The sequence below is a fragment of the Phascolarctos cinereus genome, unplaced genomic scaffold (genome assembly GCF_003287225.1).
Source record: "Phascolarctos cinereus isolate Bilbo 61053 unplaced genomic scaffold, phaCin_HiC Scaffold_2;HRSCAF=192, whole genome shotgun sequence".
NCBI lineage: Eukaryota > Metazoa > Chordata > Mammalia > Diprotodontia > Phascolarctidae > Phascolarctos > Phascolarctos cinereus.
The window spans coordinates 351,580,416-351,724,594 of record NW_027555625.1 but is presented as its reverse complement, the minus strand read 5'-3'; the positions used below and the strand labels follow the sequence as shown (position 1 = coordinate 351,724,594).

The following is a 144,179-nucleotide window of genomic DNA, read 5'->3' as shown; positions in this document are numbered from 1 at the left end:
CATACCCAATTGAATGTGTATGTTATTCCCTCCTTAAGCCAAATCCTATGAGAATAAGATTCACTCATTCCCTCTCACCTTCCCCTGTTTCCCCTTCCACTGTAAGAGACTTTTCTGGTTTTTTTTGTGAGATAATTTACCCCATTCTACCTCTCCCTTTCTTCTTCTCCGAGTATAATCCTCTCTCATCCCTTAATTTTATTCTCCAGATATGACCCCTTAATCTTCAGCTCACCCTGTGCCCTCTATCTATCTACATATACATACATATAATTTTTTTCCTCCAACTACCCTGATACTGACAAAGGTCTCATGAGTTATAAATATCATCTTTCCATGCAGGAATGTAAACAGTTCAATCTTAATAAGTCTCTTATGATTTCTCTTTCCTGTTTACCTCTTCATGTTCCACTTGAGTCCTGTATTTGAAAGTCAAATTTTCTATTCAGCTCTGGTCTTTTCATCAAGAATGCTTGAAAGTCCTCTATTTCACTGAATGACCATTTTTTCCCCTGAAGGATTATACTCAGTTTTGCTGGGTAGGTGATTCTTGGTTGTAATCCTATCTCCTTTGCCCTCCGGAATATTATATTCCATGCCCTGCGGTCCTTTAATGTAGAAGCTGCTAAATCTTGTGTTATCCTGATTGTGTTCCACAGTACTTGAACTGTTTCCTTCTGGCAGCTTGTAATATTTTCTCCTTGACCTGGGAACTCTGGAATTTGGCTACAATATTCCTAGGAGTTTTCCTTTGGGGATCTCTTTCAGAAGGAGATCTGTGGATTCTTTCAATTTCTATTTTGCCCTCTGGTTCTATATATCAGGGCAGTTTTCCTTGATAATTTCTTGAAAGATGATGTCTAGGCTCTTTTTTGATCATGGCTTTCAGATAGTCCAATAATTTTTAAATTCTCTCTCCTGGATCTATTTTCCAGGTCAGTTGTTTTTCCAATGAGATATTTCACATTGTTTTCTAATTTTTCATTCTTTTGGATTTGTTCTACTGTGTCATGATTTCTCATAAAGTCACTATCTTCCAATTGCTCTATTCTAATTTTTAAGGAAGTATTTTCTTCAGTAAGCTTTTGGACTTCCTTTTCCATCTGGCCAATTTTGCTTTTTAGGGCATTTTTCTCCTCATTGGCTTTTTGGACCTCTTTTGCCATTTGGGTTAGGCTATTTTTTAAGGTGTTATTTTCTTCAGTATTTTTTTGGGTCTCCTTTAGCATCACTCTCAGTTTTTCCTCTACTTCTCTAACTTGCTTCTCAAAATCGTTTTTGAGCTCTTCCATGGCCTGGGACCAATTCATATTTTTCTTGGAGGCTTTGGATGTAGGGGCTTTGACTTTGTTGTCTTCTTCTGGTTGTATATTTTGGTCTTCTTTTTCACCAAAGTAAGATAATATAGTCTGACTCTTTTTGCGCTGCTTGCTCATGATCCCGGCCAATTACTTGAGTTTTAAACTCTTTGTTAAGGTACGAATCTGCTTCCAATGTGGAGAATGTCCTGTCCCAAGCTTCGGGGTTTGTACAGCTGTTTTCAGAGATACTTGTAGGGACCTGTGAATTTTCAGTTCTTCCAAGGTGGTATGATAAGGGGCAAGGTGTTTACTCCTTTCCTGGCCTGTGACCACAAGTACTCCTTTCTGTCCTGTAACTGTGATGGGGGGCTCCTCTCCACAACCACTACAAGCTCCACCAAGCCAGCGCTCCTCCTCCCCCCAGCACCGCTGCCCAGAACTGTGGCCCAGATCCAAACACGGGCAAAGCAAGAGATTCCTGCCTCAGCTCTGGCAAAGAGATCTCTGCAATCCCTCTCTGATCAGCCACTGGATTCCCCCTCAGTCTGTGGGCTGGACGCTAGGGAAGCACCTCCCCCCCCCAGGCCACGCTCTTGGGGAATGGAGCTGAAACCCCACCTTCCTTTCTCAGGCACCGACAGAAACAGACTTTTCCCACTGACCTTCTAATTTGTCTTTGGCATTGGTGGATTGAGGAGTCTGGAAACCTCCACAGCTGCCCGAGATTCAGTCCTCTGAGGCCCGATCCAGGTTTGCTGCAGCCTGCGTGCCTACGCTGCGGCCTGTGCACCCACACCGTGCTGCGCTGCGCTTCCAACCCAGCCAGGTTGTCTTGGCCTGGAAATTTGTTTCACTCTGTCTTTTTGTGGGTTCTGCTGCTTCAGAATTTGTTTAGAGCCATTTTTTATGAGTATTTGGAAGGGTTTGGAGGAGAGCTCAAGCAAGTCACTGCTTTCACTCAGCCATCTTGGCTCCGCCCCTCCTGAAATTTCTGAAAGTAAAAGTCATTCTCTGGTATATAAATGGTCAGAGAATATTGAGCAGGAAGTTTTTTTTTCTTTTTTTTTTCACATTAGTCATGTTGTAAAGAAAAATTCAAACCAATGGGAGGAACCATGGGAAAAAAAGAAACAAAACAAAACAACAATGACAACAAAATAGAGAGCAAATAGTATGCTTCAATCTGCATTCAGACTACATAGTTCTTTCTCTGGACGTGGACAACCAACAGTTTGTATCATGTCTTTTGGAGTTGTTTTAGATCCTTGCATTGCTGGGAAGAGCCAAGTGTATGAAAGTTAGTCATTGCACAATGTGGCTGTTACTGTGTACAATGTTCTCCTGGTTCTGCTCACTTCACTCAGTATCAGTCCAGGTTTTTTTGAAGTCTGCCTGCTCATCATTTCTTATAGCAAAATAGTATTCCATTATATTCATATACCACAACTTGTTCAGCCATTCCCCAATTGATGGGCATCCTCTCAATTTCCAATTCTTGGCCACCACAAAAAGAGCTGCTATAAATATTTTTGTACATGTGGGTCCTTTTCCTATTTTTGTGATCTCTTTGGGATACAGACCTAGGAATGGTATTGCTAGGTGAAAGGGTATGCACAGTTTTATAGCCCTTGGGGCATAGTTCCAAATTACTCTCCAGAATGGTTGGATCATTTCACAACTCCACCAACAATGCATTAGTATTCCAATCTTCCCACATCTTCTCCAACATTTATCATTTTTCTGTTTTGTCATGTTAGCCAAACTGATAAATGTGATGTGGTACCTCAGAGTTGTTTTGATTTGCATTTCTCTAATCAATAGTGATTTAGAGCATTTTTTCATATGACTATAGGTAGCTTTAATTTCTTCATCTGAAAACTTCTTGTTCATAACCTTTGACCATTTATCAATTGGGGAATGACTTGTATTCTTATAAATTTGACTCAGTTCTTTATATATTTTAGAAATTAGATCTTTATCAGAGATGCTGGCTGCAAAAATTGTTTCCCAGCTTTCAAGCAGGCAGTTTAAAAAAAAATTTTTTTAATTAATTTATTTTGAATTATCAACAATCACTTCCATAAGCTTTTGAGTTTTAAATTTTTCTCCTCCTCCCTCCCCAAGATGGTGTGAAATCTGATATAGGCTATTCATGTACATTCCTATTAAACATTTTCACATTAGTGATGTTGTAAGTAAGAATTAGAACTAGTAGGAGGAACCACCAGAAAGAGGAAACAAAACACAGCAGAAGAAAAAATATAGCAAATAGTATGTTTTGATCTGCATTCAAACTCCACAGTTCTTTCTTTGGATGTGGATAGCATTTTCCATCATGAAGCCTTTGGAGATGTCTTAGATCCTTGTATTGCTGAGAAGGGTTAAGACTATCAATATTAGTCATCGCACAATGTGGCTGTTACCGTGTATAATGTTCTCCTGGTTCTGCTCACTTCACTCAGCATCAAACCATACACGTCTTTCCAGGTTTTTCTAAAGTCAGCCTGTTCATCATTTCTTATAGCACAATAATATTCCATTATATTCACGTACCACAACTTGTTCAGCCATCCCCCAGTTGATGGGCATCTTCTCAATTTCCAATTTTTTTGCCACCACAAAAAGAGCTGCTATAAATATTTTTGTACATGTGGATCCTTTTCCCATTTGTATGATCTCTCTGGGATATGGCCCTAGAAGCGCTATTACCAGGTCAAAGGGGAGCAGGCAGTTTCCAAAGGAGAAATCCAAGATATCAACAACAACAACAACAAGCATTTATTATTTGAAAAAAACAAATAGTAAACTATTAAAATTTTTAAAAGATATGTAGACTCTCATGGCAATAGGACATCTGTTAAGTCCAAGAGGAACCAATTCTTCATGGGCTGAATACTGTAAATGCCTGGGCAGCAACCTCAGTGACTTGGACCTTTGTCACTCAGGCCAACCAAACTTTGAAAGGTCTTCCCTGCCTGTCAGGGGAAAGTTAGACTTCATGGCTAAAAAATTAGACTACTAGCCCCTGCTAGATTTTGGTTGTACCAAAAACTAAGACTAAAACAAACCCAAAAAAAAACTCTCCTAAAACTAAAGAAGATGTTTCATTACTGCCGGAATATTTGGAAACAATATAACATAATAAAAATTCCTTCTACCTCTTAAAATGTTTTGGAAGAAAAAGCTTTTCAGGAAGAAATGGAAATGCTGCTTACACAAAACAGACAACTGATGTTTTTATATATAAAGGAGAACTGGGCAGGCTCTTATAAGCACATGCAGTACTTATAAGCCTGCTTCTGGGAGGGCTTGATGATAAGTTATAGAAGGGCCCTGCTCCTTGATGTAGAGAGTGTACAGGTATTGTTTCTGGTCTGCTTGTCACACAAAGAAGATGAGACTTTCAACTAACTACTGGAATTAGAAATGAGAATGCTTACAACAGGCACTAACCAAGTGAGGCATTTTCTCTTTCCTGCCTGACTATTAGATGAGGGAATATTGGAGGCAGCTAGGAACATGTGAGTTTTGATAGATTAGGAGAGTAAACCACAGAAAGTCTAAAGATAGAAGTCCAGGCCAGAGTTTGCTATGAGCCAAAACACCAATACAGCCCCAAAGAATGGGAGCCAAGCCTAGCAATAGCTGAGATGGAGATTTATTTAGTGGTTCGGAAGTAAATTTTCTAGAACTCTGTAGAAATTAATTTAAATTCTCTTAAAGGAACCAGGGTTGTATAGGGGACAGTCTTGCCCCATATGTTAAGGAAACTGTTCTTGCTCTATTTTCCCAAGAAATATTCCTTTTAAAAAACAAATTGATATGAGTTGGTCAAATGAAACTGGGGCACTGATCACCGGTGATTGATATTGGGAAGAACACTGGTATAGGGGCATGTGCTAATAGCATTGGAGAAAGAAATCCCCAATACTCAGGGCTACTTCTATAGAGGTGGAGATGTAGCCTTGCTCTTGGGGATCTAACCAATCTATGAGAATGAGAGTTGGAATAAGGATACTCAGAGTTCATATAAGGGGTGTGTATAATACTGCATAATTTTTTTTGTATCTGTATGTGTATGTCTGCTCTACTGATGTGATTAAAGGCAAAATTTTGGTTTCTATTCAACAGTAAAACTATAAATCATGTTTGAAATAGCTTGAGTTTTCTCTGGGTTTTCTTTCCCATTGCATTCTTCTGAAAGCACTAAAATAACAGGAAGAATGTGGCTCTTGTAGGCTCAGAGAATTAATGTGAAAGGAGTTGCCAAAAAGATCATGTAATGTTGTGTCATAGCAGACCATTTTAAAAAAGATTTGTTTGCTTTATGGAAAACATGCCAAAAGAGACCCAGGGGAGAACACATGGAAACAAACCAGACATACCACTGATAGCATGGCCAGCCAGTAAGCTCATAGGATGAATTTGTGGGTTCTTGGGCCTCACAAAGGGTGATGTCAGAGACATCAGAAAGATCCTCTCGCGGCTATCAAACTCCAAGTTCAATAGGAAGTTGATCAGGAACAGAATGTTATCTATACAGGAATAGAGGGGACATTGCTATATGGTGAGGTGGTTCCTTTTCCTGCTTCATGACTATGATGGAAGTATTTGAAAGTATACTCGGAAATATTTGGAAGTATTTTTCTACCAAGATCTGAAGGCAAGATGCCTCTCTTTCCCCAGTAAGAGCCCCAAGGCAAGTCAAAGAAGAAGTCAGGGAGAATTATAGAAAGTGTAGTTTTAGGCTGTTCTTGGAATGACTAGCTCAGCTGCTGGGAACTTTTAAATTTAATTTCTATTTAGTACATATACTCTAATCTATAATGTGAGCATGTATAAAGTTTTAAGGCTTATAAAACACTCTACATACATGACCTGATTTGATCCACTCAACAACATTTTGAGGTGGATACTATAAATATTCTCTTTATTTTGTAGAAAACTAGAGGCCTTGATAGTACACGAGTCTTGATCAAACATTATATAATTTTTTGGGTCATACAAAGTGGGGAAGGAGATTTGAATTTTATTTTATTTTATTTTATTTTTGGCTAGGCAATGAGGTTAAGTGATTTGCCCAGGGTCACACAGCTATTAAGTGTTATGTATCTGAGGCCACATTTGAACTCAAGTCCTTCTGAATCCAGGGCCAGTGCTCTACACCCTGGAGATTTGAGTTTTAAAGGGAATAAGGGCATAAGCCATGTAATTTATGATAATCTTATTTTCTCCCCTAGATTACAGGAGATGAGAAATTAATAATAATAATAATAATAACTATTATTATTATAGCATTTATATTTGTTATAAACCTTAATAAATCCTTACTACAAAGCTTAATTTATTTATTGTATTTATATTTTTTATAAATTTTAAAGTTTATAAAACACTTTATATATATTATCTTACTTGATCCCCACAAAAACCCTCTGAGGTAGGTATTATTATTATTAACCCCACTTTACAGGTGAGAAAACTAAGATAGACAGAGTTTAAGTGACTTGCCCAGGGTTACCCAGCCATTAAATGTCTTATGCAAGATTTCAACTCAGATCTTCCATTTATTATCCACTAGCTGCCGTTGAAAAAATGGGGGAAGGCAACAAATGGTTGGGAAATGGGAAACAGAGTCACTGGACTTGGAGTCAAAAAGACCTGGCTTCAAATCCCACTTCTGAAAACTGCTAGCTGAGAAGCCTTCCCAGTGAGATCAGAGGTGAAACAAAGAGGCCCATTATCACCACTATTATTCAATATTGCACTAGAAATGTTAGCTTTAGCAAAGAGAGAAGAAAAAGAAATTGAAGGAATTAGAATAGGCAATGAGGAAACAAAACTATCACTCTTTGCAGATGACATGATGATATACTTACAGAATCCTAGAGAATCAAGTAAAAAACTACTTGAAATAATTAATGACTTTAGCAGAGTTGCAGGATATAAAATAAACCCTCATAAATCATCAGCATTACTATATATTAGCAACAAAGCTCAGCAACAAGAGATAGAAAGAGAAAATCCACTGAAAAATAACTGTAGACAAGATAAAATATTTGGGAGTCTACTTGTCAAGACAAACCCAGGAACTATATGAACACAATTACAAAACACTTTTTACACAAATAAAGTCAGATCTAAACAATTATAAAAATATCAATTGCTCATGGGTAGACTGAGATAATATAATAAAAATGACAATTCTACCTAAATTAATTTACTTATTCAGTGCCATACCAATCAAACTACCAAAAGATAATTTTATACAGCTAGAAAAAATAATAGCAAAATTCATCTGCAAGAATAAAAGGTCAAGAATATCCAGGGAATTAATTTAAAAAATTCAAAGAAAGGTGGCCTGGTCATACCAGATCTCAAGCTATTATAAAGCCGCAATCATCAAAACTATTTTGTTAATGGCTAAGAAATAGCAGGGTAGATAAGTGGACTAGATTAGATACAGAAGACATAGTAGTAAATGACTATAGTAATCTACTGTTTGATAAACCCAAAGACTCCAGCTTCTGGGATAAGAACTCACTATTTGACAAAAACTGCTGGGAAAACTGGAAAATAGTATGGCAGAAACTAGACATAGACTAACAACTCACAACATATACCAAGATAAGGTCAAAATGGGTACATGATTTAGACATAAAGGGTCATATCATAAGCAAATTAGGAGAGCAAGGAATAGTTTCCCTGTCAGATGTATGGAGAAGGGAGAATTCGTGACCAAAACAAGAGATAGAGAACATTATGAAATGCCAAATGGATAATTTTGATTACATTAAATTAAAAAGTTTTTACACAAACAAAGCAAATGCAACCAAGATTAAAAGGAAAGTAGAAAGATGAGGAACAATTTTTACAGCCAGTGTTTCTGATACAGGCCTCATGTCCCCAAATATATAGAGAACTGAATCAAATTTATAAGAATACAAGTGATTCCCCAATTGATAAGTGGTCAAAGGAGATGAACAGGCAGTTTTTAGATGAAGAAATTCTATCTATAGTCATGTGAAAATGCTCTAAATCATTATTGATTAGAGAAAGGCCAATTAAAACAACTCTGAGGTACCACCTCACACCTATCAGATTGGTTAATATGACAAAACAGGAAAATAATAAATGTTGGAGAAGATGTGGGAAAATTGGGACATTAATGCATTGTTAGTGGAGTTGTGAACTGACCCAACCATTCTGGAGAACAATTTGGAACTATGCCCAAAGGGCAATCAAACTGCACATATACCCTTTGATCCAGCAATATCACTGCTAGTTCTGTATCCCAAAGAGATCATACAAAAGGGAAAAGGACCTACATGTACAAAAATATCTTTTTATGGTGGCAAAGAATTGGAAATTAAGGGAATGCCCATGAATTGGAGAATGGCTGAACAAGCTGTGGCATATGAATGTAATGGAATGCTATTGTATTATAAAAAATGATGAGCAGGCAGATTTCAGAAAAATCTGGAAAAGCTTACATGAACTGATGCTGAAGGAAGTGAGCAGAACCAGGAGAACACTGTACACAGTAATGGCAGCATTATGTGATGATCAACTATGATTGACTTAGCTCTTCTCAGCAACACAGTGATCCAAGACAATCCCAAAAGACTCAATGATGGAAATTGCTATCCACATCCAGAGAAAGAATTGTAGAGATTAAATGCAGATCAAAGCAAACTATTTATATTTCTTTTGTTGTTGTTTTTTTTGGGGGGAGGGGTTGTGGCTTTCCCCTTATGTTCTGTTTCTTCTTTCACAAAATGACTAATGTGGAAATATGTTTACATGATTGCACATGTATAACCTATATCAGAATGCTTGTTGTCTTGGGGAGAGAAGGAGAAAAAAATTTGGAACTCAAAATCTTGTTTAAAAAAATGAATGTTGAAAACTATCTTTACATGTAATTGGAAAAAATCAAACACTATTTTAAAAAATAAAAAAGTTCTTCAAGCTTTCCTTCAAAGTAAAAAAAGAAACAGAAAAGAAAATTACTAGCTGTTATGACTCTGGTCAAATTACTTAACTTCTGGGCTCAGTTTCTTCATCTGTGAAATGAGAGTGCTGAACTTGATAACTTCTAAGGTCTCTTCCTATTCGAAATCTATGATTATATGGTCATCTTTACATGTGCATGAGGGCCTGGATAGGGACCCAAATGAGTTCCTACCATCATATTCAAGCTTGTGCAAAAAGCTAGCAAGCTTGGCTTTCACTTGGTAGCTTATACAGAACTCAGACCCTGAGTCCTACTCCTTATAGACAAAAGATCATTGCCTGCCCATTCACCTACCTTTAAGACTCCACTGCTCTTGTAAGATAGGTACTCCTGTAGAGTGGAGAAACTCCTGCACCTTACAGAACTAACCTAAGTCTGCTCAAATGTCCATGTTCGTATATTAGATCAGAGAGATGATTTTTGTCTTTTTTTATTATTATTATTTTTAGGCAATTGGAGTTAAGTGACTTGCCTGGGGTCACACAGCTAGTAAGTGTCAACTGTTTGGTCTGAGGCCACATTTGAACTCAGGTCCTCCTGACTTCAGGGCCCATGCTCTATCCACTGCACCACCTAGCTGCCCCAAGAGGTGATTTTTAAACCCAAGAATTCTTTATTTAAATTTTAAAAATTGTTCTGGGGTTTGATAGTACTTACAAAACTTTGTAGTGTTAGGAAGAAATACATTAATTGTGGGCTTCTTAGCTTAGCTCAAATTAAGCCCAATTCCCATGAAGTAATATTTCAGAGATCCAAGAAGGACTTGTTCAGTTGTTTTTCAGTCATATCTGACTCTTCATGACCCCATTTGGGGTTTTCTTGGCAAAAATACTGGAATGATTTGCCCATTTCCTTCTCCAGCTCACTTTACAGATGAGGAAACTGAGGCAGAGTTAAGTGACTTGCCCAGGGTCACACAGATAGTAAGGTGTCTGAGGCTGGATTTGAACTCAGGAAAATGAGTCTTCCTTATTCCAAGTCCAGTGCTCTATCTTCTATACCACCCAGCTGCCCAAGAAGGACTTGGACCTACTCAAATTATGTCCTGTAAATGCCTACTACAAGTCTGACATTAGAAATTCTTTAAAAAAAATTATTAAATATCTTTTTCCTTGGATGCTCTTAAAATGCAGGCATCTCTGACCAAAGGAAACATTTTGAGCCTCCAATACCTCCGTGTGCTTATCTTCTTTACGGGTATGTAAGCCTGGGGGAGCAGAAGAAAGAGAATAGGCAGAGAGGAGGAAAAACTAATACAACTTCTCCCACTAGGACCCTGGTCATCGTATCCTGCTTGACATTTAGCAAATAATCAGTCTTTAGGAAATGACCTCTACAACAAAAATGAAGGCATATAATTAGAAGTTCTTTGAAGAACTGAGGAATAATACTCTCGGAGAGGGAATCTCATGGGGAACACAATCATTCTTTCAAAATCCTCTAGATGCAGCAGAGGATATAATGGACTATCCTTAGGAATTTCCTCTGGTATCATTAAGGGAAAACAGCCATTCTTCTCTATAGGCTAACCTGTAAGGGATAAAGTAGCATAGCAGTTCTTAATTGTTTTTTGGTCTCAGGATCCCTTTCTACTCTTAGAAATTATTGTGGACACCTCCCATGATGAGTTTTTGTTTATGTGGGTTTTATCTACCAAAATTTACCATATTAGAAATTAGAGTGTCTTAATGTTATTAGAAAAATAGCTTTGACCTCATGGATCCCCTGAAAGGATCTTGGGGACCTTGAAGGTCCTAGGACCACACTTTGAGAATCATAAATGTATAGTGATAAAAGAAAGAAAACAAGCATTTATTTAAATAATACTGTATTTTCCCCCAATTACATGTTAAAACAATTTTAACAATTGTTGGGGTTTTTTTTTAAAGTTTTGAGTTCCAAATTCTATCCCTCCCCTATTCCACTCTCCCCTCCCTGAAATGGTAAGCGATCTGATATAGGTTATACAGGTTCAATCATGTAAAACAATTCAACATTAAGTCATTTTGTCCAAGAAGGCAGAAAGAAAGGAAGGCAGGAAGAAAGAAAGGAAGAACGAAAGAAAGAAAGAAAGAAAGAAAGAAAGAAAGAAAGAAAGAAAGAAAGAAAGAAAGAAAGAAAGAAAGGAAGGAAGGAAGGAAGGAAGGAAGGAAGGAAGGAAGGAAGGAAGGAAGGAAGGAAGGAAGAAAGAAAGAGAGAAAAGAAGGAAGGAAAAGAAGGAAGAATGAGAAAGAAAAAGAAAGGAAGGAAGGAAGAATGAAAGAGAAAAATAGTATATATCAGTTTGTATTTAAACAACATCAGTTCTTTCTCTGGAGGTGGATGGCATTTTCTTTTTTTTTTTTTATTAATTTATTTTGATTTATCAACAATCACTTCCATATGCTTTTGAGTTGAAAATTTTTCTCCCCCTTCCTCTCCAAGAGGGCACACAATCTGATATAGGCTTTACATTTACATACCCATTAAACGTATTTTCACATTAGTGAAGTTGTAAGTAAAAATTAAAACCAATAGGAGGAATCATCAGAAAGATGAAACAAAACTCAACAGAAGGTAAAAATAAGTGATAGCAATTCGACTTCCATAGTTCTTTCTTTGGATGTGGACAGCATTTTCCATCCCGAGGCCTCTGGAGATGTCTTAGATCCTCGTAATGCTGAGAAGGGTTCAGTTTAACAATCTTAGTCATTGCATAACGTGGCTGTTATTGTGTACAAAGTCCTCTTGGTTCTGCTCACTTCACTCAGCATCAGACCATATAAGTCTTTCCAGGTTTTTCTGAAGTCAGCCTGTTCATCATTTCTTATAGCACAATAGTATTCCATTACATTCATATACCACAACTTGCTCAGCCATTCCCCAATTGATGGGCATCCTCTCAATTTCCAATTCTTTGCCAAGTGGATGGCATTTTCCATCATGAGTCTTTTGAAATTGTCTTGTATTGCTGAGAAGAGCTAAGTCAATCATAGCTGATCATTGCACAATATTACTGTTACTGTGTACAATGTTCTTCTGGTTCTGTTCACTTTACTTTGAATCAGATCATGTAAGTCTTTCCAGGTTTTTCTGAAATCATCCTGCTTGCCACTTCTTGTAGCACAATAATATTCCATTACAATCATATACCACAACTTCTTTAGCTATTCCTTAATTGTTGAGCATCTCCTCAATTTCCAGTTCTTAGCCACCACAAAAATGGCTGCTATAAACATTTTTGTACAGATAGGTTCTTTCCCCCTTAAAAAATCTCTTTGGGATATAGACCTACTAGTGGTATTGATGGATCAAAGGGTATGCATAATTTTATAGCCCTTTGGGCATAGTTCCATATTGCTCTCCAGAATGGTAGGGTCAGTTCACAATTCCAGCAACAGTGCATTAGTGTCCCAGGGAAACAAGCATTTTTTCAAGGACCTACTATATGCTAAGCACTTTACAAATTTCTTATTTAATCCTCATAACAACTCTGGCAAGGTAAGTACTATTTTGATTCACATTTTACAATTGATGAAACTGAGGCAGACAAAGGTTAAGTGACTTACTTAGAGTCACCAGCTAGCAAGTATCTGAAGTAATATTTGAACTCAGGCCCAGTGCTCTGTCCACTGTTCCACCTAGTTGCCTCTAAATGGAGGCATCATGATGTAATAATAAAAAGAACCCTGACTCTTGCCAGCGATGTAATGTTGGTCAAATTTTCTCCTCTGTAAACTGGGCATAATACATAATACTATCTACTTTAAAAGATTGTTGAATCTTTACATGTACTTGAGGAAAAAACAAAATAATATTTTTTTTAAAGTTTGAGTAGATTAAATGAAATAATTGATGAATGTAAATTACTTTATAAACCTTAAATTCACATATAAATTTAAGCTAATACCATTAGTTCTTTTTTCCTGTTTCACTGGTTGGTTATTTTCCTGTGTCTTGGTCCAGGAATTCTAGTGAGTTAAGTTTTTAGTCTAGTAAGCTATCCTAAGGAAATTAAAGAAAGGATTAACCCAGTACACCTGAGGGAAGACTGTTTCGATCTTTGTTGTTGGTCAGTTGTTTCCAACTCTCTGTGATTCCATTTGGGGTTTTCTTGACAAAGATACTGGAGTGGTTTGCCATTTCCTTCTCTAGATCATTTTACAGATGAAGAAACCGAGGCAAACAGGATTAAGTGACTTGCCAGGGTCACATAGCTAGTACTTGTCTCAGCCTGGGTCCAAACTCAAGAAGCTGAGTCTTCCTTGTTCCCAGCCCAGTGCTCTATGCATTGTGGCACCTAGCTGCCCTATTTTATTTATATATTTAAAAATTATTTTATTTTTAATTTATGGAATAAAACAAGTATTTCCATAACCTAGTATAATAAAAAGATGTATTAAACTGCAAATCTATTATGTACAACTTGCTATTCCTTTTAAATATATAATAAAATTATCATATACATTTCTCTTTTTTTTCCCTTTTTCTCCTTTCTTGATCCCCACCCCTCCACCAACATGGCTGCCATTAGACACAAATATGTATATATATGTACAATCATTCTATACAGATTTCTATCTATCAGTTCTTTCTCTGGAGGCAGATAGCATCTTCTTTTATATGTCCTTTGTAGTTAATATGGGAAAAAGGAAAAGAACCTATACATTCTAAAATAGTTATAGCTGTCCTATTTAGATCCTTAGGAAGTGGCATACAAATCAAGTGAAGGAGCCATATCATTTCAATCTCAATGTGAGGGAGGGAGGGAGAGAGAGAGAGAGAGAGAGGGAGGGAGGAAGAGAGAAAGAGAGAGAGGGAGGGAGAGAGAGAGAGAGAGACAGACAGACAGAGAGAAGGAGGAAGAGGAGGGGGTGGAGGAGGAGGAGGAGGGGGAAGAGGGGAAAAGGAGGGGAAAGGAGAGGAGAGGAGAGAGGGAGAGGAGAAGAATGGAAAGAAGGGAAAAAGAGAAAGAGGGAAAGAGAAAAAAATGGGGTGGGGGGCTAGGACAATTGAAAGTAGAGACCCAGAGAAAAGTAGAAAAAAATAGACTGGGGAATGATTGAACACATTGTGAAATATGAATGATAGAATATCACTAAGCTGTAGGAACTGATGAATGGGAAGAATTCAGAGGATGGCTGTATGAAGCTATACAGCGTGAAAGAAATGAACCAGGGGAACAATTCACAGAATGATTACAATAATGTAAAGAAAAACAAGTCTGAAAGACTTTAAGGCTCTTGGTTCAACGAAGTGATCTGTTATAACTTAAGACGACTGACAATGAGTGACCCCTATGCCTCAGACATGGTCAATAAGTTCATTTGTTTAACTTAATTGTACTTTTTCACAAGGGAAGGGAAAAAAGCATGCATTGAAGGGACACAGCCTCTTGACCCAAAATTATGATAAAACTTATCTAACAGGCAAGAAAGGTGTGCTAGTCAATGTTTAACAACTGGCTTTCTAGGGGAAAGGAGCAGAACATATACAGGACACACCCTTAAATTTAATTGGCATTGTTAACATGTACGCCATCACTTTCTTAAATCTAGACAATCAACAAAACAGTAAAATCCAGCCACAATTTGTAATGTTTGCAGCTTTTAAGATGTAAACGCTCACAACGAAAATTAAATGTTCAGTTCTCCTGAGCTGGTATGAGCTGGCTCCATCACACTCCCGTTAGGGTTGAGGGTACGCTAATGGCAGTGTATGGGGTAAAAGATGTTGGCTTGAAGAGAACTATTTACTCCTTGGATGATCTCCAGCCTTTTGTGAGTAATTACCCTCTGACCCCTTCCCCTTTGGATGTGCCTTAAACTTGTCTGAGAAATAGAAGTACGGGAAAATCGAATCAATGCCTGAAGACAAACCAGACAAAACCTCTACTGAGCTGCTTTACTCACTCTATACCCAGGTGTAAAGTCATTTGATCTCTTCTCTACTTTGGGAGAATTTAATAATGTGTCTTCAACAAAATCTCTTTGGTTTCTGGGTTCCTGAGTCTCCATTTCACTTTTTGGCCATTCTGGAATGCTTCCTCATGCTCTCCTGGTAGCTAGTCATATAACCTCGTAAGCAGCTGGCCTAGAGCAAATGAAATACATATGTGCCAATAACGCTTTGGTTTTATCTTAACAACAACATGAGGAGGATAAATGAACGTCAATTTAAAATGTAAACTTTAAAGAAACAGGTAAACTGAGAGGGGGAAAGACTCGAAGGGGTCTGCTGGGGCCAGCTCATACCAGCTTAGGAGACCTGATTGTTAAATTTTCAGTGAGAGCATTTACACCTTGGAAATCAGGGCTTGATATATTGTTTTGTTGATTGTTTAGACTTTTAAACAATGATAGGGGAAATTCAGTAATGCAGATGAAACTTAAAAGTGCATTGTGCATTTTCAGAGAGCCATTTGTTACCAGCATGTCCCTGGGAGAGGGGACAAGAAGGAGAGATGGGAGACCCAATTTCTCTGTCATCGAATGAGGCAGGATAGGGAAGGTGATCCCAGTTCAATTAATAATTAATTTATGAAAATATGATATAGGGGCAGGCACACTCAGTTCTTTGGGTACTTGCCATAAAAGACCATGACTGGCAACAGGAAACAGGCAGTAAAGTAATTACACTTTAATAACCGCAATGGGCGTAGGAGCAAACAGCACAGGAAATACAGAGACAAGCAATGAAAAGTGGGGAGACAGAGGCAGATGACAGGGGCAGGGAGAGGAGGGAGGAGAGGAGATGTTGAAGACAGGCAGGCAGAGTGAAGAAGAGGGACAGAGAGGGGATGAGTCACTTATGTGATCCCAAAGGATTTGGGAGTGCTCAAACAGCATGGACCCTCAGGAGACAGAGGAGTGCCAGCACAGGAGTTTGAGGGGTCATTGTTTTTTGTTGCTTTTTTTTTTTTTGGTGAGGCAATTGGAGTTAAGCAACTTGCCCAGGGTCACACAGCTAGTGAGTGTTATGTGTCTCAGGTCGAATTTGAACTCAGGTCCTCCTAAATCCAAGGCTGGTGCTGTATCCACTGCACCACCTAGCTGCCCTGAGGGGTCATTGTTATAGGGGGTTTTTTTAGGGAAATAGACCGTGCCTGAGTTGTCATCTCAAAATTATTGGTAAAGCTTCAAAGTTATATCTCAAAGTTATCAGCACCTTTTAAACGATCTGATGGTTGGAACTGTGGAGGACTGGAAACCTTGACAAGAATCATCTAGATGCTGTCCTCTAATTCAGCACATATTACCAGGACACGAATTTTGGTTATATATTACATAATTTGTAAATTGTGCTCCTTTGATCTCTGGGATGGTTTGTACATGACTTTCCAGGTTCCCCTTTGCAATCTTATGTCCTGGGTTGCCTCTTTATACTGACTACTCGTAAACTTACTCTACTGATTAGAGGGGGTAGGGAGTGATTGTCAAGAGGACCAGAACAAGGTGCAGTTTTAACGCACCAGCATTGTGGTATCTGCAGCAGCAGTGATAACATTGGATTTTAGGAATCCTCCCTGTCTTTCACTCTCCAAGGCATTGCAACTCTAGAACTATCTTTTTTCCAAGTAAACTGTTCCAATCTCATGTCCTAATGCAGACACTGTGAGACATATAAGCTCATGTTAACAGAAAAACTTAAGTAGCATTAGTAATATAATGTAGGGAGATTATGGGCAAAGTACCAAAAAGGAACATATGTGCTCAATGAATCATGAGTCAGATAGATTATTACTCATAGGCATGTAAGCAAATGGGTTCCCAGTCCAATGGGCACACAGACAGGCACATAGTAGGATACATATCCTGTTGGAGAGTCCAGATGTCTGGTTCTCTGCCCTTATATCTAAATGTTGTTGCTGGGTAGATTCACAGGGATTGAATGGGAAGGGGAATTTAGGGCCAGTCAATCAGCAGATCATCTGGACTGTCCCTCCCCTTCCCCCACAATCCCTATGGACAACAAGGGGCATTGTGATTAGGAAAGTTTGTTAACCTTACACATATAAAGTTTGCTTAACTGATAGTTTGCTAACCTTGCAGTTCCTTGCCTAAATGTAACTGACAAAGCCGGTTGTTGGGTCCATAGGAACTTCCTGGTACATAAGCAGGTCAACCAGTGGTCAAATGTAGTCATTTGTCTCAGGTGAAGCCTAGCAATAGGCTAACCTTATGTACAACTACTGTTACACTCTTAAAGGAGGTTGATACTTTAAATATCAAGAAATGTTACAGTATAGAGTATAACACTGCTGAGTAGGCATTTTACATTTCACATTAGCTCTGCGCCATCCAAAAAATTCCGTGTCCATGTGTTCTGGCAAGCCAAGATAGAGATTGCCTTTTCTTCAAAGAGGTGCTCTAGTGAATGCTGGCAGGGCACCTCTCACAGTGAAGCTGGTATGGACGGAAGACCCAGGATTTCCCGACCTGTCAAAGGATGGAAAGAAAAAGAAAGTCTCTCTCTTTTTTTTTTCTCTTCCATTTTTGGGTTATCCTCCTTTTCAGTCTTGAACTCTATACTTAAAGACTTTGGACACACCTTAAAAAAGTGACCATATAATTTAATAGCTGCTTGAAGTCACACAGAAAAACAAGCATTTAAAAGAGCAGGCTTCCAATTACAAAGCCCAAAGTACTCCAGCAAAGGGTATTGGGTCGCTTTTACTTTCATCTCCTGCCTGGAAGAAAGTGGTTGAACAGGTAAATGGTGACTACTCGGTAGCAGTTTCTCTAGCTGTGCTCCTGGAAGGAGAGGGAAAAGCAAAGAGGGAATTGAACTGGCTTTTAGCTATCTCATTGCCCATACTTCCTCCTGTATGATTTAATCTTGGAAGTCTTTTGCCCTTGGCTGACATTCACTGTTTCAACTGTACCCTGGTTTTCTCTGCCTGTGGCTTTCAGGTGAGTAATGGCAGGCAGGCCATACTTCCACTCCCAGTCTATTAGGCCCAGTGGTAATCCAGAGCAATGATTTGGCTTCTCTACTGAAGTCTCTCTCAAAGCCACCAGGACTCTAAAATAGCTACAGCTTCCTGAGGACCTATGCCTTTTCTTTTTTTTTTTTAATTAATTTACTTTAATTTATCAACAATCACTTCTGTATGCTTTTGAGGTTAAAAATTTTCTCTCTCTCCCTCCCCACCACCATCCCACAGCACACAATCTGATACAGGCTATACATAATACATTCCTATTAAACATATTTTCACATTAGTGATGTTGTAAGTAAGAATTAGTACCAATTGGAGGAACCATCAGAAAGAGGAAACAAAACTCAACAGAAGAAAAAAAATAGCAAATAGTATGCTTCCATCTGCATTCAAACTCCATAGTTCTTTCTTTGGATATAGATTGCATTTTCCTTCTGGAGGCCTTTGGAGATGTCTTACATTCTTGTATTGCTGGGAAGGGTTAAGTTTATCAATGTTATTCATCACACAATGTGGCTGTTGTTATGTACAGATGGAGCCCAATGCTCCATCCATTACCCCACATAGCTAGCTATCTCCAGACCTTCTACTAGCAGTACAATAATAGGTTTTTAAATGTTTATACCAGGGGCAGCTAGGTGGCACAGTGGATACAGCACCAACCCTGAAGTCAGGAAGACCTGAATTCAAATGTTGGCTCAGACCAAATACTTGACACTTACTAGCTGTGTGACCTTGGGCAAGTCAGCCCCAATTGCCTTAAAAGTAAATAAATAAACAAATAAAATGTTTATACCAACTCAGAGGCAAGGATCTAAGAGATGTGGAAGAGGACCAGATGCAGAATAAAGCGGTCTTAGCTATTAACTGCTTAAATGGAACTTATACCATATGATCAGAACCATTAAAGGAGTATTTGAAAATTGGCACATTTTTGTTTTTTGATTAAGCAGTTGTCACCTTTGACATTGCCGTCATTACTAATGAACTGTTCTCTTTGTCAGATGCCAAAGGGAATAATGAAACATTAAATAAGCAAAGATACTAAGTATAGTTAAGAAATATCAGGATACATTGAAGATGAAACTCAATAGTTGAGAACTGTTCATGGAAAATCCAAGGAAAACAAGACACCAAGGAGAAACAGAATTATTTCATGTGAGGACAGAATCTCAGAGACAGAGGAAATACAAATAAAAACAAGTCAATTATGGGGGAGAGACATCAGCAGTTTGGTATATTGGGAAAGGCCTCATTTTGGAGGCTCTGCTTGAGCTGAGCTTTTAAGTAGCACAGTGGCTGGCATTTAGTAGACACTTAGTAAACATTTATTGAATTGAATGCGCTGAGCTTGAGATGCCTATAATACATCCAATTGAAAATTTCTAATAGACAGTTGCCAGTGTGGAATTGGAATTGAGGAGTGTAAAAAGATTTGTAGAGAGTCATCTGCATGACATGATAATTGAACCGAAATGAGTTAGTGAGATCACCAAGGAAGACTATGGAAAAAGAAGGCCTAGCATACCTCAGGTAGAGAGGGTAGATAGTTTCACTGGTTATGCCTCATTCTCACCATATGACCAGACCATTTCCCCTCCCCACACACACTTATATACCTGAGACCCTGGGAAATTAACTATAGGACAGAAGACATTATAAAAGAAGGATGGCTGTAATTTACTGGCCTTTTTGGAAATTCATGCAGGAATGCATAGAGCTTGCTGAGGACTTCAAGCTACAATAAATCTTTCTTCTGGATCAGAATGGATGACCCAGTGTTTTTCCTTCACATCTGTCTTCCTTTGTCACTGAGGAACCTTGCAAGGGTCCTTCCCTCCCCCGCCCCCCCACAGTCTTTGAACCACAGGAATGCTTGAGGAATTTCTTGCACAAAAGAGCCGGTGGAGCATAAGGAAGGAAAGAGACAGGGTTTGCCTCCCTGTGGAATTGCAGAGGATGCTTATCACCTTCACTTTAATTTCACATGTTAAAACTGAAGTGATCTATATTCTGCCCATCTGAATTCTTTAAGGGAGAGAGAAGTGGAGACAATGCATGGAAACAAAGCCAAGCTAATCGTAGTAATTAGTATTTTAAATATTTTCATCCCCTAGATGTGAACGTGGGAAGCAGGAGGATGCAGAGTGGGGAAAGTCTCTTTCATAAAAGGCACGAAAGTGATTGAAGTGAATATGATAGTTTGCAAAAAAGTTGAGAGTCCAGGGAGGAGACAGCTTACATTAAGCAACCCCCTGGTGGCTGAATCAGATAATTCACTATAGATTATTTCAATCCCCTGCACTGGATTTTAACCTGTGACAGAAGTCTCCCTGGGTTTGTTTAAAGGAGGCAGTATAAAACAATGAAACAAAAATGCCATATTTTTCTTTGCTGGCATCCTTTAAATCAGTCATCCATAGCTTCTCTTTTATGTTCTGCTGCAGCTTGGTCATACCCACTGTGAATGTCTCCATTGCCCTCTGAGTAATCCTCAATATCAATTCTTCAGAGATTGGAGTGTGCCAAACACCAGCTCCAACAATATTAATATTAAATAGATGAATTTTTTTTGTTTCAGAAAGAAGCTTGCTGTTATTAAAAGATCTTTGAAATTCCCAAAGGCAATCCATCCCATTCATTGCAGTGTAATGTATTATGTATTCGTGTGTGTGCATATACACCTACATACACTCTTGTTTGTCCACCACTCTCTAGTTATATATATATATATGTGTATATATATATATGTACATACATACATACATATATACATACATACATACATACGTATATACATACACATATAAACAGAGGCAGCTAGGTGAATCAGTGAATAGAATGCTAGGCCTGGAGTTAGAAAGACCTGAGTTCAAATATGGCCTCAGACATTTACTAGTTGAGTGACTCTGTGCAAGTCATTTAACCTCTGTTTTCTTTAATCCACCAGAGAAGAAAATTACAAAGCACTCCAGTATTTTTGCCAAGAAAACCACATGGACAGTGTGGTCCACAGGGTTGTGGAGAGTAAGGCTGAACAATAACAACATGTGTGTGCAGACACACACACACACATATTTGTCTGCACACACACATTCACATACATATGAATGAATCTATACATGTTTCCATTTAACTGCATATCATGGTCTGTGTAACAGACATTCTTCATTCACTTGGCTTTTATTGTGTAGGTGGTTAATCCAATTTCTTTTGAGTGATTCTGGATCTCATGTAGTAAGCTCTGTAATGTTCCAGGACATGATGCAATCAATCCAATGGCATCTGAAAAAAGGAGCATCTGTTAAAATGTACTCCTTCACTTGGATTTCATGCTGGATCTCCTTCATGACAGTGGTGAACACCTTTAAAAACACTGAGTATTTGATTCTCAAGGCCTCTAAAAGGAAGGAATGATACTAAAGACATGGGGGAAAAAATCTCAGATTTTAGGTAACAAAGAAAACACCCCCACATGCTTACATTCCCATTTATACAAATAGAAATAATATGCATTTACTTCAAGGGCATCACAGATGAGAGTATTAATAATTCTTAGCTATTCAATAAATGAAAGAAATTTTAAGAAACAAAATAAATAGACTTTATTATATGGAGATAAAAGTTTTATATGACAAAAAGCAAGATATGCAGAATAAAAAGTAAACCAACAGAGACCGGGAAATAAAAAACTTCATAAGACATATCTCCGATATGTCTGATTCCCAGTAAGAAACTGACACAGAACTTTAACAGTAAGAGCCATTCTCCAATATGAGAATAGTGAAAGGATATAATCAAGAAGTATTCAAAGGGAGAAAGAAAAATTATATATCTGCCTAAAATCGTTCAAACTTTCTAATAACCAGAGAGATACAAAATTAAAACAATTTTGAGATATCCCTTATCTCTCTTAAATTGGTCAAGATAATTTAAAACTCTAAAATTCAATGTAGAAAGGGAAGGGAACAAATATTAAGTACCTACTATGTGCTAGGCATTGTGCTAAGCACTTGACTAATATTATCTCACCAGGCACAATACTTTGCCATCTGTGGAGTTGGGAATTGGTGCAATCCTTTTGGAGAACACTACAGTAAGGCATTATGCTGTAAGAGCTGTGAAATCATTCATAACCTCTTATCTTTTCTGGGCTGGGTCTGACTCATTCCAGTCCCCTTGTAGTTTAGACTTGCTACTAGAACAAAATGAGACTCTGATAACTCATTCAACAGTTAACAAAATGACTTACTTAGCCTTAGCAAGAGAAGAATATTCAACAAGGATAGGCATTGACACTTTGAGTTTATTCATCCTTCCCTGAGTTACCCTTTTCGATCCACCAGCCAAGCATAAGATTGACCCTGTCACTCCTTGTGGCCACTTTGTTGGTTGGTCGTCTTTCATTCTTGAAGAGGACTAAAATGATATTACTATGTTGGAATCAGGGTACAACGTGTCCAACTGTGGCTGATCGCACCAATATGAGCTCGGAAGGCTCTACCACAGGTTGGGCACAAATAGCCCGTATGCACATCAGGAGTGGAGGTGTCTTTAAATTTGTGCATCTCGTTTGTTTTAAGCTACTGCAATTCTGTTTTGCTCATAGAGCACAGCACCTTCTTTGCTGTGGGCATGTCATGCTGGGCAGTCTTGTGCTTGTATTTCCCATGTCTCATAATCGATTCCAAAGATCTTCAGAGAGATCTATAGGGAGTCCTTGTATCTCTTCTTCTGACCACCATGTGAGCACCTACCTTGTGTGAGTTCTCTGTAAAAACATAAGTCTGACATTTAAATAATGTGGCTAGCCCATAGGAATCGTACTCTCTGCAGCAAAGTTTGAATGCTTAGAAGTTCAGCTCAAGAAAGGACCTTAGTGTTCAGTACTTTATCTTGCCAGATGATCTTCAGAATCTTCCTAAGACAATTTAAATGGAAGCGATTCAGTTTCCTAGCATGGTATTGATAGACTGCCCAGGTTTCACAGGCTTACAACAAGGTCAGCATAATGGCTTCGTAGACCTTCAGTTTGGCAGGCAGTCTAATATCTCTTCTCTCCACACTTGCCTTCAGAGCCTCCCAAACACTGAGCTAGCTCTGGTAATGCATGTGTCATCTATGTGTACAACCCTGAAAATATACTGCCAGGGTAAGCAAACTTATCCACAGCATTCAAAATTTCTCCACTGGCTGTAACTGATGGTTCCATGTATGGATGGTATGGTGCAGGGTGGTGGAGAACCTGTTTTCTTGGTGTTGTCAGGCCAAAATTAGCACAAGCAGCAGAGATTCAATGTATACTTTATTGCAATTCAAGCGTAGAGGCTGCACTGAGTACATAATCATCTGTGAACAAAAAGTTGTGCACCAATTCTCTCTCCACTTTAGTCATGGCTCGTAGCTTTTTCAAGTTTAATAGTTTATCATCATTGTGGTAGCTGACCTTTGTGCCATTTTCATCTTCATTAAAGGTGTACAGCATCACAGAAAACATCACGCTAAAAAGCTTAGGAGCAAGCACACAAGCCCTGCTTCACTGGTGGCTGGGAAAATGTGAGAGCATCGTTCATTATCCAGAATCCAAGCGTGCCATCTTGAAACTGGTGTACAATGCTGATAAACTTTTCTGGGCAACCAAATTTCTCCATGGTCTTTTATAAACCCTCATGACTGCCTGTATCAAAAGCCTTAGATCAATGCACATTGTGTACAGACCTCTGCTCTGCTCCTGATATTTCTCCTGGAGTTGTCAAGCAGCAAACATCATGTCAACCATTCCTTGGTCCTTTCTGAAGCCACTCTGGCTCTCAAGTAGATGACCATCTTCCAGGTGAAGGATCAGCCAATTAAGGAGGAGTCTGGCAAGAATCTTGCCAGTAATGACTAAGAGAGAGAGACTCCTCCCTGTGATTGTCTCAGAACAAGCTATTTCCTTTTTCTTTGTAGAGATAAGCAATGTAGGCATCCTTGAACTCCTGTAAGATAACCTCTTGCCATATAACCAGGAAAATTTCAGGCAGCTATTGTATGAATAGTGAACCCCCTGCCTTCACTTTGCATTGGCCCATGCAATTCTTTCCAAGTTTTTCTGAAAGCATACTGCTTGCCATTTCTTATAGCACAATAATATTCTATCACAATAATATATCACAACTTATTCAGCCATTCCCCCCACTTGATGAGCATCCCCTCATTTTCCAATCCTCTGCCACCACAAAAAGAGCTGCTATAAATATTTTTGTACATATAGGTCCTTCTCCTTCCTTTTCTTTTGATCTCTTTGGGATACAGACCTAGTAGTGGTGTTGCTGGGTTAAAGGGTATGCACATAAACTTAAAATTTTCTAAAAAGAAATAGCAAGTGGCAATGTTAGAAAAGCAAATGGGGAAATAAATTACCTCTTTATTTTCACCAGCCTCTAGCTGAAATGTGGCATTTCTTCCAATTGTGAATTTTAAAAAATTATTCTGAGAAGGGGTCCATAAGCTTCACCATGCTGCCAAAGGAGTCCAGGACAAAAAGCGAAACAAAACAAAAAATAACCAAACAAAGGTTAAGAGGCTCTGTTCTAGAAGAATCTATAGATCCTTTTGAAGTCTTTGCTTGTTTTAAAAGAATTAAACAGTTTTGTAGCAAGTTTGTCAGTTATTGAGGTTGCTTTTCATTTTCAACTGTATTTTCCTTTTTTGTCATTGTAAGCTCTGATGATCTTTGAAACATTTGATTCCCCAATAGCTGCTGCAATGTTTCCAATAGTCATGGAAGTGTACTTTCTAAGAGCTATATGTGTAAATTTCCTTGGAGGAATGTCAATTCTTTAAAAACCATAGAATTAAAAACACAACAAAAAAGAACAACAAAACACTAGTGTATCCAACAGTCAACAGATAAAGAAAAAACTAAAGGCTTTGGAAACCAGATCAATCAAGTTTCATCTGGTCAAGGTCATGTGTTTTGAGTCAGTCTTGTCAGAGCAAGAACACATGCGTTACTAGTGCTGTAAAAAATGAAACCATCTCAAAATTATTGCTTGTTCCAAGAAATTCACTGACCACTGTATATGTTTTGTATATACTTGTAGATGTGCTTTGTACATGCCTGTACGTGTATAGTTGTCTCCTCTCAGAATGTAAGTTCCTTGAGTTCTAGGACATTTTGCTTTTGTCTCTGAATACACCCAACCTTGTGCTTGATACAAAGTTTAATAAGTGCTTTCTGATGTAGAGGAAATGTACAAGACCTATGTGCTGTATGGGAGAACCATCTTCCCAGAAATACCCACAAAGGTCAAAGAAGTATATTCTGAGGAGTTGTATAAAGACAGACTCAGTCTGATTCCATCTCAAAGGGATGATTTCACTATCCTTAGATCTTCAGTCCCATCTAGATTTTCTGATGATCTGATGAGATTAACTACAGGCAAACACCCCAACCCAAAACAAATCTGACCTTGGGCTATATACCAGGTCACTGCAAAGTTAAGACGTTCATCCTTTACCTAGAAAAAAAATACCTAACTTCCTGTCCCTGATACTCAACTTCAGAAATAAGGAAAGTGGCTGAGCAGCCTCACCTAATACACTCCTTTTGCTGCCTGCCCTAAAGTTGTGTAAAATCTTACATATGTGTATATCTTCCTCTGTTCTGAGTTGCTAGGCACGTAGCAACTGCCCATCAGCTGATGCTAATTAAACTTTATTGTCTAGCCTTGCCTCCAGATGTATTGACCTTCATTCAGTCAAATGGATTTAGGTGGGAGAAATTACTCTCCAGAATGATTTTAGGATCCCTGGGCCAACCCGTCTGATTGAATGGTTGGATTAGAAGCCACGAAGGTGCGTGTGAGAAAGTTCAAAACATCCTGTGATGCATTCCTCTTTCTTTTTACTCTAGACCCTGGGAAGAACTATAATTTTTGGTTATAATTTTTGGGAGGGGAATAGGGGAAGAGAAGTGTGAGGACATGCCCATTCTGTCTGGAGTGTGATAACATGTTAATAATAGGATAAGTCGAGTATTAGGAGTATGGAGGGTGGAGAGGGCGAACACACCCCAATAAGGAGGAGTAGGGGTTACAAGATACACCCCATGTGAGGGAGGATAGAAACTGCCCCACCAGAAGATGGTCAGGACTTCGCCCCAGGAGTAGGAGGGCAAAGAAGAGAGATATCAAAGGAGAAGGGAAGGGCATGTAGGATTCAGTTCCTCCCATTTCCCACCAACTACAACGTTTTTGGACTTGCGTGGAATTCTTCATCACTCCCTGAACCCCGGGACCAGAGTGAACACAAGACCCGCCCGCGGAGGGGAGGAGGGAAGACTGGAACTCTGGGGTGGAGGAGGGACAGTAAATAGACCAGGGGGCGGGGCACGTAGGACACGCCCCCAGGGGCTGGACAGAACACAAGACCCGCCCCCGGAGGGGAGGGAGGGAAGATGGGATACGCCCCTTGCCCCAGGTGGCCCGCCGCCTTCCCCCTCCCTTCAGGGACAAGTCTGAGAGGCTTGGGTTTCCACTTCCCGAGCCCATTAAGTGACTTCCCAGTCTTCATTCCCCCCAAAGCGCGGCAACACTGCCCGTGATCCTGGGTCTGGAAGCCAACGTTGGCCGTCCGTCTGCCCCAGGAGGGCTCTGGCGGAAAATATCCGCGGCGCTTACTTCAAGTCCTCCCAGGGCCCGAGAGGAAGATGGCGTCCACCATTGCGAGAAGCCCTGCCTGCCCCTCTAGCCGCAGTTAGTCCCGTCTCTATGGCCTCCAATGAGTTCTAGTTCCACTTAAGGGGAACTTCCCAGGATGCATCGCAGCGGTCCCTGGTTCTCGCTAAGATGGCGACTCCCATGCATCGGCTCATAGCCCGGAGGCAGGCGTAAGTGAGGATCCCCGGCGGCGTAGGCATTTCTCCATTCTATTTCCTATAGCCTTCTTAACTTTCTCTGAGGACCCCTCAGCGGCCCTGGGAGGTGGGGTTCCCCGGGTTGGGAGGGCATTGAATGGGGTGAGCGGAGGGGGTGGAAAGGGAGACAATCCTGATGTTGTGGGCCCCGGGGAGGGCCCCCGGCCGGCGGCGCGGGGAGACGGAGGGAGCGCGGGAGGCCTCCCTTTAGCGATGGCAGGAACGTCCAGGTGTTTGCAGAAGAGGGTGACGCGAGCAAGTCTGCGGTGGGTGCTGAAACAGGTATCTTTGTACGCCCCTGCGACCTACTGTGGCTCCAGTACGCAGATTTAAAATTTCTCATTGTTTTCTTTTCGTCTTCTCTCACTTTCTAGTAGGTGATGGAAAACCCCCCCAATTTAGAGCTTTTTTTAAAGTCTTGGGTTGGGTTTTTTTTGTTTATTTGTGTTTTTTTTTTTCATTTTGAGTAGAAGCTTTTATCATGAAGGGAACAGTGAAAATTACACGAGGAATGTGCTTGTTAGCTTCAGTTACCCTATTTATGTATTCACAAAGCAAATGTGCTAGTGAGGAGTCTGTTTAACAGTAGGGAAAGGATAAGGGGTCAAGAAGAGTCGGACACGACTGAAAATCGACAGCAGCAAAAGGATGTGATCGTGGGAAATAACAAATATCAGTTCGGTAAACCCAGAAAAAATGTTTTGTAGATCTTGGGAGTCTCATTCTAAAATAGAACTTGAAGAAGCTGTAAGATTCTTTAAAAAGTTAGTATTGATTTTTAAAAGCAAATTTGAGTATTCTGATCATTATGTAAATTGTAGACTCTTAGAAAATATTATCATTAAAACCAAGACACAAAAATCCTGTGTAAAAGAAGCAAACATAACTATTTTCCTTTATCAGATTTCTACAAATGTAAATATAGTCTCATTAAATTTATTTTGGGGGGCTTTGTTTTTGCTTTTCATTGTGTAAGTACAAAGAAATATACACAAGCACAAAGTTGTACCTATTGAATAGGTGGGCACAAATTTTACAAATAATACTTATTTGGAATTGAAATAAGTTAAAATGTATTCATGCTTTATTTACTCTCACTATACTTCCAAAACTATTGGAACCTTAACTTGAAAATATGCCCCTTTTTTGTATTTAAAGGACATATTATAAGTTTTAAAGGTCAAGTCAACAAGCATTTATTAAGGGAAGGGTTAAGAAATCCTGAATGGTAACACTATTTTCTTGGTTGGGTTGTTTTCAGTTCTGTCTGACTCTTCCTGACCCCACTTGGGGTTTTCTTGGCAGAGATACTGGAATGGTTTGCCGTTTTCTTCTCCAGTTTATTTTACAGATGAGGACTAAGGCAAACAAGATTAAGTGGCATGCCCAGGATCACATAGCTAGTGAGGCTGGATTTGAACTCAGGAAGATGAGTCTTCCTGATTCTAAGCCCAGTGCTCTATCCACTGCACCACCTAGCTGCCATGGACCAATACCCTCCATATTTTCAAAACCATCTTACTTAAAACTAGAATATTATCCAGTATTCTTTCAGCTCATGTTCTTCTAGCTCACATAGGCTCACACTATAATATCATAATTACTTGAAAAGAAGCCTAAAATTTCTAGCAACATCATATAGGGAAGGCAACAGTAGGGACCAGCTTGGGCCCTATTCTTGGCTACCACCAAACCTATTCCAACTTGGACTTATGCATAGAAAAATTTTTCTGGCTTCTATAGGGTTAGCTTCTAGACCCAAAACAAATCACTTGGGCAGTGTAATTAAACTCCTGCTATATGCTAAGCTCAATTTTAGGTACTATAATATGAAGGACAAAAAATAAATACAGGGTATAGTCTTTGTCCTTTAGGTGTTTACTGTATCAAAAAAATTATTAAGCAAATAGTGTGTATTAATAATTAGTAACATATTATCAAATGTTTGTGTAGTTCAGATAAGCACTATAGGAATTTAGGAAATAAAAAGATTTTTTGGCTCATAATATGGAAACATTGGGCCCTTAACTGAGCTTGGGGGGGGGGGAATAAAATTTAGGCTGGTAGAGAGAGATGGGAAGGCAAGCCATACAATAAATGACAGTTTGAGTAAATAAAACCAGATGGGAACTTGGCTTGTATGGGAACCAGTAATTGGATTAGCCTGATGAGAATGATGGGGGGATGAAATTTTGCTAGTTAAATGGGTTCCATTGATAAAGGCTGTTTCAGAGGAAGAAGGGATAAAATTTTAGAAAACTTTGTGAAAACTCCGAAACTTTAAAAATTTACTCATTTTGATAGTTGGATAGATCGATAGATCTCATTCATGTTGGTACTCCCTCCACCAATGCAGATTACGTACCTTCTTTTCCTGCGTAATTCTTTCCCATACTTTTATACTTCAGTGAATTTCTGATCTATTTGATGTTTGTTACCCTCCAGTAATGCACATCACAACCCGTTAATGCCCTGTCATTATGTGTAACTTTTATCCCTGTCCTCCTGTAAATCTATAGGAGATCCACCAAAAGTTTTGGGGCTTTCTCTTAAATCTGTTGTTCATTCATGGAACACTGTGCCAGTGATAACACTCCTTGTACCAGTGGAGTACATCAGTCATCCATCCCTTCCTCTCTTGACCTGACTTGCCCATCTTCTTTTCTTTCTAATGACTTCTTTTAAAGATTTTTGTCCATGTCTTCCACAGGTGTTCTGTTGAGGGTCTACCTAATGTAATGGAAGCTTTCTTCTAGATCTTTTAATATATCACGAATATCATTATAGTGTTTGAAGTGTCTATCTGTTATTTCTCACTCTTCCAACATTAGTAGCCTTATTCCTTTTAAATCATACATTTACTTAATAATCTTTCATGACATTTTTGTGTGCAAGTCATCATTAGCAATATCCTATTATTTCAGAAAATCTTTTTCAATTAAATATTTATTAATAACTACAACACGCAAGAGATTATTCTAAATATCAGATTTTTAAAAAAAGACAGTCCTTGCCCTCATGGAGCTTACCTTCTACTGGAGGGAGGTACAAGATAATTTAATGAGGGAAAAGGCATAAACAGCTAGGGGAATCAGGGAATAGGTTACTGTTGAGGTGCCGTCTGAGATGAATCTTGAAGGAAGACATCCTGAGAAGTGGAGATGAGGGAATGACTTCCAGAAATGGGGGGTATGTTTTTACAAATGTACTTGGTCAGAAAATGGCACATCAAGTTCAGGGAAGTCTGATGTGGTTAAAACATAGATTGTGAAGGGGAATAATGTTGAAAGTATGAAAAAGTAATTTGGAGAAAGGCTTAAATGCCAGGCTGAGTTTTATCTTGAAGGCATTGAGGAGTTTGGGAGGCTTTTGAGCAGGACAATGACGTGGTCAGAATTATGCCTTAGATTATTTTGACAGTTGTGTGAAGAGTGGATAGGAGAGAGGAAAGATTGGAAGAAGGGACCCCAATTAGGATGCTATAATGGTCCTTATTGGAGGGCTTGAACTAGTGTGGTGGCTATATGAGTGAAGAGGAAGAAGTAGATACTAGAGGTACTGTTGAGGTATCAGCTGATTGGATGGAGGAATGATCACGAGGAAATGATGAGGCCATGGTCACGAAACTGGGTGTCTGGGAAGACAGTGCCCTAAATAGAAACAGGAAATTGGTAAGAGGGAAGAGACTGCCTGTTAGAGCATGTCATGTTTTGTATATATGGAGTTTGAGATGTCAATATGACATGCAAAAGATTTTCACCAGAGAGATTAGGTCTGGTTATATAGATTTGGGAATCAGTTGTACAGAGATGATTGAACTCTTGGGAAGTAATGAATTTACCAAAAAGAGAATATAGAGAGCAGAGAAGACAGAGCCCTGGGGGCAGGAGATAGATAATTAACCAGCAAAGGAAACTAAGAAGGAGAGGTCAAGAGGAGAGAGAAATGCTGGGGAGCAGATGGTGTGCTGGAGGAGAAGCTGGTATAGAGAGAGATGGTAGACAGACTATGAGTGTAGAATGAAACATACTGTTTCAAACTTGGCCAATGTATAGATAGATTTATTTTGCTTAACTGTGCTTTGTTACAAGGGAGAGTTCTGTTGTGCACAGTGGGGATTATTGAAAAGTGAAAAAACATCAGTAAAACTTTTTTAAAAAAATTCTTTGGTTCATTGGTTACCTTGAAGAGAGCAAATTTTGATGATTTTATGGGTGGAGGCTAGATTGTAAGTAGTTGAGAAACTAGGTGGGGAGGAAGTGAAAGTATTGAGTATATATGACTTTCTAGGCAGATGGCAGTGAAAGGGAGAAAGAGATCTAGAAGGTAGCTTAGGAACATGACAGGATCAAGTGAAAGTTTTAAAGATGGCAGAGATCTGAACAGGTTTGAGCATCTCTGTACTTGGGTCCATCTCACATCTATTTTTCTTTGGGTCACCTACATTTTTGATTCTCCAGACTAGTAGAATTCCATGGCTTACAACTATGTAATATCATCTAGAAGATATTGAAGTTAAAAGGATGAGGTTTTTTTTTCTTTTTGTGGGGGATAGGAGGATGGTCAGGAAATAGATTGAGACCTCTGAAAGCTCTGCACAATTTAGGTATTAAAAAAAGTGTTCCCCATTGAAAGAAGTTCACTGCCACCTCTTTTTTTTTAAAGCTGGATCCATTCAGTCAATATTGTGATTGTTCAAAAGTGGACAAAACAAAAGTACATTGTACGTGGTTGTTTAGTTCAATATAAAGAACAGAGAGAAGGAGCTTACCTCCTTCCCCCTTTTAAAAAAATGATTTTGATAACTTCTGTTTCTGAATTATCTTTGTTTTCCAGATATATTCATGTTTTCTCCCCCTTGCCATTCTCAGAGAGATTTCTTTGTAACAAAGAATTTAAAAGGAGAGAAAAAAAGGGGGAAAAAAGCTCCAAGTTCAGCATAACTAACCAGTATGTCAGTAGAGTCTAATAGTATATGCAATGTTCTACCCTGTTACTCCCTTCTGAAAAGAAGGGAAGGTGATGAATTTTCTTCAAGGCCAAGCTTTATTATAATTTCTGAGCATTCAGTTTCAGGATTGTGTTTTTTGTTGGTTTATTTGGTTCTTTTCATTTATGCTGCTCTTGTCAGTCTATATATTGTTTTCTTGGTTTTGCTTATCAATTAGTATGCCTTTCTATGATTTTCATACTCGCTTCTTATGGCAAAGTATGCACTATTACATTCATGTACTAAAATTTGTTTAGCCATTCCCCAATTGATGAGGATCTATCTTATATTCTAGTTCTTTGCTATTTTTAAAGGCACTGCTATAAATATTTAGGTGTATATAGAATGGAACCTACCTTTCTTTTGCCTCCTTGGTGTAGATTACTACAAAACAAATTCCTGTTTCTATTCAGGGCACTACTGGGACAGTGGGTATGGACATTTTAGTCTCGTTTATAGTATAATTCCAAATTGTTTTCCAGAATGATTAGACTAGTTCACAATTTTACCAACAGCATATTAATTTTTGGTTTCGGCCTAGAGAAGTTTTTTAAATAATTTTTTTTGTCTATTTAATTTTCTGGCTGCTTTTTAATACTTTGCAGTCCCATTCTATTGTTAAGAATCATTGGAAATCTGTTTTAAACCCTGTAAGCATAAGAAAAAAGAAATTGGTTTGCAGATTTCTTTTGAACCATGCCATTAAATAATGAATTTATATTAGTTGGGAAGAGAAATTTTCTATTGACTTAAAGCATCTTAGGAATGAGAGATGGAGAAATTGTCAGTTTGCATTCTTTTTGAGAAGGTTGCCAAGTCGAATAAAAAGATTTTCATAGACATCAGTGCAACATGCAGGCTGTCCCATCTGCCTTCCATGTATTCCTGGCCCCCCTCTTTTTGCAGTCATTGCTACTTGTTCTTGATGATGTCTTTTATGCCACTTCTTGCCTACAAGTCATCTAGAATGCTGATTGATTAGATAAGGACAGTGTTATTTGTAAACAAGGAGAACATAAGGAAAAGCTGTCCCATCACTTGGGACTTCAATATAGATTCTGCCAAGGATTTCCTCCATGATCGTGGACAAATTTGGCATATATACGCCTATTTTATGCCTCAGTTGATATTAATTATTAGGAGCATTGATACTTCTCTCTGTGGTGGCATCTATTAAGGAGTCTTAGGTTATCTTCACAGATGTACAAGAGTTGCCTTTTTAGAGGAGAGCCTTTAAGGCTCATCTAAGTTTATATGTATGTATTGTGTATATTTATCTCTGTCTTTATACACACATATACAATCAATGAAAAATAAGCGTGTGCTGTTATATTCTTAACACTTGTCCCACCTCAACTATACATCTCTCTGAATCTTTATCTCTCTTTCAACCTCATCTCAGGTTCTGCTTCCTCCCTGGAAGCATGTGTGTGAGTATAGGTACATTTCCTTTGTATGTAGTTGTATGCATGCTGTCTCTTCCATTAGACTGTGAGCTTCTTGAGAGTCAGGACTGGTTTTATTTTTGTTTTTTATCTTTCATCATATACCCAGTGCTTAGCATAGTGCCTGGCACATAGTAGGCACTTAATGAATGCTTGTTGACTGACTTGACTGAAGCCTTCCCTAATCTTCTCCCTTCTGGACTTTAGTGCATTTTCCCTCCCCAGATAACTTATACTTATTTGTATGCACGTCGCATATCTCTAATAGACTCTTTGAAGATAGAGTTCTTTTATGTTATTTTTGGTCTTTGTATCCCTGTCTCCTGACACAGTGCCTGTAATGTAGATGTTTAATAAATGATGGTGGTTATTAGATGTGTGCCTGTGAAAATGTGATCTGCTATAAAGAATCATCTGGAAAATCACTCATGCTGTTTTGTTTTCATCAAGTACAACGTAGATATGTACATTAGCCATACTCATCCATATCTTATAGAAATAAGAAGACACAAGAGGCAGTAGTTAATGGATAGCAGAAAGAGTGCTGGCTTTGTAAACAAGAACACTTGTGTTCAAATCCTGGCTATGCCACTTGGTATTTGTATGACCTTGGACAAGTCGTGTATCCTCTCTAATCCTTAGTTTCCTCATCTATAAAATGAAGGACTGGATGATCTCTGAATTCCCTTGTATCTGTAGAGCTATTATCTTATGAGGTCTCTTCAGTCAACTTTTTTTCCTTTGGTAATACCGTCTATGATCTTTTCCATTCATAGGGGATATTCCTCTTTGAAATATCTTAAAAGTCAGTCTCTGAGTGCCTTTAAAATTGTGTTGCTTTGGAACAGATTTTCCTGTATGCATTTGGTCAAATGTAGCCATTCTTCCCAGCATCTTTACTGTAATTTCCACTATATCAAGTAGTGAGGTATTAACCATCCAAATGTGATTATGTTCTCATTGGTAAGTATAGAGATATAATGTAAGCAGGTCTGTTTCTTTTCATGTCTGTTTGTTGTCCACTTAGTGTTACCTATAAATGCTTAGTTGGAAGCCAAATTTTGGCAAGCTTATTTTGCTTTCCACTATTGTCTTACAAAACAATGTTAGAAGCTTTTCATCTTCTGTCATCTTCCTTTATAATATTTTGCAAATAAGCTTGTATTTTAAATTAGTGTTGTCATATAATATAGCTCTTCTAAAATAAAAAGTAAGAATTTGCCAGTTCAGGTGTTTCTTACATTCTTTTACATTGGCTGAACTTCCATAAAAATTTTGAAAATCACAAGGCCATCATCTTTTGTTCATTTTTATTCTGTTTTTGGAATCAACAGCTTATGTATGTCAGGCTAGAGCCATTATAATTGGATTTTCTTCTCATCTTGATCCTTTCTTCTAATTTGGTGGTATTTTTTAACCTATTTTCTAACCAATCTGACTGCCTACAGACTGCTCATTCTGAAATGATTCCCTTGTGACAAGCTTTGTAATGATAGCCTTTCTAAAATATGATAGTGTCCATTGTTTCCTATTTCCCATATCTTTTAGTTCTTTTCTTGAAGAAATGTTATATTGGCACAAGGCTTCTAAGTATTCTACAAACCTTTGACCACTTTGATTTTTTTAATCCTGAACCATGTTTTCTGACATTTCTCCATTCCTCCCTGCCCATGTTAATATCAAAGTCACTGAGTATCAAATTATATATGGATTTGGTTTAGAGAATCACATCAAGTTCCTCGGAGAATTTAACTACCTCATCCTCTGCAACAGATGTTGGTACATAAACTACAATTATCTTCATGTTGGTCTTTTTGCTTATATTTAACCATAAGCACTATACGGTGAGTTGACCAGAATTGAAGTTTCTTGTTGCCTTTGGGCACATGATGAAACCAACTCCACAAACTCCTTTATTTGTCTCCAAGGAAAACCTGTGAGCCACCCTTCCATTTAGCTGCAACTTATTTTTTGTCTTCTGGTTTCATTTATAGTGAGAATGTCAATATGAATATGAACCAGATAAAAGGTAGGTTTTCCTTTAGTATTTATGAATAATGTGTCACATTTACCTGTTTTGCTCATTGCTCATCCCCTGAGACAGTCTTTAACTCGGGATTCACACATAAGCTTTTGGAAGTCTGACCAGCCTGGGAGAAATTAATAAACTAAAGTCCCACCATATACCATCTATGCTTTATTAATCTAGTGCCATAGGTAATTTAATGGTCTTTTTCTCCTAGAATATTTCAGTAGAAATGAAGATCAGGTATCTCATATTGGAATGTTTCCCCTGTCTCCAAAAAAATTATATTTGAAAGTTATTCGTGGTCTTGTTGAGATAGCACAAATGATTGAATCCAAGATGAAATTTAGAATTAGTTAGAATCCTAGAAATGTGTCCCTTAAAATTTCTTATTGCTTATGTTTAAAGGCAGGTCATGTCACATTTGTGAGTCTCACCTTATTGTTGTCTAATATGTATTGCTTTTGTAGGGAAGCAAATAAGCAACATGTGAGATGTCAGAAATGTTTAGAATTTGGACATTGGACATATGAATGCACAGGAAAAAGAAAATACTTGCATAGACCTTCAAGAACAGCAGAACTTAAGAAAGCTTTAAAAGAAAAAGAAAACAGATTCTTATTACAACAAAGGTAAGTTTACCAGATCAGTTATATGATGTTAAAAAGAAGACATATATTTTCTTTTATATTTATTAAAAAGCTAAATGTTTAATATGCTTTCTCTAGATTGAACATTCCTATGAAATAAGGAATGTATAGAGAAGCTAAGATACAAAGTAGAGTCCTTCTTTGTACTTAGGTACTTGTGAACTCTTTCCAATAGCAAAATGTCATTGATCTCTAGGCTCAGATTTTAAAGAATACAGTAGTAGGTAATTAATCAGGCTCACTAGAGGTTTTAGTTTGTTGGCATTTTTTCCATAGCACAAAATGAAAATGCCATAAAAGAAATACCATCTCAAGAACGTAAGGGATACCTTTTTATGTTTGGGCCCAATAGATAATGGCTATAGCTACTGATCAAATGATGATTAAGTGGTGAATGTGTGTCTATCTTGGATCTAGTAAATGCATGTGGATTGATCTAGGGCATATAGTTCTGAGTCTCATTTCACCCTGAATATGGCACTTCAACAAATAATATTTTCCATTTGGTTACCACGATTGATCTTTACTTTCTTAAAGATCTTTAACTCACTGAATAGAATAATAAGAGTTAGAGGAAGTTAGCAAGAAAGCATTATGTAATAGTTGTAGATAAGCCAGAATAAAAATTTTAAAATGTAGCACAACACTACTATAGTGCTAGAAGTACTTGTGTAACTTGCAAACATTATCTCTGTGCATATGGTAGGAAAGATATAGGTCATTTGTTGTTTCTTTTAAATTTTACCTTATTATATATACAATGTAATTTGGCAAAAAGACATAGCAGAAGAACCTGGCATATCAAGTTTCTGGCTTTAAAACTAAGTGATTATGTAGGCCCAGGGGATATCTTTTTCATTTACATGTATTTATAGATAGTTGCAGCCCGTAGAAAATGTATGGATGGTTTTAACCCAAAGTTGGCATCCTTTCTTTTTAAGATTTGTAGTATTTTAACAACAGGCCAGTGCATACTCAAAAATTGCTGTCTTGTTTTGGTATGCCTTCATGCTGCTATTATAGTAAACAGTTCAGTTAGGCTGTAACTGTTTAAAAGGGTCAATCAAGACTGTTTGCCTAATTTAGTTACTGTCTTGCACAACATGTATCAACATAAAGAATTTGGCTATTCATATGACAAAGCCTAATCTGTTGGAATAGTTGAATAGATGATATTATTTGTAGCCTTAATTTAAGACTTCAGTGGATCTGTGATTTCAGTGATATAGGTATTCCTTCCATCATTGCAAATTATAATCTGTGCATACTTTCTCATCCTGGGCAGTTCTTATCCATGTTATCCCATAAATCCTCGACAGGCTATCCACCCAGTGTATTGGAGGCTTTTTTGTAGGTTTTGTTTTTATATTTGTGCTATCCATTGGTTATCCCTCACTCTCATTCTGTGACTGACCTGTCTCTTTTTTTTCTGTTCACAAATTTTTTTCTCATATTACTTCTTTCCACAACCTACAGTAGAAACTTTCTGTTCAGTTATAACAAAATGACTTTTCTGGCTGTACAACTGTTTTTCCCTAACATAAATCTCAGGGAAGGTAGGGGGATGTTTATATATGTTATTGTAAACATTTATTCATGGGAATTTTTCTCTCTCCCCTCCACTCCCTCAATGTTTATCTTTAGCATTGGAGAAACTAATACAGAAAAAAAGACCAAGAAAAAAAGGTATGTGTGGATTTAGGAACATTGTACAGAATATATTATGATGACTGGAGGAAGAGAGAGCAAATAACTAGAAATAGTAACATTTAAATGTTGGGAGACCTGTGATTAAGCACTTGAATATCTTTAGACCTGCTCTTTTCCTTATCACCTTTTTTCCTGTCTACTTCTTCCTTTTCTTTCTTTCTCTCTTTCTCTTTTTTCTGTTCCTGTATACCAGAAAAGAATAGAACTTTTTAGCTTGAAATAAAAAGCTTTATCAGTCCTCAGAAAAAAACATAAAATCGCTCATGACTAGCACCCTTGTGTTCTGCAGTAGTTAAACTTAACAATGTTAAATATTAACTTTGTTTTATAAAGTTTAGACACAAAATAATCCTATTTGGTACATTGGAACATTACTATAACTCTTAACTATAGGATAGAATTCATTATGAGATAAGCCTATCTTGGATCCATGAAAGCTTAACTATTTAAGTACCAAGAGGAGACTTAGGTATATAAGGGATAAGATAATCCTGTATAAAGTAGTCCCAAAATGTGGAATCCCAGGGATAACATCTCAGTAAGGCTCTAACATGCTTAAGAAGACTTATTTTTCTTGAACATAGAAGAAACTACTCTTTTACATGTTGAAATAACAGCAGCTTCTTCGAATTCTGACCTTTCCTTATCTTTTAGGTCTAAGAGTGTTACCAGTTCCAGCAGCAGTGGCAGTGGGAGTTCAGGCAGTGATTCTTCATCAGAGAGTGAGGACTCCTCTACCTCTTCTTCCTCTGATGATAGTGATACTGAGGAAAGCTCTTCTACTTCATCATCATCACCCTCCTCAACTAGTTCTTCCTCTTCCTCTGATTCTGAGTCAGATTCCAGCTCTTCCTCTAGTACCAGCTCTAGCACAGATAGCAGCTCTGATGATGAGCCACCAAAGAAAAAGAAAAAGAAATAGAATTGCTTTAAGTATCTCTGATCGTTTAGGACTGATGAATTGACAAATGCTAACGTGTTTCTCAAAAGAGGAGTTGGAATATGTTGTGGCCAAATGGATTAACTGGTCAAAATTTCTATAATTCAGAAGCTTTCTAAATGTTTTACATTTTAAGGGCATAAAGGTTATTAACAAAGTATGTATGTAAAAAGTATTTTTTTTATTTTAAGAATTTTGTTTCATTTTTTTATCTTAAAAACACATCTTTAAAGTTTAATCAAAGCTGAAATCCAGTAAATCTGGTATCTATGTAATGAAACATGTAAACTTTTTCTCTTTGTGATACAAATGCCATACCTTGTTTGTATGTTGATATTGTATATGCTAACACTGGTTTCACTTGTTTTCAGGATAATCCTATAAAATAACTGGGAACAATGAATTTCTAATGGTTTTGGCTAAATATTACTATATTAATCAGATTGAATACAGTGTTACTACTATGAAGGTGTCATCCCATTGTTAATAATGTTATATTTCTAAGTTTATCCTTAGAGGATTTGTTGTTTCTGTGATATGGGTTTTTTTTTTAAACTTAATGTCAGAAATGAAATGTAATGAGATCTGTACTAATCTAGTAGATGTTTTTATTTGTGGGAAACAATTTTCAACTTGCTGGGGTTTCTATTTTATTTTCTTCTGGTTCCCTAAATGCTCAGAGCCATACTATTTTGGAGATAGAATATCTGATAGGAAAACAATCATCTTGAGTAAGCTAAAGGGAGAAGAAAAAGAAAATTGAAATTACTTAGTTTAATCTTGGTGCCTTTTGATAAAAATATATGATAATAGAAGCGAGAGGTTGCATGAAAGGCTGAATTAAATGTTGTTGGGTTTTTTTGGCACTTAAATGAATATATATATACACACGTTATATAATCTGAATATATTCATTGGGTGAGTGTGTGTGTGTGTGTGTGTGTGTGTGTGTGTGTGTGTGTATGAAATCTGAAATAAGATGCTAACAAAGTTACCATTCCAGAAGAATGGCAGATAAGGGGAAGATGGGGAATGAAATAGAGGTTTGTTGTTTTTTTTTTACAAAGTTGAGACAAAATAAGTTGCCTTTTAATTTCAAAGTACCCAAAAGAAAATTCTTTCCCTTTACTATTTTTGCAGTTATTGTGTTGCACAATTCCCATGGTACTGGCATTGTGATGAAGAACATATGTTGGATACGTTGAATATGTTTACATAGACAGAATGTACATAGTTGAAATCCAGCATGAAAGATGCAGGTTAAAAATGAAGTATTATAGAGTTACACTTCTTAGTAGATAACAATTTGTCGTGATGAGTTTACTCAGTTGGCAGTCACTCTTATCCTGTGATGTAGTCTTTTAAGTTGATTATTGACGATGTTCCCTTTTGGGGGGGAGGGTGCAACAATTGTGGGGAAAGTTTCAAATATCCTGATTTTTGTCTCACTGTAGTGAAAATTATGGATATTCAACTATTTTTATATTTTTATGAGAAAGGAGTGTGGAGTTACTTTTAAATAAAATGTGCTATTTAAATGTTGAAAATTAAGTATCTTGTCAGTCTTAAGGAGTCAGTAGTTATTTGTATGTTTTACAGAATCACTTGGAAAGATTGTAAATAAATTATTAGAACATTATGTGAAAGACTTGTGTTAAAGAACGTGCCAGTTAACAGGGAAACAATAAATTATCCAACAAGCACAATTTACCAAGTTGATGTTCTTTGTAGATGTATTTATTAATGTTAGGAGCTGTAAGTCTAAAAGAGCTGATAGGTTGTAACATTTGAAACAAAGTTCACAGCTTTCAAATATAAATAAAGAATCAGCTTTTTTTTTTGAGTAGAAGGCTTGAGATTTGATATGAGAAAATATCTTGACTATAAGGGCTAGAACTTTTAAAATTAGGTCCAGGAAGGACAATTTGGATGATCTTGGTTTATTAGGAGGTGGTTTTTAGTTCTAGTCTGGAGAGTCAAAGGCATGAATTAACAAGCAATTCTAAAAAAATCAAGAAGTTGATTTATGTGATTTTTTAAAAAAATTTGGTTAGGCAGTGGGGTTAAGCGACTTGTCCAGGGTCACACAGCTTGTAAGTGTTATGTGTCGGAGGCCAGATTTGAGCTCAGGTCCTCCTGAATCCAGGGTCAATGCTCTATCCATTGCGCCCCCTAGCTGCCCTGATTACATGATTTCTTTTTTTGTTTTTTAATGAATTTTTTTTTTTGTGAGGGCAGTTGGGGTTAAGTGACTTGCCCAGAGTCACACAGCTAGTGTTATGTGTCTGAGGGCCAGATTAGAATTCAGGTCCTCCTGACTTCAGGGCCGGTGCTCTGTCCACTGCGCCACCTAGCTGCCCTGATTACATGATTTCTTAAGCTACTTCTAACTCAAAATCTTTAAAAAAAATTTTTTTAGTAATTTATTTTGATTTGTCAACAATCACTTCCATAAGCTTTTGAGTTTTAAATTTTTCTCTCCCTCCTTCAAGACAGTGCACAATCTGATATAGGCTTTACATATACATTCCTATTAAACATTTTCACATTAGTCATGTAAGGAAGAATTAGAACCAATAGGAGGAACCCACAAGAAAGAGGAAACAGCAGAAGAAAAAAAAATGGTAAATAGTATGCTTCAATCTGCATTCAAACTCCATAATTCTTTTTTGGATGTGGATAGCATTTTCCGTCATAAGACTTTTGGAGGTGTCTTAGATCCTTGTATTGCTGAGAACGGCTAACTAAGTCTATCAAAGTTAGTCATTGTACAGTGTGGCTGGTACTGTGTACAGTGTTCTCCTGGTTCTCACTTCACTCAGCATCAGTCCATACAGGTCTTTCCAGGTTTTTCTGAAGTCTGCCTGCTCATCATTTCTTATAGCACAATAGTATTCCATTACATTCATATACCACAACTTGTTCAGCCATTCCCCAATTGATAGGCATCCTCTCAACCAACTCAAAATCTTAAGGAGTCGGTAAGACTATGAATAGTAATTTTGGGATAAAAAATGTACTTTTTAAACATATTACTGAATACTGAAACTAAAGAGTGGCACCTGAAAGATATAAATTTAAGATAAATTAACAGCAAATAGTGCTTCACACAGCAGGTAGTCAAATTATGGAACTCATTACTTGTCCCCTCCTGGCCAAGCATGGTTCAAACTGAACAGGTTCCAAAAGAGTTTTAGATGAGCTCCTAGATAACAGATCAATAATGAGTTACTAAGAGAAATTAGTGTTTATTTAGAAGGACAATCTGAACAGGAAGAAGATCCGTCAAGAATATACTTCTAGGCTAGATGAATTTTAGGTCTTGTTTATCAACCAACAATTCTTAACCATAGTATTTATTGAAAGGGTAGTATGGTGTCGTGCATCAGAAGCCTGCTTTGGAGTTAGTTAATCCTCAGTTCAAGTCCTGCTTCTGGCACAGGCTGGCTGGGTGACCCTAGGTAAATCCCTTAACCTCGCAATATTCCAGGCATCTCTGAAGACTACATTGCTGAGAGGATGCGGATATGCATTGGTTAAAGGAAATTCCTTCCTGAGGATCTTCTTACTGAGTATTTACCCTGTATTAATCACTTTGCTATGTGTTGAACAGGTTTTAATTTGTTCTTTTTCTAGTTTTTTTGGTTGTATGCCCAATTCATTGATCTCTTTCTCTGTTTTACTCATGTAAACTTTTAGAGATATAAAACTTCCCCTAAGAACTGCTTTCACTGCATGCCATAAGTTTTGATATGTTGTCTCATTATTGTCATTCTCTTGAATGAAGTTATTGATTGTTTCTATGATTTGTTGTTTGACCCATTCATTTTTTAAGATTAGATTATGTAGTTTCCAATTATTTTTTAGTCTATCTTTCCGTGGCCCTTTATTACATATAATTTTTATTGCATCATGATCTGAAAAGGATGCATTTAACATTCTGCACTGGATTGTGAGGTTTTTATGCCTTAGTACGTGGTCAATTTTTGTGTATATGCCCTTTAGCACTGAGAAAAAAAAGCATATTCCATTCTATACCCATTCAGTTTTCTCCAGAGGTCTACCATGCCTAACTTTTCTAAAATTCTATTCACCTCCTTAACTTCTTTCATACTTATTTTGTGGTTAGATTTATCTAGTTCAGAGAAGGGGAGGTTGAGGTCCCCCACTAGTATAGTTTTGCTGTCTATTTCTTCCTGTAACTCCCTTAATTTCTCTAAGAATCTGGGAGCTATACCATTTGGTACATATGTTTAGTAATGATATTACTTCATTGTCTGTATTGCCTTTTAGCAGGATGTAGTTTCCTTCCTTATCTCTTTTGATAAGATCTATTTTTGCTTTTGCTTTGTCTGAGATCAGGATTGGTACCCCTGCTTTTTTTTTTTTACTACAGCTGAAGCATAATATATTCTACTCCAGCCTTTTACTTTTACCATGTGTATGTCCCTCTGTTTCAAATGTGTTTCCTGTAAACAACATTTTGTAGGATTATGGTTTTTAATCCATTCTGCTTCCGTTTTATGGGAGAGTTCATCCCATTCACATTCATAGTTATGGTTACTATCTATATCTTTCCCTCCAGCCTATTTCTCTCCCGTTTATGCTTTTCTTTCTCCTTTCTCCTTTTCACTTCTCACTAGTGTTTTGCTTTTGACCACCGCCTCCCTCAAACCTGCCTCCCTTCTATTAGCCCCCTCCCTACTTCTTCCCTCCCTTCTATTCTCCCTCCCTTTTCTTTCCCCTTTTCCCTCCTACTGCCTATAGGGCAAGTTGGATTTCTATACCTAACTGATTATGTTATTTCCTCCTTGAGCCAAATCTGATGAGAGTAAGGTTCAAAACAATATTCATCTCTCTGCCTTCTTTTCCTCTATTGTAATGGGGTTTTGTGCCTTTTCCTGTAATTTGCCCTTGTCTGCCTCCTCCTTTCCTTTTCTCCCAGTAGTTAGATCAGATTTTCTGTTGAGTTCTGGTCTTTTAATCAGGAAGGTTTGGAAGTTCCTTATTTTGTTGAATGTCCATCTCCTCCCCTGAAAGATTATGCTCAGTTTTGCTGGGTAGTTGATCCTTGGTTGTAATCCAAGCTCCTTTGCCTTACAGAATATTGTGTTCCATGCCCTATGATCTTTTAGTGTAGAAGCTGCAAGGTCCTGTGTAATCCTGACTGGTTCCATGATACTTAAATTGTTTGTTTCTGGCTGCTTGCAGTGTTTTCTCTTTGACCTGGTAATTTTGGAATTTGGCTATTATGTTCCTTGGAGTTTTCAATTTGGGATCTCTTTCAGGAGGTGATAGGTGGATTCTTTCTATGGCTATTTTACCCTCTAGTTCTAGGACCTCAGGGCAGTTTTCCTTGATTTCCTGAAAGATACTGTCCAGGCTCTTTTTTTCATTGTAATTTTCAGGTAGACCAATGATTTTTAAATTGTCTCTCCTGGATCTGTTTTCTAAGTCAGTTATTTTACCAATGAGGTACTTTATGTTTTCATCTATTTTTTCATTCTTTTGTTTCTGTTTGACTGATTCTTGCTCTCTCACAGAGTCATTAGCTTCCACTTGCCCAATTCTAATTTTTAACAAATTGTTTTCTTCTGTTAGATTTTTACCTCCTCCATTTGGCCAATCATGCTTTTTAAGGAGTTGTTTTCTTCAGTGTACTTTTTTTCCAGTTGGCCAATTGTATTTTTAAAGGAGTTGTTTTCTATAGTTAATTTTTGTCCTTCCTTTTCTAAGCTATTGACTCTCTTGCATACCTCTCATTTCTTTTCCCAATTTTTCTTCTACTTCTCTTATTTGACTTTTAAAATCCTTCTTGAACTCTTCCAAGAAGGCTTTTTGGGCTTCAGACCAATTCATATTCCCTTTTGAGGTTCCAGATATGGGTTTGTTGACAATGTTGTCCTCTTCAGAATTTCTGCCTTGATCTTTGCTATTCCCATGATAAGAATCTATAGTACATTTCTTTTTGCTCATGGTGTTTGCTTATTTCCTGGCCTTTAAAAAGATTGAGCTCTCCTGCTGGGGAGCAGGGGGCACTGACCCAAGCTTCTTTTGTTGGGAGCCCAGGGCCTGGTCACTGGCTTTGTGTGCTGGGGCTTCTGATGCTGGCAGTTGGAGGCTGTAGGGTTCCAGTAGCTTACCTGGTGCTGGGCTGGAATCAGCAACATTGCAGCTCTTGGGGTAGGATTGTGTAGTCTGACCCCTGGAGGTTGCCTGCTCACACAGCCTTTCCTTCCTTTCACTTTCTTTGGCTCCTTTGGATGGATGTTTCTCTGCCTGGGGGGAACCCTTGGAGCACTTCCCAGAGTTTTGCTGAGGTTCTGGGAGACTTGGTTGCCCTAGAATGCCCAGGCATGTGGTGGTTTTTTGAGCCAGTTTCCACTGGTTCCCCTGCCCTTACTGAGGCACTCAGGGGTCCTGGTTGTTGGGGTTTGCCTGCTCTAGTACTTGGAGTTCAGAATCTCCCCCTGGTATGCTGAGGTGGGGCTTTCTGCTAGCTTGCTGGGATGCCTTCTGTTTAGTACTGCTCTCCTTCCCACAGGGTAAAAAGGGCCTTTCCCGTTAATCTCACAAGTTACCTGGGCTACTGGACTGCTGCATCCCATCTTTCTTCTGGTTCAGCTGTTCCAGGGCTTTTCCTGGGGTGATATTTTCTGGGTTTTCAGAGTTTAAAAAGGGATGGCAAGAGTGACTTACTTCTTACTCCATCATCTTGGCTTCTAGAAGCAGAACCTTAAACAGGGTTTAGAGAAAGCATAAGGTGGTCTGGGCTAAAGGGGATAACAATTTAGTTGAAGATATAAAAAGCACATATGAAACAATTAGTGAAAAATACTTGGATATGTATTTAGGATGTCAGAAATGGAAGGAAATGTAGAGATTGTCTCAATCTCTTTTTATAGGTGAAGAAAGCCTGGAAAAAGTTAAGTTTTCCTAGTGTCACTACTAGTGACAGAACTGGAACTTAAAGTGAGGTCTGACTCCCTTACCCAGTATTCCTTCAAAATAGAAGGGTACAAAGGAAAGACAGATCCATGTAGGAAACACAATGGCCTGTATGCCATTGGTGTTCAGTCATGAACTATCCTGGCCATGGGGTTTTCTTGGCAAAGATACTGGAGTATCTTCTCCAGTGAATTAAGGCAGGCAGAGGTTAAGTGATTTGCCAAGGGTCACACAGGTATTGAGTGTCTTAGGTTGCATTTCAACTCGGGTCTTCCTGATTCCAGGCCCAGCACTCTATCCACTGTGCCATCTAGCTGCCTCAGTGTATGCCATTACTACTAGCTAAACTGCAAGCACTGTCCGGTGTTCTTGAAGCTGTAATTCTTGAATTTCTACATGGCAACACCCATGTTTTCAAAGTGCATACAACTATGAGTCAGGTCTACCTTGAAAAAGCAGGCTGAAAATTTTTCTATCACAAGGCTAAAGGACAAATATATCAAAGACTAAGCTTGAGAGCTGTGACTGCTTTTTGCATTTCTTTGTATCCTCAGCATAGTACCTGGCACACAGTAGATGATTAATAAATGCTTATTGATTGAGAAAATCACTTTTTAAAAATTCTATTTAAGTGGTGCTGTCTAGCATTAAAGGAGGAAACATAAGTAGGAAGTACAGGAACACAGGGCCACCATTTGGACACAAGATGTGTTTCTTTTTTCTCTGTCCTCTGATATGATTATTCCATCCAATGATGCGGATCATGACCTATCGGTGCTCTCAGCCTGTATAGCTCTTTTATCTATTCCCCTCTATCTGAGAGTTCACTCAATGTGCTTGGGGCCTTTTCTTAGACTGTGATATTACACGTATAGCCATAGTGTCCACAGATTATCCATCAATGATTCCTTTTTACACATGGCTGGCATTCCTTTTCTAGCCACATATTTCTAGGATGGCAACCCTTACTCAACTTCTCTTGAGCAACTCTTCATTGGTAAAGTGTTACAGGCTACTCATACATAGAAGCACTTCTCCATTGATTCTGGGGTGCCCTCAGACTTTAATTCTTTGGAAAACTTACTCCATGACTTGCAGCTATGTAGCATCACTGGAAGAATAATGTTCAAAAAATGGGCCTCTGTTTCAGGGAAAAGGTTGAGGTGATTTAAAAGTACAGTAGAGAGCAATATCCCGAAGGCAATCTAACCCTGTTTCAGTTTAATTCTTGTCTCATTACCTATTATTCAAGAGCTATGAATTGAAGGAATGACTATGTATCGTAGTCTGAACAATTCATCCCTGTGATTTTCTTTTCCTGTATGGATACTGAGGCCTGAACCCTCTTGAGTGATGATGAATCATCTCTTTTATTAGCAGGTTCCAGGTCTTGACAATCAGTATGATGGCATGTGGAATCAGGAGCCTCTGGAGAACTTCATTAAGGAATCTTTTTTTTTTGTTTGTAGTCCTTTCATTTTTATGCTAGAATGCCCCTGGGATGACTGCTTAGTTAAATATCTTGTCATATGTTCTTTAAACTGGTTGTTGGAAGGAACTCCAGAATTGATTAGCAGAAATACACGAAGTACACATGGGAGATATGTACTAGAGCCAAGGCAATTTAAGGGCCATCGAGAGAGTGATTCTCCAGGTATTTTAAAGAGGGGATGATACCAAAGGCTTTAGAAAAAATATTACATGTATCTTATAAAAATCTAAGTTGGTCGATGAGCTCCCTTTGTATACACATTGGTCTCTTTGGGCAATTCCCCTTTTTCTTCCCCACTGGAACTGGTTCCTTTTGCGTCGTCAAAAATTTCGTTCTTGAGGGTTTCCCATTCCTCCTTGACTGATGTCCCCTATAGAAATTTAGTCCAGGATCCTACCTATCCTTGGCATGTCAAACCATGTCCAATATTTTCTTTCCTCTTTCCCAGACTAGGAAAGAGTGGTTCCTTCTGTAGGAAACCCAGGGTTCCCATAACTTTTAGTCCTGTAACCATTTCCTTCCTATTAGTGATCCATTAATAAAATTTTCCCTTACTGGTTCCCCCATCTTTTGAAGACGAAATTAGCATGGAGGTGATAAAGACATTATTGGCTGTTCTTGGCAGAGAGAGAAAGCCTCCCATCGATACTTCAAGTCTGTGTGCCAGGTTTATGATATTTCCAGAGCTCCTTGTCTGTTTCCTCTTTTTGTTTAGGTGTTAAGTAATATATTCCAGTGGCAAAATTGCTTCTGTTTTTGGTCTTTACTTAAATGTTCTTCATGTTTCTACTCTGGGTTCCTGAATTTCCTCACTCAGTTATACCTCCTCAATTCGAAATGCTATCCACCACCCCCTTTTAGCTCTCCCATGGCTTTAGAATAAAGTGTTATCATTGAAGGCCATCTTCCAGTTGTGAGTTTCCACCAAGACTGTGATAACTGAGGTCAAATTGGCCTCCTAACATTAGGAACTCCTGTTTCTTCTTGTTTATGGCCTGATTTTTTGGTAGGGTGGGAGTGGGGCACACTTTGTATAGGTAGTTGAGGTTATGGTTTTTACTACTAGCTTCTTTCTTGGATTGTGGTATCTAATTTGGGGACTATACACAGGCAATTTTCTTTCTTCCTTATCTTTATTATTTTTAAGCTCTTTTGAGTAAATTTGCCAGACAACATTTTTACTAGTATTTATTAAAGTACATTCCATTCCTGGCCAGTTTGTCATTCCTGTGTTTTAAGTTGTGGTCAAAAAATTCAAATCCCATTCTCTAGCAACACCTTCTTATCCAGATAATCACTTCCCAAATCAAATTTTCTCTTCTGTATCCCTACCTTTAGAGTAGCAGAGAGGAAAATACAACTTGTACCCTTACAGATTTCAGGTGTTTTGTGCAAAATTACATAATCTTTGGCAGTACTTTCTAGGTTCTTTCCTGTAATAGCATTTGTGCTTATGTGCAGCACCAGAAGTAGTTAATAGTCATTGGAATCTTCCAACAAGTCTTGGGAGATTCTCTGTTATATTTTGAATGCATGCCCTGAGAAGGAAACAGATCTCACTATCCTTGCTCTGTAACTGACCAGTGAGGCACCAACCAGCACTATTCCACTCACCCTTGATGAATGATCTCTCACCTGATAGCTTTTGTGGTTCTACTATATCATTTATTCAACCACATGTATTTGTTTATTTGACTCTGATAATATCTTATTCCTCCCCCAATTACATGTTAAGTTTTTAACATTTTTTTAAAAAGTTTTGAGTTCCAAATTCTATCCCTTCCTCGGTATGCATAGTTTTATAGCCCTTTGGGTATATGAATTCAGGTCTTTCTTGACTCCAAGTCTAACACTGCATTATACCACCTTGCTGCCTTAAAAATGATCTGCAGTGGGGTGGAGCCAAGATGGTGGAGTAAAAGCAGTGACTTCCTTGAGCTCTCCCCCAAACCCCTCCAAATACCTATTAAAAAATGGCTGTAAACAAATTCTAAAGCAGCAGAACCCACAAAAAGCCAGAGTGAAACAAATTTCCGGCCCAAGCAACCTGGATGGTTGATCAGAAAGGTATATTGTGTCAGGCTGGAAGAGGAGCTCAGGCATAGGCGCGCAGGCCACAGCAAACCTGGAGCAGGCCTCAGAGGACTGAATTGTGGGCAGCTGGGGTGGTTTCCAGACTTTTCAACCCATGAATGTCAAAGACAACTTAGAACATCAGTAGGAAAAGTCTGTTTCTGCGGTAGTGAGAGAGAAACAGGGAGGGATTCCAGTCCCATGTCTGGAGCGCAGCCCCAGGGTGGTGGCTGCTTCCAGAGCTTCTGGCCCATGGACTGAGGGGGAATTGAGTGGCTGATCAGAGGGGGATTTCAAGGATCTATTTGCGGGTGCAGGATTCTCTTGATTTGCCCATGCTTGGATCTGGGTCACAGTTCTGGGTGGCAGTCCTGGGGCAAGAAGGAGCGCTGGTATGGTGGAACTTATAATGGCTGTGGAGAGGAAATCCAAGACAGAAAACAGTGCTTGTGGCATAGACCAGAGCAGAGTTCCAGGAAAGAAGTAAACACCTTGCCCTTGATCATAGCACCTTGGAAGAACTGAAAATTTTCAGGTCCCTAGAAGTATCTCTGAAAACAGCTGCAGAAAACCTCTAAAGCTTGGGACAGTACATTCTCCACACTGGAAGCAGACTCCTACCTTAACAAAGAGTTTATAACTCAAGTAATTGGCTGGGATCATGAGCAAGCAGAGCAAAAAGAATCACACCATAGAATCTTTCTTTGGTGACAAAGAAGATCAAAACAAAAAACCAGAATAAGACAAGGAAGCCAAAGCTCCTACATTCAAAGCCTCCAAGAAAAATATGAATTGTTCCCAGGCCATGGAAGAGCTCAAAAAAGGAGTTTGAGAAGCAAGTAAGAGAAGTAGAGGAAAAACTGAGAATGATGCAAGAAAATCATGAAAAGTCAACAGCTTGCTAAAGGAGACCCCCCCCTCCAAAATGAAATTAACAACTTAAAAAATAGCCTAACCCAAATGACAAAAGAGGTCCAAAAAGTCAATGAGAAGAATGCCTTAAAAAGCAAAATTGGCCAAATGGAAAAGGAAGTCCAAAAGCTTACTGAAGAAAATACTTCCTTACAAATTAGAATGGAGCAATTGGAAGCTAGTGACTTTATGAGAAATCAAGACACTATAAAACAAATTCAAAAGAATGAAAAATTAGAAAACAATGTGAAATATATCATTGGAAAAACAACTGACCTGGAAAATAGATCCAGGAGAGATAATTTAAAAATTATTGGACTGTCTGAAAGCCATAATCAAAAAAAGAGCCTAGACATCATCTTTCAAGAAATTATCAAGGAAAACTGCCCTGATATTCTAGAACCAGAGGGCAAAATAGAAATGGGAAAGAATCCACCAATCACCTCCTGAAAGAGATCCCCAGAGGAAAACTCCTAGGAATATTATAGTCAAATTCCAAACCTCCCAGGTCAAGGAGAAAATGCTACAAGCATCCAGAAAGAAACAGTTCAAGGACTGTGGAAACACAATCAGGATAACACAAGATTTAGCAGCTTCTACATTAAGAAACCACAGAGCTTGGAATATAATATTCTGGAGGTCAAAGGAGCTAGGATTACAACTAAGAATCACTTACCCAGCAAAACTGAGCATAATCCTTCAGGGGAAAAAATGGGTATTCAGTGAAATAGAGTACTTTCAAGCATTCTTAATGAAAAGACCAGAGCTGAATAGAAAATTTGACTTTCAGATGCAAAGACTCAAGAGAAACATGAAGAGATACTCTGGGCCTACATCAAGAGAGTTCTTACTGAGGAAAAATGGAATGTTGTAGAAATACTTATCTAGGATTTTCAAATTGACATAAAGGACTTATGGTGAGCATGAGTGGTGACATTTTGTTCTTTTGAATGGGTGTCCTTACAAACACTGTCACAGTTATATTTTGCATATACTTTTTACTGCCTTATTTTTTATTTCTTCAACTGGTTGGTTGGCTGTTGTCCTTTGTTCTTGAAAAGGATCAAAGGGACATCACTATGTTAAAGTCAAGTTACAGTGTGGGTTGATCAGACCAATAGGAGCTCAGAATGTTAACTCAATGGCCAAAGAAAAGGGATGGCTGTACTGATGGATTTCTATTTATCCTTCATCTCTGTTAATTCTCAGTTTAGCCATTCCAGAAATAAAGTTCACAGGCAAGTGAATGACTGTAGTTTTTCACCTATTGCTCTTAGGGGTTTATTTCCCTGAACTCATTGGAATATTAACCTAAGGTGATAGCAGCAGCCTCAACTCTGAGAAGCAATAATGATGTAACAGAAAAAAAAATGTGGAAGTTAGATGTCCTGAATTCAAGTCCTGGCTCAGTCTTTTAAACTCTCTGAACCTCAGTTTATCCATTTGTAAAACTGGGAAAAAGATTGTACTATCTCAAAGAGTTGATACAAGGAAAGCATGTTAAAAAAAACTATGTGTGTGCATGTATGATGTTTAATTATTGATTATTAGCACCTACTGGATGCATGAACTAAGTGCTATGGGAAGTGTATTTTTTTATGTAATAATCTATGAACACATTGTTCCTCTGCTCCTCCCCCCACCCAAAAAAAAAAAGATTGTAAACTTCTTTTGGTCTTTGTATTCCCAGTGCCTGGCAAGGTACCTGTACAGAGTAAGCATTCAATAAAATGTATGTTAAAAGAAAAAAAAATTTTAAAAAAAAGGAGCAAGGGGGAGGAAAGTGATCTGCACGGGGCAACTAGGTGGCCTAGTGGATAGAGCACTGGCCCAGGAGTCAGGAGGACCTGAGTTCAAATTCAGTCTCAGACACATAACACTCACTAGCTGTATGTGACTTGGGGCAAGTCACTTAACCCCAATTTCCTCACCAAAAAACAACAACAAAAAAAAGTGATCCGCACAGACAATAACTGAACCCATGAAAGCTAATGAGAACACCAAAGGAGAAAGCATAAAAAGTGATAAGGGCCTCACATGGGAAATGAATATGAGCTACCACAGAAGATCAGACAGGCAGGAGAAGAATGAAGAGAGCACAGCATCATAGAAACCAAAGGATGAAAGAGTATCAAGAAGGCACCAGTTAACATTGTTGAAATCTGCAGAAAGAGATGTGATACCAGAAGCAACAGCTGGCTGCCAGCTCTACCAGCAGCCAGAATGTAGTCCCAAAGGAGCTGGAGGCAATATGGAGCTGCCTGACTCTCAAAGCCAGGGCCCAAAATGGCAGATGTGAAATGGGGTTACCCAACCTGATTCCTGCTCCAGAGAGTTTGTACCACAGAACAATCCCAGGTAATCTAACCTGAAGCCTGCAAGCACTGAAAAAAGACCTGTTCCTGGGAAAATATGAGTAAATAGAAGAAAATGCCAAACACAATGCATATGATAGATTAAGAGAAATTTAAGAGGTAATCCCAGGTGAAAAGATGCTGAGGAAAAAAATGGGTTGGCCATCAGTACTATAAGGAAGAATGGAAAAAATAAAGCAAGAGATAAAAACAAAATTAGAATGGAAACATTTTCCAAAGGGAAAAAACTGGAAAGAGAATAAGAGAAGGTAGAAAACCTTACATAAGCATTCCTTGAAAAATAGAATGAAACTAATGACTCCACGAGACAATAAGAAATATTAGAATTAGTAGTGATAAGTGATAACAAAAAATGAAGAAAAGGCTTTTAATGAAACAAAAAAATACACAAAAGAAAGAAGGAAGTTCAAAAGGAGGCACAAAGCATTGTGGAAACTGCTGTTTGTCCTTTGTTTTGGAAGAGGACAATGTCTTGATTTGTGTGTGAATTGGACTTAAGTGAGGCAGAGTTGCACAAAGTCATCAGCGTCACTCTTCCAGAATCATACAAGTCCAGTGACAGAACAAAAGTCAGGGTGATTGGTGATGGCCTAGGATGCAGTGGATGACCTTGGCATCTGCACTGTCTGACCAAACTCTGAAGTACTCCACAGTGCCTGCTTCAGCCACCTTCATGACCATTGGAACAAATTGTTCTCATCCACCCATTCTGCTGCCGGAAGCCTTCACATGCTTGAGGTAGACATCCTAACTCACCAGTGGGTTTGAAGCTTGTGGGCTACCCTCAACCTGGTTTAGCCCATCTGCTGAGAGAGTTTTACCAGGGTGTGGCTGCTGTGCATACTATAGCTTCTTGGAGCCACAGGTAGAGCTATGTGAAGGTGGACACCAAAGGTGGATAAGCAGCCCTGAAAAGGGCTTGGCAAGCCCTCACGTGAAGTGCTAGTCCTACTTTAACCCCATATGCCCCAAAACTTAATATATACTAAAAATCAAGGTGTATCAAATAAAGTTTAATTATAGACAAACTCCTTTTTTCCTGTTCTTTGTACATGGAAATGTTCATGTTTATTAAAGTCATCATAATTAATTTTATAAATTAAAAAATAAAGCTAGAAAAAAAAGCAGCAAAGTCAAAGAGGATGAAGACACAGAAAATGTAATTGAATTTAGCACTTCAGAAATCATTAGTAACCTAAAACAGAACAGTTTCAACAGAATTGTAGGGTCAAAAGCCAAAACTGAGTTGAGAAATTAATGGAAGTAAGGAGCTGGATATAACTCCCTCTAGGAGCTTAGGAGTTTAAAGGAGAAGAAATGTAGAACGGTAGCTTGAAGGTTTGGAAGAGTAGAGTAAAAGTTAAGACCTGGGAAAAAAAAGAATGTGGGCATGTTCATAAGTAGGGAAGGAGCCTCTAGATAAGGAAAGATTTAACAGGTAGGGGGTGGAGGAAATGATTCATGGAGCCAGCACTCAGAAGAAATGGAGAGAATTAAAAGTACAGTTAAAGGAATTGGTTTTGACCAGGATTACTTTTTCCTGAGAAACTGAATCAAAGGCAAGAATAGGTGGAAATGTATCTGGCTTTTGTGCTCCAGTGTAGGAGAGATGAGGGAATTCACAATGAATAGTCTTTTTAAGAAAAGTCTTTTTTTTGAGAAAAATTAAATCCTATCCTTTAGGGTACTGGTGCTTACTATTATCAAAAGAATAATTATGATGATACTGGTGAATTTATGAACATTTTAGAGACTGGTAAAATATTTGGTAATTAAATGTATAATGTAACATTATTTAGGTCATTAAAAGCTGCTAGACACATGGAACATGTGTGGATTTTAAACGAGAATGTTTTAAATGTCTGCCATTAAATTAGCAAATGGAAGATCAGAGAGAGGTCAGGATTGAAAAACTCTTAGAAAAAGGGCTTGTGTGCCTTGTCTATCTTTATATCTCTAGCATCTAGAACCATAACTTGAATAATAGGTGCAAATGAAATGAGTAAATATTTCATTAAAGTGGCACTGACTGGAGAAATTATATAGCAAGAAAAAAAAAGATATGACTGAAGATAGAGGAGGAAAGAATCCTTTATTAGTTAATATGAACAGCTAGTGGATATTGAGTTTTGGGAGTTAGGAAAGCCTAGATTCAAATGGTTACTCTGTGATCCTAAGTGTCATTTAATCTCTCCTTCTCCTAGGCAACTCTAAGACTAAAAGACAGAGTAGGTGCAGATATGAATTTCTTATAGAGGGAGTTTCCTCCTTTTAAGAGTTCCTGTTACCAATGAAATCGCAGGTCTGTTAAAACAACTTTTAGAGTTATATTTGTTCCTTTCAGTGGGTCTGATCTCAACCTCTCTATGACTGCCTTTCCTGTCCTCCCTTATGTTCCTTATAGTGAATTCATCCAACCTACTAGAGTGGGAGAGGAGACTTCCTCAATTTCTTCTTAAACCAATGGGGCTCTTCGGCTATCTACCTGTCAATCCCGCTTCTTATTTAATAAGACATTTAAAAGATTCTGGTTCATGATCCATAGATTTCACATGTCTAGGAGTATTAAAATAAAAAAGAAATTTAGGTTTCCTGGTGTAGGTGTTTCGAGGCAATGGGGTTAAGTGACTTGCCAAGGGTCACACAGCTAGTGAGTGTCATGTGTCTGAAGCTGCATTTGAACTCAGGTGCTGTATCTATTGAGACACCTAGCTGACCCTCCAGGTGTAGTTTTAAAACTTTATTTTTAGAATTCATTTTTAAAAATTTCGAGTTCCAAATTCACTTTCTCCTTCCACCCATTGAGAAGGCAACAAGAATGATACCCAATATATATGTGCAGTCATGAAAACATATTTCCATATTAGCTATGTTGCAAAAGATGCAAGAAAAATAAAGTGAAAAAGTATGCTTCAATCTATCAGTTCTCTCTCTAGAGGAGGGGATAGCATTTTTCATTATGGGTTCTTTGGAATTGTCATAGATCACTATTAATCATAGTAGCTTAGTCTTTCACAGTTGATCATCATTACAATATTGCTGTTGTTGTGAACAATGTTCTAGTTCTGCTTACTTAAATTTGCATCAATTCATATGTTCCCAGATTTTTCTGAAACCATCCCTCTCATCATTTCTTATAGCACAACAGTAGTAGGAGCATCTTTTAATCACCAAAATGGCCCTTTTCTCACCACCTAATTACTACTTCCTTACCTCAGTCAAGGCTTTTGCTGCTGAGGGACAGATGTAAGAGGAGTTGAATTTGGCTGTGGAGGAAAAATTTCCTAAATGATATAAAAAAAATTATGTGAGGAAGTTCAAAATCCTCCATCCACCATATTCTCCTCCCTCTGTACATCGTGTGGTAATAGACAGAATGATGCAAGACCATTTCTGTATTTGATTATTTTTGTATATATGACTATAGGATTGAAGGGGGACAGCTAAATAATAGCTAAAAAAAGATAGCTATCATTTATATAGCTTTACATTTTGCTAAGCCCTTTATAAATATGACTTGATCCTCATAACAAACCTGGGAAGTAGGTGCTCTTATTATCCCCATTTTACACATGAAAAAACAGAGGCTATGTGATTTGCCCAGGGTCAAAGGGCCAGTTAAGTGTCTGAGACCCAATTTGAACTCAGGTCTTCCTCAAGACCACTTTAAGGACGTGGGTTCAAACATGGTGCCTCCAGGGCAGCGGTGAACACAGCACTCATTTCGTTTTGAGGTTGTTTTGGAGCGTTGCGCAGCCCCTTGGCCACAGTTCAGTGCTGGGGCCTCGTGTGCCCTGGGGTCCCGAGCTCAGGTGGAGGCCAGGCCAGGTCTCTCAAGGGCGCCGGTCGCTCGTGCCAAGCCTGTGACGAAGGAAGGCCTCCCTGCCAGGCATGCCATCCCTCCAGGCAAAGAACAAACAGGTCCATCAGGCCGAGCCCCGTCAGCACCCCACAACCCGCCCCACGGAAAGGAGGGCGGAGAGAAGGAAGAAGGCCCGACGAAGGGACTGAAACTCGGAGGCATCCCTGGCCATCCGCTAAAGCTGTGACCATTCAGGGTCCGACGACGGTTCAAGTTACAATTTACACATGCGCAAAGAGCCCCGCCCTCGGCCTCAGGCCCCCCCCCCCGCGCCCGGGCGCCTCAGGCAAGAGGGCCGTGCGCAGAGCAGAGGCCGCACGTCCCGCGGGCTCCGAGTTAGATCCCGGGTCTCGGCGATCCGGCCGCACGCAGTTCGCAGCTCTCCCCCTCCACCCTTCCCTCTCCCGGAGGGGCGGGGCGGAGTCACGTGACGCAGCCCTCCGGGCCGGAGCTTGGGCGGCTCTTCCCCCTCCCCGCACCGGTGGGAGGGTCACGTGGGCGGTGCTGCTGCTAGGGTAAGTCACTGTTCCCGACTGCGGGGAAGGAGAGTCTTCGCCGCCGCAGCCGCCGCAGCCGCCGCCACCACCGGACGGGGCGGGGGTGGGGATTCCGGTGCTGCGGCCTCCGCCATCACCTTCCTGCCTGCGTCTCCAGGGCTCTCGCTCTGACCGCCATGGAGCAGGGCTGGGCCCCCAAGGCAACAGCCGCTGCCTCCACCTTGTGAGGCGTAGCCGCTGCCCACCGTCGCTTTCTCCGAGGGCCCCTGGGGCTTCGTGGGCCTCGCTTCTCGCCGCCGCCGCCGCCTCCGTCGGTTCCTCGCCTCCTGGGCCGCTCCTCCGTCCTCCAACTTGGCCCCTCGGGGCCAGGCCTAGATGTGTACTCGGTGAGAGGCCCAGGCCGAGTCGAAGGCCCGCGGCCCGGGACGCCGCTACCGCCAACGCCACCGTCACCGGGACATGGTTTGGGCCTAGCGGAGCCGGGACAGGAGGTGAGAGGCTCTCGGGACCGCGGGGCTGCCCGGGCCTAGCCCGGCCGAGCGTCGCGAGCGAAGGAGGAGGAGCCGGGGCGGTGGGCTTGGTGCTGCCCCTCCCCGCGGGGTCCCCTCCCCCCACCCCCCACCCCCCAGACCCCTTTTTTGCGTTTCTCCATCTCCGCACTTGCCCGTTGTCTCTTGCTTGATGGGTCTCATACTTTTTTTTTTAAACATCCAGCTCGTCTCTAGTTTGACCAAGTTCTCTTTAGCTAAAGAGAAAATGGGCCCCGATTTCGAACATTTTTTGCCCCGATAGTTTTTGTTTTCTTTCTAGGGTTCCTAGACAACCTCCGCCATTCTTTTTTTTTTTTAACCTGTAATGAATTAATCTTGTAAAAATAGCACTCTTGGGGGGGGAAGGTGTGTAATTGCAATATGTAATTGAAGACCCCCCCCAGCTATCCACATATAATCGTGAAAGCATCCCCCTACACCTCCGAATAGCTGTTTCCACACTACACTTCAGTTGTCTATAGTTGGATATTAATGTTTAGGCTTTTTACTTGCTGCTAGTCGCGGGGGTTAATCCCCTCCAGTAATTGACGTCAGTGCTTTGTTCCTTCCACTTTGCTGTGTTTCAGGCTCTAAGGATGGATTATGGGCTAGATGATATTGAGAAGAGCCTCCTTTGCTCTTTCTTTCACAAAAGACTTTTATAGGGGAATAGAGGTGGCAATGTGAACTTCGAATTTCTGGGTGGGAGCAGTGTGAAGGGCAAGAGTTAATACTGTTTCTGTTAAGGGTGTGTATGACTTTTCACTCTATTTGGGGAAATTTAGGCCTATTTGAAATGCTCAAAGGAAAATTGAATTATACTTTACAGATTCCAAGTCTATGGGTAGAATCCCCCCCTCCAAAAAAGTTTGTTTTTAGTGTTAAATTGTCTAAAATAATTGTTCTTATATTTTGCTAATGGAATTGTTTATTCAACTGTCATTCAGTATACTTATGGTTAGTTTTTCTAACTTTATAAATTCAGAGATTGAGGGAAAAGCTTTTGTGTTTGAGTGACTGCTTAGAATCATCTCTGGTTATTTATAGGCTTAAAAGAACTCTTCACAAGTGGGTGCTTGGCTCCTTGAAGAGTTGATCCCTTTAAATTTCTCACTTCCACCTCACTGTATAAAAATGTCTAGCAATATCAACAAATTATTCCTACCAACTTTTTCATTGTCAAGTTTTATCCAGTATTCAAAACAAGTTAAAACATTCTTTCACATGGAAAGTTTCATATAATTTCTGGGGTTTGCGGCCCAAAGGCTTTGATATTGTTAGTTCTATGGGGAACAGTAGGTTACTCTTCATAAAAGCAAGAATTTGCTGAGTTGCTTGGAACTTTTCTTCTCCTAGCCACTCTTTTGGGTGCTGAAAACACTGAGCTGGGTTAATTACCAAGTGGGATGTAAATATGATTTTATTTCTTTTGTCAAGCACTGTAATTAATGGAAAATACTGAGATACTGAAAGCTTTTTAGCAAACATCAAATTTGACTTCAGGAAGAATAATTTTTGCCTCCTATTTAGTAGGGTTTTAAATATTGACTAGAATACTAACTTTCTTCAGGATAACTTGACAACAAATGTAGTATTGTGAAACTGAGAAAGATAGAAATTTCATAGGATAGGAATTTGGGGGGAGTGAGAATGGGGAATAAATATGGTTAGACATCATCCTTTGTAATTTATTCTCTCAGGGAATAGAATGTCAAAATATTGACAAGTATAAGAAATGCAATTTTTAGAAGCATTCTATTCCCTGAGAGAATAAATTATATATAGGAGTTATCTCCCTGATACAGCAGGCATAATCTTATGGTGAAAAATGTTTCCTACAGCTTGTAAAAGTTTCCTAATTTTTTAATCCCTTCTCAGTATTAAATTTCTCCCACTCTCTTTTTCATTTCCTCTGGTAAATTAGAAGAATCACTTGGTCACTTGAATTTGTTGGCCAGGTTTGGAGTTATTGTGAAATTGGGTGTAGTCAGTGACTAAAGGGTGTACCAGGAGCTAGCCTGACCAGTTACCCTGCTACCTTTTTCCTGTAGTAGGGTATTCTTCCCCACTTTTAGTAAGTGAAACTCCACAGACCCACCTTTCTTGCATGTTCAAAATGTACCTAAAGGGTGGTAAGTATATATGGAAGACTAGCCAAAGGTTCTATATAGTTATAAGATTATAGGCCTAGAGCTAGAAGGGACCTCAGGGTCCATTTAGTGCTGTCCCTTATTTTACAGATGAGGAAACTGATGTCTGTGGAGGTGAAGTGACTTGCCCAAGGTCACGCTGGCAGTAAGCATTAAAAGCAGGATTTGAAACCCAGGTCTTTTTTTTGGGAAATTATCTGTATTCCTCAATGTGCCTTGGTTTTCAACTCAGTAACTCCCTAAAAATAATTTTTTAAATAAAAATAATATTTATAGAGAACTATTGGCACAGGCACATAAATTCTGCAGCTCTCCTGTTAGCCATTTGAAATTTTATAAAAATGCTTTTGTATTGAAACTCAGTCACAAAATGAGATTTGTGAGAAAAAAAACAAATTTGTATGTTATTCATATCTGTTTAATTCATTAGCTACACTTTCACACTGTTTTTATACTATAGAAATAATACAGCCTACAAAAACTTCAAAAAGTACCGAAGGAAGGAATTTGTTAGTTCACAGGTAAGGGCTGTGTAGGTTGTTTGTCTGCCTCCTGAGTTGTTTCATGAGCCATCAGTGTTTGAAAAGAGATAAACTCAACCAACATCTAATGTTTGCTAAATCTAATGTATGCTAAACTTTGATGGCCTATAAACTTATTTTCATGGAATCATTTCCTAAAATAGAATAAAAGAACAACCTTGTGCACATTTTTAGAGCCTGGTAGAAAAGAACGAGGGATTGATAGTTTGCGTAGGAGATAAATTACACTGGGTTCTTCATCCTTGGAAACTAGTCTGGTTTTGACTGATTTCTCTAAGACTTGTTTAAGGTCCCTAGGCCTAAGTGGACCACTTACTTGTAGGAATCTGTATCCCTGAACTGAACTGAATTGTTGACCTTGATTATTCTGAGTCAAACTGGTGCTAGCACTTTTTGGGGTACAGTGAAAGGGATCCTTGAAAAATCAGAATAAAAGAAATACTAGCTGTGGTGTGTGATTGGTGAGACAGGCAGTAAAAACTGTGGAATTCTACAAAAGTTCACCATGGCAATGAATAAATAAGCACTAACAGTATCATTAATATTTCATAATGTATGAGATTGCTTGAGAAGGGAGTATGGCATAGAAATTAAAGAGTTTGTCTCAGAGTCCAGTCCTGCCTCTTAACAATAAACCTGGGCAAGTTACTTAATCTCTCTAGGCAACTCTTAAGATTATGTGTTGCAGAAAAGTGCTGACCGACCTATATGGATAGATGGAGTTTCTTCGTTTATGAGTTCCCTATATCAATGAAATCAAAGGTTTAGTCCCTATCTTTATCCCGTTAGATTCTTCAGCAGAAATGATCCATCACAAAGTCTATAGCCTTGAGTCTAGATTTTCATGGAATGGAAGTCACAGAAAAATGCTTCTTATTTTCTTAATCTTGGTTGTAGTGATCCATCTTTGGACAGTCTTAGCTTTGTGCTTTGTGTGTCACAGATTTGAAAGCATAGTGTGGTAACTAATCGTCTCTAATCCTTAGTAATCTTGGGGGAGGAAGGCAGACGCCAGGCTGAATTAGTGGCAAATCTAAATTATAAAATCCCTTGAAAGAAATGAAAATTTTATTACTTAATGTTTCAAAAACTAACATCTTCAAGCAGTTGCCCTATTTAGTGTACTTTAATAAATGTTTTTGATTTGTAAGAGAAATGCAAATTTTAGCTTAGCCTGGTTCTTCCCCTACCCCTTTAATATTTCATTTATCTTTTGGGGACAGGTTGTTGCATGAGAATATTTATAAATTGGATCATAGAATTTCAGAGTTGAAAGGGACCTTGACAGCCATTTGGTCTAGTCCATATTTAAAAAAAAAAGAGTGCCCACTACAGTACCAAACAGATAGTCATGTAGTTTTTATTTGAAGAACTTTTGAAGGCTTTAATTGCTTGGGAATTATTTTCTATTGTTGGACCTAAATTTTCATCTTTGCAGTTTCTACCCATTGCTCGTAATTCTGTCCATTGAAGCAAGCAAAATAAGTCTAATCCCTCTTTCTTCTGACAGCCCTTCCACTACTTGAAAGTGGTTGTTGTATATCCCCTGAGTCTTTTCTACTCCAGGATAAACACCCCATTTCCTTCAGCTAGTCCTCTCATTTGCCCTGGACCAGGTATTTCACCATTCTTGTTGCCATCACCTGGACAATCTCTAGTTTATCAGCTTTCTTCCTAAAATGAGGTGCCAGTATGAACATAATATAGACAGATGGGGTCTGACCAGGATATAGTAGAATTACTATCATGTCTTTATTCCTGGAAGGTATTCCTCTTTTAATGCAACTTAAATTTATATTAATTTATATTTAGCTGCCATATTACATTGTTGACTTATTGAGCTTGCAGAACACTAAAATTCCTAGATCTTTTCCCTCACAAACTGTCTCCTTCAGATTCAACACAAGAGGGAATGGGTCCCGGAAAGACCAAGTAAATTGTCCATGGTTACATAACAAGTTAGTGGTGGAGCCACGAGTAAAAACCAGTTCACTTGACTCATAACTCAGGTCTCTTTCTACTATACTGTGATGTTGGTTGTAGTATCTTTGGATCACAGCTGTGTTTAGTGACAGCAATGAAACCTGCTGAATTTTATATCAATAGTTATGTAGACAAAGAGAATAGATGTTTTTAATTTCTATTGTATCGGTTCTACATTTTGTTTCTGAAGCAACTTCATAGTGTTTCTTCGTTTGCTTGGTGCTCTGAAGAAATGTTAAGCTAAACTTTTTACATTCACATATTATCACTGGGTCAACAGATATTTATTAGGAAATTTCACTCTGCTAAAATGCTGGAAATACAAAGGTAAGCAAAAGCAGTTCTTGCCCTTAGGAGCTCATGATAGGAGACACCATATCATGTAAAAAGCTAGGTGCATGCAAGATACACACGCATATGGACTGGTATATATTAATTTGAATACATGATTGTGTGCACATGTATAGTAAGACATGTTTGTACATTCAAATTAAACCTCTCAATTTGCATTAGGAAGTCTTAGATTTTCTAGAAAAAGCACAGTGTAGTGGAAAGAGCACTGTTAAGAGTCAAAGGATCTGAGTTTGAACCTTGGACAAGTCTTCTCTCTGGTACTAAATTTCTTCATATGTAAAGTGAAAACTGCACTATTTAATGTACTTTAATAAATGTTTATAATTTGTAGAAAAAAATATTTTAGCTTAGCCTAGTTCTCTTTCCCTCTCCCCCTTATTTCATTTGTCTTTTGGGGACAAGTTGTTGCATGAGAGTAATTAAATTAAATCACAGAATTTCAGAGTTGAAGGGAACCTTGAGAGCCATTTGTTCTAGCCCGTATTAAAAAAGAGTGACCGGTATAGTACCCAACAGTGCTTGTGCAATCTTTGTTTGAAGACCTTATGAGCAGCCCACTTCACATGACTTAGATATAAAATCACATCATAAACAAATTAGAAAACCATGAAGAAATTATCTATGGATAGTAGAAAAGTTTGTGATAAAACAAGCAATAGAGAGGTTCACAGAAGACAAAATGGACAATTTGGATTACATGAAATTTAAAAGTTTCTGCACAGACAAATCTAGTGCATCTAAGATTAAAAGGGAAACATTTAACTGGGGAAAAAATAGCAGGTTTCTTGAATAAAGGTTTCATCTCTAAGACATATAAGGAACTGAATTAAATTTATAAGAATAGGAGCCATTCTCCAATTGATAAATGGTTAAAGGATATGATCAGTTAATTCTCAAGGAAGATATCCAAGCTATTTTAACCTTATGGAAAATGCTGCAAGTCACAAGAAATAAAAATTAAAGCAACTTTGAAGTTCCATCTAACACACTGATTGGTTTGGCAGTTTGAAGTTCCATCTAACACACGATTGGTTTTGCAAGGTTATTGTTTTAAGGGAAATTGACAGATGTTGGAAAGGCTGTAGGCACATTGATAGGTTATTGGTAGAGCTGTGAATTTGTCTAGCCATTTTGGAAAGCACTTTGGAACTCTGCCCCAAAAATTATTACCATGCCCATGCTTTGACCCAGCAATACTGTTAGGAGGTCTGTACCCCAAGGGGATCAAAAAACGGGGAACAGGTCCAGTATGTACAAAAAAATTTTATAGCAGCTCTTTTTGTGTTAATGAACAACTGGAAGCTAAGGGGCTCACCATTGATTGGGGAATAGCTGAACAAATTGTAGTACAGAGTACTATGGAGAAAGATTGTTTCAGAACAACCTGGGAAGACTTGTATGGATAAATGCAGAATGAAGTAAGAAGAATCAGGAGAACATTAACATTGTGAAAATATATAATTTTTAAAGACTTAAGAACTCCGATGAATTTTATCTACCCGTTTCCTGATAAGAGGAGTGGATTATTATGTGGAATGAGACCGTTTTTGGACATAGCCAATGTAGAAATGTATTTTACATGACTATGCACATTTGCTATGAGGGTTTTGTTAATTTTTTTCTCTGAATGGGGATGGACAAGAAAAAAAACCCTTGATAATTAAAAAATTTTTTAAAGGAAAAAACCCCATAACAATAAGGTATAAATAAAATATTAGTCAAATACCAAGAAGGGAGAAGTTTTGGGCCAGGGAATTCATAAGTTCATAGGGCTTAGGCCTGGAAGGGTCCTCAGTAAGAATAATAATACTTCTAAATAGAAAAATTTTTTTTGAAAGTTTGGAAAGATAGTAGGGGGCCAGGTTGTGAAGAGATTTAAATACCAGAAGATTTTTTTTATTATTTGACTCTGGAAGTGATAGTCAGCCACTGGAGTCGATTGAACAGGGGAGTGACATGATTGAACCTACCATTTAGGAAAATCACTTTACCAGTTGAGTGGAGGATAGATTGGAGTGGAGGAGACCTGAGGCTGGGAGACCAATAGTCAGTTAATGAACATTTATTAATCCTGACTATATGCCAGCCACTCTGCTAAGCACTGAGGATACAGAAAGAAGCAAAAGACAGTCCATGCCCTCACAGTTTAATGGGAAAGAAAACATGAGAGCAGATATGTCCAAACATACTCTATACAGGATAACTAGGAATTTAGAAAGGGAAGGTGCTAGAATTAAGAGGGTCTAGGAAAGGCTTATAGATGACTTTTAGTTAGGATTTTAGTTAGAATTTAAATGTAGCCAAGAGGCAGAGATGAGGAGAGAACATTCTAGACATGGGCAGCCAGAGAAAATATCTGGACCTGAAAAATGAAGTGTCTTGTTCATGAAATAACATAGAGGGTCAGTGTCACTGTACCAAAGAATAAGTGGTGAAGTGTAAGGAGAAAGAAGACTTGAAATATAGGAGGGAGCAAGGGCTTTGAATGCTATATAGAACATTATGTATTTGATCCTGGAAATGATAGGGAGCTTCTGGAATTTATTCAATGGTGGGTGCCATGGCATTTTAGGAAAATCACTTTGGTGACTGAATTGAAGATGGGTTGAAGGAGGGAGAGACTTGAGTCAGGCAGACCCATTTGCAGTCTATTTAAATATTCCAGGTATGAGATGATGAGGGCTTGTACTACAGGGGAGGCAGTGTCAGTGGACGGATGGGGCCTTATATAAGAAATGTGAAGATTAAACAATAAAATTCAGCAACAGATTGTATATGTAGGGTGATAGAGTGGAATCACAGATGACATTAAGGTTGGGAACTTGGCTGACTAGGAGAATGACAGTGATAGTAAAGTTAGGAAGAAGAGAGGGTTTGAGTGGAAAATGAGTTCTGTTTTGGACCTGTTGAGTTTGAGAAGTCTATTGGATAGTCACTTCAAAGTGTCCAGCTGAAGTTTGTTGATAACTTAGGACTGGAGCTCAAGAGCCTTGAGCTAGAAGAGCTTGGAATCATCTGCATAGAGATGATTAATTGAATTAGTGTGAGCTGATTAGATCACTCAGTTAGAGAGGATGAAGAGAAAAGAAGAGAGGACCTAGGTTAAAGTCCAGAGTTAGTGGATATGACAAGAAGATCCAGCAAAGGAGACTAAAAAGGGAGAGGTCTGACAGGTAAGAGAAGAATTAAGAGAAAGCAGAGTCACAAAAGCCAAATAGAGGACAGTATCCAGGAAGAGAAAGTGTTCAGCCCGTATCATATGGAATAGAGAGGTCAAGAAAACTTTGGAGAGAGCAGTTTCAGTAGAAAGATGGATAAATGAATAAAAAAATACTTAATAAATGCTTATTATGTGCAAAGCATCGTGGCACATTCTGGGTATACAAATAGAAAAGCAATGAGGCAGCTAGGTGGTGCAGTGGATAGAACACTGACTCTGGAGTCAGGAGGACCTGAGTTCAAATTTGGTCTCAGACCCTTGACACTTAACTAGCTGTGTGATCCTGTGCAACTCTAGTTCCCCTCCCCCCCCCCAAAAAATAGAAAAACAAGACAGTTCATGCTCTCAAGGAGCTCACATTCTGAAGGGAGAAAGAACGCAAAGAGATTACAGCTCTAAATTAGATATGGTCCTTGGGGGTAGAGCAACAAAGCAGAAGGTAATGCATGTTTTTAAATGTCATTTCTACTGAATTTAAAAAAAAATCCATTTCTGATGTTGAACCATTTGGCAGTGGTGTTGAGAACTTTGTTTTCTGTGTCTTTAGTAGGTTTTGCCTGCTGAGAAGTTGAGATATCAGCACCTGCAAAAGTAGTTACCAAGTTATCCCTGAGATGATGGCTGAGAGTGAGGCTAGACTGGAAGCAGGACCAGTGATCGGGGGAGTTTGGGCTCTTTGGCATATCTACCAGTTGGTAGCAGTTTAAGGTGGACCCCTTATCCACAGTGATTGATGGTTAAAGGGCTTGGAATGGAAGTGGGGCAGGTAGTCTTCTAGGATACTGCCTTATTCAAGGCTCTTCAGAGTCCTGGGCTGTCTCCATCAGGGATTTTAGTGTTTGACTTGCCTGGTTCATCATGGTACTTGTCTCTCCTTCAGAGTGCCTTTCTGCTTCAAATAGACTGACTTGCTTGTCCTGTAATCCATATTTAAATAAACTTTTTTTCCCCTAAATTTGAGCCTCATTCCAGTCTAAGTGGTAGAAATGTGATTATTTCTTAGATTTTTTTCCCCCTAGACTGATATTTTTACTAAAGTTTCTTGGAATAAAAATGGAAAATTATAAAGAGCTAATTAAAATAGTTCCTCCCCCCACATTAGTCATGTTGTAAGGAAGAATTAGAACCAATAAGAGGAACCACAAGAAAGAGGAAACAAAACAAAACAGAAGGAAAAATGTCAAGTAGTATACAAGTATACTTGTATACTTTGAATGCACCACAACTTGTATACTACTTGAATGCACCACAACTTGTTCAGCCATTCCCCAGTTGATGGGTGTCCCCTCAATTTCCAATTCTTGACCACCCAAAAGGAGCTGCTATAGATATTTTTGTACATGTGGATCCTTTTCCCATTTTTATAATCTCTTTATATATATGGGTAGAGCCCTAGAAGTGCTATTGCTGGGTCAAAGAGTATGCACATTTTTATAGCCCTTTGGGCATGGTTCCAAATTGCTCTCCAGAATGGTTGGATCATTTCACAACTCCACCAACAATGCATTAATGTTCCAATTTTCCCACATCTTCTCCAACATTTATCATTTACTTGTTTTGTCATGTTGGCCAATCTGATAGGTGTGATGTGGTAGCTCGAAGTCATTTTGATTTGCATTTCTCTAATCAGTAGTGATGTAGAGCATTTTTTCATATGACCATAGATGGCTTTAATTTCTTCATCTGAGAACTGCCTGTTCATATCCTTTGACCATTTATCAATTGGGGAATGTCTTGTATTCTTATAAATTTGACTTCATTCTCTATATATTTTAGAAATGAGGCCCTTGTCAGAGACACTGGTTGTAAAAATTTTAAATAGTTTTTAAAAAATATTTTGTTGATGTTGTTTGTTTATACGTAAGTCATTTTCTTATATGCTCGCTCCACCAGAATTTTCTTTCTTATCAAAGAAAAACTGTTCAGTAAAACTGGTGAAAGCGATTGTGCCAGAGGATGTTTACAATAGTTTGAATCCATAGTCCCCTACCTCTCTGAGAAGAAGGGAGTTTATCATGTTTTATGACATTAAAATTAATAATTGAAATTAATTTGCATTTAGCTTCCTTTTAGTTTTCTTTTATGTTATTGTCAAAAAATAGTTTGATGACGTAAGATACAAGTAAAAATATCTGTCATCTTTTAAAGTTACTGAAATGAATTTAAGGTACAAATAAGTAAAATTGGAGGGTAAAACTGTTGAACTACGCTTTAAATGAAAAATGGCTTATTTGTATCTGGACAAGTACTTGTTGAGTGGATATAATGTAATAAGTCATTATTTTATTTTGAAAGTTGAATTTCTGTTTCAAAATAAGTTTAAAATTTTGGCACAAAGTCAAAGTTTGTTTGAAAAAGTCTTTTTTTTTTCCCTTGATCATAGTCACCAAATGAGTCAGAGCAAACCATATTGGGTAGTAAGGAAAGGTAAAAGGGTAAAAAGTATTCTGTTATGATATGTTGTGTATAATTTTTTTTCTTTTTTCTTAAACGTTCATTTAAAATTTTTTGAATTCCAAATTCTTTCTCTCTCTCTAGTCCCTGCCCCATCTATTGAGAAAGCTTTAGAGCTATGATTTCATTGGTGTAGGGAACACCTTCCACCTGTTCTGATCTTTAGTAATTTATATTCTTAGTTATTGGAGCACTGAGGGTTTAAGTGATTTGCCTGAGTTCTCAAAGCTAATAAGTGTCATAGACTGGCCTCAAACCCAGGACCTCCTGACTGCAAGGCCAGTGCAGCATTCTGTCCGCTGCAAGGAACTGCCTGTCAATCAGCAAGCCTTATTAACCTTCTACTATGTGCCAGTCACTGAGGATATACAGACAAAAAATGAAACAGTCCCTGCCTTCAAAGGACAATTTACATTGTATCAAAGGAGACAGAGAGAGAGAGAGAGAGAGAGAGAGAGAGAGAGAGAGAGAGAGAGAGAGAGAGAGAGAGAGAGAATGAGTGTGTGTGTGTGTGTGTGTGTGTGTGTGGTATGTATGTATATGTATACAGATACAAAATATGTAAGGTAATTTTTGTGACCAGAACTGGTAGCTGGGGGAATCAGCAAAGGTCTCATAGAGAAAGTGGCATTTGGACTGGGTTTTGCTGCAGCTTTTGCTGCACCATTTGGTGCAGTGGATAGAGCAATGAACCTGGAGTAGGAAAGACCTGATTTCAAATGTGGCATCAGATACTCAGTAGTTGTATGACCCTAGGCAAGTCACTTAACCCCTGTTTGATTCAGTTTCCTCAACTGTAAAATGGAGATAATAACAGCACCTAGCTGGCAGGGTTGTTGTGAGGCTTAAATGAGATATTTGTAAAGCATAGTGCTTGGCACATAGTAGGTGCTGTGTATAAGTACTTACTGTCTCCCTTTCTTTTCTCTTCCTCTTTTGAAGGAAATGAGAAGTAATGTGTGGTGAGGAGAAAATGTCTTCCAGGCTTGGGAGACAACCCCTGCTCAGCCCCAGAGAAGAAAGATGTGTGTAACAGCAAGGTTATTTTGACTTGACCAACTTCAGAATGAGTGAAGGAAAGTGATGTATAATGAGATAGGAGCCACATAGTGTAAGGGGTTTTAAATTCCATACAAAGGAGTTTATATGTTATCCTTGAGGTAATAAGGAGGCTGGTATTGGAATTTTATTGATCAGGGGAGTGAGTGACAAGGTCAGACCTTGGCTTTTTGAGAAAATAACTTTAGCAACCACGTGAAGGATGAATTGGGAGCAGTAGGAGACTGATTTCTAGAAAATCAGTTAGGAAATTATTATATGCCCTTGAGGGATACTGTTTGATTATTTTGAAGTTTGTTCAGTGGTATCCAATTTTCTTTCAAAAATTGTACTTTATGCAAGAACTCTGAAGAGCAAAAGTTGACATTTTTTTAAAAAAACTGGTATGTTTCATTTACTTTATCATTATAGACCTATGTGCAAATATTGAAATCCTTGAAGATGTGTAATGAAGTATTTGGTTTGTGGATTTAATATTGTATGAAATTGAGTCATATAAGAGCATAACACTGGAAATAATGAAATTCATTGTACTAATGTATCATTTACTCTGTGGGTAAACATAAATATAAACAAAACTGTCCTAATAGGCTAGGCAAGTTCTGGAAAATCAGCATGTATTGGTGCTGATTGATCATCATTGCTACTTCATTCAACAAACATTGAGTACTTGACTATATGCAGGAGGATACAAAAACAAATGGTTCCTGTCCTCGTGGAGCTTAAGGTGCTTTTTTGAGGGGAAGAGGATGGAAGAGCGAACTAGCAGAGAAGTGGGGAATAACAGGAACACAGATAAGTAAATATAAAATTCGTACAAGGTAATAGCCCAAGGACTGCTATTACATTCTGTGATTTTTCCCACCTGTGAAGAATACAAGTAAGCTGAGACCCTTAGGAAAGTTATTTGCTTTTAAATGCAGTCTGTATGGTGTTTTACCTCCTTGTTGAAATATAGTGCATTTCCTCTTCTTTTTGAGTGAAGTAAGATTAACAGTGATAAACCAGTACAGTTACATTTGTGTTTAGAGCTGTTATCGGCTAGAGTACATTTTTGTGCATTGTTAACAAGTTGAAAAGATTTTGTTTTCTTTTGACTGAGACATAAGAGACATATATATATTAGTAGGAAAAAAAGAATGATTTGCAAAAAGCTTGTCATCTAGCATATGGCAGCCTAGTTGTACACCAGAATGTTGAAATAATACTGTGTAGCAAATCTGTGTTGGACCCCATCTGAGGAGGTAACTGAGATGGTAAAAAAATTCATAGAGCATGTATGGATTCTTGTTACAATGAGGCTTTATTGTTGTAGTATCACTAAATGTAATGAATAAAAAAGGTAAAAATAAAATCAAAGGTTACTTAGTGAGGGTAATTGTTAATATGTGTTATCGTACTAAGGCTTCATACATAAAATCAGTGACTTTATGGCTGTTGGTACTGTCTCCAACAATAACAAACATTTAAATACCTGTTATGTGCAAAACTTTCTACTAGATGTTGGAGGAATTACTGTCTACTAGGGGAGTTAGATAATATTGCATCGGGAGTGTGTTAGTTTCCAGGGTACTTTGTGAGGATCCAGGGTGAAGGTTATTATTAATGGGGTAGATGAACAGTGAGGTACAGAAGTGGCATTAGAGGTGAATTTTAAAGGATGTATTGGAACTGAAAGGCAAGAAGAAGAGGGAGGATGTCCTAGGAAAGAGGAACAGCAAAGCGCAGAGTAGTAGGTTGGTGTTTGAGAGAGGAGGCTAAAGATTAGTCCAATTTTTGGACATTGAGTATTGAGAGAATCAAATTGATTCCCATTTTGTAACATTGCTGACATTTTGTATATTTGCTGAAGTTAAGTTCTGTGTCCTTGAGCTAAATTTAGTTGCTTTTTTTTTTGGTAAATCATGTCATTTCAAGGAAATCAGCTATTATCGTGTCTCTCATTGACTTGTGGGATGCAAGTAGATACAACCAACCAACATCCAGCATCCCCAAGCACTAGAAAGTCCCTAAATCTAAAAATAGTAACTGTAGTTTACAATATAAACTCTTGTAGCCCTCTCTTCAGATCCTTGTGCCTACTTAGGAGGCACTGGACCCAATTTGTTTTGCAACTGCATGCCTTGCCAATGAATTGCATAGCTTAGACTTTGTTTTCTCGGTTATACCTTAATTCAGTTGCTACCATTGGCGATGACAAAGGGGTCTAGAGGTCAGGCTCTTTGAGAAACTCCTTAGAGTGCTCTGATTGACCCCGACACAGAGGGCTGTCCCTGAGGTCTGACTCCCCCTTGATTGAGCCCCCATGTTGTTGGGGAAAGATATCAAGGCAGTAATAGGAATCCAGTGCATACCAAAGGACCCAGCCAAGGTAATCCTCCACCTTGTTGGCAAGATTCCCTCCCCTTAAGGAAATAATGGAATCCAGTATTAGCATACTGATGGGTACCCCTCTGGGGAATTTTTTGTAATGTAGGACAAGGGGAAGCTCCTGTTGGAGCTGGGAATGACCAAAAAGCACACTATTAGATTGGGTAAAGGCCTGTTCTAGTAAGTTGATGGACACTCCTTAGAGAAGTTCTTATTGGCCTAAGATCAGAGGAAGCTTACCTTCCAAAATGGGTTGACGAAGAATAAGAACTCTCAAATTATGCAAAGATTGGCTAAGACACATGAGTTTCAATGGGTCTTAAATTTGGCTTGAAAGAAGGGATTTTCAATTATTGCAAATTAAAGGCTTTGAAAGTACTTTTAGAAAATTGTGCACACTCATTTTTTAATTATTTAATTTTCAGTGGAAGGGAAGAAGGAAAAACTTTTCCTAGCTAGCAATTCTGTATGTCGGTCTTGTATTATCTGTGTTCTAGTTTCTTCTGGGGCCTGGTCAGCAACAGAAAAGAATGAAAACTTTTTTTTCTCCAAAATTTAAAAAACCTACAGAAAATCTCTCTCTGTTTCTTTAATGCTGGCCAAGCTGGGAAGACAGATAAGAGACACACAGATAAGAAGGAAGGGAATCTTTCTTCCTAGTCTGCAGGAATTTATGGCATTGTAAACTAATTAGAGACTAAATCTATGACTGAAATGTAAGTTCTCTACTGTAAAATTTCCAAATTTGGTTTGAATATTTGAACATTTTAGTGAGTTTTGGGGTAACACCGCAGAATTTATTTTAAGAAAAAACAAAAATAAAACTGAAAGTTACATAGAAACCACAGTTAGATCTTCCATCACTTTTTCCCTGGAGAATGTAATACCAGGGAAGAAGGTGATTTAACTCTTTCCCTGATCATGAAAGAGAGAAAAACTTTTTTTAATTAAGGGAACACATAAAGAGTAAATAAAATTTGAAAGAGTGTTTTGGTATTATCTCTGTATTTTCTTCTGTAAATGATACAACAGAATTTAATTGTTTAGGTAAACCAGACGTAAAGTTTTTCTAAAACCCCAAAGGTAACAATATTATAATTAATTGGTATTCTGTAATAAAAACTTGTGCTAAATTGTAAAGGGAATATTCAGTGGAGTGAAGATAAGTTCTATAGTCTCAGATATGATTGGGAAATATAAAGACTAGAGGATTAAAAAAGTAAGAGAAGCATTGGATCAGAATATAAAAAAAACAAGAAAGGTCCAATTTTGAAGAGCTTTAATCAAAGTCTGCTGGAGGGCTATCTAGAGAAAGGAAGAGAGAAAGTTTAAGGAAGTAAGATTTGAAAGTAAAATGGTTTTGGAAAGAGATTTGAGGGAGGTTTTGATTTCTTGAACTAAGAAGCATATGAGAAATGGAAACTATAGTAATAAATTTACAGCATGGTCTTACTTGAAGATAGTGTATTAAATTCTGCCCTTGAAGGACCATTAGAAGAGTGTATTTTATTTTATTTCATTTTATTTTTTTAAGGCAATTGGGATTAAGTGACTTGCCTGGGTTCACATAGCTAGTAAATGTCAAATGTTTGGTCTGAGGCTTGATTTGAACTCAAGTTCTCCTGACTTCAGGGCCAGTGCTCTATCCACTGTGCCACCTAGCTGCCTGGAAGGGTATATTTTAGTCCTTATGTAGGGAATATACATTTATAATATCATTACTACATTACAGAGGTTATACGTTTGCTGTTTCCATGAAATTCCAAGAAAACTTTTGTGGGTCTTAAGAGGAGGGTAATAATACAAGACTCTCATTTAAAATCTTTGGCAGTAGACTAACTGAATGTAGTGGGCCCTGTAATGTGAAGCTCTAGCAGTAAATGGCCCTTGGGAAAATTGAGGTTCTGTAGGTTATCATTTGTAAAAATAGATGTGATTGAATTTATTCTAGTCTTATTTTAAGTAAGATGTGTCCTTCTGTTGGGATAATTGTGATATTTGACTCTCTATAATTAAATCAGAACTTAATGACTTCACCTCTGTTTACCTCAGTTTCTTAATCTGTAAAGGAGATAAATTATAGCACCCACCTTCCAGAGTTGTTGTGAAGAGCAAATGATATAATATGCAGGGCTTAGCACGTGGTAGACAATATATAAATGTTAACTATTGTTATTATTATTATTTCTTTACTTAAAATGTAACAACAACAATTACTCCGTACTGGATAACTATACAGGGTTTTAGATGCGATTAGTATAAAATGCCAAAAGTGATAAAATAAATGATATTTCTATATAGGATAATTTAGAAATGCATTACACTGAATTGATGCCATTTGACTGGTAATAAGTTTTATTTCACTACAAGATATTGTATATGCTGTTATTGTGCTTCTCAAATTTTTTCTCATATTGTGAAATTTGGCAAACTTTTTTTTTAATCAGAAATGCTGTTAGAAAGGTAACTTCCCTTTTAATCCAGAGTTTGTTAGATAATGAATTGAGCTGGTAAAAGAATGTGGTCAAGGGGAGTTAGGTGGCACAATGGATAGAGCACCTGCCATGAAGTCAGGAGGACCTGAGTTCAAATTCAGCCTCAGACACATACTAGCTGTGTGACCCTGGGCAAGTCATTTAACTCTGATTGCCTCCAAAATATGAAAAATAAAAGAATGTGGTCAAAATGTTTAAGAACTGTTAAATATTTAATTGGATATATTTTGCTTTAAAATGGATAAGAATAACTTACTGTTGGGAGAAAAAGTAACAAAGTCCTCTAAGTTATCCTTATCTGTGGGATTCTTTAGGGATTTCTACTTGAGCAAGGTCATAAAATCTTACCAGCCCTGTGAAGGAACCTGCTAAATGTTGTGAAATTTTAAATAACTAATTGGTTTACTGAGACAGTGGAATCCCCTCTTCCATTGTACACACTTTGCCAAAAGGAGGAATTTACAGATTTGCTTATGATGTAGAAGTGATTTATGTGATGATTTATAATTATAAAAATTTTGAAATTATGCCTGGAAGTAGCCATATATTCAGTATCTATGTGGAATTCCAGAATGTGATTATTTTCTTAATTTCCAATGTATGATTTTTTTTATAACAGGATGAATTTAAACTTAAAAAAAAAGAAAGCAAAGGACATTGAGTGAAATTTTTTTTCAGAATTCTGGGTAAACTTTTTATTGTTAGTTATTATTACAGTATAATGATCCTAGCCTTAAGTTATGATTAGTGAAATTTTGCTATTTGAGGTAAAATCTCTTGGTCCTGTCATTTGATATTGTTCTTAGTTTTTGTTTCAGGTATGATTTTATAAAGGTAATAGTCAATTCAAGGGAAATGCCATGTGCTTCCTGAGAACTACTACAGGTAGATGGGAAGAGTTGAGGGGATGACCTGGGGGTAGGATCCTTTTGACTCAGTTTTCCCTGTGATGCTATTTTCTTTAAGAACAGGAACTTTTCCCGCTTGGTTAATTCTGAGCCTGGCCATGATAACCTGTGAATAATGTGGGACTTTGCTGTGTGAGCCTGGAATCAAAGGGAGTTTTCCCCCTGTTATGACTTAGTGTCAGTCACCTCTTAAGGGGATAGTCAATATTGTCATAACCATGGCCTTCCTTTTTCCTTTCATAGCAAATTTCTGTTATTAAGGCAGGTAGACAGTGGAAGTTGTTGCAATACTAAATATATTAAATAATTATTGCCCAAAAAATCTGAATTACTATAATAGGATACAAGTATGAAAGATCTTACTGTTTTTTAAAGCTGAATTTGTAGTCAGTTCCATATCCTAAGCAACTCAATAAATGAGTTTTGGGGCTTACTAATAGTTATATATTTGTGTATAAGATTAGGTCCTAGGAACCTGTGTGTGTGTGTGTGTGTGTGTGTGTGTGTGTGTGATTGACTTCCAAATGTTTCAAATAGGATATACTGGCGTTGAGTATTTTAGGTATAAGATCTCAAAATTTGGGCTCATTTTCCCAAGTCAGGCCCTCATGGATTCTTCCTAAGATATTCATTCTCTCTCTCTCTCTCTCTCTCTCTCTCTCTCTCTCTCTCTCAGGCATTTGGGGTTAAGTGACTTGCTCAGAGTCACACAACTAGTAAGTGTCAAGTGTTTGGTCTGAGGCTGGATTTGAAGTCAGGTCCTCCTGACTTTAGGGCACATGCTCTATCCACTGCACCACCTTGCTGCCCTAAGATGCTTTCTTCAGCCTGTTGATGGCATTGTTCATATCAGGTACTGGCTTTAGGTAAAAATAAAATTAGCAAGTGATATATTAAAACTGAAATTCTCTCAAGTTTCAGGTGAATTCCAGGTTCCTAATTTGATGTTCTTATAGCTCTATACGAATAGGATTAGAGTCTGGAGCCAGTTTTTACCACATGAACCAGTTTGGAAAAACAAATTTAGGAGGTTGTACTAAATTGTATTGAGTCTTGTTACTGGCAGATTTTAACAGAATTACCTAGGAATCTCTACAAGTTACTTGGAACCAGAGAAGCAGAGCCCCCTTCAGAGCTGCCTTGAGAACAAGAGAATGTTCAAGAAAAGATATTTCCAGGGACCAGATGACTACATGGGACATCTGGGACTCAAGATGAAATACGCTGATTAAATGGACATTAGGAGTGGGTTACTAGTTTACAGGGAGACTTGATGTTATTTATTATTGCTGGTCATTACTATATTGTCTTGGCTTTGATGGTATTTATATTTACTAAATTTTCTTGGTTACTTTGTTGACATGTAAATCTCCCTTCTCAAATTAGTCCATGATGAGCCTTCTAAGTAATATAATCTATAGCCTGTCTTAGTTTACATATAGAGATAGGCCTACATAAGATTCTACAAGTTATAGCAGAAACACAACTGCCTTCTCAACCCCTGGTGGAATCCGTCTTGATTCACCTGGCTTCAGGAAAGTGGCCTGTTAGCTACCCTTGGTAGTTGGGCCCTTATTGCCCTCTGCCTTATAATTCTGTTTAGACTCTGCATTAGTTTCTGTGTTAAAGCTTGTTTCAGGCTAACCCCAGAGAGGTTCACGTTGGTGCACTCTGCTGATTATAACCATGTTAAAAACCTTATAGAACTAGGTTATAGACAGTCTTCTGCTTCTTTGAAGCCCTTTCCATTGTGGCTTCTGACCTTATTCAACTGAAACAACCTTTTTTCTCCCAGTTGTCAGTGGTTTCTTGATCGTCAAATCTGATGTCCTATTTTTCATCCTCATCCTTGACCTTTCTGCTTCATTTGATACAGTTGGTCACTTTTTTCTCTTGGACACTACCCTTTCTAGGTTTTTGAGATGCTGCTCTCTCCTGAATCTCTTCCTATCTGTCTGATTGCTCTTAGTCTCCTTTGCTGGATCTTCATCCATATCATATCCACTAATTGTGGGTATCCCCAAAGGGTCTGACCTAGGCTCTTATCCCTTTTCTCTCTATACTCTGTCATTTGGATCTTATCTACTGTCATGGATTCAATGGTCAGTTCTGTGAAGATGATTTCCATATATATATATCTCCATCACTAGCCTCATTCCTGAGATATAGTCACAAATCATCAATTGCCTTTTATATATCTTGAACTGGGTGCCCTGTAATCATCTCAAACTCAACATGCACACAATAGAACTTATCCCACTTCCCTCCCCCCTCCCCAAAGCACTAAAATACCATAACTTCTCTTCTCAACTTCCTAGGGCACCATCATCTACCCAGTCTCCTAGAAAAGCTCACAACCTTGGTGTCATCCTTGACTCATCGCTCTCCATATAGCCAGAACTTTGCCAAACCACATCCATCCTATCTTTATGGCATCTCTCATATACTTTTGAACAGGCCCTAGTCACCTCTAGCCTGAACTATTGCAGTAGCCTTTTAATTATTTGTCCTGTTCTAGTTTCTCCCTTTTCTACTTCATCCTTCACTCAGATCCCAAGATAATTTTTCTGAAGTGTGGGTTCAACTGTGATACCTCCCCAGCCTCCTACTTAATAAATTCCTTGACTACCTGTTGCCTCCAAGGTCAAATATAAATTCGAGTTGTTAAGTATTTAAAACTTTTTACAATCTGGCCCCATCCTTACCTTTCTAGTCTCTTACTCTTTAATCCTCTCCACAAACTTATGATCCTACTGTACTGATCTATTTGCTGTTCTTTGCATACAACAGCACATCTCCCATTTCCATGCCTTTGTACAAACTGTTTCCTAGACATGGAATTCTCTTCCATCCTCATCTCTGCTGCTTAGTTTCTTTGGCTTCTTTTAAGACTTAGCTCAAATCTCACTTTCTGTAGGAGATCCTGGGTCCTTCTAGCTGGCTTTGCTAGTGTCTTAGCCTCTGAGATGGAATTTCATTTACTCTGTATATATGTTGTATGTACATAGTTACATACATGTTGTCTTTACCATTAGAATGTAAGCTCCTTGAGGGTGGTGTGTGTGTGCACACGCATGTGTGCCCACACCTTTCTTTGTGCCCCAATCCATAGCATCCAATCTGGCATATAGTAAATACTTAAATACTTGTTGACTGACTGAGAGAGAAAGCAATATCAGGTGGATAGTAACTGGAGTCTAGTTGGGTTGATGCTAGTGGGAGCAGAGAGGAGGAGGCAGATACAAGAGATATTGAAGAGGTGAAATCTCTAGGACTTAATTACTAGCTCTAGAAGTGCGTCAGAGATAACCCCAAAGTTTCAATATGGCCACCTTGATGAATAGTAGTGCCACATAAAGAAATTGAAGTCAGAAGGGAAGAGCAAGTTTGGGATTAAAATATCAGTTTTGAACATGTTGAGTTTGAAGTGCCAGTCATATATCCAAGCCAGGCAGCTGGAGGTGTATTTCCTGACCTAAGAATAGAGGTTAGGATTGGAGACAAAGAGTTAGGAATCATCTTCATGGAGGCGCCAGCTAAAGCTATGGGAGTGAATAAGATTGCCGAGGAAGAGAATAAAGAGAGGAATAAAGAAGACAAAGGAGAGGCTCTTGGGAGCACAAATTAGGAAGAGGGTGAGTGATTAGACAGGAGAACAAAGAAAGTGGCAGTGATGCCAAAGTAGAAATTTTCCATTGGGGGTTGGAATTGGTCAGCAGTGTTGAAAGCTTAAAGAAGGAGTTTGTGGAGAATGAGGACTCAAAAAAAGCCATTGGAAGTCAAGGAGAATGAAGACTGGGGGGGAAAAAAAGGCCTCTGGCTTTGGCTGTTTTAGTATGTCATTCACCCTGAAGAATAGTTTCACTGGAGCGGTAGGAGGCGTAGGTAGGTGGTGCAGTGGATAGAATGCTAGGCCTGGAGTTCAAATCTAGCCTCAGATACTTCCTAGCAGTGTGACCCTGGGCAAGTCACTTAACCCTGTTTGCCTGAGTTTCCTCACCTATAAAATAAACTGGAGAAGGAAATGGCAAACCATTCCAGTATCTTTGCCAAGAAAACCCTGAATGTGATCATGAAGAGTCAGATGTGACTGAACAACAATGGAATGGGAACCAGATGTGCAAGGGTTTGAAGTCAGTTGTGAGGAAATGAAAGGTTTGGGTATAGACAACTTCTAGAAAGTTAGCAGGGAAAGGGAGAAGAGAAGAGATGGAACAGTGGATGGAAAAGGGTAAAAGGAACTAAGGAAGGCTTTTTAAAAATTAAAGAAGTTTAACTGTAAACAAATGGAAGAAACCAGTGACAAGATGATAGATTGAAGAGTAATGGGAAGGAGGGCATGACTACAACAAGGTCTTAAGGGAGACAGGAGGGAAAGGAATCTAGGATACAAGTGAGACAGGTAACTCTGAGGAAAGAATAGTATTAGCTTTATTTTTTATGACCACTGGGAAAGAGGAAAGACTCTGTGCCTTTTTGCTGAATAAATTATAAATGCCTGATTCAAGGCTATCTACAAACTACCATTCCAACCTTATCTTATAGCCATTTTCTTTTGATATTTTTTCCTCCATCTAAACTGAACTATTTTTAGCCAGTTCCTATTTTGCCTTCTCTTGCCATGTTACAAATCTAGCATTACCTCTTACCTTGACAACCCTCTCCCTACTCCCCTTACTGTAAAATAATATACTGAATTTTGCTTGAAATCAATTACTGGATATGATTTTTCAGAAAAAAAAAGTTTTATTGGTGCCTTTTAAAAATATCTCAGTCATTTCCAGATGGGTTTCTGCATCAAAACCTTCCATTGTAACCCCCCCCAAAAATCAAGCAAAACTGATTAACAAAATTACCTGTCAACTAGTGTATACTGCATATTATCTGTTCTCTGCAGTTCATCTGAGTTTAAGTGTATTCTAATGTTTTCATTTACATTATTGTAGCGTAACCATGATATTTTTGATATACTTTAATTCCACCTAACAAAAACCTAAACAAACCACCTTGCAAAGTTCATTCCCTGAAAAAGTTTGTTAATGACTAACAAAAAGGAGGTATGTGTCCTTTAACTTGAATAGTATGAAACTAATGCTGGCCATTGCATTTGACCAGAGTTTTGTAGCCTTTCCATATTATTTTTGTTTATGTTGTTTTAGAACTTGTATATATTTGGTTTTGGGCCTTGCTTTTTAAAGCTCCCATCCCTTCATAACAGTCTTCTCATGTTTTCATGAATTTTTAGGATAATAGGATCAGAGAAGTAGAACCAGAAGAGACCTTAGAGTCCATCTAGTTCAGTCTCCTCATTTAACATTTAAGGAAATTGAGGCATAAGGAGGTTAAGTTATTTGATGAGGATAATCATCAGATTTGAACCCGTCCTGTGACTCCAGAGCCAGTACACCATACTATGCTGCCTCTTAACAGTCATCATTCTTTAAGGTTCAGTAGTACTCCATTACATTCATATACCATGATTTGTTCAAGCATTTTCTTTTTACCTTTTCGTTATTAAAAATTATGAGCATTTTTGTATATAGAGATTTTGCTTTTAATAACCTCCTTTGAACACAGTAGAATCTATAAAGTCAAAAGGTATGAATAGTAAGTAACTTTTCTATCATAGGTCTAAATTCTTTTCCAGAAAGGTTGGACCAATTCACATCTCCACCAACAGTGAATTAGCATATGTACTATTATAAAATCTTGTGCCAACTAAAGCTGAAAGGCGATGGTAAAGAATTATTTTTTCTCTAAAAATGTGCAATAAAAAGTATTAGAGATAGTGGCTAATAGTTTGAGATCCCATAATGTATGTAGGAATCTGAAATCTAAAATCAGGGTCAAATCAGTGTTTGTCTTATATAATAGCTCTTTTGTTACAGCGTTAGTAAAGTAACATTTAGGTCATGTTCCAGTCACAGTATTTTCTGCTATCAGTGACCTGATTAAAAGTGTAATAACCAGTATGGACTCTTAAATATTACAATACTTGCCACAGTGATAGGGAACAGGTGTATGTTAACTTCAATCACAAACTAAGCAAGGGTCATGTGAGAAGTTTTCAAATAATGGCTAGAGAAAGAAGAGTAAAACAGCACTGTGAGCTTCATGAGAGCAGGAACTGGCTGTTTTTTTTTCTCTTTGATTCCACTTAGAGTACCTGGCACATAGGCTTTTAATAAATGTTTCTGGGTTAATGATGATATTGGCAATGACAATGACGGTGACTCTTTGCTACTTACAGACTTGATTTCAACAACAAAAAGAGACCTGCTGGCTTTCTGGAGGATGTGTATGGGATGTTGCAGAGAGAGCCTTCATGAAGAATTTTCAAAACTTTCAATCATTACCCACTTCCAGTGGTTGATGTAGAGACAAATAGCATTGCTGATAATTACAGCAGCATTGTAGGGGGTAGGGAGCATCTAATCCAATCCCTTCGTTTTGCAGATGAAGAGCTTGAAGTACTGGAAAGTTGAATGATTTGCTCAAGGTCACACAGGAAGTCAAAAGGTAAAATTTGAACCCAGGACCTCTGACTTCAGAGTCATTGCTCTTTCTACTGCATCTTAATTAAAAAGGTAGTGTGGTTCAGTGGAAAGCGTGGTGATTTTGGAATCAGAGGACCCAAGTTCAAGTTTGTGCTCTGTGATGTTAGGTAAATCCATTAACTTCTCTGGGCAGTAGTTCCCTTACCTGTAAAGGGAAGATGTTAGACTAATTGACATTAAGGTTTCCTAAAGCTCTAGATAGGTGATAATTATGAAGTCTTAGGTAAGAAGTTAATTATCTTGAGACCACAGATGATATTTGCATCATTGCAGTCAGTTGAATGTAGCAGATACAGAAGAGAGGCAGATTTGAGCAGTGAACAGCTGGCCAAGAAAATGGTGTCTGGGAATGGGACTTGGATTTCTAGACCTCATCTTAGCAATTAGGGGATCTTGGCAAGTGATGTGGATTATCTTTAATAACAAGGACCAGTGAAAACATATATACTTGGAAACTTGTGAATCTAATGAAGAGGACTTTAAATCAAAAGGGAGGAATCCGAAAACTGTCCACATAGATTGGACAAGCTCAATACTACAGAAAAAAGTCGAGTACAGTATAGGAAGACCAGTAGCAGAAGAGGACTGGTAATTCACAGGAGGCAGCCAAAACTGGAGTAATTTATAAAATCCATGGTTTCATACCTATATGTTCAAAGCATGGGTAATAAACAGAGTAAACCAGTGATTATATTGCAAGGAAGCAACAGGAATATCACTGAGACTTGGTGGGATTTGGAATTCAAATCTCAGTCTGTTACTGCCTGTAACCTTAAGCAGAGCTCTTTTCTGTGCCTTATGTTCCTTGTGTAAAATGAGTTGGACTAGCTAGTGACCTACAAGTTCCCTTCCAACTCTAAATCTATGTTCTGTACCTCCCTCTCATATTTATGAAGTTGATTTATTCCAATTAAATTCCATCTTAATCAGTTTTGCCCAATGTTCTACCCTGTCAAGATCCTTTGAGTCTTTCATTTGTCATCAAATATGTCAACCCTTTTCTCCTACCTTGTGTAATTTGAAGATTTTAAAATTATGCCATTTATTCTTTTATTCATGTTATTGATGAAAAATGTTAAACATCCCAAGGCCCAGCACAGATTCTTGACACATTCCACTGGGTACCTTTCAAGATGCTATCAAACTCTTTTGAGTTCAAAGCTCTTTTTAGGCTGGCTGTTCAACCACTTCCATATTTATCTAATTAATCTATTGTCTGGTCAACATCTTTCTATCTTTTCCATGTGAATATCATGAGAGACTTTATCAGATTATTATGAAGTTATAGAATAGATCACTTAAATGGAATGAAAGAATTAGCTGAGAAGTTTAGGAACTACTCAGAACTACTCAGAAGCAGATGAAAAATCTTGTACCGAAGCATGATATTGTTATGATGGTGGACTTCAGTTATTTTGATGTTAACTGTAGCTCTTTGTCAAAAGCAGAACATGTGATAAACTTGTGACTTCTTTAAGTGATAGTTTTCATACTTCTGAGGTTAGGGCAAATGACAAAGGGATTGTAATTCTGTACCCACTTCTTAACATGAAGAGGAAAACTGGTCAGTGAATGAAAAATAGGGAGATAGGACTTTGGAGCAAGTGGTTACTCAATTATAAAGTGTATAGAGAAAGTTCAGAGCTGTTTCTGATTTGATGGAACTGATGTGGAAGCTAGGAGGCACGATTAAATAGTGCCAGAATTGAAGTTAGACCTAAATTTGAATGTGACTTCAGATACTTACTGGTTGTGTGACTACAGGTAAGTCACCTAACCTTTCTCAATTTTAGTTTCTCTGCCTTTAAAGTAGGGATAATAATGGCAGCTACTTCAGAAATACATACACACCTACCTGAATTGTGGTGAGGATCAAGTGATACAATATGTGTAAAGTACTTTGCAAACCCTAAAGTGCTAGGTAAACATTAATTAGTATTGTTATCCTAGATTTTGGTGACATAGACTTCAAAAGATTCAGATAAACTAGGCAGGATCCACTTTTTGTAGGGGAAGTCAATCCAACAAATAAAAAAATACAAAATAAATAAAATAAAATAAAAATTTGACAGAACAGGCAGAAATGAGGAGGGAAAAAAATCTATCTGAAGATCAGTGTAGGTACCCAGGGAACTTACCCACAAATTCAGGTTTTAAAAATCTGGAAGCAAGGATAAGTAATTAAAATGAATATAAAAGAATTGTGCAGTCCTATAAAAATTCTTAGGAGTGCTAAAGCCCAAAGTGAGCTTCAGGCTGGCAGTTAATGTTAAGAACAATAAAAAAGGTGTTTATGTCAGTAGGTAGAAGAGAATCAAATATGACCCTTTCTGGCACTGAAAGCCTTCTAAGGTTACTGTGTATCTTCTTTGTATGCATCATTATATATGTGTAGATATCTTCTTTATTATTAAAATGTAAGCTTCTTGAGGGCAGGGACATTTTTTGCCTTTTTTTTGTCTCTCCAGCACTTGGCATAGTTCATGGTCCATAGTAAGCGCTTAATAAATTTGCTTGATTGAAAAAAGGGGTAGGACCACTGCTCAAGGTACAAATGATAACTTAAGATGGTGAGAAATCTAAACTAAACTCTTTATTTTTTTCTTCTCTTTTTTCTTCCAAAGAGAATGGTCTTTGGAACTTCAGTAAACATTTTTTAAGTGCCTGCCATCTGCCAGGTACTCTGCATGGCATTGGAGGTACAAAGACAAAACCTAAGCTCTCCCTAACCTAACATTCTGCTTGGGCTTGAGAGGATATGCATATGTTTGTATGCATGTATAAGTCAATATAAGAACAAAATATATGCAACATGCTTTGGAGGGGAGGGCAACTAAATTCGTGACTCATCCTGAGCTAAGCTTTGAAGGAATCAGGCTTCTAAGAGATGGGGAAGATAGGAGGGGATGCATGCCAAGCATAGGTTACAGCTTGTACAAGGGCTCAGGGATGGGAGATAAGACATTTATAGGGAATAGCAGGCAGGCCATTTTGGTTGATAGAAACAAAATGGTTAGCAAGGAATAAAAATTTGAGGTAAGCAGGAATGTTTGGATATCATTTTGCTGACTTCAGTGAGTTCTTCAACAGGCCTGAATGAAGTATGTCCTAGAACATTCATTGCTGAGACACTTTTCTGTGGTATTGGAGAGGGGACTGCAGTAAGCCCCATTTTCCTAAAAGGGAAGGAGGTGTACTCTGTAAACTATAGACAAGTGAGTTTGAGTAATATTCCTAGAAAAATCTGAATCATTTTATGGCTTGTGAGTACTTAAAAAAGGAAGCTATTTTTTAATAACATAATGATAATCAGGCGTGATAGCGCGTGCCTGTATTCCATAGAGAGTAAGGCTGACAGATTTTCTTGAGCTTCAGCATTCTGAGCTGCATTGGCCAAACCCATTGGATATTACCAACATAGGTATGGTGAGCCTCTGGAAGGATAAATCTGAAGAGGGGAGAACTGATCCAAGTCTCACAGCGAGCATGTCAAAGCTCCTGTGCCATTAGTAGTGGGATTGGGATTGTAAGTAGCCCCTATGCTCCTAGACTGGGTGGAATAGGGAGGCCTAATCTTAAAAATAAACATTTAAAAATTACTTTTATAAACCTAAAAACCATCAACAAACATTAACATTTTCATATGTAAAAAAAGAATAAGGATTTTATGTGACACTGTAAACTTCTATACATTTTATCTTTTATTTCACTATGTGAATCTTGTTTTTCTTTTATTTTATTCAAATTTAACGTGGTAGTTGCATCACTGTCTTGCTTGTCTGTGAACTTCCTTTTGCTCTCTTATTTTTTTAAATTTTTAAAATATTTTTAGGCAATTGGGGTTGTGACTTTCCCAAGGTCATACAGCTAGTAAGTGTCAAGTGTTTGGTCTGAGGTGGCATTTGAACTCAGGTCCTCCTAACTTCAGGGCTGGTGACTGCGCCACCTAGCTGCCCCCTATTTTTTTTAAATGATTGACATTCATTCTTTTTTAAAAAATTAGTATTATTATCAATTCACTACCTCTCTTCCTTCCAAGAAAAGAGAAACATAGCATCCAAAATGAAGGAGATAATGAGAGTTTTACAGTGACCTGCAAGATATGTATTATTTTTTTTAAATGTGCATTTTACTGAGAATGAAATAAACTGTATAAAATTTGTTTTTCCTTCCCCCAGATAGCAATAATACCTTCCATATTACTCCTAGATGAATCACAAAGTGCTTATTTGCAAGTGCACCAGTTAGATTTACAAATCAAGGTAGGGCATGTTCAAAGATTTAATATATACAAAGAGATCTATTCTCACTCTTTGTGGAATTGGCTTCTAGACCTTAAAGGAATATATGATGTAAGCCTGTGAAAAGTTCCTGATACAGTTATTGTGTAGCCCAGTAAACCACAACAACTGCTTTGTGATGCAGAACCAGGTCTTTGCTATCATTTAAAATTTAAGTGTACTCACGCATATTGCATTCATTTGATACAAAGTCCAGCCTGTGTAGTTTTTGGTATTTCTGCCACAGCCACATGTCTTTATTTATATTGAAAATATAGACTATATTCAGTGTTTCCCTTCTCAAAGAGAAGGTATAGTGACTCAAGGAACATCTCTTTACTCCTTAGGGTTATGTGGGCAAATGGAACCCAAAAAGTGGAAGAAAGACTTTAGTGTGAAAATAAAGAAGAAAAAGCATTTGAAGAGGCAGAAGGAAAACCTGAACTGTGTAAGGAAATTGGATGATGGAATAATGTGATATGTAGGAGAAATAGGAAGAAAAAGCCTGAACACTAGGGCTAAGCAACAGTTTTGAGGCTTTTTCTGAGGAAGAAACAGTAGTTTGCAAAAGAATCCCGGTGCTACACTGGTAGAGGGAGTTTCGTTAGTGGTAGTTCTATTATCAAAGAGATCACAGTTCTGTTTCTTCCCAGAATCTTCAGTTGATAAGCCTAGAGAAAGAGATGTAACACATTAGATAAAGCTAGTGGGTTCTCACTCACTGGAATGCATCATGCAAAGTCTGTCTCATGGGGGGGGGTGGCGCGGGGCGGTGTATGTTGTAGAGGTGATTTTTGTCAAGGAAGAGGTTGTACCAAATGGCCCCTTGAGGTCCCTTCTGTTACATAGATGGGCATGTGTAAATTGGTGCAAAATTTTTCCTTTTTTTCTTTACTTTACGGTTACTTTTTGATCTTACACCATAGTTATTTTCAATTAATGCCACCTCTCCCATTCCCATTGAACCCTTCCTTGTATTAGAGAAAAATATTGAAGCAAAAACAACCAAAACAGACTGTCCATCTAATAGTGTGTAATTGCTTTCCGTGTTTGTAGTCCCTGCTTCCTTATGGAGAGGAGGAAAGTGTGATAAGTAGTTTTCACTTTTCTTACATAGTTCCAAAATGATTTTCAGAGTGGTTGAACCAATTCATAGGTTACCCAACATTGTAGTAATGGCAATAAGCTTTTTAGAGAATAATTTGGCTACGTTTATCCAGGAATTTCATGTGTGTGACACGAGTGCTAGGACTAGCTGAAGGATATTATTAACAAGACAATAAAGACTTATACCATAATAGCCATAGATTTTGCTGGTAATTATTGGTAATGTATTGGTAAGAGCATCAATCTGGAAAGAACGTGTCCAATTGTTAGGTGATAGCTGAATAAATTGTGATATGGCAATGTAATATAACATTTTAAATTCCACAAACAGGTATTAAGCACCTTCCATGTAAAAGGTGCTCTCCTTGAGCCCTGAAGAGCTTATGTTTTACTGGGGAAGAGGGGCTATACAAAATGAGTAAAGATAGTACAAGAATAATTTGGGAAGGGAGAAAGCACTTAACTGAATCAGAAAGACTTTACAGGAAACTGCCTATTATGTATAGCTTTCCTTTTTAAGTATATAATAAAGTTCAACATGTACCCTTCAGATTCCAACTCTTTGCCACCTCAAACAATTGTATAAATATTTTTGTACATTCCTAGAGTTTATTTTGATTAGGACTAATCCCTCCCTTTATCTACCTTCCCTCTAATTTCTCCTTCTCCCTCCACCCTTTTCTGTCATTTTTCTATTGAATGAAATTTATTTCTGCACCCAGCTCAGTTCAGATGAGAGTGAAGTTCAAGGGTTTCCTTCCTTGTTTGTAGAGATGTTTATCATACCCCAATTATGTAATTTTTTGTAAATTTTCTTTCTTTTTCCTCCTCCAGTGAATTTCTTTTTCCATTCTTAAAATCATCAAAACGTAACAGAACCACTTGTTAATTGCACTCTTGTGACACCTAATGGTGATAGGGTTCAAAAGAGACACATGTATCATTTCCACATATTTATTTTTTATATAATATTTTGTTTTTTCCCCAATTGCATGTCAAAAATAATTTTTTAACTTTTCTTTAAGTTTTGAGTTCTAAATTCTGTTCTTTCTTCTCTCTTTTCCTTGCCTCTTCCCTGAGACAGTAAGCAGTCCGATAGAGTATATACGTGTGCAGTCATGTAAAACATTTCCATATTAGTCATTTTGTCCAAGAAGACTCAAAAAAAGAAGGAAAGTGAAAAATAGCATGCTTCAATCTGTATTCAGACATTATCAGTTCTTTCTCTGGAGGCGTATAGTATACTTCATCATTAGTCCTTTGGAATTGTTTTGGATCATTGTATTGCTGAGAATAGCTAAGTCATTCACAGTTCTTCATCATACAAACTGTTAACTATGTACAGCGTTCTCTTGCTTTTGCGCACTTCACTTTGCATCGGTTTGTGTAAGTTTTTCTGAAGTCATCCTGTTTGTCATTTGTTATAATAATATTCCATCATAGTCATACACCACATTCCCCAATGATGGGCATCCCCTCAGTTTCCAATTCTTAGCCACAAAAATAGCGGCTATAAATATTTTTGTATAAATAGGCCCTCTCCCCCCCTTTTTAAAAAATATCTTTGGGATATAGACCTAGTACTGGTATTGCTGGATCAAAGGGTATGCACAGTTTTATAGATAGCCCTTTGGGCATAGTTGCAGAATGGTTAGATTGGTTCATAACTCCACTAACAATACATAGTGTCCCAGTTTTCCCACATCCCCTCCAACATTCATCATTTTTCTTTTTTGTCATGTTAGCCAATCTGATAGGTATGAGGTAGTACCTCAGAGTTGTTTTAATTTGCATTTCTTTAATCAATAGAGATTTTGAGCACTTTTCATATGACTATAGATAGCTTTGATTTCTTTGTTTGAAAACTGCCTGTTCATGCCCTTTGACCATTTATCAGTTGGGAAATGACTTGTATTTTTATAAATCTGATGTGGTTCTCTATATATTTGAGAAATGAGGCTTTTATTACAGATAGTTGTTGCAAAGATTTTTTTCCCCAGTTTTCTGCTTTCCTTTTAATTTTGATTGCATTGGTTTTGTTTGTGCAACAGCTTTTTAGTTTTACATAATCAAAATTATCTACTTTTCATTTTGTAATGCTCTCTATATTTTCTTTGGTCATAAATTCTTTCCTCATCCATAGATCTGACAAATAAACTATCCCATGCTGTCGTAATTTGCTTGTGGTATTTACCTTTTATGTGTAAATCATGTACCCATTTTGACCTCATTTTGGTATGTAGTGTGATACATTGGTTTATGTCTAGTTTCTGCCATACTGTTTTCCAATTTTCCCAGCAATTTTCATCTCCCTGTATTTAAGCAGTTTATCCTTGTTTGGTTTGTCATTTTTAATTCACTTTTACTTTTTTCTGTTTCTCTTTACTCTTGTGTTTGATCTTCATAGTTTCTTCATGGCTTTGGTCTTTTTATGAGGAATATTTGCAAGTCCTTTATTTCATCATTTTGTTAAAGGTTCATATTTTTTCTGCTCTATAACATTATATTTAGTTTTCCTGAGTAAGTTATTCTAGGCTGTAAGGCTTTGCTTTCTGGAATACATGGATTCCTTTATAATGGGAGCTGCTAAATCATGTATGACCCTGACTAGCTCCTTGGTACTTGAAATATTTCTGGATGCTTGTAGTATTTTTTCTTTTACTTGAAAACTGTGAATTTTGGCTATAATGTTCCTGGGAGTTTTCATTTTGGAGTTTCTTTAGGGAGTAACTGGTGGATTCTTTCGATCTTCACTTTGTCCTCTGGTTCTAAGAAATAAGGGCAATTTTCTTTTTAAGATTTCTTGAAAAAGGAGATCTAGGCTCTTTTTTTTGGTCATGGTATTTAAATAGTTGAGTGACTTTAAAATTTTTTTCTCCTCTATCTGTTTTTCAGTTCACTTATTTTTGCTTTGAGAAACCTTACATTTTCTTCCATATTTTGACTTGTATATTAGGATGAATTAATAATTAATGTAATGAGATGTTACTAGGAAATGTCATCTCTGACCAGTTGTAGAATACTGACTTTCATTTTTACTGTCTATTTCCAGGCCCAGTGTTGTCAACTAGCTGCCTAAAAATCCTTTTCTATTGTCTTACCTTATATATAGTGACCAAATTGGGCATTTTGCACCCTGCCTCCCTGTTACAAATACCAGGGTAAACTCTAAGAGTCTTGTATTAAGTACAGTTAAGTAAGAATTGCTCAGTGTCTGGTTTGCTGTTTTCATGCAATATTTTTGTCACTGGCAATAATCAAAGGAGCACCCTCATCTTTACCTGTTAAAATCTTCCATGAGGCTTAGGTCAGGTGCTAGTTGCTCCATGAAGCTTTCCCTGATTTCTCCTAAGTGTTGTCTTAAATTTTCTTACAGCGCTTTGTTTAGATCACTCCTTTGCCCGAACTGCATCCTAATTTTGTACATGCCTTATCTCTCTTTGTTAGTAGATTGTAAACCTCTTGAGATGAGGGATGTGGTTTTCAGCTTCCTTTTGTATCTCAGGGTGTAGCACAGTGCTTTTCATTTAGTAGGCACTTTAACCTTTTATTCAGTTGAACTGAACCTAAATTTTTAGCATAAGATTACAAGGGTACCCTTAGCCCATCCTAGTTACTGAGAAGCATAACTGGGGTAGGGGAGGGGAGACTGTTAAAGAAGCAAAAAAAGTAAACCTCATATTTCCTTTTATTATTTTCAAAGTTGTCTTTTAAAAACCTCACCATAAATTTAAAGGAAAGAGTTGAGCTTAGAGGTTCCCATAGATTCTTAGGTGGCCTGAAAGCCAGGGGAGCTACATGTTGAAATGTATGCTATATGTATATGACTAATTTTAAATTTAAATTTAAATTTTTGTGTAGAAATGATTGTTTAGGTGAAATGAGGAATAATAGCAGCCTTTTTGTGTGAAAGTGCCGGCAATAGGGGAAATAGAGGAGGCAGGTCAGTGTAGTAGAGCATTGGCCTTGAAGCACCAGCCATGGTACTTTGCCCTTTTGAATCTCAGGTTTCTCATATGTATAAACTGAGGCTTATTTGTGCCTCTTCTGTAAAAGTTATATCTGTGTCTCAGTGGTGAAAGAAGTTATAATCCTAACACACACACACACACAACACACACACACACACACACACAACACACACACACGCATGTGCGCGCGCACACCTGGTTAGACTAGGGAAAATGAGTGGTAAACATTATGTGAGCTCTTTATAATTATTTTTGTTCTTCTGTCAAGTAGTAACTGTACTTCTGCTTCTTCCCACTTCAGACATCATAAAGACCTCAGAACAAACTCACTTCAACCTCTAAATCACTCATGAAAATATCACAAGAAAATTCAGAAGCCAGGATAAAGAGAGGATATAGGTGGGGGCATGAGACACAAGGAATATGTATATACATCTCCTTCCATCCCCTGTGAAATTTTGACTACTTCTTTTTACTTGTTCATTCCAAAGAGAAGCTATTTTATAAAATCTAGACTCAATGGATTCAGATTGTAATTTCATCAGATATGGTTATTTTTAGATAAATTGTTACTACGCAACACAGTTTCCATGGAATTTGTTATCAAAGAATTTTTTTCTGCAGTGCTTAAATAAACTTTAGTCCAGTTCCTGCCAAAATTATTCTAGATTTTGAATAGGAGTTCAGATTAATTAGGTAAACATATTGGTGTTTTAAGAGAAGAGGGGAAAAGTTCAGTTGTTTTATTGAAATAACTATTTTCATGTTTAAAGAAGCAGCTGGATTTCAAAGATAGCAAGTTAACCTCTCCTTACTAATTTTTTAAAAAAATACCAGTGATTCTCTCATTCCCTCCTTCAGAAGAAGATAATGAAAATTTTCCCAAATAACTTTGATGAAACTTTTAAAACTAAATTTAATGTAAATAAAATGTTAAATTTCACAGTTGCATACATTTCAACAAAACAGTGTTTCTCATACTTAGAAATTTTACTTTTGTCATGATTAAAGAAAAGATAAACCATAGTCTTAACTTTTTCCTACTCATCTGCTATTTTAAGAAAGTTATAGAAGGTAGCTATATATATATATATATATATATATATATATATATATATATATATATTAAAGTTTGACAAGAAAACTTTTGGTAAAGCTTCAGAGCCTAAAGGAATCAAATCATCAGTAAGCACTTATTAATGCTATAGTGTGCTTGGCATTTGTGCTAGGGACTGGGGAGACCAAAGAAGTAGAAGACATTGCTTCTCCCTTCAAGGAGTTTATAAACTTATTTTTATAAAACATCCCAAGACTGTGATAAGATTTTTAGCATAAGTTTTCATTCAGAAGTTTTTTAAAGAGCATTCTTAGTAAAAGATTACATCAAGTGGCTTTTAGACAGGATCAAATATTGTGAAATTAATATTTTTGTTCTAAGATACTGACCTTCTAATACTAAGAGTTCAAGTGAATGCTCTTAAATCCCTTATTATTAGTTTCTTACTTAAGTCTTAATATATTTCTTTTAATAAAACAAAAGTCATAATTTTTTTATTAAATACATAGCACAAAACTAGAAGAATTGCGTGGTCTATATCTTTGTCATTAGCAGGGCTGTTCCTAATAAAACCAGGACAAATGGTTCAGGATTTTCAGGGAAGTACGTTGTGCACAGCCTCCCTTGGAAACCTATTCCAGTTACTCTTTTAAAAGTTATATTTTACCTAAATCCTTTCTGCTGGTTCCCATTGTTCTGCTCTTAGTAGAAGCAGAACATTTCAAATGGTTAAAGAAATGAAAATACCTTTTCCCCCTTCAAAGTAAAATTTTCTGTTTTTTAATACAATCTAGTGATATTAATCCAAGACAATTTTGGATAAATTTGCTATTATGGTCTCCCAATCCCACAAAACAACCCCCCCCCCAACAAACTGGGATTAGATACTCCAGTTTTGCCATTTATTGAAATATTAATGTATTTAGAGCAGAAATGTCGTTTTTTAGGGAATCTAGAACAACAGCAAAGCTGAGGTCAAACTGCCATACAGGATGGACACCAAGGAAGCTGTGTTGGGAACAAAAAGAAATCAAGATAAGGTAGATGAAAAGTAGAGAACAAGCATTGGCCTGTGGGGACATGGGAAGAAGGGAAAGGGGAGGAGGGAGGAGTGTGGTTAGTAGAAATTCAGTTAGTAAGAAATAAAAGTTAGGAGATTTCTTAAGAAGAAAACCTAGAAGCATAAGGCCAAGTGGTGGTAAGTTGGGTTTCAGTGGTGCCTTCCTTCAGAATTTAGAGAAATCACATCTACAACTTCCCTTTGACTGATTTGTAGCAAACTCCCTTTAATAGATTTACTTATATTAAGTAAAAAGTGTGTTGGTGGAGGGGTTGGACATTTCTGGGTTATGGTTTCACGTGTAAATTGTATAAAATTCACTAGTGAAACATATTTCAGTAGTGACTAGACAGAAACAACACTCACCAATTCATAATCATACTCAAGTACTACCCTTTCTTGTTTGGGAGAGAGGCTGTGATAAGGAACTCTCAAATTTTAAGTACTGAATGGACATACTCAATACAACAGATGTTATTTTATTTTCCCTTCCACTTCTTTTTCTATCCATGATAGAATATTATGTTTTTGTTCATAGCAACATGAACCGTGAAGACCGGAATGTGCTTCGTATGAAAGAAAGGGAAAGGCGAAATCAGGAAATTCATCAGGGTGAAGAAGCCTTCCCACCTAACTCTCCTCTCTTTGCTGAACCATACAAAGTTGTGAGTTTACCTAATTTTAAACTTGCATCAAAATGAAATGTTATGGTTCTGTATTATTATGGTTATTATTTTTTAACTTGAAAATTTGTTTCATGTTCCTTTCTAGTCTGTTACTAACTGGCTGTGTGATTTTGAACAAATTCCTTAACTCCTCTGGAACTTACGTGTAAAATGTTTTAGTTGGGCTAGGACAGTGATCCTTAGTGGCCTTTATCACTCTGAAACTTCCAACTTCTGTGTTTCTAGTAACCTTAAGATGCAGTTTTATTTTAATTTGCAACTGCCTTTTATTGCTATATTTTTTAATTGCTCACAATAAATGTGGTTTTGTACCAGGCTAATTTTGGTCAAAACAGATAAAACAGTTGCATGGAAGCCAGTGTTTCCATTGATGTCTATTGTGTATTGCTTATTGAAACTTAAGTTTCAGTCATTACACCTGAAGGTTTTCTGGTTTCTAAACTAGTTTTCTAAATCTTAAGGTGAAATGACTAATGAAACTTACTAATGAAAGAGAAGATTTAAGCAATATACTACAGATATCAGTGAGAACATGTGACAGATGTTGATCTTGTTCTGGGTAGCTGCACCCCTTAATTTTCCTACCGAATTTTTTGTAACAGGATTAAGAATATTTTCTGGTATTTGATTTATAGTTACATATAACACTGATCAATGCTATCCTTCTATCCTTGCTAAAATTTTGACTTTTAAAAATTTTGAAAAACCTGAAATGTTCTTTATCATTGGTTACTTATTGTAATTCCTTTAATTGCTTCTGGTCTGTTGTGTGACTGCTTTCAAATCTATGGAATTGTGTACATTTAGTGTATCATGACAGTAGTAATACTGACAATATATAATAATGACAGTCATCTCTTCTCTTGATCTTTATAGCAAACAAACCAGAAAATTTGGCACTTTAAAATCTAAAAACATACTTGACTGAGAAGGTTTTTTTGTAGATTTTTCTAAATTTCATCTAGGCCTATTGGCATAGTTATTTTTGTTGTATAATTTTTTTTTTAAATGTATGTGGGCAAGGGCCAGGGAAAGGAAAAGGTTGAAGGAGGATAATTTTGACTAAAATTTTTTAAAGTACTCAGCTAAAATGAAGAAGCCTGAAATAGCAATTTATAGTAGGTTCTGAACTCTATGATACAATGTAAAGAGCTGTTGTTTCTCTCACATATTACTAGCAATTATTGTTTAAGAACTCTGAAGTCATTACTGATGAGTGTCAGCCTAAACATAAGTAATTTTATGTTGCTTTTGGTGGTGAAATAATGTTAATTCTGTTTAGACCAAGTAACTAAGACAATTTCCCCAAATTTTGTGAAGTATATCAGAGATATAAATGTATTAGACTGGCTAATTCCCCTTTGTTACCCAAGCACATTTTTACGTTGGTACATTATTGATATGAAAACTTCAGTGCATTTAAAAAATAAATTTAAAATGACCAGAATTTAATATTTCAAATTGTCTTTATACTTTCTCAGATTTTGTAGTTTTTCAATATTACTGTGACTGTTGTTATGAGTGGAGAGGAAAAATGTTTTAGTGTTTGAATATGAAGCACAGACTGATTCCATTGAATTTTTAATCATAATTTTAACCATAATTGGGGTGCCAAGGAACATTACATTCCTAGGGATGTTTTCGTTAGTAGTCAGAAACGAACACTGACTAACCTGAAGCTTTGTTGAATTAGGGAAATATTCCAGTTTTAAATTGAACTATAGTATTGAATATTAAGGAACATTATATCATGTTCCTTGGGAATGTTTTCCTAAACTGTCAGAATAGGAGCATAGCCATTTGATTGGCTTAGAGCTTTGATAAGTTAGGGAATATTGAAGTTTGATATTTCTGGCTCCCTGGTATACATTTTCTCCCCAACTGCTTTGCCAGCAAATTGATTAGAGGAAGAGATCAAGCTAGATTGCATTTGGAAAATTGTATGGTGTTTTCATTGATTTTCCAAACGGCTTGCTGCCACCAAAAGTACCTCTTTAACCTCCAGGGTTTTCAGCCCCAGCATAAAGAAATTTTATAGCAATGAAATTGTTTTTGTTCTCTTCTGATCTTCCTCTCTCTTAAATTTTCACATACTAAATTTTAGAGCTTTTAGAGTCTTAGTGACATAAAGTATTTGAATGTAAAAATGTATTCTTCAAAGAGAGTAAATTTTTTGTTAAGCAATAGAGTTGGGGTTTCCTTATTGTCTCTGGCTATTGTCAAACTTGGATTAGTCAGCTGTAAAATTTTTCAAAATTTTCCTCCTTAATTAAAAAAATAATTTTGTGCTTTATTGTAATTTCATGTCATTTTATTCTTTGTATAGACTAGCAAAGAAGACAAATTATCTAGTCGTATTCAGAGCATGCTTGGAAACTATGATGACTCCTACGAAATGAAGGATTTTATAGGAGATAGATCTCTACAAAAGCTTGTTGCAATTCCCAAACCTACCATACCATCAACAACAGATGAAAAACCAAATCCAAGTTTTTTTAGTGAACACAGACATGGTAGCTCTCATCAGAGCAGCAAATGGACTCCTGTAGGACCAGCACCTAGCACTTCTTCCCAGTCACAGAAACGGTCTTCAGGTTTACAGAGTGGACACACTAGCCAACGGACCAGTGGAAGTGGCAGTAACAGCACTAGTAGTGTTGGTCAGAGGCATGACCGTGAATCATACAGTAGTAGTGGTGGTGGTGGTAGCCGTAAAAAAAGCCAGCACGGATCAGAACACTCTAAATCTCGTTCTTCCAGTCCTGGAAAACCACCTGCTGTTTCTTCATTAAGCTCTAGTCATTCCAGAGCTCATGGGAATGATCACCACAGCAAGGAGCAGCGTTCTAAGTCACCACGGGACCCTGATGCAAATTGGGACTCACCTTCTCGTGTTCCTTCATTTTCAAGTGGACAGCACTCTAGCCAGTCTTTTCCACCTTCATTGATGTCAAAGTCAAACTCAATGTTACAGAAACCTACTGCCTATGTAAGGCCCATGGATGGACAGGAGTCCATGGAACCAAAGCTAACCTCTGAGCACTACAGCAGCCAATCCCATAGCAACAACATGAGTGAGCTGAAGCCTAGTAGCAAAGCACATCTAACCAAATTGAAAATACCTTCTCAGCCATTAGATGTAAGTTGATTATTTACTTATAAGCATCTGGATTTAAGGTAGATCAAAGAAGTATATATTTAGAACTGGAAGGGACTTGAGAGGTCATCCTCATCTATACCCTTCATTTTAGAGTTGAGGAAAATGAAACCTTAAAAGTTTAACTACTTGTTTTGTAAATATTACTGACCCTAAACTAGCTGTTTGGTGTTTTTGGCCGCAAGCAGTCTTCATACTAATGTATAAAACAGTATTTTTTGATTGATTTTTTTTTTACCCATATGAAGACATCAGTGCCTCTGTTGTTGAATTGTGTATATAGGAAATAGCCCTCTCTAGCTAGAAAACTGTGATGAAATGGCAACCATGATTCATTAATAACAGATATTTTTCCCCCTTTGGGTTATGTAGATTATATATTTGTACCTGTTCTGATTTATATACCAGATTTATATATTCTAGAGATAAATGTCAGAGCTCTCACTATGTACCTTGAAGATATTGAAGCAACATTTTTAATTCAAAGTTGTTTGAAATATATTGTTTGTGTAGTAATGACAATACCAAGATGTCCTTCAAAGTAGTCAAAGGGATGAACCATAATATTAGTAAAATGACCAATTTTTAGGTTTTTAGGAAAGTTTCAGTATCCAGAAATCGAAAGTATCAAAATTAATTAAATTTGTGTTGGGTCAGTTGTTTACTCAGTAATTTTAATGACTAAGATCAAAAGAAAGGATGAGAGAATGCCCCTCCCTCTCTTTATAAGAGAGATGGGTTACTATGAGCATGTTGTATAGTGTATGAGAATATGTTTGTATAGAAAGAGGATTCTCCCCAAAAAGGCTTTTGAAACACCCAGTATTGTCAGACTCAGTTGATTTGTTGGTTAGTTTTTCTAAACATTTCCTCTTCTTTTGTTGCAAGAGATGATTCTCTGGGTAAAGGGAAAACAGTATTCAGAACTGAAGGTGATATTGAAACAAAAGATAGCAGTTTTTTGAAACAGCCAACTTAGCTTGTTCATTGAACAGTACTTTAAAAGCAAACTCCATTTACAATCTTAGCAATCTCTTTCCTGGTTGGTACCATTTCTTTTTTAGCTTCCATTTTTACTATTCTCCTGTAGAACAATGTTTATTAGTTTATGTGCAAGGATTTAAAAAAATTACATAGGGTTGAAACTGTTTTGCTTTTGTAATCTATATCTTTTTTAGTTATGAAATTGCCCCCATGTCATAGATCCAGAAGATACTTCTTCTATTCTGTAGGGGTTTTTTTTTATAGACGTGCCTTTTTATATTTCCTTTTGAAGCTTATTTTGCTTATGCTTTGTATGATGATGGTCTAAGCCTTATGTTACAAAAAAAAGTATTTTCCCCAAGATGATAATGTCAAATGGTGTTTTGCTTGAATGTGCTTTTGCCCTGTTACTTACCTTACTTGTTTAGGATGATTTAATATGTTGATTTGAAAAATCATCAGCAGTCTTACTTTTTTTTAGGCGTCTGCATCTGGTGATGTGAGCTGTGTGGATGAAATTCTTAAAGTAAGATATCTGGTTATTTTGACTTATGAAAATTGTTTATGTGTTTGGCTAAAATCCATTAGAGTAATAAATTTTTGCCAGAGTTGACATTTTTGTTCTCTATCAAATGGTTTAACTGCTCTCTGTTAGGAGTACTTCCAAGAGAGTGTTAAAAAAAAAAAACCTAACAGAAACCTCCAAATTGACAGCTTTGAGAGCAAACAATGTTTTTGAGGTGTGCATGGCCCTAATGAAGTCTGCTAATGACTTAGGTTGAGAATAGCATTGGAATCTAATTAAGATAACTTCTTGACCAGGAATTACATTCTTGGGCTGTGAGTACTGGAAAGAGAATAGAGCCGTTACCTGATTTCTCTCATGAGTTGACAAGTAAAGTCTTTCTTAACTAGCCTGCAGTGATTTTGTAGGAGGACTTTTTGCCTGTACCACTCATTTGACTTTAGTCTTATTCAAAATCTTCATTTGCTTCACCTCTTCAACTAGGCTGTAGATATGAGGTCATGGACTTTATTATTCATCTTTGTAATAATATGCTTTGCACATAGTGAAGAATTAGATATTTGTTGGCTAATTAGATGCATTTTCTAGCTTGAGCATGTGCAAGTACACAAATCAATTATGAAAAAAGTTATGGCAAATAAAAATATGACTTTAGGCATGGTTTGCTTTTTTATATTTGGGTTGTAAACTGATTTTTTTTGTTGTTGTAACTAATTGTGGTAATTTATTTCAGGAGATGACCCACTCCTGGCCACCACCCTTAACGGCAATTCACACGCCATGCAAAACAGAACCTTCTAAATTTCCTTTTCCAACTAAAGTGAGTAAACAAAATTATTTTAATATTATAAACAAACTGTAAATGACTTTAGTAAAGTTATAAAGATATTTAAATGCGGAATTAAATTCCCAGAGTGAATTTTGGATTCATAGATTGTCCTTAATAACTGTCCTGCATGCTTAGTAATCACCTGGACCTTGGGGGGGAGTGACTTTTTGTACTTCTTCTTTCCATCTATGTAGCATTAACACTTATAATCTTTTGTCATTTTTTGCCAATTTTCTGGGTATGAGTTGGGACTTCAGAGTTGTTTTCATTTGCATTCCCCTTCTTTTAGTGATTTAGAGTGTTCTTTCATATGGTTCCATAGTTTACAATTCTTTAGAGCATTGTTTATTTATTGAACACTTATGCCTTGGATATCAGATCTTTATCAGAGCTAATTGATGAAAGGATTTATTTTTCTGTCAGACTTTCCTTTCTAACCTTTGTTGGATTGATTTTGTTTGTGCCAGAGTTTTTCCATTTCATGTAATCAAAGTTATCTGTTTCCTGTCAGTCTGTCAGTACCATGCTAGAAATGCACACAACCGTTTGTGTTTTGTATTATATTTTTTTGGTTGTTGCTATTTTGCATTGCTTTTCAAATAACTAAATTGTGTTGCAGTATGTTAGCTGCCATGTGCAATTCATTTTGACTGGTGACTATATTTAAGTGGCAGTGCTAATTTGGAAGATTTAATAGGATGCCTAGAGCCACAGAATTGACTATATGTAAATTTATACTTAGGTATATCTGACATAATTTGAGGTATAAAATGACCTTGGATTAGATGCTGAAGTGGTAACCTTAGTTTGGGAGACAGTGTCTGATACTTACTGCCCTCATATTCCTTAACTCTATCCCTTCATCCCCCAAATGATGTTATGTGGAACTGGGTTTATGGAACCACAGGGATTTATTTGGAGGGGACCCTTGACACTACAAGCTATGGAGATTTACTTGGCAGTAGGGGACAGATAAAGAGGATGCAGAACACCATGGATAATCTTTGTTGGTGACAATAATCACATTTCCATGAGTTTTAGCAAATTGATTCTGTAAATGTTTTAACCAACATAATTTGCCTATAATTATGGTTTTAATTAAGAAAACATGTTTCGAGCATATTAGAGTAATTGAAACCATTCATTTTCCATTGAGGGTAATGAGTTAAGACAAGAGCAACATTGTAATACAGAATGTTAGTTAGAAAGAAGAGTACACTTAAATGATTCAGGAGGTTGCTGTTTGGCACAGGGAAAGTCCATCATTGACCACAAAGTTGCATTGACTAATAATCTGTAATGGATGGGTGAACAGAATGTTAAATTATAAGTGATTAACTTTTTTACCTTGTCATCTAACTATAAAAACCACAACAATACTCTGAAATAAGTTAGCTGGAACTAGGCAGTTTGATTTGAAGTCAGCTTCTCAAATGAATATTTCAGCTTTCTCTTGAGATCACTGTAATGTAACTTTCCCACTCCTTTTTTTAGGAATCTCAGTCAAATTTTGGCCCTGGAGAACAAAGTAAGTATTTCTGTTACTTTGATTCTTAAATTAAATGAACATTAAGTTTGTATTTTGTGCAGTACACTGTGCTTGGAGTTGATAACACATACTTGGAAAAAAATAAGACTGAGACCTTCCCTTAATAAGCTTTTAGTCTTTTAAGAGTGATAGATATGTATACAGAAAACTATAATACAAGTTAAATTATAAGGGAATTGTGGGATAGTATGAGAGTGATGGATTGGGGATGGCATGCCTTCTTCCTGGGGGATCAGGAATGACTATGTTGTGGAAAGTTTCTTCTTCGATAAGCTTCCTGGTTCCCTTTGTCAAACCAAGTACTCTCTAAGATATGTCTGCCTCGTCTCTTACCTTTCGGTGATGATGCGTTACTTTGTATTAAGACATTTGGAATACTTATTTCTACTTACAGAGCCAAGTTTCTTAGGTCACTATAGACCAGATTAATATATTCATCATAGTAAAGTAAGTTTCTGGCCCATAAATGAAAATGAGGGATTTCTTTTTTTTTCTTTTTTGGTGAGGTTAAGTGACTTGCCCAGGGTCACACAGCTAGTAAGTGTTATGTGTCTGAGGGCAGATTTGAACTCAGGTCCTCCTGACTCCGAGGCTGGTGCCCTATCCACTGTGCCACCTGGCTGCCCCAAAATGAAGGATTTCTAAGTTATGCTTAACAGAAAATACATAAATAAATTTTGTGTACCTCGAATAATTTTTTCCTGGCCATGAAAACAAGGTAAGACTTTGATGGAAAACTCCGAGGTTTTAGTGCCCTTTTCCCCTTTCCATCTCTAGCTTTTTCCCAGCCTTTTCTCATATCTGCCCAAGTTTCAAAACTATTTTCAGCATTCAGTGTTGCCGTAGCAGTTGCCACTACCAACCGTAGACTTTTACCTGCACTTAGGGAAAAAGAGATTTTTCCACACCTAGACCAAGATCTTTAGGGGGAACCTAGTATCCTTAGAAACCATTGCATGGTGATGGCATTTGCGAGGCAAAATAGGTGAAAATATGCAGCCGAGGATACTGTGGATAAGTGAGGATTTTAGATCATAAAATCTCAGAGCTGGAAGGAAATCTTGATCATCTAGCCTGGTCCCTCTCATTTTACAAATGAGAAAACTGAATCCCAGAGTGATTAAGTGACTTGCTCATGGTCACAGAGATAGATAGTAAGTGGAAGAACTGGGTCTTGAACCTTGGTGCTGTGAACTAAACTGCCTTATAGTTGTTAATTATTTAGTTTGAGATTATTCCTCACAAGAGCAAAACATTGAATTGGTGTGAATGAGTAGGCTTTGGCTAAATGAATTCTGTTGTGGCCTGACACATGACCATGAGCAGTAACCATTCCATTAAGTACAACCATTGATTAATTTTGGATTTGTACTTTGGGGGATGGAAACACATAACTGTAATGCTCTGAATCAGGCTTAATTTCTGTCATCTTCAATAGTCATTTCAGAAGTTCCAGTTAAATATTGTGAACTAACTTCACCTGTAACTTATATTCATAGTTAAGTATGCTTTTCTTGATATCAAAAGTTATTAAGTTATTGTGTCAGTCAAAAAGGTTTTTCCTGTGTTACTATCGATATTCAGTTATATAGCAACAGACGGGTAGTTGATAATTTCTCATAAGAAAACTGAGGTTGTCTCACATTAGTTGTACTAATACCTAAATGCTCTCAGTTATTCTAATTAAATGTTACTACAGTTTGACTGTTTCTCAAACTGTTTTGGTTACTCACTTGAGCAATCTCTTTATTCCAGAAAGATACAATCCTTCGTCTAAAACTTCAAATGGGCATCAGTCCAAATCGTAAGTTAATTATCTTTCATTTTTAGAGTTCCTTTGCTTTAGAGCTTGTTAATCTGTATAGTTTGGGAATTTGGGACAAAATTTAGAAATGTCATCTTTTTAGGTTTGGAATTATTTTTCTTGATTTCATTTGTGAATGTATACTAAGTATTAAATTAAAATGTTCTTTAAAAATATGGTCAATGCTTATAAGACCTTTAGGCCAACTAATAGTGTTGCAGAATGCAATAATTGTATCATTCCCAAGTCTTCGTGATTTATTTGGCAGGTAATGTGAGGGGGTAGGGAGAGAGGGGAAGAGAGAGTGTAGGGATGGTGCTGTTATAATAGTTAAGCCCTCAAGTACCTTTGAAATTCCTGTATGATTTATTTAACAAGTATTCCTCTGGTAGACCAGAGCCTATGGCCCCTTAGCTCAATGAATAGAACTTTTGTATCAGTGATGTAAAGTACATGGGTTTGATATCCATTTGGTCCATTTCATGTTCTTATATTCTGTTGCCACATATTCCACTCCTAATCTCAGCCTAAAAATGTCTTCCATTGATCATTTATTGAACTTGATAAAACAGGATGAATAAATCAGTGTAAATTATCGATGCTGAAATCACATTTGTATTAAATCATAGGTTCTGTTAAATATCTTCATGTACAGAGAGAACTTTGAGTTCTATCACACATATAACACTTTAGCATATGTGTTAAGGGATATAAAAACAGCAAGATTCTTAATAGTCTAGTCAAGGAAGTATTAAACATTTGATATACATGCATGGAGAAAATAGATACTGAAAATAATTATATAACATGCTCTATACCAAATGTTCAAGGAACTCGAAGAAGAAAGCTAGGAAATTTTCTTAAAGCAGTTTTGGGACCCAAAGTATATAGTGTACTAAGAAGAAAGTACTTTTATGTTTTCTACCCAAAGACCATTTGTCTCATTTTTGTGCTCGAAACTAGCCATCAGGGAAGTACTTTTTAGTTGGTATGATGAATAAGGCGGTGAACTCAGATCAGGTTTACCAATATGGGTGTGAAGGGAAGTGTAAATAATCATAATAAAATAATTCTTTTCCCATTGACTAGATATTAGAATATAATTCAAGGAGCAGAAGACATTACAAAATGAGAATTCTGGTAACTGAAGCCTTCAGTTCAGTAAACCTTTATTGAGGAACTGTGCTAGATGCTAGGGTTACAAAGACGTAAATGAAATGTGAAGGCAGAGCCAAGATGGCAGCGTAAAGGCAGGGACTCACCTGAGCTCTCCCCCCAAACCCTCCAGATACCTTTAAGAATGACTCCAAACAAATTCTGGAGCAGTAGAACCCACAAAAAGGTGGAGTGAAACAAATTTCCAGCCCAAGACAATTTGAAAGGTCAGCAAGAACGGTCTGTTGCACCAGGGTGCAGGCCGTTCCAGTGCAGACTGGACCCTAGCAAACTCAGAGCAAGGCTTGGGTTGACTGAAATACTACAGCAGTGATGGTTTCCAGACCTCTCAGCCTACAGACACCAACACAACTTAAAAGGTCAGCAGGAAGGGTCTGTCACACCTGGGTAAAAGTAGAGCACGGACTGCACCAGCATAGCCCCAGCCCCAGGAAATCAAGAACAGGCCATGAGAATGATTGAATCAGTAGCAGCAGCAGTGGCAGCGGCTGCTTCCAGAGCTCTCAGCCCACTGACAGTAACGGGGGTGAGGGGGGCTGTGCCTCGTTGATTGAACAACTGATCAGAAGGAGATTACAGGGGTCTTTTTGCTTCACTGAGGCAGGAGTCTGTTGCTTTGCCCATACTTGGATCCTGGTCTCAGTCCTGAGTGGTAGTCCCAATGTGAGGAGCAGTAGCGTAGCAGAGCTAGCAGCCACGGTGGAGGGGTCAAAGTTCCAGGGAAGAAAACAGTGCTTGTGGTTGCTCACAGACCAGAGCACGGGCCAGGAGAGTAGTAAATACCTTTCCTTAGGTCATACTACCTAGGAAGAACTGAAAATTTACAGGTCCCTAGAAGCATTTCTGAAAACAGCCATGCAAAAACCCTGAAGCTTGGGACAGTATGCCCTCCACCCTGGAAGCAGAGCCCTACTTTAACAAACAGTTAAAAGTTAAGTAATAGGCTGGGAAAATGAGTAGACACCAAAAAAAAAACTCTAGCTCTAGAAAGTTTCTGTAGCGATAAGGAAGATCAAAACACACACTCAGGAAAAGACACCAAGTCAAAGCTCCTACATCCAAAGCTTCTAAGAAAAATATGAATTGGTCTCAGGTCATGGAAGAGCTCAAAAAGGATTTTGAAAATCAAATAAGAGAGGTAGAGGAAAAATTAGTAAGAGAAATGAGAGTGATGCAAGAAAATTATGAAAAACAAGTCCCAAAACTAGGCTCAAAAAAAGAGCCTAGACATCATCTTTCAAGAAATTATCAAGGAAAAGTGCCCTGATATTCTAGAACCAGGGAGTAAAAGAGAAGTTGAAAGAATCCACTAATTATCTTCTGAAAGAGATCCCAAAAAGAAAACTGCCAGAAATATTATAGCCCAATTCCAGAGTTCCCAGGAGAAGGAGAAAATGTTGTAAGCAGCCAAAAAGAAACAATTCAAGTATTATGCAGCCACAGTCAGGATAACACAAGATTTAGCAGCTTCTACATTAAAGGATCAGAGGGCTTGGAATTCATATGATATACCAGAGAGCAGAGGAGCTGGGATTATAACCAAGAATCACCTACCCAGCAAAACTGAGTATAATTCTTCAGGGGAAAACATGGATATTCAGTGAGATCAAGGACTTTCAAGCATTCTTGATGAAAAGATCAAAGCTGAATAGGAAAATTTGACTTTCAAATACAAGACTTGAGAAAGTGAGCAGGAAAGGGAGATCATAAGGTTAAACTGTTTACATTCCTATATGGGAAGATGATGTTTCCAACTCATACGACCTTTCTCATTTTAAGGGTAGCTAGGAGTATATATAGACAGAAGGTACAGGTGTGAGTTAAATATGAAGGGATGATATCTAAAAAATAAAATTAAGGAGTGAGAGAGAGGATTGTACTGGGAAAAAGAGAAGGGGAGAGGTAGAATGGGTGAATCATCTCACATAAAAGAGGCAAGGAAAAGCTTTTACAGTAGAGGGAGGATAAGGGGGAGTAAGTGAACCTTACTCCCATCAAAATTGGCTCAAAGAGGGAATAACATACACACTCAATTGGGTATAGAAATCTATTTTACCGTACAGGAAAATAGAAGGGTAAAGGGATTGGGGTGGAGGGGTGATAGAAGGGGAGGCAGATTGGGGGAGGGGGTAGTCAGAAGCAAAATACTTTTAAGAAGGAACAGGGTGAAAGAAGAGAGAATAGAATAAACAGGGGAGAGAAGATAGGATGGAGGGAAATAGTTAGCAATAGTAATTAGTAAAAGTAATAGTAATGAAAAAATTTTGAAGCTAGCCTCTGATAATGGCTTCATTTCACAAACATACAGAACTGAGTCAAATTTATAAAAATAGGAGTCATTCTACAATTGATAAATGATCAAAAGATATGGTCAGTTTTCAAATGAAGTAATCAAAGGTATCTGTAGACATATGAAAAAAATACTCTCACTATTGATTGGTGAAATGCAAATTAAAACAATTCATACCTATTAGACTGGCTAATAGGACAGAAGAGGTGAATGACAGATGTTGGAGAGGACTTGGGAAAAATGAGACTTTAATGCACTGTTGGTGGAGTTGTGAACAAATTCAACCATTCTGGAGAGCAATTTGGAACTATGCCCAAAGGGCTATAAAACCATGCATGCCCTTTGACCCAGCAATACTGCTAATAGGTCTGTATCCCAAAAGAGATTAAAAAAAAGAGAGAGAACGACCTACATGTATTAACAATATTTATAGCAGCTCATTTCTCGGGGCAAAGGATTAGAAGTTGAGGGGGTGCCCATCAATTGGGGAATGGCTGAACAAGTTAAGGTATGTGATTATGATGCCGAATACTATTGTACTATAAGAAATGATGAGGAGGATGCTCTCAGAAAAATATGGAAAGACTTGCATGGACTGATGCAAAGTGAAATGAACTGTGTACATCAACTTGTTCATCTGACAATAATGCTGTTACTTTGTTAGACAATCATCAGTGAATGACTTAGCTATTCTCAACTATACAATAATCCAAGACAACTCTGAAGGACTTAAGATGAAAAATGTTATCCATCCTCAGAGAAAGAGCTGATGGTGTCTGAATTTAACTTTATTTTTCTTGGGTTTTTTTTTGTGTGTGTGTGTCCATGTTTTCCTTCACAATATGACTGTTATGGATATGTTTTTTATGACTACACATGTGTAACCTATATCAAATTCCTTGCCTTCTCAATGGCGGGGTAGTAGGGAGTTGGTGAGGGAGGACGGGAGAGAAGTTTTGTTTTGTTTTGTTTTTGTTTGGGCAGTGGGGGTTAAGTGACTTGCCCAGGGTCACACAGCTAGTAAGTGTTATGTGTCTGAGGTCAGATTTGAACTCAGCTCCTCCTGAATATAGGGCTGGTGCTCTATGTACTGCGCAACCTAGCTGCCCCTGGAGAGAAGTTTTAAAAACGAATGTTAAAAATTGTTTTTACGTGTAATTGGGGAAAAAGTTTTAAAAATAAACAAATACTTTAAAAAGTAAATGAAATGTGAGGGAGAACAGAAACAACTGGGGAAATTAGTAAAGGCCTTTAGTTAGAGGTGAAAGAGGAAGAGCATTCCACATGTGTAGGACAGCTCATGTAAAGACATGGAGGTGCGAGATGCAGTATTGTGTACCAAGAACTACAAGTATATATTTTATTGGAATATAAAATACAGTGATTAGGGAGTAATGAGAAATTAGTTTGGAAAGATAGACTGGAGCTATATTGTGAAGGGCTTTAAATACCGAGAGGAAGTTATATTTTATCTTAGGGAGGTACTGAAGCTTCTTCAGCCAAGTGTATGATGTGTTCAGACCTATGCTTTAGAAATATCACTTTGGCAGCTGGAGAAATATATATATATATATATATATATATATATATATATATGTGCAAATTGGAGGTAGAATCTAGAGGACTTGACAAACAGATTGGTTTTGAGAGTTGAAGGAGAGAGAAGGGTTGGCAACCATTCTCATACTTGCCAACTTGAGTGATTAAAAATAATTATTTGAGATTACTTGAGTTTTAGAATCACCTTACCCTATTCTTCATAGCTACAATAACCACTCTGATACTGTAAATATTCATTTTTTGGCAAATAGCCAGTCATATCAATTTTTGGACATTCTTGCTATAAATGAAACCAGAAAAGATAAGAATGTTGCAGCTTAATAGAAGGATAACTCACATGTCCTCCTTCTTGAAGAGGCACTTTTTTTTTTGTTTTTGGTGAGGCAATTGGGGTTAAGTGACTTTCCCAGAGTCACACAGCTAGTGAATGTTATGTGTCTGAGCTCACATTTGAACTCAAGTCCTCCTGAATCCAGGGCCAATGCTCTATCCACTACACCACCTAGCTCTGCCCCAAGAGGCACTCTTAAAAAACCTTTGTTCTGTATCAAGAAATTATTAAAAGAAAACTATCCAGACATATTAGAACAAGACTGTTCACTTCCTGAAAGAAACTCCACAATAAAAATTTCCAAGAATGTCATTTCCAAAATCCAGACCTATCAGACAAAGTTTAAAAGTAATATAAGCATCCATAAGTAGAAACTTTTTTTTTTAATTTTTAGGCAATTGGGGTTAAGTGACTTGCCTAGGGTCACACATCTAGTAAGTGTCAAATGTTTGGTCTGAGGCTGGAAATGAACTCAGGTCCTCCCGACTTCAAGGCTGGTGCTCTATCCGCTGCGCCACCTAGCTGCCCCTATATGTATCCATAAGAAGGAATTTATCAAGAAACCATGATCAGGATCGCTCAAGATTTATCAGCTATCACTTCATTGGAGTGGAGAATGTGGAATTAGATATAGGGATAGGGACTGGACTTGTGATTTCATTGGTATAGGGAAATACCAGAAGAAACTTCTCCTCACAGTGCAGTTACTAATTTATCAGTTAGTAAATATATTCATTTTAGGGGCTCATGCTCAAAATTTTTTTACTGACTGTAACCACTACTCTAAATCATAAGAGGGTATATTTAGAGCTGAAAGGAACCTAAGATGAAATTGAGTCCAGTACAGGCAGGTCACCCTACCCTCTGGACATCAGTTTCAAAAATTCAAAAAGGTTAGGTAACATCCCTGAGGTCACACAGGTGAGTAGTAGACCTATGTTGACATAGACATTGATTCTCAAGGATTTTAACACAAAGGTAGATATATGGGAGGAGAGTGAAAAGTACATGGGAAAATTTAGTTTAGAAAGAAGAAAGGAAGGGGTGTAAGACTAGTTACTTACAGGTTTCTTGAGTTAGTGAATGCTTTTTTTCAGGAAGAATTAAATAACATGGATGTGAATGCTGATTATCACAAAAAAGTGAAATTGTGATTGAATTTTACTATGTAGGAAATGATTGATTAAAGAAGTAAGTCATTTTTTAATCACTTGTCTGTATGCAAGTATCAAGTAGAGCAAAAGTCAACACCGGTGCCAAGATAAAAAAAATAAGAGAGAAGAAAGCACTTAGTGGAACCTGAACTTTTCAACTAATCTCTTGATAACAATAAATAGGAAATGAACTGATTATCACGATTTCCTATAGAAGCATGATCCAGTGTAATAAAACATTGTGAATAAGGGAGGGCAAAAAAGTCCAGAGAAATTTAGCCAGAAAACTCCTCTCCTCTGTAAAAGATACACCAGGTATGGATAGCTTTTCTTTATCATTATAGACTCATTTGCAATACAAGATGAAAATGAAAAATCACAAATAGTGTATCACCTCACAAAACAAAATACTTCTCCAGTGTGCTGAAGTTTTCAGTAAGGAAGTAGAAATGAGACTTAAGAAAATAAAGTCAAACAGAGCTGCTAGAACAGACTGAGCACCGTGGAATAAATCTCTTTTGGTTGCAGCATGATTTTGGAAGCATTGTCTAAACTGGAAGAGTTGCAACGAAATGTTTGAGAAAAATAATCACTGATGATTTTATTATCTGAAAAAATTCCTCTTCTAGGAGATCCATTGACTACTCAGAAGATAGCTGCTTATAACCCATACAGGAAAATAAAATAATAATTATTATTATTAACAAATAATAGTTTACATGTAATTGAGGAAAAATAAAATGTTATTTAGAAAACGAATAATAGCTAGCTAGCACTTACGTAGCACTGATGGACAGATGGACAATCAACTAGGTCAGAATTGAATAGAAGAAAGAAAATGGGCTGTACTGCAGAGCTTTCAGTCATTCCAAACTGCTCTTTGACTCATCCATCTTGTAACACCAGCAGTCCCCCAGTGTTACTATATGGCTGTAATTCACAGAATACCACAGTGACCAAAACATCATTATTGCAGTAGAGATTATGGGTATCACTATGGCATATTACCAACAGTGATTTGTCCTTAATAAGTAACATAAAAGATATTTTCCAGGGAAAAAATTTCTGACCAGAACAGGAGCAGGGCTGGTCATTTAGCAGGAATAAGGAATAATAGATGGAAAGTAAAAGCACTGTACTTGGTACCCTTTAAATGTTAATAAGACCTGTAGGAATACCTCTTACTACGTGGAGTGGGATGGGTGCTTGATACTGTACTTGTGATGTGTGGACAGAAATTGCACAGAATGAGGTGCTGTTTGATGTGGTCTGTACTGTTAGAGGAAGTGCCCATATTGAGGAGATACATTGAAGTTTAGAACTATTCAGGAGAATAATTACAGCAATTGAACACACATCCCTGGGTCAGGGATCACGCATAATTCATCTACAATATAGGACAAAGGCCTTTGTTTTTTGTAATGGGTTAGATAAGTTAGAATGTTGACTGGTGAAATTGAACTGTGATATTTACAAATGATTGAACATGTCTGCCTCTGTGGAAGTTTGGGGGGAAAGAAATCACAGCTAGATGTTTTTCTCTGTGTGCTTTCTTTTTAATATGTAATTGTTTTGGGAAAGACTCCCGATAAGCAATTGTGTGTGATTCTTGCAATTTGTGGGCATAATTGGATTAAATAACCTTAAAGGTCCTTTCACATACCATGTCTGTGAATTTATAAATATTGTTTATGTGTAAGTAGGAGAAAATTACTCTAAATGATACTTCATTGATACTAAGATGAGTAGTTGTAGAAAAAAAATTTAACCATAAAAATGGTTAAAATTATTTCTTCTTCCTTAGTTCTTTACTCCAGATATGAAACAAACTAGCCAGAGTAAGACTTGCCTAAATCATTGATTTCATCAATAGAATGTTCTGAAAAATCCTAATCTCTTCAACTTTTCCCTCTAGTATGTTAAAGGATGATTTAAAACTTAGCAGCAGTGAAGATAGTGATGGAGAACAGGTAGGTAATTTAAGATTTTGCAAATATTAGAAAGCTAAATCATAGACCTTTGGTTGTTGATTGCTGTAGCAGAAGTGGTAGTAATAGTAATCCTTCGTGTTTGTGTAGCACTATGTATATCAGTTAACAAGCATTTTCTAAGCACTTCCTCGAGGGGGCGGCAGGCAGGAAATAAACATTTATATGGTGCCTGCTGTATGCTTGGCACCATGTAGTGCTCTCACTCTTGACTGTGTAGCGTTCTCATTCCGTGCTGGGGACTTTTGTTTCCCATGACCACTGTCTGGTAAGAGCTTTACAAATATTACCTTGTTTGACCTACTATGTGGCAGGCAGCTGTGCTGGGCACTCGAGATATAGAGACAAATTCTATGCCCTGAAAGAACTTAACACAACAGTTAATTCTTAATTGTTAAAATAAAGATTCCTATTCTTTTTTGAAGTTAAAACATTTAAATATTCCTATTTTCAAAGAAGTTTTTACTTTACTGCATTCTTACTGAGGGAAATTCTCGTTTTCTGTCTGTCAACCAAACAAGATTAGCTTGTCTTAAAACAAAAAATGGTTGGTTTGTTGTAATGCTCAAAAATAATATGTGAGAATGTATCAATTAGGAGAATTTTCAGGAAGGAGTATAGCGGCTTCTCTTTGGTGCTTTGTGACTGAAGACTTAACTACTTTTTTATTCTTTGGGTTATGGCAGTATTGGACAAACGTCCTTTGGAATTTCTTCCCCATTCTTCTTACCACCATCCCCGAAAACATGGAGAGCTTAGGATAATTTGGTCTTCCCTTTACTTCATTAATACATTTGAGTCTCTTATCTTAAAGTTTTCTGTATGGTAAGAGTTACTGTAACTTTTTTTTTTCTTAGATTGAGACAAATCTACCCTGAAGGGTTGGTGGTAACACTTTTATGATCTAATAAAAATGGCAGTTTATGCTTATTAAACCTAAAATTCATCATTTCTTTTAGAGGCTGAAACAGCCCAAGTCTTTACTGTCATATGCCTGTTTTTATTTCTTATGGGACCAGTGGAGCCTAGCCTCTCCTCTTTAAGTGATAGTTCTCAGCGTGAAAAATATACTATTACATTTATGGCAAAATATTCATACAGATAAGTTAAAATATTAAAATAACTTTTTGAAAATGCCTTTTTCTACACTTAATCTGTACCAGTCAGGAAGATGATAATTATGATACAGATTCCTCAGTGAAAAGAAGTTTTGGGAAATATTGCAAAGGTAAATTGATAATGCATTTAGTTATGGTTTAGGATGTTGATCACATTTAGTATGTAGAATAATAAGTGTGATTCATGAACTTATTGTACTTTAATTATAGGATTGTGATAAAACTGTGCCAAGGAGTACACCGGGAAGGTAGGCATTGATATGTGTTTGGGGTAAAAGTGTGATATGATAATACATATATGCTTATGTAGTTGCTTTTATGTATCGTATGTGCTCTGTGCTGTGTGTGTGCGTGTGTGTGTGTGTGTGTGTGTGTGTAAAATAGCTTCAACAACCTTTGGTTATAAGGAAATAAATTACGAAGTAGTTTTGGATCTTGGTAGCTTTGCACAAAAATTTTTGATATGACAAAACACCACAAAAACACCTAACAAAATAGTTAATGATTAGAAGTGATCAGACTAGAATGAAATTGTGTTTAGTTTAACAAAGCAGCCATATTCATTTCTTCATTGAGATAAAGTTTAAATTTATCTTACCTTTTTTTTTTAAAAGTAATTCTGAACCTTCACACCACAATAGCGAAGGAGCAGATAATTCCAGGGATGACTCCAGTAGCCATAGTGGATCTGAAAGCAGCTCTGGCTCTGACTCGGAGAGTGAAAGTAGTTCCAGTGATAGTGAAGCCAATGAGCCGTCACAGAGTGCATCTCCTGAGGTAGGGTGAACACAGTCACTACCCTGAGGTGATTTTCATAGGCAACTGAGAGTTAGGATTAATTGGAAGAAGTGATTCTGAATGTAAGAGTGTAAAGAGAAATACTGTATTCATTCTTGGCCATCTAAGCTGAACTTACCTACCATACTTACTGGAGAAACTGTGTGGGAAGGGCACTAGGAGAACTTTGTAGATAAATCAGCTGATTACTTTTGCTCTGTTTCCTTGCTAAGTTTCTGGTCTAATTTGCTTTGTGTAAAACCTCCTTGGTGCTTTGAGGTGATATTGTAAATCACTTAAAAAGTAGTTTTTCGTCAGGCTGATTTTTGTATAACTTCAGTTTAAAGTCCTCGGGGATATTAGGACAGGAAATAAGAAAACCTTAAAGTTTATTGAATATGCAGATGAAATGTCAACCAGTGTGTGCATCTGTTATCGTTGGATTTTCTACTACTTGAGGCTATTAAATGTTAACTCTATGTATTCAGAATATTGCTTTTGGACTTAGAGGCCAAAATATTGGAATATTGGCCACTTAGAAGCTGTATGTAACATTCAGCTTTTCACCAAAGTTATCAAAATTCCATTCCAGGGTTCTGGATTATTGGAACCTGGGGTGGGGGTATATGTGTATGAGTATCCTTCCTTGTAACTGCCACCTAATTTCTTAGTGAGATTGAGTATTTATATCATACTCTTAATTTATATCTAATCTCTTTAGGAAGATAGAGGAGAAATAAATTTAATAAAGAAATAATGTACTGTTTTCTTTTTCAGCCTGAACCACCACCGACAAATAAATGGCAGCTTGATAATTGGTTGAATAAAGTGAATCCACATAAAGTGTCACCAGCTTCTTCTGTAGATAGTAATATCCCATCTTCTCAAGGTTATAAAAAGGAAGGTCGGGAACAAGGACCAGGAAGTGGCTACATTGAGCAGAATGGGCCTAAGGAATCCAATTCTTCTACTCCTGGACGGGATTCCAAAACTATTCAAAAAGGATCAGAGAGTGGTCGTGGGAGACAAAAGTCCCCAGCCCAAAGTGATAACACTACACAGCGAAGAACTGTAGGAAAAAAACAGCCCAAAAAAACAGAGAAGGCAGGTGTAGAAGAGCCTCGAGGGGGCCTAAAAATAGAAAGTGAAACCCCTGTAGACATGACAACAAGTATGCCCTCCAACAGACACAAGGCAGCCACAAAAGGCTCAAGAAAACCCAATATAAAGAAGGAGCCCAAATCTTCCCCTAGATCTACAACAGAAAAAAAGAAGTATAAGTCAACAAATAAACCTTCACAAAAATCTAGGGAAATCATAGAAACAGATACTTCATCCTCTGATTCTGATGAAAGTGAGGGCCTTTTTCCTTCTTCACAAACTCCTAAGTATCCTGAGAGCAATAGAACTCCTGTTAAACCCTCCTCAGTAGAGGAGGAGGACAGCTTTTTTCGGCAAAGAATGTTCTCTCCTATGGAAGAGAAGGAACTCCTTTCCCCACTTAGTGATCCTGATGACAGGTATCCTCTTATTGTGAAGATTGACCTGAATCTCTTGTCAAGAATACCAGGGAAGCCTTACAAAGAAATGGAGCCCCCCAAGGTAGAAAAGAAAAATGTGCCTGAAAAGCACACGAGAGAGCCCCAGAAACAAGTTTCAGATAAAGGTTCCACCAAGGGGAAGAGGAAACATAAGGTTTGTAAAGCTTATAAGAAAGGCTTTTCCATTCTCAGATAGTCAAACTAAGATGCACCATCAATGACTGAGCTAATGTCTATAGTGACACAAGTAGTAACTCTGAGTTTCAATAGGGAGAGATTCCAAGAGCCAAACTTTGCTATCATGCATGATATTCACTTACACTGAAAGTTCATTCATATCTGCCTGTGCTATATTTGGAAAGACAGATAAAGGAAGAGTAGATGGAATTATTAGTTATTATTATTTGCAAGCACACATTTTTCCCAGGATTTCTTTGCCTAAAGTACTCAGTAAATATTAAATGAATTTTCACTAGACTCTATTCTTTTTTCAGTGTGTGTGTACGTATATATATACACATATACATACATACACACACACACACACACACACACACACACATCTACTTCTTAAACTTTCTACTTTACTGTCCCATTAGTAATATCATACTTGAAACACAGGAAGAGCCTTCAGCTGTATGTCCTGAATTTGTTCATTTAAGTGGAAATGGTTCATCACTAAACTCCTACAGCGGCTTAGAAAACAGTCATTTTCTGTCATCTCTTACTCGTAATGACCCCGTTTGAGCTTTTCTTGGCACAGATACTGAAGTGGTTTGCTATTTCCTTCTCCAGCTCATTTTACAGATGAGGGAACTGAGGCAATGTTAAATGATTGCCCAGGGTCACACAACTATTAAGTGTCAGAGGCAAGATTTTAACCCAGGAAGGTGAATCTTCTGACTTCTGGCACTCTGTCCAGTGTACCACCTAACTGCCTCAGCTTAGCAGACTAGAGAACTGTGTTTGGAAGACTCAACCAAGTTCATGTTTTGGGGAATCTATTCTGTGTTTTTTTGCTGATGTCTTCCAAGTATAAATCACTTCAGGGATACTAGAAAACTGAAGTTAAAGGGAGCATGAGTGAGTTTAATCCCAGAAGATTTTATGTTCTTATTTCATCTAGAATGATGATGATAACCGAGCCTCTGAGAGCAAGAAACCTAAGATTGAGGAGAAGAGTTCATCAGGCCATAAGACATCCAGCAGTAGAGAGTGAGTCCCAGTGAATGTTGAACACTGATGTAATTAATATATGGTTTTTGTCATTGCATACAACTGCTGATATTAGAATCTGCCTAATATGTGATTCAGGCAGTTAATAAGTATTACAACATAAGGGAAATACACAGTGTTTCTCCACAGTGTATTTCCAAGGCAATATCATTCTTGCTGTATTGTACTTGAAACTAGACCTTTAGTTCCTGTTGTCATTTTGATACCAATTTTACTACTTTTTTTGTAACAAAAAAGTAAATGAAGATAAAAATACTGTCATTTCTTTTTTTCTGGGTTGTGGGAGAACTATTTAATTTTTAAATTAAAAAAAATTTTTTTTAAGGCAATTGGGATTAAGTGACTTGCCTAGGGTCACACAGCTGTGTCAAGTGTTTGGTCTGAGGTTGCATTTGAACTCAAGTCCTCTTGACTTCAGGACCAATGCTGTATCCACTGTGCCACCTAGCTGCCCCAAGTGGGAGAACTGTTTCATAGACTGCACAAAGAATACAATAACATTATATAAGAACTGCAGATAAAAGCCACATGCTGTTCTTCTCTTCCTGGATTATAAACTCATAATTAGAAAGTGAAGAAACTGGTTCTAAATGTATATGCAACCTAAATGTAAAAAGCCACATAACATTTCAAGGAGAATGGATGGAGGAGATACCTTTTGGAGATGTGAATGTGGGGAGAATTCTTAATCAAACAAGAGATAGAGGTCATCATAAAAGCAAATAAAATTTTTGATTACATGAAATTAATAAAGCTTTTTGCATACAAAATGCAGATAAAATAGAAGAAACTTTGAATGGGGTTATCTTTGCAAAAATTCCTTGTATTAAATATTGTTAAAGGTCTATCTCTACCATCCCTGGAATCAGGAGGATCTGAGTTCATATCCATTCTTAGATACTTACTGGCTGTGTGACCATGGGCAAATCACTTAACCCTGATTGCCTCAAAAAAAAAAAGTCTATATCCAAGATACATAGGGGTGTATTTGCCAATAGATAAATACTGGGTTATAGGATTTCAAGTCTTCCTAAAGGAATTGCAAACTGTCAGGAACCATATGCAAAAGTGCTTTAAATGAACAATAAAAAGAGAAATACAGATTAACTCAATTTTTACTCACACAACTGAAAAGATGTAGGATAGGTTTTTGAAAGACCAGTAATCAACCTAATACACTATTCATGGAGATGTGCATTGGTTCAAGCATTCTGGAAAAGAAGTTTGGAATTATGCAAAAAAGGTAGTTAAAGAATTCAGGCCCTTGGCAGGGGGATTTTTTTTTTAAATCAACTGGGGTTAAGTGACTTAGCCAGGGTTACACAGTTAATAAGTGTCAAGTGTTTGATCTGAAGCTGGATTTGAACTCAGATCCTCCTGGCTTCAGGGCTGATGCTCTATCCACTGCGCCATCTAGCTGCCCCTTGAATTCAGGCCCTTGAGACCAGAGATCCTACTACCAGGCCCATGCTCCTAGGAAATAAAAAATGAAAATGTCCAATATGTTTATGAAAATACTCATTAGGAGCACTTGTAATGATATCAAAGAATTGGAAATAAAGTGAGTGCCCATTCGTCGGAGAATGAATCTGTGGATTTATATATCTTGGATAACATATATAGCTGAATGATAATAGCTAGCATTTATGTAACACTTTAAAGTTTGCAAAGCACTTTACCAATATTAATTCATTTTATCCTCACAACAACCCTGAGAGGTAAGTGGTATTACTATCCCTGTTTTACAGATGAGGAAACTGAGACAGGCAGCAGTTAAGTGTAGCTTAGGATCATACAGCAGTTAAGTGCTTAAGGCCACATTTGAACTCGGGTCTTCCTGATTCCAGGCCCAGCCTCACATCCACTGTGCCACCTAGCTGCCTCTGGTAATAGGAATGTAGTGAAATTTTGCACATAAAGAAATTACAAATATAAAGAATTCAGAGAAACATAGGAAGATTTATATCAACTCATATAGAGTAAAAATAAGCAGAACAGTATGCACAGGCATGACAGCAGTTGAAGTGAAAGAATTATTAAAAAGAAGCCAAACGCTGAGTAATTGGAAAAACCAGTAGTAATGAATCTGAAGAACACAAAATGAAACATACATAACTCCCTTCCCCACTCGTGGCAAAGAAACGGGGACTACAAGGGCAGAATAGTACCTTCATTGTCAGATGCAATCAATCTATTATTTTTGCTTAACTTTTTCTTTGTTACAAGAAAGAATTCTGTTGGTGGAGGGGGGAGACAAAACAGTACGTTCAGAAGTGATTTTGGTATAAAAGCAAAAGGCATCCATAAAACTTTCTTAAAATAAAAAAAAAAAAGTTGGTTGATAACCAGTGAGCATCATTCTGTCATTAGGTAGAGATCATTTATGTTATATGCCTTTTAAAAGAATTATTTTTTACTAATAGCTTGTTTTTGTATCTTCATGTCTGAATGTATACCTCCCCTGACCCATTGAGCCATCTCTTATAACAAAGCTTTAAAAAGAGAAAAAAAGTCAGCAAAATGAACCAACACATTGACTATGTCTGACAATACATGAAATATTCGGCACTCATAGTCCTCCACTTCTACAAAAAGAGGAACATTTTCTTGACAGTTCTTTGGAGCCAAGCTTGGTCATTGTTATTTGTATAATTTTAGTGACTTCATGAATGCACATTTAAATCAGACCCTGATTATCAAGTCTAAGAATTAGGTTGATTTTCCTTAAAAACAAAGGGATAAAAAAATACTTGTCTTCTCTACTCTGTCTATTCATTTCTCCATTTGGAGAACTAAATTGCATTTCTTTGATTTGACAGGTCATCCAAACAGAGTGCTGTGAAAGAGAAGGATCCATTGCCTTCTCCTGCTGGGCCTATTCCCCTAAAAGACTCAAAAACTGAGCATGGATCCAGGAAAAGAACAGTCAGCCAGTCCTCTTCCTTAAAATCTACCAATAGCAGCAACAAGGAGAGTAGTGGTAAAAATAGTTCTTCCACTTCCAAGCAGAAAAAGACAGAAGGGAAAGTTTTTAGTGGTTCCAAAGAAACCAAGGTAAGAATTTAGAGGCCTTCTCAAAGGGTTAGCCCTTTGAAGATTTATTTGCTCGTTGCTTTAAATTATGATTTATATGTAACTTTTCCATTGTGATTTTTCTGATTGGCATTTTAAAAATCTTGTTTAAAATATTCTTTACTTACTAGCTGTGTGACCTTGGGCAAGTCACTTAACCCCGATTGCCTCACCAAAAAGAAAAATTCTTTATTTAAAAAAAAAAAACAACTTTATAGACCCTGGACATCAGTAACAAAACCCATCATCTTGATAGTAAACTCCAGTTTACTGAGAATTACCTTTCAGCAGGCAGTAATCTGAATGTTGCTTATGTTGTCAGATTCACTCTGTGTCTATTGATTTTGCTTAACTGTTTTTCTTTGTTATAGGAGAGTGTGGTGTGTGTGTGTGTGTGTGTGTGTGTGTGTGTGTGTGTGTGTGTTGGTTGAGGGGAGGGGTTGGAGGTTGTTGGGAAGATAGCAGGAGATAATTATGATGTCAGAACAAAAGGTATCAATAAAACATTTAAAAAAGAGAGATTATGAAAACAGCCTAGTAAATGGTTGACTACATGTTAATTAAGATTAGCCTCTGTGGTTGAAAACACTAATTGACTATAAAAATTAACCCGTTAGGTAAAAACTGGCTCTAATTCAAATAGTACCACTTGTTTAGAGTGAGTTTTTGGTATGAGATTTGAGGGTTGAATTTCTTTGGGTTTCAAGTTGAATAATGTGACATATGTAAAATGAGCCCAGTTAGTCATTTAGCTTTGTTAGAGCCAAAGAAACTTTTAGCAGAGCCAGCACTAATTCAGTTCAAGATGATGTAAATGTAAAGAGATACCGGTCAAAGCTTTCATGTAATTTGTAAGCAGGATGTTTTGAAAAAAAGGTTTTTGAAGGTTGAATTTACTAGGTAAAAATTTTAACCTTTTGTATGAATCTCTCTTCAAACTGTCTTGGTAATGGAGGAAACTCCTTAAAGACAGTATAGAAAAAGTAGAATTGAACTGCTATCCTAGGATACAGGAACATGGTGTTAATGTTATTGAGTTTAGATTCCTTAAGTTAGCTAAGATTTGAAAATAGGAAGAATTTCCATGTAAGGCAGCATAGTTAATAAATTAAACACTAATTTATGAATGCTAAGCTTAAATGTAAGTCTTAAATGTAGCTGGGCTGTGTACTAAGTAACTAACTACTAAGTTATACTCAAAAGAGAATGAGAATGAGGGAGCAGACATAAAGATTCAGAAGTTATAGTGATGTAGCTGAGGAGAATGGAACGTTAATGTGGGGGTGGCCTAGACGGGTGTTGGTTACATTAGGACTTTAGTCTGCTTGGCAGTTTGAGGTGAAAAGTCCTCAGGCAACTACGATCACTAGGTAGTAGCAATAATTAGTATCATAGGATATCATTAGGTGTACTGTGCTGTGTTTTATGCTACTTTTGACAAGCTATACAGTTGAAACTTAGGCTAGCAGATAAATGTGTTGGGAATTAGGTACAAAGGTCTGGGGATAGGGCTGAGCAAGTAAGGCACAGCATGGAGCTGGCCAGCATGGTGTCCAAGGGTAAGAAGAAATCCCAGATCCAGAACAGAGTGCCCTGAACCCTGTCCTGGGAGCAGGCACAGGTGTGAACTGGTGGTTCTGTCACTCATCCCTCAGAGCTGGGTTCTCCTCTAGTTAGTGTATACTGAGGAGGGACCTGTTGCTAGGGCTGGTGGTCTAGGGAAAAGAGCAGTTGTGACCCAAGGCTGGGTGTGACTGCGACTGTTCAGCTGGAGTGAATAGGGTCTTAGATCCAGCACCCAGCCTGTTTTGAAGTCTGCAGCAGAATAACAAGTTCAGGGAGCTTAAACCAAAGGGGAGCCTGTAGTTCTTTTACTCAGAACCCCTTAGAGCCTTCTAGCTAGTTGACAGTGGTTGGGTACAGCAGCTGTCTAGTAGAGCTTCAACAGAGTGTAAGCCCATAGTTGTGTTATTCAGACCTAACTCCACGTCAGGAACTTGCAGAGTTTAGACCTGGAAGGCAGGAAGCAGACTTCTCCCTATATCAGATTGTTTTGAGCTCACTTGCATCTTAAGGTGTTCTGAGATCCTTGAAGAAGACAAAACTTATTATCTGGAGAAAGAGGTAGGACCTGAGAGAATATAAAAAAGGACCAAACATGGTCCAAATATTCACTTCAGAAATGGTAAGAGTCTAGCTTTAATGAGAAGTCCAAATTTAGGAAGACAGGAAAAATGAGTAAACAAAGAATCTAGCATTAGAAAGCTATTACGGTGACAGGGATGCCCAAGTCACACACATAGAGAATGGCAGCAAAGAAAACACGGATTGGCCACAAGATCAGCTAACACTTTTGGAAGAAATGAAGTGAATGTTTTTTTAAAATTAACAATTATTTTATGAATGAGAGCATTACAGGAAAGAATTGACCAAAGAAATGAGAGCTATGGAGGAAAGATTTAGAAAAAGAATTAACAGCTTAGCATAAGGTTATAAAGCCTCACCCAGGCAACAAGCAACAGAAAACATGAAGATTAGAATGGACCAATTAGAAGCAAATGAATCCTTGAGATAAAAAGAAATATTAAAACAAAGCCAAAGGACTAAAAAAAAGAAATTAGGTATCTCACAACAAAAATAACTGACCTTTAAAACAGATCAAAGAGACACAGTTTTGAATCATTGGACTAGCTGAAACCATGACCAAAAAATTAGGCTAGACATCAAATTTCAAGAAGACAACCTGGATCTATTAGAACCTGGATCTATTAGAACCAGAGAGTAAAGTGAAAATAGAAAGATTTCATTTTTTATTGTTTTGTGGTAGATGTTTACAGCATGCTTGTTGTTTCTTATGGGACAATATTATTCTAACATATTCACGGCCTACAGTTTGTTTACCAGTTCCCTAATCAGTGGGCATCTACTTTGCTTATAATTCTTTGCTGCCCCCAAAAAATGCTGTTATAAATATTTTTGTATATGTGGAATCTTTTTGTGTCAGTGACAGTCATGGAGGACATATGCCTAGCAGTGGAATCTCTGAGTTGGAGGATATGGACGTCTTAGCTACTTTGTTAGCATAACTGGAAACTGCTTTCCAGAATAGTTATATTCAGTCACAACTACAAATTAAGGTGATGTGACACTTTTCACAACCCCTCTGTGATTTACTAACTGGTCTCATTTTTACCAGTTTGCTAGGTGTGATATAAAACCTCAGGGTTGTTTTGATTTGTATTTTTATTAATGATTTGTAGCATATATCTTGGGTAAGATATTTGATTAAAACAAGATTTTTCCCTCCAGTTTACTACTTCCTTTATCTTATCTTAGATGCATTAATTTTGTTTATGTAAAGCTTTTCAATTTAATGTAATCAAAATTATCTGTTACATATTCCTTAATCGGCTATATCCCTTGTTTGGTTAAGAAGTTATCTCCTACCCATAGCCGTAAGAGGTCTGTGATCTGCTTCTCTTGTGATTTTTTTATGGTATAATGTTCAGGTTACATAGCCATTTTGAATTTACTGTAGAATATGGAATGTGTTGATCCAACTCCAAAACATAAATTACTTAGAACCAGGAAAACTGGAAAGCACTTGACTTGTTTTTAAGGGGGGAAAGTAGTAGGCATAATGTGATACACCAGCTCTAAGTATCACTACTGATGCAGATGACTTCCAAATCTTAGATTTTTTTATTCTAATCTTTCTTCTCAGCTCCAGACTCACATCTCCAACTGTGTATAGCATATCTCCCCTTAGATGTCCCATTGGCACTTCAGATTTACCATTTTCAAGACCATACTTGTCTATCTTGCTAAACTTCTTTTTTGTTCCTTTCTGTGGTACTGTCATGTATCCTATTATCAATGACATCTCCCTCTCTTTCATCTCTCATGATCAGTTTCTAAGTCTTTTCAGTTCTATGACATTTCTTGAATTAATCCCATATTTTTTATTTGTGCTGTCACCACCCTGGTACAAGGACTCTTATCACCTGCCAAAACTGTTGTTAAGAATCCTCTTAACGGTATCCCCACCTTCTAATCTTTTCCCACCTAACCTCATACCCTTACCCTGAATGGTCTGTCTTAAGCATACCTCTGATCATATCATTCCTTTGCTCAGAAATCATTGTCTACTAAAAAAGCTCTCCTAGAATACAAGGACCTCCACGATGTGCTGCCATACTATATTTCTTATAATATTCCCTTCTGCCTTTGGTTGTTTTGTTGTTGTTTTGTTTTGGGGATTGGGTCTCCCTATCTCACCCAGGCTGGAGGTGCCGTCATGGTTCCAATCCCAATGCTGATCAGCATGGAAGCTTTAAGTAGCTCCGTTTTTCTGACCTGGGCCATTTTGCCCCTCCTTAGGTAGCCTACTGACTCTCCCCTGCCAGGAGCTCACCATACTGTTGCTAGACTTAAACTTTAACCCGAATGTAGCTCAGAACTCTACAGTTCAAGCAGTCCTTTATCCTCAGACTCCCTAGGAGCAGAATTACAGTTGTGTGCCTCCAAACCTGGCCACACTGTTAATTATGCTTGATGTGTCTTTCTTCCCCTTTTCCTATTGAAGTATCACCTTCCTGTTGAAGTCCTTCAGAGCTCCACTCAGTAACACCTTATAAAATCATACATTAGAGCTGGAAGGAGCTTTAGCCCACTCACCTCATTTTCCAGATATGAAAATTGAAGTCCATAAAGATGAAATGACTTGGCAAAGATCATACAGTAGCATAGCCAGAATTTGAATCCATGCCTTCTAACTCCAAATCCAGTGCTCTTTTCTCCTACATCACTCTCCCCTGTCAATAACAGCCTCCTCCTTCAGACCTCTCACAGTACTTTGTTTTTGCCATTCTCTAAAGTACTTAAGTATTATGTATATTTGTGTCTTATTCCATCACCTAAAATGTAAGTTCCATGAAGGCAGGGATCATATTTAAACTTTATGCCCCCTAGCATCTTGAATAGACTTCATATAGGCATATAATTTAGGAGATGAATGAAAAAATGAAAGAATGAACTTGATGTTGTGAACAGAGTATTGCTAATCCATGCAAGAAAATAATGCCTAACAGATTGGTCCGTTCTGGCTTATTGATTTAGCATATAATATACTAGTAATTCTAATGTGATTTTGACAGTAGATCCATGTGTTCTTTATGTTTTCATTAACTGACATTGAATAAAATGAACTGTGTTCATGTAAAATGGAAAATAACTTTCTGAGTATTTTGAATTCTTAAATCATAGAAAAGTGTGGTTTATAAAACAGCATCAATTGAAATGAATTGCAAAAGGGTAAGGAGTTGATTCATTTGTATCCTGAAGTAGAAAATAATTTTTGTATTGATTATCTTATTAACTCTTTAGCTTGCAGCTGTTTATTTCAAATTGCTAATTACCTTTTTTCAGGAGAAGGTTCCAAGTGGTTCTTCAAACTATCCTCCAGCTACACAAATTCCTGATGGTTCTAAGACGCGCAGAGCAAAGCTTGCCTTTGATGACAGGTAAAACAAATGGAAGTGTGTCTGTGTACACAAAGCTTCCTACTATTAAACTAGTGATGGATTTTAAATGTGAAAGTCTTGTCATGATTAGAAGGCATTGACACTATGTGTGTAAAAATGTTAAAAAAAACTTTTTAAGAAGATGCATACTTATTCCCTCTTGTGACGGCATATTATGAGTAAAAGCCCACCTCAAGGAGTTAAAGTGCACTCCCAAGTTATATATCTATTCTTACTAACAGAATACTAGCTAGAACAAATGGCTTTTTCTGAGATTAGCCATGAAGATAGTTCCATTCTGATTTTTATAACAACTATATTCGAAAAGTTATCTCTTGATTTGTACTAAATCTCAGGAGTAAATTGGGTTACTAAATACTTTGTACTAGAAAGTTTACTGGGGGGTGTTATCCTGGGTGTCTCATTTTGCTTTCTGAAATTTTCAGTATATTTGTTTGGCTAAATCCAATCCAGTAAGCAATTATTCAGTGTCTATATGGTGATCATGGTACTGTGCTAGGTTCTGGGGTATAAAAATAAAACCAAAAATGGTAACTTGCCTCACAAAGCTTACATTTTACTGGGAGAAATGTAACACATACACAGAGAAGTGTATATGTGATAATGTGAGGAAGAAGAAAGCACTAAGAATGAGGAGCATTAGAAGAGTAGTGTTCCATAGGATGTAGCTCATGAGATGAACCTTGAAAGAACTAGGAATTCTAAGAAGTAAGTGTGAGGAGGGAATGCATTCCAGGCATAGAAAATAGCTTCTACAAAGATATGAAGGTGAGAAATAGAATGCTGAGTTTGTAAGTAGACCAGTTTGAAAGGTAATATAGATTTCATGAAAAGGGAGTAATATAGTTAGCTTGGAAATAGAGGCTCTTGCTATAATTGCAGGGGTTTTAAATGCCAAATTTAGGCATTTGTAGTTTGTCCTAGGAGCAATAGGAAAGCATCATGAAATAATCAGCACTGTCTGATTTAAGTTTTGCTTGCAGCGAGTATGCTTGCTAAATAAAGTCACTTTCGATTATATAGCGTATTTCCTGTAACTGTGAATATTGAATGAATTGAATATTGATCCATAACAGAGACGAACTAGAATGTGATCTTATGAAAAATGTTTCCATTTCTGTTACAGGAGTCATTCAGCAGACCATTATTTACAAGAAGCTAAAAAGCTAAAGCACAATGCGGATGCATTGGTATGTTGGCCTTCATGTGTAGCTTTTTGGAATTAACTGGTAATTTTTGCTTTGATTTTAGCGGCCTTTGCAGTACTCCACAACTTTCATTTTCTCTAATGATCACCTTCTCTTTAGTCTGATAGGTTTGAGAAAGCCGTCTATTATCTTGATGCTGTGGTATCCTTCATTGAATGTGGGAATGCTTTGGAGAAAAATGCTCAGGAATCCAAATCTCCATTCCTTATGTATTCAGAGACTGTGGAGCTAATTAAGTAAGTACATGGATGTGTCTACATCAGCAAGGTCAGTAATGCTGATTCACTGACCTAGAGGTGAAAAATACAGCTGACAACAAAATTTAATCATGGTTTGGCTGCAGGGCAGCTAATTAAATGACTTCTAAATTAAGTGATTTCTTAAGTCTTTTTACTTTGAATGAATTTGATTCTATTGTGTTGGAGGGTAAGAGGAAAGGAGTAACTAGATAAAATAAAATACTTGGTTTTGCTTGTATTTTGTGGTCATTGATCTGTGTACTTAATGTTACAGATACACTATGAAGCTGAAGAATTACTTGGCACCAGATGCTACAGCTGCAGATAAAAGACTGGCAGTTCTTTGGTGTGTAGATTGTAAAATGCCACATTTGCACCAGATTGTGACAGACACAGAAATGCTTTCTAACTTGATTATGCACTACTTCTAGTGTTTTTTGTTTTATTCTGTTTGGCATTCCTTGAGTTTGGGATCTGTGTTATAAGACATAAGATGTTAAGAAAAATATAAAATAAATAGATTTCTATCTTGTTTTCAAATTACAAGGCACTATGGAGGAAGGTTGTCTTCTGCCTACCAGGTAGACCCCTTCATCTTGCTTTGAGAAAAGCCTTGGTAGGGTACAAGAGGGTATGCCATAATCTAGGTTTTTAACCTCATCTCTCATGCTGTCTTTTCTTGGGGATCCAGCATTGCGCACATTGATTCATTCTCTTCCTGGCTGCATCTTACCCTGTTTATAAGAAGAGAATAAAAATAGAAATATATCTGATGTCTAAGGCAGTATAGTGGGCCTACTTATTATACTTCTCTGGGGTAATTGGAGTAGAGTCACTTTCAGAATTAGGGGCTTAACTGATTACTCCCAGACTGATAATCTTTATGATATTGATGATAACACACTGTTCACTGTCTGTAGTTTTCGTTTAGCTTTCTGGAATACTTAAAGAGTAACCATATTACACCTTTAGTAATCTATTAGATTGTGAGCTCCTTGAGGTCAGGAACTGTCTTTTTCCTCTTTTTATATACTTTTATATCCCCAGCACTTAGCACAGTGCTTTGGCACATGGTAGACTCTTAATAAATATTTATTGATAGCAATTTTGTCTTATTCTATAGTATTAGTTAGGTGAGTCATTTCACCTATGAATTAAAGCTAATGTCATTGTCAACTTAGTGATAATAGTTTCTTTCAAATAAACTTGGAGAAAACAAAAGGTAACTTTTTTTTCTTCATTGTCCGGTGCTGGCATTGTAAACAAATCTTTCTTCTCTCTCTCTCTCTCTCTCTCTCTCTCTCTCTCTCTCTAGCCTTCGATGCCAGTCCTTACTGTACCTGAGGTTATTTAAGCTGAAGAAGGAGAATGCTTTGAAATACTCAAAAACATTAACTGAACATTTAAAGGTAAATGTAGCTGCTAGAAATACAAATTTTAGTTCTCAAACCTAATTTTGCAAAAGGGCCTCCTTCCATTGTCCTTAGAAATGTCCTTATAATGTTTCTAGGTATTGGGAGAGGAGAGCATTACAAGCATCTGAGTATTGGGAGATTGAGGAGGAGGAGAAGGAGGAGGAGGTAGTTAATGACTATGGTGAATGTTCATTTTGAAGATTGTTGGGACTTAGGGGTTTCCAGCAAGACAGTTTTTGGCATACTGCTCTTTGAAATCCCATTTTGACTATCTTTGGCATTTTATTTAGGCATGTATAAATAATATTTCAGTATATAAATCTATTTTCATTGAACTTTAGAATAGTCTCTTAACAGCTCCTCCTCACATATCTCTTTTCTGTTCCTACTTCTTTTATTGGCATTTAGGGCCATCCACAATCCACCCCTACCCTTTCTTTTTTGAGCTTTCTCCAGCAAGGCTGCCCACTATCCATGAACAAGCTCTGTACATTCCCACCTCTGTACCTTTATTTGTATCATTCCCTTTGCCTCAGATACCCTTCTCTGCCTTTCTGAATCCTTCCAGGCACAGCTCTTCCATAAACCCATTTCTCAGATCTCACTCCATACCTCCCCTCTTTTGTAATGTCACCCTCTTTTGTACTTATATATTTCTTTATTGTCTCTATCACCTGTGCTATGTACACATATGTCTTCTCTCCCTAAAAAGATTGTAAGCTCTTTTTGAGGGCAAAAACCATGCTTTATGCTTGCTTTGGAGAGTACAAAGCTCATGCATAGTAGACATTCAATATTTGTTGATTTATTGACCAGTAAATTGTGTTTTTGTTTTTGTGTTTTGGTTGTGTGTGTGTGTGTATGTGTTTTGTCTCTAGAATTCCTATAATAATTCTCAAGCTCCATCACCTGGCATGGGAAGGTAGGTAATGTTACTCTTATCCCGTGAAATAAAAATTATTCCCTAGTAGTCCTTTTAGTGTTTGTTGAATATATAAATTTATGTCAAAGTTGGCAGTAAGGACAATTTGTATGTGCCATACTTCCTCATTATTCAGAAAGCAACAGTTCCACATATTGACATTTGAAAATTTTATGGATTGAGTCTAAAGAATTTCCATGCTTTTGTACTAAAGATTTGGGACAGTCTCAGCTAAATTAGCAGATATATTTTGCCTCCTTTGAGACTGTAACTTTTAGGATATTTGACCTTGAAACTGTTACTCAGAAACCCTAGAGGCAAGTGAGAGGGCATAGGTTTGGTTCTCCTTTACTCCATGAAAACAGCCACACTGTAGCATAGTATTTAGGGAGAAAAGTTTTGGGGAGTGGGCTCCCACCCCAAAATACCAACATCCAAATTGGTACTTAGGGACACTTCCAATGATTAATTTGGTTTCAGACCTATTGAATTTGAGGAGGTCACCTAAGTAGAGATGTCAGAAAGCACTTGGAAATGTCAGTGGAACTTGGGAGAAATCAGAGCTGCAGATAAGAGATTTGGAAATCTACAGTGAGGTGAAAGGTCAGGAGTGACAGGCATCAGGGAGAAAAGAACTGAGAATAGAATGCTGATCTAGGAGAGACATTTCAGAAGAACAAATATATTTCTGTCCCCAGAATTCTTAGATGCATTTTCATTCATTCATACCAACACCTCTGACTATGGTTATCTCTTCCACGTTGTGACTTTCCCCATCTTGGTTTCAGTATATCAAGGGTTGGCACAAGAAATTAAATGGGAATTTTGAGGGAGTTTTGCAGAAGCCACAGAAAAAGTAGAGAAATTCAGAAATGCATAATATATATATATCAATCATATTGTATAATATCAACCCAGATTTTACAATAATTAGGTACTCTAAATAACCCCATAAAAGAAAAAAAAAAACCTCAGACTTCTTCTTTGGTACAAAGGGAGGGCCAAAAAATTTTATTCTGATTTTCCAAATTGCAGGGCCACCATCCCCTAATCCCCAGGATGTGGAAGTGATAACTGTAATAATGCTGTGAGTGAAAAGGAATAGAAAGGAGAAGTAGCCTGTAGTAATTTGTCCATTTGATTTCTGTTACTATATGTAGATTTCATTATGGGCTTTTTTATTCCAATTTTGGTTTTAAAAATATATCCAAAGTCAGGACATTAGTATTTTTAGCAATTAGGTTTGGAATTAAAATGCCTATATCTTGTGCATTCTTTCATTCATTTGGTTTGAAATTTAGTTTCAGATGATTGATCTTCTAGTCTCAGATGTATTTTTATGTACATTCTACATGTATATCCACACATATATGTAACCACATATATAATATTTTTTCCTTAATGGATGTTCTACGTTACTTAGTATGTCATCATATACTAATATCCATTGGTAAGATAGCAATGAATTTTGGGACTTTTTCTGAATTAGTCTTACAAAGGTCAAAGTAACATGCAGCTTACATCATGTGTCCATAGGAAACACTTCACTATTAGAGAACTGAGGATAGTTGAAAGCTGTACCTGTCAGTGTTGAATAATCTTGTTAAATAATTTGTGTAACAAACATTAGTGGTTCAGCACACTGTGCTCTTTCATTGCCTATTTTAAGAAACAATTTTACATTACGTGTCTATTGTGAAAAATAGAAAACCATTTCCTTATTCTATTATTTTATGAAAATAATGAAAGGCTCAGTCAGTAGCTGATAGTTTAAATTTGGTGTGTTCTGTGCATCATATCACAGTCAGAATTGTTGCTTTTTCTTTCTTTGTACATACAGCAAAGCTGCTGGGATGCCTTCCCCAGTTTCTCCAAAGCTCTCTCCTGGCAATTCAGGAAATTACACTTCAGGGGCAAGCAGCACTTCAGGGAGCAGTTCTTCAGTAACTATTTCACAGAAAATCCACCAGATGGCAGCCATCTACGTTCAGGTCACATCTAACTTCCTTTATGCCACTGAAATCTGGGACCAAGCTGAACAGCTTTCTAAGGAGCAAAAAGGTAGATTTCAGAAAATCTTTACATTCAAAAGATAGTAGATGGGTTTTTCAAAAACCAGACAAGTTAATTTTTGGTGTAAATAATTCATTATAAGTATTCATATTTTTAAAAGTATTGGTATTCATTTGGTGTTATGTGTTTTGGGCTTAATGGCATTAATTTGGATTTTTCTAGCTTTTAACAAACATACTATAAAGTTAATACTATGGTACAAATCATAAAACTATAGTACAAACATTTGTTCTACCAGTAGCCTTCTCTGTTGCTTCATTGTGGTGTGGGGTTAAGCTCTGAATATACATGCCTGCAGAGAATAAGATCTGACAGCTGGAAATGAAAGGTTTTGGTCATAGCCTGACAGTATATGTGTGTATATTGGCCTCTTCTCTGAGGACCAGCCTGGCTGAATCAGGAAAAGTTCATTAACAAAGTGATAAAATTTTTAGCTCTGGCAACTTTCAAAGAGTTACACTTACTAAGTTATAGAGAGTGCAATCTGTGTTGCTAACAAAATTACAGATGCTTGGGAGGGGAAGACTCTTTTGTGAGCCGGTCTCAGTGATCTATCATGATAAGGGTGATATTTTTTTAAGCTCTTCTAAAAGAGGTATATACTTTCTCTTCTAGAATTTAAAATGTATCTTTAAATTCACTTAAAATTTATTTTTTTTGTAGTGAAAACCAACTAGTCACAGGAATATTTCCCAATATCTCTAAGACATCTAATATTCATGAAAATATCTACTAGATTTGTAGGCAAAAAGCGTCTTCTAAAATTGGCTTATTTCATTTTAATTTAATTCACTGAAAACCCTCTAGGGAAAAGAAAATGATGCCAGATTGAATTGGAAAATGGAAGATTTCCTAAGGTAGCATAGTACAAAGAAAAGAGTATTAAATTTGTTGTTCTGTCAAGTTTATTAAAATGTAGTTTTACCTGTAAATGCAACTCTGGCAGCAGATTTTGGTTTAAAAAACATCTGGTTTAAAAAACATCTGTAAGTGGAATGGGCTGCTTCTGGAGAGAGTGGATTCTTCTTCTGCCAAAGGTCTTCATCTGGAAGTTTTGGTGACCACTTGTCTAGGATGTTGTAGAAAGTGTTTCTGTACAGGTAAGGTTTGGAGTAGATAACCTTGAGGTGCCTTCTCATGCTGAAATTTAGTGAGTCTATGCCTGAGGTAGAATGTTCCCTAGAAAAATAGCTATTCTAAATATACATTGCTTAATATTTCTCAGGGGAGGGCAGAAAAAAACTTGCTTCCTTTTTTCCTGTAAGTCATGGGTTTCTTTTTACTGCACTGTCTGGCAGATGACACAGCAGTCACATAGGAGACTATACGTGATTTAATTAATGTTTTTGCTCATTTTAGAGTTCTTTGCTGAACTGGATAAAGTTATGGGCCCTCTCATCTTTAACTCAAGCATCATGACAGACCTAGTTCGTTACACCCGGCAGGGACTTCACTGGCTTCGTCTGGATGCCAAATTGATATCTTGAACTGAAGGATTCTTACCCAGAACAAATTCTCGTTGCCTCTGATTTTTCTCCACAACACTGTGTCATATCAATAAGGAAGACTGCCATAACACTGCTTAGTCAACACTAAGAGCAAGGAATGCTTCTGCCTCACTGTCTCATGTAAAAATTGTGTTTTTTGGTTTTTGTTGTTGTTGTTTTTTTAAACCCAAAGCCATCATGTTAATGGACTCCTAAGGTATTCCCTATTTGGAAAGTTATTTAAGTATTTTTACATCTGCAGCATATTAATAAGATGCAGTTTTAACTAATCTGAAATGGAATTGAAATTCTAGTTGTAACGCATAAGTAATCAATTTAAATCATATTTATTTTAATTTTTAACTGTCCAGTTTGGTGGGACTATTTTAATAATTATTTCTACCTATATAAGTTTATCCTACCAAATGCTTAGCTGAAATTTCATGCAGACACTTTTATTTATATACTTTAAACTTTGTTCTCAGTAACGTCTCCATGTGGTAAAGCTTGTAAAAGAGGATCATTATATTCTCAAATGTAGAGACGTGTATTAACACTTAGTCTGCCGCCTCCTACTCAAATCTTAAATGACAACTACAGTTTTAGTATTGCAGAATTTGTACTTAATGTTAAGGAAAAGGACCCAGAAAGGTTCTTGAACATGTGAAAAGAAATTTAAATATTAGAATATAGCATTCTAGATTGGGGGAAAATCATGTTTGATTCAAAATGGATTATTTTAAGAATCACGATCACACTTAATAATACCATAGCAGTCTTACAGTGTTACAATTACTTAAATTTAATGAATTATGAAAGAGATCAGGTAAGAACATGGACTCTGGGAGATGTGCATCATACGGAAGTTTGGGTTTGTTTTTTTTTTTTAATGAAAGGACAATCTTGAACCTTTTTAATTTTGTTGAAACTTTGTTGTCTTTGTTTTTGTCAGTCGATACTGCATTGAAACAGTATCATTTACCATTGGAAAAATGAGTTAGAGGACTCAGAGTCATTACCTCTGTCACTTCCAATGACTGAGAAATTAGAAATTTTGTTCAAACATTCACATCCATCTTCAGAATTCTCTTTATTTTATCTTTGTCAACTCGTCTGTGATATTCTGACATGTGAGTACAATGACTGCTGTGGAAATGGGCTGGAGTTTTGAAAAGTGTGTCCTATTTTACCTTACGACTTCAGCAAGGTTGTAAAACCGTTCTAATCTGGAGACGTAGAACTTGTTTTAATCATGTATTTACCCCATTGTATTATGAAGGCCCCCAATGAGTGGTGATTGTTTCTGTTGGGAGCAGAATATTCACTTTAGAGAAGTATCTTACTGATATAAAAGGAGAGCCCTCCACGGGTTTGAAGTGGCTGCTTTTGTAAAAGTTGTGCACCAAAGTACCTTTCCCTACAAGGTGCTTGTTGGAATACAAGGTGAGAAGTGTACTGTTTGTACTTTGCTTAGTGCCCCTATCATGTCTGGTGTGCCTTAAATCTTACATTTAGAGGAAGACTTGATGGACTGTTTACAGACGAAGCGTCACAGGAGGACCAGGTCTACTGTGTACCGCGGGTTTTGTGCAGTAGTTAGGTACAATTTCATTTCCTTTTAAATGTTTCTTTAGAACTAACCATGTAAAAATCATTGCTTTTCTAAAACCCTTTAATGTAGTGACTTAGTCTAAATCTAGTGAGTCTAGATTGTATAAGGCTGCTGAAATAAGCAGATTTTCTTCCTAATGCCAGAAATGAACATATACTTTCAGGAAAAAAAAAGAGATTGCTCTCGATTTCTGGATGATCATCGTGTGCCAAAAGGGTGGCAAGTGCAAAAAAAGAGGAATTGAATGTTGAGTTGTAAACGTACAACATCAAGCACTGCAGTTTATTCTCCGGGTTTGGTCTTTTAAACTCCTGTTTTACAAACTAGCAAGCTTTTATTGTATTATAGTTGCATATTTGTAGGGCTTCCTTGATTGTTTTGTACTTCCAAAAAAAAGATGGTTTTCTACTGCCAGAGGAGGGAAAGTTAGCAGACCAATGTTGAATTGAAAACTTTCCTCTGGTGTAGATTTCTGTTGGTTTAGCACCCTTCTGAATTTAGTCTGTGTGAGTGTGTGTGAGAAAGAGAGAGAGAAACTGTTAGGGGCTGTATTCAAAAGACAACCTTCTTGTAGAGTTTATAATGACTTTTTAGTAAGCAGTTTTTCAGCTAGTATCAAAGCAGATTCATTCTTTCCCTTTTAGTTCCACAGTGTCTTAGAGAGACCTTAAGGCCCAGCGTATTTTATATACCCTTGTATGGCCTGGTGGTCAGCAGAAACTCTGTGTGTGTGTGTGTGTGTCTGTGTCTGTGTGAATGGAAATTCTCATGTATGGTGAATGGTGCTGCACTAAAATACTCTCTTTCAAATTGTATTCATACTGGGATGGTGAATTCTTTTCAATTGAAGAACATTTCCTTCCAGTTGGTAATGGGTAATAGAAAGTTTCAGTCTGGATTTCAGATGCCGAGGCTTTTGGCAGAAACCCCAGTAGCAGTGTGTAGAAGGTGGCCTCCCTGACTCTGTCTGCAGTCATCTGGATATTTGGCTCTGTTGTAGGTGACCATTCCACCTCAAGTTTCTCATGACTTTTTTGTTTAATTTTTAAAATTGAATATAACTAATGACAAAAGACGGATCTAACCTTTAATGTATAGATCATCTTAGAAATACAGCTATTTAATCAGATCACATAGTTCATTAAAGACTGATTTTGTCTGCCTTCTGTCATACATATGTGATTTAGTTAACATTTTACCCTTTATGTACAACCAAAGGCATGTCCAACAATGCTTTTTTCATCCTGGGAGCCTCAACATAGCCTGGCTGAGCTAGGTCATAGGGACCCCAACCTCTTGAGATGGAACCGTTCTTCACAGCCACTGCCTTCAACTGTCAAGATCTTTTTTTCTTCCGTCCCTTTCAATCCTGCTTCAGGAAGCAGACCTGTGGCTTCCGCCTCGCCAGGCGGCTTATCCGTGATTGTTGTTGACAGCATCAGTACTCCCTCCTTTACAGCAAACCTCGAAGAAGGTGATCTTTTCAGTTCTGTGCTGTGACACAAGATGAGATTTTGTACATATGTCTGCCAAAGAAGGTGTTTGAAAAACTCTGGCCTAAGCCAACAATGCAAACCAGTCTCAAATAATGTACATTTGGGGAAAAGGCCACTCCTTATTGTACCAAGAGGGTTCCTGTTATTGTGGATCGATATATATTTATATATCAGTGTTGCACTTTGAACCACTTGTAGTTTGACTAAATCCTTTTCCCCACATCCATTTCTCCTTTTAATTAAAGAAACATTATAATCAGACCAGGCTGGCTCAGACAGCATAATTTTATATTGGCTGATAGAAAGTTTATAATATTATGGAATTTATTTGACTCATAACAGCTGAGTTTCTCCTTGTGAAGCAGGATTACAGAAAACAAACTCTTTAAAGCTCAAGGCTTTGGTGTTCATATCTAGTGGATTAAAAAAATAATAATAATCCATGTGAATCAGTGTAGCCCCAGTCGTTTTGGTTGAAGATGATTTAGCCGTAAAAGGAGTACATTCTGCACTCTTCTTGGTGTGATAGTGAGCAGTTTGAATCTTTAGAATTATGTACACATACTCACTTTATATATAATGTATTTTTTAAAAACCATGAAATCAGTTTGTCTAAAGTATATATGTGTAGTATTTTAGCTTAGTGCACCCGTTTCCACATTATTTATTAAATTGATCTAAGTCACTTTCTCAGTGACACTTCTGTCACTTATTCAGTGACATTTGTTGCATAGTAATGTACAAGAGTGCAATGTGTATTCCTTTAGATTAAGAGTTTATTTGCAGTAAGCTCATTCTAAAATGTATCTGTGCCCTTTATTAATATGTCAGGGCTTCGTAGGGTTGGGGGGGTGGGATCGGGTGGAGAGGAGTCTTAATTTTCCAATTGCTATTTGGATAAAAATGGCCTCATTGTATATTTTATTTATATAATATTTTGCTTTGTCACAGGTGCACTTAGTGGGATTTTTGTATGAAGTAGGTTATGTTAAGCCTGAGCAAGTCCAAGTTTTAAATGAACACACCCCACTGGGGAATAACCATTGTACAACCTTTTAGAGTCTATGACTAGAATTCCTCAATTCTTTGAAACACAGATTTCATTATCTTTAGCTTTAGTATAAAGTATGGTGGAAAAGTGGGTTTTCCCCCCTAGTAATAGGTAATGTAGACCCAGACTAATTCTGCATTAAAGTAAGTGATACATGAATTAGCTCCCTTCCAGATGACTTGAGAGTAAAGTGTGACCAACAGTTTACATTAATTTGCCAGGGTTTGGTGATTTCTAAAGTCCTTGTCTCTTATACTTAGCCAATGGAGAACCTATTTGGCTCCCTAGAGACCAGAACTAAACAGTTAGTTGCAAGAGCAGAAGTCACCTGTCAGAAGATCTTTGTTAAGGATGATTTTAAAGGTAAAGTACTTCTTATTAAACTCCATTAGATCTCTAGACCAACAGTTGAGTTAAAGAAACATGATGCTTCCACCACAAGTGGTCAGGCTGGGAGTTAGGGCTAGATGTAAACATAGACTTTGCCTGTGAAAATCTTAAAGTTGCAGACTGGTTCTCATGCTTTTAAGTAGCCTTTGGAGGATAAGCCCATTAATCTTCCCTATGCCATTATTCAGCATGTCTTAAAATGAGCAAGAAAAGGCTGCCCAGAAATGTGGTTTAGTTATAACTGTTCACCTTTGAAATTCTCTGCCTGTTTTATTTCATCAGGAAAAAGTGACTGGAAATGCTGCCTTTCAAGTCTATGCCATGAGGGCCCATATTTATTCTACTAGCTGGTGATGTAGACTTTCAAAAAATGTCCCTGTTTTTGTGACTTTATGCATAACCCTAGCAGATTATTCAAGTGAGCATTCATCAGTATTGTGGCACTCACTAATTGAGTTGACTGCATTGATATGAATGCCTAAAAGTTCACCTTCTAAGACCAGACATGGTGTTAGCAAGCACAGCTCCTACAATTTGTATCTGGTCTCCCTTTTGAATGATTTGTATATGGAGGATGAAGTGCTTATATATTTATTGAAAATCCTTTATCTTATTTGAAATTATAATTATTTGGTGAATAAGGGTTTGAGGGTTTTTTTGTTGTTGTTTTGTTTTTGTTTCGTTTAGGGGAGGGATGTTGATGAAGGGAAGCTGGGGAGGGTAGCTAACTTGTAAGTCCTGGTTGATCCTAAAGAAAAGATATTGTTAGTGATTGACAGGATGTCTTTATTTGTACATGACTCAAGTCCCTGTTTTACATTTGTTTTATCCAAATTATTTAGGCATCTGGTATTTTCAACCAAAACTTAAAATATGTACTGTGAGTTTTATTTGTTGCAATACACTTAAATTTCAAGGGATAGTTTGGGGCTCAGAAGTTAGGGTTTTAAAGTCAATATGTGCATTTCACGTAATAAAGCTGTTAATGGTGAGCAAAGTATTATATGCTAACTAGATTTTTCCACATCTGTATAGTATATTCTATGTATTTTGTGGTATTGAGATTATAGAAAGTTTAGAGTGTCTGAAACATGCATTTAATGTGTATTTTTAAACAAATTTATGGCAATTAAAATATTTGGAGAAAAGGGTATCACATTTCAATTTGTAAAGATCTTTTTAACTACTGTGTCATTAAATGCTTTGTATAATGCAAAACCATAACTGGAAAAACTTAAGTTTAATAAATATCAAATAGATTTTTCTGTATTAAACTTTATAAATGCTGTGATGTTGACACTTCTGTTTTTTTCCTCCTAATTTGGATTCTCATTTTGTATTTTTGCACTGGGTTCAAGGACTCATAGTCCTTTGAAAACACTTTTTGGTGGGTGTATTTTAACCTTATCACAAACCTTAGGTCTGCTTCTTGATTGGTTAGTAGGATTATTGCATAGAAATCAAATTATTGAAATGATGTTTTACAGAAGTCTTAGATTTCTTTCTGAGCTTTGTTCTTAAAGTAAGAATTGTTTCAGTGATAAATTTGCAAGATTTTTGAGTTCACATCTTGGGTTTAATTCAAAGCATGGATGTATTTCTTGGAAGGGTGGTAGGTTTTGAAATTATAGACTTTTGCCTTAAATTTTAACATTCTACCATATTATTCCTATTCTTTAGCATGTTATTGACCCCTTTCCCCAACTTTCCAGACTGAAAATTTTTCTAGCCTGTTACAAATAGCCTGTGCATAAAATAATAGATTTATTTTTCTATATTCATACTCCAAAAGCTTGAATTCCAGATTTGTTTCATTATTAAGAAAAGGATTTTTTTTAAAAATTTTTAATTTTTCAGATTTTAACAATAATACACGCATATAAAAATACAGACTCTTAAGTTCAAAAGTTTAAATGTCTTTATCCACATGTCTGTGCTGTAAGAATGGGGGGAGGTGTCTAAGTTAAAGTATGCATCTGCCTTTAAATATTAAGTAGCAAAACAGCTTCACAGATAATTCCAGTAGTTATGCAGCTAATAATCAATATTCCATAAAACGGAGCATTGTTGGAAGCAGCTGCTTTCTTTTCTTTTCTTCAGTAAATATATTATTCCTGGGTCCCATTGAGGGAACAGTGTTTTTTCCTAGGTGAATAAAAAGATGTTATGAGGCAGAGGCAGGGCTCTGATTATTTGTACATAGATACATACATACACGCACATATACACACATACACACAGAGAGACACACACATGTATGTGTAAATAAAGCCTCTTTATTGTCTTGCCTGGTTTTGGAATCTCATAAGGTAGAGAAAATGGAATTTGTCTTTCTAAAAGGTCTGATCACCTGACTTACTGGTAAGCCAGCAGTGAAAGAGAAAAGAAGCAAGCCTCAGCCCCTGGACTCCTCTTTAAGATCTACCACCATCCCAGACTACAGTGCCCGTTCTGTACCGATCATGAAGAACCAAGGATATGTATGTGCTCCCTTTTTCCTTGTTACCCTACAATGTAGGCTAGTATCTTCAGATTATCCCTGTGACTTAAGAAACCTTGATCTCCTGAGCCTGACAAGCCTTCTTTTCCTTCTGTGCCACCTCTGGCAGCTAGGTGGTGCAGTGGCTAGAATGTGGTGCCTATAGTCAGGAAGACCTGATTTTAAAATCGGCCTCAGACACCAGCTTTGTGACCCGAGCAAGTCAACTAACTTGTTTTCCTATTTTCTCATGTGTAAAGTGGGAGTAATGCTACCATCTGCCAATCATGGTTGTATAAGGATCAAATAAGATAATGGTAAAGTACTTAGCACAGTGCCTGCCACATACTAGGTACTATATAACAATTATTATTAGCTATTATTATCTCTTCTCTATACATACCTTCCCTTTTTTCTAACCCCTTCCCTCCCCCCCCCACCCCCCAAAAAAAAACCGCATACAGATAAACACATATCCTTGGAATTGTAAGTACCTGCATAGTCTTGTGATACATTCAGAGTCATCACGACAAGATGCCCCAATGGGCCTGAGAGAGAGACTTCGCCAGAAGGGGGTCATCCTTCTTATTCTCTGGACTGAGCTCTGCTGGGGCAAGGGAGATGGTCCCACCTAAGGAATAGGATCGAAGGTGACAATCATTATAGATACCCTTGAAGTAATGCCTCCAGTTTTCCTCATAACAGCCCTGTGAGATTAGAACAAGAATAATTAGCCCAACCTCAGGGGCAGCTAGATGGTGCAGTGGATAGAGTGCCGAGTCTGGAGTCAAGAAAACATCTCCTGGAGTTCAAATCTGGCCTCGGACACTAGCTTCATGACCCTGGGCGAGTCACTTAACCCTGTTTGCCTCCATTTCCTCATCTGTAAAATGAGTTGGAGAAGGAAATGACAAAACTTTGATGTCTTTGCCAAGAAAACCCCAGACAAGGTGGTGAAGAGTCTGAAACAACAACGCCCAGTCTTAGGGAGAAAGGGTCCTCTAAGAGGGAAGAGAATGAAGGTGGAGCAGCCAAATGATCTCACAAATGAAATAGGTCCATCTTCCCTCAGGAATCTTACAGTCTGCCCACAAAGGCTGAGCAATGTACCATAAGTATATTTGCCCAGAGTGGTGGGTAAAGGCTTACCCCTTATCCTTACCTGTTTCAGCAGCAGCAGGTACACCATGAACAGGGCTAACAGCTTAAGGTGACCCATGGCAGTGTGTAGGAAGCTGGAGATCTGACTGCCACCGCAGACCTTTTGCCTTTTATAGGCTCAAATCAGCCCAATGATTAATGGCTGCGTGTTTCAGGGGGCAAAGGTTGGAGCAGAGATCAGGGAAACTTTAATAAGTTAATGTCTACTAGAGCAGTCTACTCAAGGCCTGCTCCTTAGGCTGATTCTGTTTGATGATTTCTCAGCTGACCTTTGAAATGGTTGTTAACTGGCCTAGTTTACATTTTACCCACTTAAAGAAAAATTATATCATGGCTACCACCTTTTTTTTCCCTCTGAGGTCCAAGTCAAGCCGTAGACATAAGGAACCCGACCATACTCCATTGATGTCACTAATCAAAATGTTTCAGTAATTAGCTCTTTTAAAAATAGTGTTAATAGTCACAGGACAATTTGGGTGTGTGTGTGTGTTTTAAAGTGGGGGTCATGTGAGCTACCATTTGTTATAAGTGCATTTTCTACAGTCTCAAACCCTGTGTGGTTAGCTGCCATTTTTTTTAAAACAAAATATGTTTTGCTTTGTGTTTTTAACAATACTCTGAATTACCAGTAACTTCCTCACCCATCCCCAATAGGACCTTCCCTCAAAACAAAGTAGATACATAGATACTCAAATCAACACACTGGTAGAATCTAATAATCTATCCCTCATCATCTCTGTGCCTTTAGTACACCACTTGTTATTTCATTTGGTGTTCTTTTTATGACTGTAGTTTTGTGAATTGTTCTAGTGCTCATTTCTCACTTCATCGGTTCATACAAAGTAAAACTATAAACAGTAGATCATATTTTAAAATAATTGTAACAGCCTATACAGAAAAGTCTTGACAAACCATAACATTCATCTTTGTTTCAATCATAAATAGATCATTCCTTAATATGTCAATGGTGTCTATAAAAACAAGAGCTAGTGTCTGTAAATGGAGAAGTGTTAAGAGTCTTTTCAATAAGATTAGGGGTAAACAAAGATGTTCATTATCAATGCTATTATTGGTACAGTGTGTGTTAGCTAAATAGCAACAAGACAAAAATTAATGAAATAAAACAGGCAAAGGGAAAACAAATATGTCATCTTTTGCATATAATAGAGAACCTAGAGGTTCAACTAAAATTAATTGAAACAATAACTTAGCGAAGTAGCAAGATATAAAATAAACCCACCAACTCACTAACCTTTTTTGAATATTACTGACAAAGAGAAATTCCGTGTAGAGTAACTAGAATGCATGAAATATTTGGGAGTCTACCAAGCTACGTAGGAATTAAATGAAGACAACCACAAATACGTTACAGAAAATACCTGAATAATTGGAAAGACATAAATTGTGCATGGTTGAACCATATTAATATAATTACAGTGACAGTGCTAATAAAATTTACTTATTTAGGGTCATACCAATCAAGTCACAAATAATAGAACTAGAAAAAATTACAACAAAATTCATGTGGAAGAACAAAAGTTTGAGTCTCAAACTTTTCTTGAAAAGGAAAAATGGGAAGGGGACCTGACAGTACCAGATATTACCTTGTTCTACAATAATAAAACTATTTTGTACTGGTTAAAAAATAGAAAAGATGATCAATGAATATATGAGAAACAAAGACCCAGAAAAAAACAAAAGAGCATAGAGTTCAGTAAACCCATAGACTCCAACTATTAGGGTAAGGATTCACTAATAACTGCTGGGAAAGCTGGAACGCTCTGTGGTAGGAATTAGGTCTGTCTAAGAGCAAGGGTTCTTAACCATTTTTCTGGCATAGATCCCTTTAACAGTCTGGTGAAATCCCTCCTCAGAGTAATGTTTTTAAATACATAGGAGTCTAATTGATTGACTAGTCAAAATAATTATTTTTAAAAAGTTAATGGACCTCAGGTTAAGAACCCCTACCTAGAGTCTAGACTAGAGACGAAGAACATTTTACACTACATACCCTTACTAAGCTACAAATGGGTATGTGGCCCAAATTTAAAAGGTCACATCGTAAGAGGAGGAAGAAAGGAAGTATCTTTCATACTTATGAGTAAGAGAATGGACAAAGATGATCACAGGAGAGAGAGAAGATGAAAAGTTCTGATTAAATAAAATTAAAGCAATGCAGAGCAAATTTAGAAGGGAATCTTACCAACTAAGAAATGGTTGTAGCAAGTTTCACTGATAAAGATATGATATCCAAGATACAGAAGGAGCTTTCAGATATGAAGAACAAGAGTCATTATAGATAAATGGTCAAAAGATATAGCCAGTTCTCAAAGAAAAAAAGCAATCTGTGTGTGTGTGTGAGAGAGAGAGACAGATGGGTGGGAGGGGGGTAGAGGATGTGCTCCAATTTTCCGATAAGAGAAATGAAAATTCAGATAGCTCTGAGATTCAATATTACACATATTAGAGTGGCAGATAACAATTTAAAAAAGGAAAATGTTGAGGCTGTGGACCAACAAGTCCAAAATGCAGAGCTCAGAATTGATCTGGCCATTCTGGAATGCAATTTGGAACTTTCCCCTGAAAGTCACTAAACTAAGTGTATATATAAACACACACACACACACACACACACACACACACACAGTGACCCAGCAATATCAGTACTAGGCACATACCCTAAAGAGACAGAGTGAAAAAGGACACTTTTGTACAAAAATATTCATAGCATATGTTTTGTAGTAAAAATCGGAACCTAAGGAAGCACTCATTAACTGGAGAATGGTTGAACAAATCCTAGCACCATAAGAAGTGGTGAAAAGGACACATTCAGTGAAATCTATGAACTATGTGACTCTGATCAACATGATTAACTATAATGCAAAGGACCAATGATGAAGCATACGTCCCATCCGTTAACAGAAGTAATACACTAGAAATACAGAATGAGACATTCATTTTTGGACAAAGTCTATGTGTGGCTTTTTTTGTTGTTTTAAGGCAATTGGGGTTGTGACTTGCCCAAAGTCACACAGCTAGTGAGTGCTACATGTCTGAGGCCAGATTTGAACTCAGGTCCTCCTGACTCCAGGGCCAGTGCTCCACTGTGCCACCTAGCTGCCCCCATGGATTTGTTTTGCTTGACTTTTTTTCTTAATTGCTACAAAGGAGGGGAGGGTGGGTGGGATTTTTTCCCCAGGTGGGGAAAGAGTGGGTTTGGTGATAAAGATGCCAAAAACAAAAGTAGAAAAGAAAAAAGAAAGTGTCGTTGCAGTATTTGAGGGAAAATGATCACATGGCCAATGATATGGAGAGCTAGACATTTTCTTCATTCCTCACAACCTTTCAAACATCTCTAAAATAGGAATTGCGTAGCATGGACATAGCAATTTCAGCTGTATCCAGTTGTCTCTACAATCTAAGACACCAAGAACTCAGACAAGGTAAAAAATTTGATGAACAACAGAGAAAGCTGATAATTGATAAACCATAACCAAGTGTTCACCAACACCCCCTCCTCAAAAGCCCACTATGCACACAGCAGCAGGGGGTACATAGGTTGCTCTTGGCAACAGAACTCAATTCCATCCCAAATCTCCTGCATTCCCCCCCCCCCAATTGTCTCCCACCTCATCCTTAAGTCCTGTGGAGATCCAAATAGAAGAAATTGGCTTAGGCTTTGATAGCATGGCAGTGATCTGTGCTGCCGGGCCAGAGAACTGAGGAACAAGGTAACAGGGAAAGGATGCACGGGTGGCTGTGTGGCAGTCTGTTAGGCTGGGGGAGAGTACCTGGCATCCATCTGGGGCTAGTTTTGTCCCCCACCAGAAGTCATTCATAGCAGTGACCAATGCTGGTGAACCATGAATTACCCAGCATAGAAGCTGAGATGCTGAGATCCAGCCCTCAAGGACACCAGCCTCAAAGGGGAAGAAGTCAGAAAGTAAGCAATACAGAAAAATAAGGAAAAAACTAGAATTACCCAAGATGTTAGGAGGAAGAAAACCTTGAGCATAAGCAGATAAACCAGCCAGAAAGTTATTCATAGTAGAAGGTAATGTGGCCTCCAGATCAAGTGAAATAGTTCAGGCATTTATACATAAGTATTGCAAGATGAGGGGAAATGAATTAACACCTGATGAGGCAGAGGATCCTGTAGTTTCCCAAGATAGAA

General features: G+C 37.4%; 3 protein-coding genes and 1 long non-coding RNA gene across 6 annotated transcripts; 2 read left to right on the top strand and 2 right to left on the bottom strand.

The window, feature by feature from the left end:
- Positions 1 to 26,691: 26,691 nt before the first annotated feature.
- Positions 26,692 to 40,605, top strand: ZCCHC10 (zinc finger CCHC-type containing 10). Its single transcript, XM_020991120.2, has 4 exons — positions 26,692 to 27,107; positions 36,066 to 36,227; positions 37,890 to 37,931; positions 38,610 to 40,605. Exons 1-4 carry the CDS (start codon positions 27,067 to 27,069, stop codon positions 38,875 to 38,877), a joined length of 513 nt encoding a protein of 170 aa, XP_020846779.1. The 5' UTR covers positions 26,692 to 27,066; the 3' UTR covers positions 38,878 to 40,605.
- Positions 40,606 to 56,988: 16,383 nt separating this feature from the next.
- On the top strand, positions 56,989 to 137,656 carry AFF4 (ALF transcription elongation factor 4). 3 transcript variants are annotated; one of them, XM_020991123.2, is made up of 22 exons: positions 57,457 to 57,545; positions 93,039 to 93,131; positions 93,690 to 93,816; positions 96,164 to 96,976; positions 98,460 to 98,504; positions 99,238 to 99,324; positions 100,828 to 100,861; positions 102,638 to 102,686; positions 111,113 to 111,167; positions 112,514 to 112,551; positions 112,918 to 113,080; positions 113,858 to 114,775; positions 115,748 to 115,836; positions 118,677 to 118,911; positions 124,357 to 124,451; positions 125,599 to 125,662; positions 125,780 to 125,916; positions 126,194 to 126,265; positions 127,235 to 127,328; positions 128,213 to 128,256; positions 130,097 to 130,317; positions 131,689 to 137,656. In XM_020991123.2, the coding sequence occupies exons 3-22, from the start codon at positions 93,694 to 93,696 to the stop codon at positions 131,814 to 131,816; spliced, it is 3,504 nt and encodes a 1,167-aa protein (XP_020846782.1). In that variant the 5' UTR covers positions 57,457 to 57,545; positions 93,039 to 93,131; positions 93,690 to 93,693; the 3' UTR covers positions 131,817 to 137,656. The 3 variants fall into 3 exon arrangements, with proteins under 3 accessions (XP_020846783.1, XP_020846781.1, XP_020846782.1); XM_020991124.2 differs by lacking the exons at positions 57,457 to 57,545; positions 93,039 to 93,131 and adding an exon at positions 56,989 to 57,072; XM_020991122.2 differs by lacking the exon at positions 93,039 to 93,131 and having other exon boundaries at positions 57,455 to 57,545.
- Positions 129,418 to 131,662, bottom strand: LOC144455949 (uncharacterized). Its single transcript, XR_013484840.1, has 2 exons — positions 131,255 to 131,662; positions 129,418 to 130,302 (listed from the first exon to the last, which is right to left on the bottom strand). It is a non-coding gene; the product is annotated as an uncharacterized LOC144455949 (long non-coding RNA).
- Positions 137,657 to 138,265: 609 nt separating the features above from the next.
- On the bottom strand, positions 138,266 to 140,111 carry LEAP2 (liver enriched antimicrobial peptide 2). The gene is made up of 3 exons (XM_020991126.1): positions 140,007 to 140,111; positions 139,339 to 139,475; positions 138,266 to 138,510 (listed from the first exon to the last, which is right to left on the bottom strand). Exons 1-3 carry the CDS (start codon positions 140,061 to 140,063, stop codon positions 138,474 to 138,476), a joined length of 231 nt encoding a protein of 76 aa, XP_020846785.1. The 5' UTR covers positions 140,064 to 140,111; the 3' UTR covers positions 138,266 to 138,473.
- Positions 140,112 to 144,179: the final 4,068 nt, after the last annotated feature.

Coding starts and splice junctions, on each gene's coding strand:
- ZCCHC10 (XM_020991120.2), top strand. CDS start 27,067: ATGGCGACTCCCATGCATCGGCTCATAGCCCGGAGGCAGGC. Junction 27,108..36,065: donor CTCATAGCCCGGAGGCAGGC/GTAAGTGAGGAT, acceptor TTGCTTTTGTAG/GGAAGCAAATAAGCAACATG. Junction 36,228..37,889: donor AGATTCTTATTACAACAAAG/GTAAGTTTACCA, acceptor GTTTATCTTTAG/CATTGGAGAAACTAATACAG.
- AFF4 (XM_020991124.2), top strand. CDS start 93,694: ATGAACCGTGAAGACCGGAATGTGCTTCGTATGAAAGAAAGGGAAAGG. Junction 102,687..111,112: donor AATGGGCATCAGTCCAAATC/GTAAGTTAATTA, acceptor TTTTCCCTCTAG/TATGTTAAAGGATGATTTAA. Junction 124,452..125,598: donor AAGCTTGCCTTTGATGACAG/GTAAAACAAATG, acceptor TTTCTGTTACAG/GAGTCATTCAGCAGACCATT.
- LEAP2 (XM_020991126.1), bottom strand. CDS start 140,063: ATGGGTCACCTTAAGCTGTTAGCCCTGTTCATGGTGTACCTGCTGCTG. Junction 139,476..140,006: donor ACCTGCTGCTGCTGAAACAG/GTAAGGATAAGG, acceptor CCTATTCCTTAG/GTGGGACCATCTCCCTTGCC. Junction 138,511..139,338: donor TGTATCACAAGACTATGCAG/GTACTTACAATT, acceptor TTATTCACCTAG/GAAAAAACACTGTTCCCTCA.